The following is a 144179-nucleotide window of genomic DNA, read 5'->3' as shown; positions in this document are numbered from 1 at the left end:
ATGCCCTGATCATCTCCCATTTAGATAACAGGTAGTCCATGACTTACAACCATTCATTTAGCAAGCATTCAAAGTTGCAACGGCACTGAAAAAAGTTACTTGTGACAGGTCTTCACACAACCATCACAGCATGCCCACAGTCAAGTGACCCTAAAATTTAGATGCTTGGATGATGGTTGCGGCATCCTGTGGTCGCATAGTTACCATTTGAGACCTTCCCAGCTAGCTTCCAGCAAGCAAAGTCAATGGGGGAAGTCAGATTCATTCAACAACTAAACAGTATGATCCACTTAACACCTGCAGTGATTCGCATGGCAACCATGGCAAAAAATAGTTGTAAAATCAGGTGCAACTTAAAAACTGCCTTGCCTAGCAACAGAAAGTCTGGTCCCTATTGTGGTTGTAAGATGAAGACAATCTGTACTACAATGCGCTCTACATAGAGCTAGCCTTGAAGAGTATCCAGAAACTGTAGCTTAGTTGCTATTAGGATGGTGCATGTAACACTGCTGTTACATGAACTATATTGGTTGCCAGTTTGCTTCCAGGTACAGTTCAAGGTGCTAGTCATCACCTTTAAAGCCTTTCATGGCATGAGACCATCTAACCCAAATTGTATTAGCCCACCCCACTTGATTCCAGCTGAAAGGGTAGGCTATGGGCCCCATTATTCAAAGAGTTTCAGCTGGCAGGGTCTAGTAGGAGAGCCTTTTCTGTCATGACACACACACACACACACACACACACACACACACACACATTCTTTGGAACATCTTGCCACCTGAGGTGAGGCCTTCCCCCACCCTTTGGGCCTTCTGGAAGAATGAATGAATGAACCTTTATTGTCAAAGTACAACCATGTATACATTGAGATTGGCTGAACCTCCCTTTGTGCCTGTTGTGATTCAGGGTCAGCCTGTGGGTTCGGCAGTTGGGTCGGACGACTCAGAGGAGGAGGGGGGTGTTGAAGACCTTGCTGAGGGGGTTGAAGATCTTGCTGATGATAGCCCTCAGGCAGGCCCCTCCCACTTGGTCACCATGGAGACCCAGCTGTGTGAGCCTGACAGTGTGGATGAAGATGACCCACAGCTGGCCCTGTTCAAGGACGCCCGACGCAGGAGGCAGTCAAGTAGGAGTAAACAGAGGAAGGCTGTGGGGCTTCTCGGAAGGAGGCAGAGAGAGGCCACGCCCTGAACTCTTTATAAAGGGAATGTGTGGGGAGGGCTGGTTTGCTGAAAGCAACCGCTCAGATAGTGTTTCAAAGCTCCTGTATCTTGGTTCGTGTCTTGTTTGTTTTTTGTAGTAATAAATTTGGCAGACGTAATTCCAGCCTCTTGCCGTTTGTAAAGGGGTTGCCTTTTCTGCAGGGCCGGTAGCAGGCTGGTACAGAACAGTGCCGCCCCCCCCCCCCCACAACTCACAGTGACAACAAATCCTCCATCTTATTACACCATGTGAGCTAATTGCACAACACATTGGCCTCGCAAGTCAATCATGCATAAAGTTTATAAAATTATTTCCCGTTCAAGAGCCTAACAGCCCATGGATAAAAGCTGTTCTTCAGCCTGTTGGTATGGCTGGCTATACTCCTATGTCTCCTACCTGATGGTAGGAGAGTAAAGAGATACCGACCAGGGTGTGAGTCGTCCCTGAAAATTTTCTTCACTCTTCCAAGGCAGTGAGCTCTGGCGATGTCATCCAGTGGTGTCAGCAGACAGCCCACAATGTCTTGTGCTGTGCTCACCACCCTCTGTAATGCTTTCCTATCCACAGCTGTCAGGCCAACATACCAAACCTCAATACAGTGCGAGAGGACACTCTCTATAGTAGTCCGGTAAAAGAGGGTCATTAGCCATTGTTCTACCCTGTTCTTCCACAAGACCCTGAGGAAGTGGAGTCTCTGTTGGGCCTTTCTGGCCACCTGGGTTGTACAGTAAAACCTCATCCTTCCAACTATCCTGGGGTCCTGACCGGGAGGGTGGGGGGGCAGCTCTGTGTTAGAGATGGCTGATGGATTAAGTGAAAAGATGCTACCACAGTATCAATTTTGTCTTTTGGTTCATGTTTCTGTCTTTAATGTATTTTAAAAATTTTATATTTATGATTTTAATGGTGAGCTACACACAGAGTTGCCTTGCAGAGGAGATGAATGATATATTAAATAAATAAATAAAATTGGTAGCTGCATTTTAAATTTTGAACATTTATTGTGCTTATTGCCTGGAATTCTATATGCATCTTTCCATTCATTTATATACACACAGGTTCCATTCCACTTACCTGAAATAGAGCAATTCTTATACTTCATCTCTGGGAGGAAGGTTCCATCACTCATGATAGTGTTCAAGGTCAGGAATCTCCCATTACATTTCACAAATAGCAGCACAGGGACAAGTTTAGGAAAGAGCACAGAACTAGGCAAGGCAAGTAAGTACTTGTTAGTGGCCACAATTACAAGTGGGAAACAGTTGTTCAATGAAACCAAGACTGTGCTTATAATCTTAGCTCACCTTTCCTTTGGTTTACAGACCTGCAAAGGTCATAAATGCAAGGATTGGTCCCAAATTTACTTTTTCATCACTACTGCAACTGCAAAGGGTCACTAAACAAGTCAGTCACTAAGTGAAGACTAGCTTTGGATTTGTTTAAGGCAAGAATTTTGCAGCCCGCATGTGACCACAGCTCTTCTTTTTTTGTATATTTGCTGCATAGGTTGTTTTGATATTTTTTCCAAAACAGAAAACAAAACAGGTGCATCCAGCCTCTGCTGGACTTAATGAATTTATTTTTTATTTTTTTTAAATCCATCCTTACCATCAAGATAAAGATGAAAATCTCAGCCCTGTCCCTTCGGTAACATTACCTCACAAATACAAGGTCCTTTTCTAAAAAAAATGTCCCCATTCTGACTTCAATAAGATTGCCTGCTGCAGGTTTAAGGCAATTATATATTTCCACAGGTTTATGGAGTAACTCAGATCTTTGTCAAAAGGAAGGATGGTGAAGAATAAAATTTGTATTGCTGCAAGCACAGCCTTCACACTGCAGGCAGGAGAGGCAATTAACAGAAGCCACTGATAACGCTGGTAGAATAATTTATGAGGCAAGTTGTGAAGATACTATCAATGAAGCAATTATTTTTGTTCTTTATTACTCTCACTCTCTCATTTATCACTATAAACTTCTACCGGTGAGGATAAACTCATCTCCCAAAGTGCTATCTTGCCTCTTTTCATTTTATTGTGGTAAGCCAATCTAGAGGAGGGGATGATAAGCAGCCAAACGGTGGCTTATTAAGTGACATTGAGATTCTTTTCACATCAGCACATAAAACCAGGCAGGTAGCATGAGAACAACCAGTGGGCTTATCACCTGCAACTGTGTCCCTTGCCACCTCCTGTCCTATCCTAGGAAGTACTTTTTATGAGAGCTAATTCTCCATGCCAGGGAACTCTGCAAAAATGACTTTTCAGATTGACAGACACTTGTGTGTCTTTTATTCTCATCTCCTCTGGCTCCTCTCCAAGTATACTGAGCAGGAGGATAAGGAACAGCTCACATTTTTCTGGCAGGAACAACTTGTGCTTTATAGTGTATGTTTCCAGTGATTAGCACACCACCACAAAAGACAAATTGAGCACCTGTTTGAGGGCGAAGGGAATGAGAAAATCATTTTGTAATGATATTTCTCAAATGCAAAGAAGGCAAGCACAAGTTCAGTGTCAGAACTCTATCCCACAAATTACCTGCGGTAGTTTCAATAGAAGATGCTTTGCTATGATCTGTGATAATAAAGCACCTTACTTGGAACTGCCTATATTCTTAAATGCTACCTCAATATTTCTTAGGTCCTTGGTTAGGACTTGAATTATTAAGTTTCATCAGTCTTGGACTGTGGATTTAACTGTAGCTTACTCAACCATCAATTTAATAATACTTAAAGCAAATTATTATGAATAAAACTAAAAGTGAATGCTTGCGCATTGGAAAATAATTCATATATATTCAAATATCACTGGGTAACAATTAATATTCTAAAGAAGATTCATTACCAAAAATTAAATATTCAAGGATACAGAACTGGAAGAGATTCATAAAAATTGTGAAAAATGGAAGACTTCCAAACAATAGAAGAATAATAGAAGTAACTCAAATAACAATTCCAAATATAAAGGAAAAAGCTAGTAGGAACTATAGAAATGATGACTTTGAAGAAGTAATGACAACTGAGCCAGTACAGATCAGCATAGAAATAGTCTATGAAGTGAACCCCCAACAAGAATAATTAAAAAAGGAAAATTATGACATACACAGAATTACCACTAGAAAGAGAAAGACTGATAGTCTTGGTGGTTGGAAATGCAAAATATGGACTTCTTAACATTAGGAATGGCATCTTCCAAGGTGACTCATTATCATCCTTATATTTGTCATTCCTATCATCCCACTTTCAGTGATTCTAAAGAAAACAAATCTTGGCTACAAACAGAAAAAAATGCTAATAAAGTCTCATGTAAAGTTTTGCTTTGTATGAATGATCTGAAGCTTTATGAAAAATCAGAATTGAAATTCAGTCATTGACAACTACCATAAGATTTTTTTTAGCACAGATATAACAGTGAAATTTCACCTAGAGAAATGTTCTGTAATATCAATAAATCAGAGTAAAATCATGAACAGTGACGAAACTGAAATGTCAAATGGTCAAATCATCAGGAGCCATCAGGATGAAGCCTGTAAGTATCTGGCCATTTTACAGTTGGATAACATCAAGCATGGACAAGTTAAAAATATGGTTAATAAAGAATACACCAAAAAGTGAGAAAAATGCTAAAGACAAAATTGAATTGGAGAAACACCATTAAAACCATCAATAACTAGGCCACACCTGTGATGCGATACTTTGCTGGAATTATTAACTGGACACAATTTGAACTGGACAGCTTGGACCAAAAAAGAAAGCTAATAACTATTCACAATGCATGTAGTGATAGTGATCAATTCTTTCTGTCCTGCAGAAATGGAGGCATAAGTTTATTTCAAGTCAGATGACTGTTGGGGAAAAAACATGCATTGCTTGATTACATAAGAGACAGCCAAGAGCAATCATTGATACAAGTTAAAAATTGGAACTTACTGAATGTTCAGGAAATAAAACATGAATGTTGAAATAATTTAATGAAAATAAGAACAGAAAGCTGCCAAGAAAAAGCATTGAAGATGAATTTCGTAAAAATCAAATGAAATAACTAATAATAACAGCATAAATAGTTAAAAAATCGAGTGAAATGAATTAAAAACTGAACATTTTCTGGTCAATTTCTGCAAGATTGAGGGGAAAGTGGATCAAGATAAAACATATTAGTGGCTTATAAATGGAACCTAAAAAAAATAAGAAACTGAAGGCTTGATTTTGTTTGTTCAAGAGCAAGCTATTAGAACTAATGCAATCAAGTCCATAACTGAAAAATCATCAACTGATTCAAAATTCAAGCTGTGCAAAGAGACAGAAGAAACAGTAAACCACACACTCAAGTCATGCAAGAAGATCACACAAACTGATTTTAAACAATGACATAGCACCATTGCCAAAATGATTCACTAGGACGTCTGTAAAAATTATCATGGGCCAGTAATGAAATATTGATAAGAATGTAGAGTTGAAAAAGTGGTCAAAAATGAGCAGGTTAAAATATTGCAGCATTTCTGAATACAAACTGATTCATAGTTCTTGATTCATAGCACACCAGCTTTAACTGTGGCTGAAAAGAAGACAGTGTGGATAATTGATGTGGCAATACCAGCAATAGTAGAACAGAAGACAAAGAATTGGAAAAGTTGTGAAAATAGTTGACTGCAGACTGAATATGTGATTGTAATGTAATAAAGCAATTTTAGACAAGAATAATTTCCCCCGCACATGCATGCTAGTTGTTTCCAACTCTAGGGGCCGGTGCTCATCTCCGTTTCAAAGCCGAAGAGCCAGCGCTTGTCCGAGGACGTCTCCGTGGTCATGTGGCCAGCATGACTAGATGCCAAAGGCGCACGGAACGCTGTTACCTTCCCACCATAGTGGTCCCTATTTTTCTACTTGCATTTTTACGTGCTTTCGAACTGCTAGGTTGGCAGAAGCTGGGACAAATAACAGGCGCTCACTCTGTTACGCGGCACTCGGGATTCGACCCGCCAAACTGCCGACCTTCTGATCGACAAGCTCAGCGTCCTAACCCACTGAGCCACTGCGTCCCTATAATTTCATACCTCCACTCTATTCTGTAACCACCACCCTGAGGATTGGACCCAGTTCTGAGCACCTCCCCTTCTTTAAGAAAGAGCCAGATGAACTGATATGTGTTCAGAGAAGGGCATGGAAGATGATTAGAAGATTAGAAAGTGCTATGAAAAGAGATTTATATTTTTAATCCTGAGCAGAGAGAACTAAGGGAAGATATCTGGAAAGACTGTCACACAGGAGAAGATTAAAACCTGCTGTCCATCATTCTAAAACATCGAATACAACACAATGAAGTCAACTTCCAAGAAGGAAGATTCTGATTGAACATAAGGAAAAAAGTAAAAGTAAGAGCCATTCAATAATAAAATCAGTTACTTAAGAAAGTAACATGCACACTTTATTACATATGTTTGTTCAGAAGTTAGATATTCATCTTTCAGGGATAGCTTAATTTGTATTTCTGACCTGAACATCAGACATCAGACTTGATGTCCCCAAAGATCGCTACCACCTTGAGGATTCTGTGAGTTGAAGGGCCTTGATGTGGGAAAGTTTCTTAAACAAATGCTGAAAGGGAACAGTTTTCAAAAGAAAGCGAGAGAATCTACTGAAGAAGCTAGAGACAATGGTGGCACAGTGGTTAGAATGCAGTATTGCAAGCTATCTCTGCCCACAGCCAGGAGTTGGGGGCAATATGCTGACATTTGTAAACTGCTCAGAGAGTGCTGTAAAGAACTAAGGAGCAGTATATAAATCTATTGCTGTTGCTATTGCTAATCTTTTACTCTCTTCCTGTCAAGCTCCAAAAACCAAGAAAGAAAGAACACTGAGATTCTTCCAAGCAGTTTCCCATATTTTTCCTCACTTACAGAAGATGTCTTACCAAACTAAAGCAGACTACAGGTAGTTCTCAACTTACAACAGTTTATTTAGTGACTGTTCAAAATTACAACAGTAAAAAAGTGGCTTATAACCATTTTTGACACTTATGACCACTGCAGCATCCCCATGAACACATGATCAAAATTCCAACACTTGGCAACTCATATTTATGATGGCTGCAGTGTCCCAGGATCATGTGATTACCTTTCGTGACCTTCTGACAAGCAAAGTCAAGGGGGAAGCCAGATTCACTTAACAATCATGTTACTAACTTAACAACTGCAGGAAGAAAGGTCGAAAAGTGAAGCGAAATTCAGAAGCAAAACAACTGTCTCACTTAGCAACAGAAATTTTGGGATCAATTGTGGCAGAAAGTCGAGGACTACCTCTACTTGCATTATTAAACATATACTCTGGGAATGCTAGGGATGGGCCGTCTTAACTCTCTTTCTCTCATACAAACTCAAGATCTAAACTTCACTTTTGCTCCTCTGGAGTTCACCCCCTCCTTCCTGGGATTCCAGACTGCATTTCATCTCACTTCCCTCTGCATGTTTTATGGCTGGCTGGTGGACATTCTGCAAGATAGTCGCACCACTCAGTGCCACATTGCAGTTCACATTTTGCTATGTGGCCTTCAAATCAATGACCTATGAAGCCAAAGTGTCTTCATCTCCCCTGGCATATAGATCTATTTGCTTAATTGCTTGGATCTGACTAAACACTCTTTGAATTATTTCTATAGTAGTATATCAATAATCCCATTGTATGATAGATGCTGGCTTTTCAAAGAATACAGTACTGTATTTTTAATTTCCACATACAATTATTCAATTCTCTACCATTGGAGATACCTCCAGGAAAAGAAAAGGTGTTTCAAATAATAAATAACTTGACAGTTTTATTGGCAATTCACTTAGCTGTCAAGTCACTAATGCTTGAAATGAAATGTCAGGTTCTATGGTAAATGGTTAGCACTTTTTCATCATCAAGATTGATCAAAGTATGTATAAAAGATAATTCCATTCCTGATTAAAAAGATGAAGCAACAAAGAAGCATTAATGTGGAAACTATGTTAATCTATTATATAATTAAATGGGGAGTGTGGAGAGTAAAAACAAAATCAATTTGGGCTACATTTGAAAACAAATCAAGCAACCATTGATTTCTGGAGAATACTAATTAATATTTCTCAATGTTTCTGAAAGTAGAAATGAAGATAATGCAAAAGAAGACAAACATGGAAACATAACAGCCCTGTTTCCAAAACCTACAGAAATATTAATTAAGACACACTGTCTGGGGTCACAAGCCATGATGCCTTTGGTTTACATTCTGCAAAAGCATAACACTGAATAAATGCCAAGAACACTCTTTCTATTCTTCTTAATTGAACAGAATGTTGGAGAGAAATTATAGAGAGTTTGGACTTTGTCCATCAGTAGGATAACACTCCACAAACAGAAGTGAATGAGACCAAATTTGGTATAGCAGAAGACTCCAGGAAAAGAAAGATTGTTTTGAAAATGGGTCAGATCCAGCAAAGAGCTACAGAACAAAAACATTCCCAGGCACATTTCTTTCTTTCTTTTTTTAAAGATATTTTATTGATTTTCCAGTTTTACCTATAAGTATTTAGAAGACACTGTGGTAATTGGGTTAAACAATAGTTCAGTAATACAATCTTTAGTAGGTATTTCAGGTTACATCATCAAATATTTCTTCTGTTTCCCTTAATGTTTGCTATTTCATATTTAAGCTAACAAATTTCTAATTGTATCAAAACTTAGTATAAACTTCATTATCACATTTGTAAATACTTTTTTTTGCTTATACATATCTACATTGATGAACAATCAATGTCCTGTTATTAAATTTTACCTAATTTTAATTTTTAATTACATATTTCCAGTTTGATCTTTAATATCCATAATATTTAACTTTCAGGTAACCCAAATTTCCTTTATCTCACTTCATAAAAATTATAATGTCTAAAATACACATATTAGTTACTTAACTATATTCTTATTCTATTCCATAAACATTTTCTACTTCCCACCCTAACACATCACCACCTTGATAACAGAGTGTCCTTTGTTAGTTCAAATCCATCACCTATATTCTCTGGGCTAAGTCAATAATTCAAACCTATTTTCTAATAGTTAGTTTACATTTCCCTTGTAAATCTAAATCTTCAATATTAAACAGATTAATCCCTTATTTTTTACTATTTTCCAACTATTTTAAATCTAGTAATCAAATTTCCCTTTATCTCAAAATCTCCCTTTAGCTTACTAGCTAACAAATTAGGGTCCTCTCTAATAAATCAAAAGGCCCCAGTTTTTCAACCTAATTCTAGCTTTCTTCTTTTGCCAACCAGGCTTCCATACCAATGCTTTTAAATCATCAGATAGATCTCCCTTCATTCTTTTATATAATATTTGAATTAAAGGAGACCATCTCATTGCCAATTTTCTGAAAGATCTGGCCCATTTATAATCATTAGGCTGTCGCCCTGATATCTCAGATCCCCATGTTTGTTCTGATATAGGGGGAGGGCGTTCTCTGTGGGCGCGCCGGATTTATGGAACCATCTTCCAGTCGAGCTCCGGATGGCGCCTGACCTCCGCTCCTTCCGGCGCGATCTCAAAACCTACCTTTTCGAACAAGCTGGCCTGGCCTGATGGGATGGGGTTGGGTTTTATTAATCTGTTTTAATCTGTTTTAATGTGTTTTAACTTATTCATGGGCATTTGTTTAATCATTTTTAATTTTTGTATCTTGTTTTTTTAATATGTATTGCCCTGTTCACCGCCCTGAGTCCTTCGGGAGAAGGGCGGTATACAAATAAAATTAATAATAAATAATAATAATAATAATAATTCAATCTGGTCTTTTTCTTTCTCAAATTTATTCTAGTTTGCACAGAATAATAATAATAATAATAATAATAATAATAATAATAATAATAATAATAATAATAAGAAGAAGAAGAAGAAGAAGAAGAAGAAGAAGAAGAAGAAGAAGAAGAAGAAGAAGAAGAAGAAGAAGAAGAAGAAGAAGAAGAAGAAGAAGAAGAAGAAGAAGAAGAAGAAGAAGAAGAAGAAGTTGGAGGGGACCTTGGAGGTCATCTAGTCCAACCCCCTGCTAAGGCAGGAAACCCTATACCATTTCAGGCAAATGGCTGTCCAGTGTCTTCTTAAAAACCTCCAGTATTGGAGCATTCACCACCTCTGGAAGCAGGTTGATCCACTGGTTAATTGTCATTTCCAGTTTTGGAGTTATTGTTTCATTGTCTGGATTTTCAGTAGACTGTGCTTGTTGTTCTGTAAAGTCCTCTGTCTTAGTATGCACTTGTTCCACTCCTGTTGTTTTTTGAGTTAGTAGTTTTCTAGCTGCAATGTCTTTCAGATGATCTTTGAAGTTCTCAATGTTTGCCAGAATGCTTTCAAGTAAAGATTTTAACATATCCAAAGTCTTTTGTTGATCCTCCTCCATTTCTGACATAGTTAGAGATGGTCTTTCTAGTGAAGGCTATTTATTAAACAAGAGTCAGTAAATGTTCACCTATACCATTCCTAGAAGCCAATTTTACTGCCCAGCTGCTCTCTCCAAGATAAGTCTCTCATAGATAATACCAAAGTCAGATCTGGGCTGTGAGCATGTCTCTTTGTCAGAAGTAATAAAGACTGCTGTACCAAGCTTTGCCACAAGATGTCCCCAATAGTATTTAGAGTCTTTTTCAGATCTTGGACTAGGTTCTTATCCAATTTAAGTTCTTTTTGCAAATAAAGTAGATTAGCAAGTTCCAGTAAGAATAGGAACTTTTTGGATCCCCAAATTCCAAACAGAAAATAGATATCCAATTGTGTTAGGTAGATCTTTTCAAAGCTTTGTTTCCCCTGAGTAAGCAAACACCGCCATTTTAGAGGGTGGGGGAAGGAGTTGGGGTACAGAGAAGATAAAATCTCACCCAATTTCTCCACATTGCTTTCAGGATGCTTGTTAGTAAGTTTGGCCTCGGCTGTCAGCAGCTTGATGATGGGCCATAAATGGCTGATCTTTTCCCCGTCAGTTTGAAGATCTGTCCAGGATCAAATGGGAGGGCTGCTGCCCTTCCGCAATCATTCGGGGGTCCTCTTCACACTCATCACCCCTACAGGATGACTTCCAACCCTCTTCAGGGTCCCCTGGTGGGAGAAAACTGGACGGTGGAGGGAGCGATCTCCCCACATGTCTGCCAGCACCACAATCACAAACCAGAAGCCATTCCCAGGTGCATTTCTGTGGGAGAAACTCTTGTTCTGTGCTTCTGATTGTTATTAAGCATTTCATCCTTAAGCCTCTTCCATCCTTCTCTTGGTTATGAAGGAACATGAAACAAAGCACATTCATCTCCATGCTACCTATGAACTACCCATCTTTTCTGTGGATGAAGGAGCATGAACCTATGGTCACCCTAAAAGTTGTGGAGTAATGGTCCCATGTCTTACTTCACAGAAAATTGCAACTAGAAGAGCCATGGTGGCGCAGTGGTTAGAAAGCAGTATTCCAAGCTAATTCTGCTGACTGCTGATTGCCAGCAGTTTGATCCTGACCTGACTGCCAGCTCAAGATTGACTCAGCCTTCCAGCCTTCTGAGGTCGGTAAAATGAGGACCCATATTGTTGGGGGCAATATGCTGACTCTGTAAACTGCTTAAAGAGTTTTGTAAAGCACTATGAAGCAGTATAGACATTCTAGAATGTGAAGTGAAGTGGGCCTTAGGAAAGCTGAGCAACAACAAAGCTAATAGAGATGACAGTATTCCAGCTGAGCTATTCAAAATCTTAAAAGACGATGCAGTAAAAGTACTACACTCAATTTGCCAGCAAATTTGGAAAACTCAACAGTGGCCACAGGATTGGAAAACATCAGTTTACATTACAATTCCAAAGAAAGGCAGTGCCAAAGAATGTTCAAACTATTGCACCATTGCACTCATTTCACATGCTAGTAAAGTTATGCTTAAAACCCTACAAGCTAGACTCCAGCAGTATGTAGATCAAGAACTACCAGAAGTACAGGCAGAATTTTGAAGAGGCAGAGGAACTAGACATCAAATTGCCAACATACGCTGGATCATGGAGAAAGCTAGGGAGTTCCAGAAAAACATCTACGTCTGCTTCATTGACTATGCTAAAGCCTCTGTGTGGATCACAACAAATTGTGGCAAGTTCTTAAAGAAATGGGAGTACCAGACCATCTTATTTGTCTCTTGAGAAACCTATATGCGGGTCAAGAAGGAACAGTGAGAACTGGACACGGAACCACTGATTGGTTCAAAATTGGGAAAGGAGTCCGGCAAGGCTGTATACTGTCACCCTGCCTATTTAATTGATATGCAGAGCATATTATGAGAAAGGCAGGGCTAGATGAATCAAAAGTTGGAATTAAGATTGCTGAGAGAAATATCAACAACCTAAGGTATGCAGATGATACCACTCTAATGGCAGAAAGTGAAGAAGAACTAAAGAGCCTCTTGTTGCGGGTGAAGAAGGAGAGTGCAAAAGTTAACTTGAAACTTAACATTAAGAAAACCAAGAACATGGCATCCGGCCGTCTGAATTCCTGGCAAATAGATGGGGAAGAAATGGAGGTAGTGACAGATTTTATTTGCCTGGGCTCCAAGATCACCACAGATGGGGCCTGCAGCCAAGAAATTAAAAGACGCTTGCTCCTGGGGAGGAAAGTCATGGCAAATCTAGACAGCACACTAAAAAGCAGAGACATCATCCTGCCAACAAAAGTGCATATAGTAAAGGCTATGGTCTTCCCAGTTGCAATGTATGGCTGTGAAAGTTGGACCATAAGAAAGGCTGAGCACCAAAGAATTGAAACCTTTGAACTATGGTGCTGGAGAAGACTCCTGCGAGTCCCTTGGACTGCAAGGCGATGAAACTGGTCAGTCCTAGAGAAGATCAACCCTGACTGCTCTTTAGAAGGCCATATCCTGAAGCTAAAACTCAAATACTTTGGCCACCTAATGAGAAGGAAGGACTCACTGGAAAAGAGCCTAATGTTGGGAAAGATTGAGGGCAAGAGAAGAAATGGACGACAGAGAATGAGGTGGCTGGATGGAGTCACTGAAGCAGTAGGCATGAGCTTAAATGGACTCCAGAGGATGGTAGAGGACAGAAAGGCCTGGAGAACGTTGTCCATGGGGTCGTGATGCGTCGGACACGACTTCATAACTAACAACAACAACAACAATGAAGCAGTATAGAAGTCTAAGTGATAAGTGATAAGTGCTATTGGTAGAAAGCCATGAAGCAGACATAGCCTCATCAGTACCCATCATGGGAGGTGGATTGTATCTTCTGTCTTTGGAGGTGGGGGAAAGGATGTACCCGTATATTGAATGACATATAAACATTTTTTGTGAAATGCCCCTCTTCTGAAATGCATTTTCCTCTTTTCTTGCTATCCCTACTGTCTCCTTCTCCTTGTGTCCCAAGCAGAAACTTACTGCAGGGCAGGCAAAAGGAGAAGTGGCAGGGATATATCCAAGCAAAAAACCAAGTGTTAGGAAAGGTCCTAACACAACAGCAGATTTTTACCAGTTGTTTCTAACATGCATTGAGTTCTACGTATTCCAGTAGTTGATTTCACCATGAGATAAGAGAAAGGGGGAGAAGGCAGTGGTGGGATTTAAATACCTGAATAAACAGTTCTCTGTGTAGATGCAGGCCTTGGCCTCTAAGCTTAGAACAGACTTCCAGAAGGCATCCATGCACTTCCAATGGGCCGTTCTAGGCCTGGGAGGCCTCCTCCAGGTCTCCAAGGACTAGAACAGACTTCCAGAAGCAGTGTACATTCAGCCAGTTCTCCGAACTCAACAAAATTTAGCTACCAGTTCTACCGAGCTGGTGTGAACTGGCTGAATCCCACCACTGGGAAAAGGGATTGTAGTGGACACAAGATTTGTTTACAAGGTCATCAATAGCTGGATTCAGACTGTATTAACCCTTCCCCCACACATACACACACAAACAACATATTACGGTCTGGTATAATGTGGAAAACAATCCACTGTAACCTTGATCTGCTCACAATCTTTCAAGGAGGCTGGTTCAGTGCATGATAACTTTATCACATCTCAAGTCAGGAAGTCAGGAAGCTCTGATGTTTCATTTAGCTATAATTTTTAGCTCGTATACATTGTCTATGGTGTAAGCCTCCACCTTCCATTCATCATAAGGGGAGAATTAATCCAGCTTTTGTCCTCTACATATATTGGACCTATTGGCTAGGAATACAATATATTTGAAGGATAATAGGTTTCAAGATGGTGGATGACATCCAGGGAAACAATCAATTGAATTGTAGATGGATAGAATGTATCCTGCAGTTGTCTCCACTGAATTGATCTGCTTTGTGTTGCATAAGTCTAGATATATTAATGTGCTGAATTTGGCAGGGCTTTACTCCCTATAGTACTCTCATCTAGTACAATGTTTGCTATCAAGGAAAAACAAAGGACCTTATTTATTCAGAAAGTTTCAAACTTTCAAAACAACATCTTTCTTCATTTTCATAATTTCCTCCACCAGGATTTCCAAGAAGCTCTTCAAAGCTATTTGCTCCAGATGTGATAGTCACACAGGTACAGTCCTAATTCACCTTTTGTCTGAAACCCTGACAGAGAATGGCAAAATTGCCTCAAAGCATTCAAGAGCCCTTTGTTCTATTTATATACCTGAATTCTCTAGTATCAAGACTATATAATCTGATAATGTCATCTATGTATTTATTCTAATTTGTTAAACAATAGCTTCTATATTAGAAGATAGCTCACAGACAGTGGACATTTTTTTAACCAATACCATACAACACTTAAGTTTGGTACAGTGGGTGAGACACCAGGTAGAAAACGGTTGTAGTCCCACCTTATGTACATCTTATGTACAAAATCAGCTGGGTGATCTTGGGTCAAGCATGTCTGTCAGTCCTGGGAAGGAGGCAATAGCAACACACTTCTAAAATCTTGCAAGGAAACCACAGGGACTTGTCCAGAAAATCACCAGAAGTCAACACTGACTGAAAGGCACAAAAAATACAAATAAAAATTATTGCAAATGACCACTAGGTGTCTCTGCTGTATGAAATTCAATATTGTATTAACTTTTTATTTCCAGGCCCTGACATTTCAATTAGTGTACAAAGATTCATACAAGATCTTTTTAGTCTAATAACCCAGATCCAGCAGTCTGCATTGATCATTTCTCTATAAGCACACAAAGATTTAAATGTCTAGTTAACATCAAAGTCTGGGACTGCATTTTAATCAAAAGTGTTACATTTGGGATAGATTCAGTGGCCAAATGACACACTATAGGCTTCTTCCCAGAGGACTGTATTGGAACCAGTTAAGCAGGCACTCAAGCATCTGAAAACTCCTGAAAAGACAAATGGATTGATGTGTATCCAAAAAAAAAAAAGGAGGAGGAGGAGGAAGCTCAGACTGCACCAGACTTACAGTTTGGGTTCATACATCAAATGAAACTATAATGTGGCTTCATTTAACCTGACCTGCCTATTGTAGGCTTGGGAAAAACAGTCATACATGAACAATGCATGCCCACCAGGATCTCTTCTGTGGTCCTCTTACACTGGATGCAGTCAAAATTGTTGGTCTTATTTTATATTATAGACGCTGGGGGTTGAGGTGTAAAATAGCAGTCTTGAAGTAATTTCTACATTTAAAAAACCCAAATCTCTCGATAATTGTTTAAAGCCCTGCATAGATTTGGAGAATGATGCTCAACTTACTGCACAAAGCTTGATGAGACACCAAGTTGACAATGTTGCACATTTGTGGCTTGTGGCTTAGTCTAATGTAATAGATATTGAATTTACAAGTGGAATTTGATAATCACCTAAAAATCAAAGGGGACATACAAATTATACCCCAAAGAGCAATGTAGATTATCTTTTTAAATTGAAATATAAGAGATATACTGGAGTTATTTAATGGAAATTACATATGTATTTCAAGAGAAGACACAAAGGGTTAGGGTTAGGGTTAGGGTTACGGTTAGGGGGACTCAAGGCGCCTAACTTGAAATTGTATTATGATGCAGTGGTCATGACATGGGTTAGCGATTAGCTTAACTAATAAAAGAATACTTCATCTTGAGGGTTGGGATTTGGTATATGGATGGCATGCATATTTGCTTTATGATAAAAAGGTAGACAGGGCTTTTAAATCTCATATTCTTAGAAGTGCCTTGCTGCGTGTCTGGAAAAAGTATTATTATAAGTTAAATTATAAAATACCGATTTGGGGAATTCCCGGACACGCGATAGAAGGTGTATCTATGGGAGTGAGTTTGGATATGTTTTCCTATAAGGAATTACTTAGATTGGAAGGGAATAATTGGCAACTTAAATCAGATGAGTTAAAACAAGAAAACATAAGTTACTCTTGGTTCCAATATACCCAACTGAAAGCTAGGTGGAAGCTGGACCAGAAGGTTGGCATTACAATTACAGATGAAAACTTAGTAAAACAAATTAGAGATTTAAATCGTGCACATATAAAGAGGATATACTGTATAATGTTTTAATTGAATTGGACTCGGAAACGGAATTAGTTAAAGATTGTATGATAAAGTGGGCACAAAACATACAGGAACCAATTCCGTTGGATACTTGGGAGGTAATCTGGGTCAGAAATGTTAAATTTACTCAGGCTCAAAATTTAAGAGAAATTTTTTATAAAATGTTTTATAGATGGCATTTGGATCCCAAAAAGTTGTCTAATATGTATCCTAACCTACAGTCTAAATGCTGGAGACGTGGTAGTTTAGATGCTACTTATTTTCATATGTGGTGGACTTGCAGAAATATAAAAGCTTTTTGGATTAAAATTTGGTGGAACATTCAAAAGATTTTTAAGAGAAAGATAAAGTTTTCTCCACAATTGTTTTTATTGGGTATTGTTGTAGATTGTGATACCAAAGAAATCAATTTGATGTTGAACTTGATAACAGCAGCACGGTTACTGGTGGGACAATATTGGAAGAAGGATAGTTTGCCTACTATAGAAGAATGGGTACTTAAGGTATCGAATCTTGCAGAAATGTCTAAGATTTCTGCTTATTTGAAGGATTATTCGCAAGAAAGATATATTTCAGTTTGGAGGAGATGGATAGATTATATTCAGAATAAATATGGGACTAAAAGGTAAAGGTAAAGGTTCCCCCACACATGCGTGCTAGTCGTTTCCGACTAAAAAGTTCCATTTAGCTTATGAGTAGATTTTAGATTTTTATTAACTTTAGTATTAGTATTGATTATATTTTTGTTTAAGTTATTATTATTATGTTTTTATGTATCAATGTTAAAGGGGAGTTAAAGCACATTATGAATTTGGTTAATTTTATAATGGATAATTTTAGTTAGAATATGATTATTATATCTATGACCCTGTATTCAGCTCTGGGAAGTGGGGGGAGGGGGTAGTTTGGGGCGGGTGGGTTTTGGGGATGTTTTGTAAAAAAAACTTTTTTGTAAAACTCTTTAATAAAAAAAAGATTTGAAGAAAAGAGGAGTTAGATTTTTATCTATGGGAAAAGGATGGCTGGAGGAAGAAAAAAACACAAATTTGATTTATCTGACTCTGGTTAAACAATGAATTGTTATTTTTGGTAATGTTAATAGTTACCTGCATTGCATAGTTTCTCTTTTTGAACTGTTCAATAGTGTAATGGATTAGTTTGTAATATTTATATTATTTTTTGGATATGAAATAAGATGATATTATTTCTGATAATAGCTTTCAATATTATTGTTGTTGTAACATTTAATTGTTAAGAGATGTGGGAGATTTAGACTAAATTAAAATAAGTACTATATATTTATGTTGTTAGGTATTAATTTTTACTGGACCTTTGTGATTTATAAAAGCTGAAAACTTAGAGATGAGTTTATAGAAAATGGGGTGAGAAATTACCTGGTGTAATTTAAGATAAATTGTTAGTGTTGACTATATGTGGGATGAAAAGAGGTTTCTTTTTGTTACTGTCTTTGGGGGGGGATTTTTCTTACTTTTTTCCACCTTTTTTTAATATGTTTTAATTAGGGTTTTTTATTAGTTTTATCTGTTTAATATAATTCTTAATAAAACTACTGAAAAATCTTAGTCTTACAGTTTCTACCCCATTGCCTTAAACATTATACCAGATCAGTTGGCAAACAATAGTTCCATCATATCCAGTATATTTTATCTAGCCTAAATATTTTTAAATTGATGTTTGTATTACTAAGGAAGCAAAAGAATTACACATGAACAAAAAGATAAATAAATCTGCCAAGATAACTACCTAGTTATATAATTGCTACCCAGCAAATATATTGTACACAGACCAAATCAATAAATCACTCGCTGAAAAATTGTTTTTGCAGTTGGAGATTTTTTTTACTCAAACAAAAATGTCAGCAAATGTTAAATTCCTTAACATTAAATTAAATGTTTTTACTTACTAAGGACTAAACTAAGGACTAACATTAACTATGGAAGTTACTTGCCATTCACCATCCTGGGGTCAGTTAAAGATGGTTTACAATCTGACATTGTAGCATATACTGAACACGAAACATGCTGAAGAAAAAAGATGGCTTGCCAACAAAGCTTTTTCTGACCCGCATTTGAGGAAGAAATACATCACGACTCCTAGCACTTTGGCTCAAAGCAGAGCTGCCACATCAGTGGGCCAGGCTAAGTATTTTGATTGGAGGAACAAAATGGTATATCCTTCCCTGTCCATTTTTAGCAACTGAATAGATGGGCAGTTAAATTTTACTTCTCCACAGGAGATCAGGACCAGATTAAGGGCAATGAGTTCTCTAACCACAGAGAAACAATAATGGCTATCAGTCCTTCCACTGGTTAACTGACAAGACATTAAGAGTCAGTAAGTTCTGGAAATTAATGCTGAATGTAGCAGTAAAGCTATTAAAACCAAGATAGCGGGGGTGGGACTCTGTGGTACCCCCTTGGTGCCCTAAGCAATTGCTCATTTTTATAATGGTTAATCCAGGGTTGGTTGCTGGAGATAGGATAGTATCATCCACATTTGGAATAGCAGGCTAGGGACCCTAATAGATCATGATGGCACAAAGAGTCTCAACATTTTGCTTCTGCCTTCCTTAAGTGTCCCTGTTCACCTTATGCCTCCTACTTTTGGCATCTATTCATTTCTTCACCTGCTTCCTTACTGCCTTTCCTAGATTCCTAGCCTGCTCCTATTGCAGCTTCTCTTTGGCCTTTGCTTTTTCAGAACCTTCTTTCAATATGGGGAAATTTATTTATTTATTTATTTAATTAAATTTTTATACCGCCCTTCTCCCGAAGGACTCAGGGCGGTGAACAGGGCATATCTTAAAACTACAAAAGTACAAAAGTTAAAAAAGAATTAAATTATTGCCCACAATAAAAACAATAAAATATATATATAAATATTAAAACCCTAAGTAATTCCCCATCAGGCCAGGCCAGCTTGTTCAAATAAATGGGTCTTTAACCCGCGCCTATCTTCAGTCATGGAGACATGCTTTTGAAAGATCAGCATATGACATTGCTCTGACTCTCATGCTCCTTGTCCACTGTGGAAAAGAATCAGACAGAAAATCAAGCCAGCCTATGGTTCTATCTAAGTACATTAGAGCATACTGGCTGGGGAATTCTGGGAATTGACATCCATGCAGCTTAAAGTTGCTGAGAATCATTACAGCGTCAGCACAGAAAAGGTACAAGACTACTTCTTACTCATCATAATGTGCCAATATAAAAGGCAACATATCTGCATTGGCTTCAGTAGAAAATACATTTTAAAAATTAAAATGTTGAAAGGAAAGCTGAACACAACTGAACATGTAATCCTGTCTTCACTTTCCCATAGAGATTAATATGATTCCTTCCCACCAAAATGGAAGGTCACTCTTCTTTCTATGCCACGTGAAATGAGATCCTCCTAACCTTCTGAAGAAAGAAGTGTCCAGCCCTTGCCAAGCAAGATTATTTCAGCATAATTAAGAAAACTTGTCAGCATGAGTCTGGCCACAGCCTACAGCCTTGGGGATTAAGCATGCATGTCCTTGGCATGCAGGAAGTACAGATGTCTTTATCTTCTTAGGCAATGAGTTAGATTAGGTCCAGATGGCATCCTGATTGCTTGAAACTCAGTTGATTGAATTAGTGGAGCTGTTATTTGTTCAGCAGTTTTAAAGCTTGGGACTCCCATTCATTGTCAACGTCCTAGAGTTTGTTGCCAAATGCCTAGTGGGAGGGCAGATCAATAACTAACAACTCTATAGCATTTCTAAGTGTGTGTATTTAACAGTCCTGTGCTGTCCTGGAGAACACATTCATATGCTTTTCTGTTGACCTTGATGTGGCTGGGCAGATGCATTGGCTGCTCTTGCAACAGAAGGCTTTCACTGTCTGTTTTGCATTTCAGCCTCATTTAACCACATCCTCTACCCAAAACCCACAAGACCTTAAAAGCACCTGCTATCAGGCCGCTCTGCCAGGGATCAAATCAAGAACATTCAAACTCTAAAGCTTTTACAGTTGTACTAAAAGCTGCAATAAGTCATATAGCACATTGTAATTCTTGGCCTAGTATATTATTATAGTGTAGGCATAATAATACAGTGTAGGTATATATTACTGTAGTGTGTGTGTGTGTGTGTGTGTGTGTGTGTGTGTGTGTGTAGGGTATGGCTGACTGATGAGAACAAACAAGTTTGAAATGATCATATCAGTCTCCCTTTATTCTTTGTTAGCAAGCCAAAAAAATTTACACACACACACACACACACACACAAACACACACACACACACACATATCCCTAATAATTTTAAAAATACAAATCCCAGGCATATTTACGTAAAAATATAAAATATTCGAACATTGGGATGGATAAAAAGAGCCATTTATTGTTAAAAACCATAAAAATAATAAAAACAACCATTTAAAACAAATATCTACTGTCTAACCTTTCGCCGGTCCTCTGCCGGCATCATCAGAGTGAGCATCGAAGGTTGGAGAGTCCGCTTATAAGCCTATTCGGCTCTGTGCTCTGCTCATGGAGCGCGTGATGGGCCCTGCTCTAAACAACCATAATTTTTCTGACTGCCTCGCATCCCCATTCTCACAATCCAGTCCTACCGTCCCGTGTGTGTGTGTGTGTGTGTGTGTGTGTGTGTGTGTGTGTGTGTGTGTGAATATATAGGTGAATTCGGGAGATTGTTCAAATATTCAAGCATACAGGAGATGGAATTAGAAATTACTATTTGCTCAAGAATGCACATTCCCATCTCACCTATCAAAATGTCTGGCACCAAAATGGCACCAGTACCTTATACACAAATAGATGTGTTATAGGTACACAAGGAAGGGCATTAGGACACCTACAATTTAATGTTTTCCCATGGCAGAAGAACTAAACACCTCTACTTAGTAGATAAAGGTAAAGGTAAAGGTTCCCCCGCACATGCATGCTAGTCGTTTCCAACTCTAGGGGCCGGTGCTCATCTCCATTTCAAAGCTGAAGAGCCAGCGCTTGTCCGAGGACGTCTCCGTGGTCATGTGGCCGGCATGACTAGACGCCAAAGGCGCACAGAACGCTGTTACCTTCCCACCGTAGTGGTTCCTATTTTTCTACTTGCATTTTTATGTGCTTTCGGACTGCTAGGTTGGCAGAAGCTGGGACGAGTAACAGACGCTCACTCTGCTATGTGGCACTCAGGATTCGACCCGCCAAACTGCCGACCTTCTGTTCTACAAGCTCAGCATCCTAACCCGCTGAGCCACCACATCCTATTTGTAGATATTCTATTTGTAGATAGAAATGCACTAAACAAAGCTGTGCTATACAGTTACTTCAGTATTTTCCCTCCCTGTCTAATTTCTCAGTATATAATCTGAAGATTATAAAGTTTTCCTTACTTGATGCTACTCTTAAATTTAATCTTTGACTTAAAATTTGAAAATGAAAGATTTGTTTGCCAGCAAGCCATATTTTATTCCATGGTTCTCTCATGTTTCCCAGTCCTTTATTACAGGCTCACTGATCAGACTCCTCAATCACTTATTTGGATCCCTCTAATAAGTTATCAGGGGGATCTCCAAGACTGTTTAAACAACTGTATTCCTACCCAATTCCTAGAAACAAAAGCAGTGATATTTTCAAGAAATGATATACTCAGAGAATTCAATTATTTAAGAGTACCCACTTTTTACTTGGAATGTTATTCTAAGTAGAAGAAGTTGTTCTAATATTGGCTGCAAAATATAGCAAGTTTCTCACAAGGTCCTGAACATTTCCAATAATTTATGGCAAGAATGGTTCAAATATTTAGGAGATAAACCGAAAGTAGAAAAACAGAGCAAGAGGAGGAACTGAAAAAAGTATGCTTAACATCCTTTGGGTGTTAAGAGGAAACAACATCTTTTTCAGGCACTCTTTGGCCTCTCTTGAAGCATTAGATTCAAAATGCCTTTTCTGAACCCCATGCTAGAAAATTATTTTTCATCCGTCTTCCATTACAGGCGTGTGGAGAATCTAATCAAACTCTTAATGGTTTGCTGCACATATTGCTGGCTTCTGATGGGGCTTTTAGGTCTTAGCTATGAAGTCTCCAAGCCTCTCAATCAGATGTGCACTGAGGTGAGTGATCACTTATTTGTCTTTCTATTGGGAGAAAAGTAGCTTCAAGAAAGAATCAATAATTAATTTGGGAACAGTGAATACTTGCATGCTAACATTGGGTCACTGAAGGGCTGAAAGTCCTCTGCTGGGTAAAACAGAAAAATATAGAGATAAATGCAGTGCCTTAGGAGCACATTTACTGGACAGAAAGCAAATTTGCTTCCCCCCCCCCCAAAAAAAATCAGGCTGATTTTGCACCCATTATTATAGCTAGTTGTGATTCTATTTTATTAGTTTCATATCCACAGTGATACATATTAGCTAGATAGAATCATGTGCCTGCTTAGAAGCAGATACCATTTTGAAATTCCCACATAGGCAGTTCAAGGCAATAAACAAGCAAGCAAGCAGGTTAAGGTGGTCTATCTCTTCTCTATTTGTGGCCAAGAACCTTAAAACTAATAGGACCAAGGGAGATTGGAGATCTGCTGTTTAAGACACCATGTGGAGTTTTCAGGCACCATTTGGAACTGGCATGTGCAGGGAACATTTGCCAAATGCTGCTGGACTAAGAGGGGCTAGGAGGAAAACAGACCATTGGCACTTTTTATCTACATGCACCAGGGGCTTTTGAACAGGTGCTTGGCTTTATAAGCAGTTTATATGCACCTCATTTCTGTACAACTAGACCTTGGGGTGTGATGTTTCTCACGGCACACTTACGCTCACTAACACAGACATCTTTTACAGCTGTTATGGAAAAGGCTAGCGGCCTCAGATTCCCTCAGGCTTTTTGAGTTGATCAAGTGATTGCTTTCTTGATATGTGCCCCCCCCCAAAAAAAAACAACCCAACCCAGGATGAAAAAAGTAAATGACTTGGCACATGTATGAATGGTGGTAAATGAAGTATCTTTCGGAAAGTTGTATATGCTTTAGTCCACTCACAGTTTGATCTTTCTTAACGGGTACTTCTTTGTCATGGAAGAACTCTACTACGTATAAACCTCTATTTCAACCATCTGAATGTACAGACTTTAAAACACTGATAATTGACAAACGTTAAAGTTGCAAGGTAATCAAGTAGCAGCCTCAGGAATGATCTTTTGTAAAAAGGGAGAAGGGCTTCGAAGTGCCCCACAAACTGAAGCCAGTGACTGTTGCTTTGAATGCTCCTGCAGTAATTGTCTGAATTATATAAAAAAAATGATTAGAATTTACTGGGGGCTATTTTGGACTATGACTCAGTGCGCCAACCTGGTCTAGATGTAAAGACCAAAATCCAGGGCCAGGAACAGACACTCTGTATCTTCCAGATTTGTTGTGCTACTCACAACAAAGATAAAGAACAGCAATATGGAAGACAACAGGTTTGTTTGGTGTTTATATCTTGCTGTAGTCAAAGTCAGCTCTCAGCAGTTTGCATAACTTAAACCAGGCAGAATTAAAATACCATTTATGATAAAAATGAATATAAACAGTCATAATAATTAAAACAAAATTAAAACCCCAAACTTCAATTACCGGTAATCATAAAATACAAGGAGAGTCTGGTCTAACCAGAATCGTCTTTGGAAGAGCTCTGTCTTTAGCATCTTCCTGAATGTACTTTGGAAAGGAGCCAGGCTAACCTCTACCTCCTTTTACTTCCTCAAAGTGGGTGACTAAGAATAATTTCTCTCAACATGACTAATATGTCAGGCAGATTCTGGGGGAAGTAATCAGTCCTGCACTTACCCATTTTTGTCCTTGGCTGCAGGAGCAGACAGTAACACTTGAAGGACAATGACATATCTGAAGGACATGTATACTTGATCAGCACCTAATCCAGTACAAGAATTAGATCCTAGGTCATCAGCCAAGTACCCTTCCTTTCTCTGTATTTTAAGAAAGTATCTATATACAGGGATTTGTATCAATTAGGTTTATACATGTTAGACATTAAATATTAATTTATTCTTTTAAGTTATATTACCATTTCCTACAACAAAGCTGAATTTACTCTCACATCAGCCTGTTAGAGAACACTGTATGATTTCACTTCCCATATTTTAATATTTTCTTTTTACTAGCCCAGAAAATGTTTCCCATAATAGTTGAGTAATCTGAAAAAAGTTTACCAATGAAACTTTGAATATAACTTATATGCAGGGCTTTTTTTCTCATAGAACGCTCAGAACGGAGTTCCGGCACCTTTTTTTGGATGGAACCTTGTAGGGTAGGCAAGGCGGGTTGTACGACATGTGTGAGTTCCGGCACCTTTTTTTTTTTTTTTTTACAAAAAAAGCACTGCTTATATGATAATACGAAGAGCCTGTTTTGAGGTGTTTTTATTCTTTTAGCTTTTCTATTTTGACTTGCACTGATATTTTCTCTTTTTTTGTGTGTGAAGACAGGCAACATTTTTTCCCCCAATCCTTCACTCACTAAACCAGGCAACTAGTCACTTAATGCAATTTCCCATCTACTTTCATCAGTTTGGCTTTCACTCATGAAGAAAACTTCAAGTCAAAACCCCAAAAGGAATTATAGATTAACAATCCTATTGCTCCTTCTTCACTAATTCCAGAACTCTTAAAGGTAAAGGTAGAGGTTCCCTCGCACATGCATGCTAGTTGTTTCCAAGTCTAGGGGCCGGTGCTCATCTCCGTTTCAAAGCCGAAGAGCCAGCGCTTGTCCGAGGACATCTCCATGGTCATGTGGCCAGCATGACTAGACGCCAAAGGCGCACCTTCCTACCGTAGTGGTCCCTATTTTTCTACTTGCATTTTTATGTGCTTTCGAACTGCTAGGTTGGCAGAAGCTGGGACGAGTAACAAGCGCTCACTCTGTTACCTGGCACTCAGGATTTGACCTGCCAAACTGCCGACCTTCTGATTGACAAGCTCAGCATCCTAACCCACTGAGCCACCCATACTAAGCTCCTAGGTATACTTAATTTATGATAGACTTCAATAGGGGAATATTTCAAAAAGTGCCAATTGTTTACATAAGTCATAAGGATCCATTCTCCAGCTTTTCCCATCTTTGAAGTACCCTGAAACATCTTTGTAATACATTGAGTACAATAGTGCTCTTAGGTTTTTATCTGGGGAATGTTCAATTCTGAAAAGTTAGTCACAACAACAGTTTGGTTGATATGGGTTTTATAGCAAAAATATCTAAACGAAGTATTAGCTGAGAAGATCTCTCTATTCCCCATACAAACTTGTTTTCAACAAATATGTTATGGCAGCTTAATTTATAATAATCTATACATATTGACTTAAACATTCCATGAAATCAGTTTGATCTGCTCCTAAATTCATAGCCTAAATAACATAGTAATACAAATATTTTTCCAGGTTGTTCTCATATTAAAAAAAACCCAAACAAGGAAGCAAAGCAGCTGAAGAACTACATTGACATCTAGATAGGAAATGTTTAGAGTCAATTTTATCATATTTATTTTCTAGGTTTTTTTTTCTTAGATACATGAATGAATCAATACGATATTACATTTCCTCAAATGTAATGAATATTACATTTCCCCAACAATTCAAAAATAGTTTAGACTGAGTAATTTTGAGAATATTGGAAACCTAGGAAGGAAGACCAGATCCCACCTAAAGAAAAGATAAGCAAGACATATTCTTTCTAATCCAGGATCATTGGTTCTGTCTGTTCTTCCATTGTGAATTCCTTCATTCCATCTCCTGTCCTCTAAACCTGCTGTGATGGCCTAGTGAATTTGCAACTTTCTGTGAGACCAGATTCTTTGGTGCAGAATGGGTGGCTGGGGCTGGCCCCAACAAAGTTACTGGAGAATAGTGATTCCTTACATTGTCATTTTCCATAGGATGCTAATATTCCAGGTGCTGTCTAAAATAGAGCAACAGTACTTATTTGTAGTAGGTCAAGTTGGCCTATACTACAGTATCTTTGTTGTTGTTAGTTGCGAAGTTGTGTCTGACCCATCACGACCCCTTGGACAACATTCCTCCAGGCCTTCCTGTCATCTACCATCTTCTGGAGTCCATTTAAGCTCATGCCTACTGCTTCAGTGACTCCATCCAGCCACCTCATTCTCTGTCGTCCTCTTCTTCTATTGCCCTCAATCTTTCCCACCATTAGGCTCTTCTCCAGTGAGTCCTTCCTTCTCATTAGGTGGCCAAAGTATTTGAGTTTCAACTTCAGGATCTGGCCTTCTAAAGAGCAGTCAGGGTTGATCTTCTCCATGACTGACAAGGGACTTGCAGGAGTCTTCTCCAGCACCATAGTTCAAAGGCTTCAATTCTTTGGTGCTCAGCCTTTCTTATGGTCCATCTTTCACAGTCATACATTGCAACTGGAAAGACCATAGCCTTGACTATATGCACTTTTGTGGGCAGGGTGATGTCTCTGCTTTTTAGTGTGCTGTCTAGATTTGCCATGGCTTTCCTCCCAAGGAGCAAGCATCTTTTAATTTCTTGGCTTCAGTCCTCATCTGTGGTGATCTTGGAGCCCAGGAAAATAAAATCTGTCACTACCTCCATTTCTTCCCCATCTATTTGCCAGGAATTGAGAGGGCCGGATGCCATGATCTTGGTTTTCTTAATGTTAAGTTTCAACCCAAGTTTTGCACTCTCCTTCACCTGCAACAAGAGGCTCTTTAGTTCCTCTTCACTTTCTGCCATTAGAGTGGTATCATCTGCATATCTTAGGTTGTTGATATTTCTCTCGGCAATCTTAATTCCAACTTTCGATTCATCTAGCCCTGCCTTTCTCATTATATGCTCTGCATATAAATTAAATAGGCAGGGTGACAGTATATAGCCTTGCCGGACTCCTTTCCCAATTTTGAACCAATCAGTGGTTCCATGTCCAGTTCTCACTGTTGCTTCTTGACTTGCATATAGGTTTCTCAACAGACAAATGAGATGGTCTGGTACTCCCATTTCTTTAAGAACTTTCCACAGTTTGTTGTGATTCACACAATCAAATGCTTTAGCATAGTCAATGAAGCAGACGTAGATGTCTTTCTGGAACTCCCTAGCTTTCTCCATGATCCAGGGTATGTTGGCAATTTAATCTCTAGTTCCTCTGCCTCTTCAAAATTCTGCCTGTTCTTCTGGTAGTTCTCGATCCACATACTGCTGGAGTCTAGCTTGTAGGATTTTAAGCATAACTTTACTATCATGTGAAATGAGTGCAATGCTGTGATAGTTTGAACATTTTTTTGGCACTGCCTTTCTTTGGAATTGGAATGTAAAGTGATCTTTTCCAATCCCGTGGCCACTGTTGAGTTTTCCAAATTTGCTGGCAAATTGAGTGTAGCACTTTTACTGCATTGTCTTTTAAGATTTTGAATAGCTCAGTTGGAATACTGTCACCTCCATTAGTTTTGTTGTTGCTCAGCTTTTCTAAGGCCCATTTCACTTCACATTCTAGGATGTCTGGCTCAAGGTCAGTGACCACCTCATCATGTTTATCAGGGACGTTAAGCTCATTGTTGTATAGTTCTTCTGTGTAATTTTGCCACCTCTTCTTAATCTCTTCTACCTCTGTTAGGTCCCTGCCATTTTGGTCCTTTATCATGCCCATTTTTGTATTAAATGTTCCCTTCATCTCTCCAGTTTTCTTGAAGAGATCTCTGCTCCTCCCTATTCTATTATTTTCTTTTATTTCTTTGCACTGTTCATTTAAGAAGGCATTCTTATCTCTTCTACCTATTCTCTGGAATTTTGCATTCAATTGTGTGTATCTTTCTTTTTCTTCCTTGCCTTTCGCTTCCCTCCTTTCCTCAGTTATTTGCAAAGCTTCCTCAGACAGCCATTTTGCTTTCTTGCATTTCTTTTTCTTTGGGATGGTTTTAGTTGCTAACTCTTGTACAATGTTGCGAACCTCCATCCATAGTTCTTCAGGCACTCTGTCTATCAGATCTAATTCCTTAAATCTGTCACTTCTACTGTATATTCATCAGGGATATGATTTAGTTCATACCTGAGTGGCCTAGTGCTTTTCCCTACTTTCTTCAGTTTAAGCCTAAATTTTGCAATGAGAAGCTCATGGTCTGAGCCACAGTCAGCTCTGGGTCTTGTTTTTACTGACTGTATAGAGCTTCTCCATCTTTGGCTGCAGAGCACATAGTAAATATGATTTCTGTGTTGGCCATCTGGTGATGTCCATGTGTAGAGCTGTCTCTTGGGTTGTTGGAAAAGAGTGTTTGCTATGACCATCGTATTCTCTTAACAAAATTCTGTCAGCCTGTGCCCTGCTTCATTTTGTACTCCAAGGCCAAACTTGCCTGTTATTCTGGTTATCTTTTGGCTTCCTACTTTAACATTCCAATCCCCCATGTTGATAAGGACATCATTTTTTGGTGTTAGTTGTATAAGGTGCTCTAGGGCTTCATAGAACTGGTCAATTTCATCCTCTTCAGCACCTGTGGTTGGGGCATAGACTTGGACTACTGTGATATTGAATGGTTTGCCTTGGATTCAAACTGAGATCATTCTGTCATTTTGAGGATTGTATCCCAGTATTGCTTTTCCTAATCTTTTATTGACTATGAAGGCTACTCCATTTCTTCTGAGGGATTCTTGCCCGCAGTAGTATACCTGATGGTCATCTGAATTCCTGTCCATTTTAGTTTGCTGATACCTAAGATGTCGATGTTCAGTCTTTTTCATCTCTTTTTTGACCACATCCAGCTTGCCTTGATTTGTGGATCTTACATTCCAGGTTCCTATGGAGAATAAATCTACAGCATCAGACTTTCCTTTCACCACCAGATAGATCCACAGCTGAGCATCCTTACGGCTTTGACCCAGTTGCTTCATTCTTTCTGGCGCTACTAGTACTAGCCCTCTGCTCTTCCCCAGTAGAATATTGGATGCCTTCTGACCTGAAGGGCTCATCTTCCAGCGTCATATCTTTTTGCCTTTTGGTACTGTCCATGGGGTTTTCATGGCAAAGATACTGGAATGGGTTGCCATTTCCTTCTCTAGTGGATCACGTTTTGTCAGAACTCTCTGCTATGACCTGTCCATCTTGGGTGGCCCTGCATGGCATAGCTCATAGCTTCATTGAATTACACAAACCCCTTCACTACAACAAGGCAGTAATCCATGAAGAGAACTATAGTAACTAGATAAGATATTTTGAATGGAAAGAAATTAAAACTATTAAAAATGCTTTGTAGAAACAAGGGTCTTTGGTTATGCTCTTTCTGTTCACTTTCTAATGATATTTCTAATTGTTCTCTTCTTGACAGGAAAATTATATCCTAGCTGAAGAAAATTGTGTTCTGTGATTATTGTATTTAGTAACATTTTCTCCAAGATTTTGAGAAATTCACACTAGAATTGAATGCAGTGTGTTTTACTTACATATTTATTTATTGTGCAACATGGCAGAGAATCCCATCTGCAGTTATAATATTTTGAGAAATATTGTCAAGGTCATGTATGCATTATATAGTCATAATTTTTCAATCATTTATCATTTGTTGAACTGTAAACGTATTGTGAACTCTGCATTAAAAATGAATAGAAAGCTTGTATGTGAGATTAGTATTTCACACTGAGCATTGTACACTAGACACTATCAAAAACCCCTGTAAGCCATATGTCAACAGTATATGAAATCATGAACTTTCAATATCAATCATTTGGTTGTTGTTTTTCCTGTAATAGTGATTTTTTTAAAATTGTCCATTATATGGCAGCAGCAACAGACAAATGGTAGTATATACATTTTAGTGAAGTGTCAATAACAAGGAAAATACTGTTAGCATTAATTTTTAAAAGAAATGTTAAACAGAGGGACAAAATCTTATTTTCTGACCCTTTTTATTCATTCCAAAAGGTGCATAATTTGGTGTAACCTTTATAATTTGCCCTTCCTCCACAGAGGTAATGAAAGTTTACATCAGATTCCTAGCAGTGTCATTTCTAATGATAGCTCAGTTTTGTCCCTGATAGAGATTTTTAAAAAGAGTGCGGGTCAGGTTTCTGATTTGTTGTGTTAGCATATTTAGCTACATGTTGGCATATTTACTTAAAATACAATAGTTTCATTAAAAACATAAAACTGGAGAGATACACATAATACATTCACATATATCAGTAGTCCTCAATTTACAGCAATTGTTTAAATGACTTTCAAATTTACAAGGGCACTGAAAAAGTGACTAATAACCAGTCTTCACTCTTAAGACCATTCCAGTATCTCCAAAGTCATATAATCAAATTTTGGGCGCTTGGCAAACAGCATGTATTTATGATGGTTGTAACATACAGAGCCCCTGGGATTGTCATTTGCAACTTTCATAGAGAGCTTCTGACAGGCAAAGTCAATGGGGAAACCAGTTTCACTTAACAATGAAACTGAAATTCTGGGCTCAGTTGTCAAGGATTACCTACAGTGATATACTGCATGTATCTAACTTGATATATAATTTTTTCAGTTTTTTATTAATACAAGCTACAGTTGCGAAGGTTTAGGATTGAGAGAGATTCCAGAACAACTGCCTTTCACTACCGAAGTTCTTGATTTCAGCTTCAACTTCCTATATCTGCTTCAGCAATCAACATTCAGCAGGCTGAAGGCCCTGGTGCACCTGGACCTAACAAGGTAGATACGTTGGTTGAATTTTTATACTGCCCAGTTGCAGAATGATCTGGGATGTTTACAAAGTTAAAACAAACAAAAAGAATAACATAACATCCTTTGATACCACCTCCATTTAAAAGCATTCACTCAAATGCTCAGTCAAGACCTAGAAAAACTGGTTTTAAAGAATTTCTTGAGAGCGGACAAGGTGGAGGGCATATGAATTTTCCATGGGAAGCTATTGCAATAGACAGTTGTGCAACAGAGAGAGTTCAGTGTTGCTGCATAACATTACTTGCCTGACAGGACCTGAAGCAAGCTGACTTTATTGAAGCACACAGGCTGGGCAGACACACTGAGAAATAGACTTAGATTCTGTCTTCCCTTCAAAATTTCAAGATGGTTCACATGACTATTCTTCTCCACCGTTTTATCTTCACAATATCTCTGTGAGGTAGACCGACCTGAGAGAAAATGGCTGAGTAAAAATTTCTTTGTGAACCATGATAGTTAAATATGGAATTGAACTCAAGTCTGCTGGGACCTATTACAACACTACAGGTAGTGCTTAAGTTACAACAGTTCGCTTAGTGACAGTTTGAAGTTACAATGGCACTGGCAAAAAGTGACTTATGATCATTTTTCACATGTGATTTGCACTTGAATACTTGACAACTCATTCATATTTCTGACTGTTGCTGTGTCCCAAGGTCATGTGATCACCTTTTGTGACCTTCTGACAAGCAAAGTCAATGGGAAAGCCAGATTCACTTAACAACAGTGTTACTAATTTAACAACTGCAGTGGTTCACTTAACAAATGTGGCAAAAAAAATTGGTAAATGGAGCAAAACTCACTTAACAAATTTCTCACAATATAAATTTGGATACAATTGTGTTTGTAAGCCAAGGGCTATCTGTACTCTGATTTTTTTCCATATCTCTTTTTATGCTCTCAGTTTTTTTCATATATTGCTGTTGTGGATGAAGTTCTAAAAGTCTCAAAAATAGTTGCAATAATCTTCAAAAATTAGAGTTTTAGAAAACATGAAAACTTGCAGTTGTTTGGTAATAAAGGCATTGGTTCTGTATGTGTACATTTAAGTGCACTTGTCAATAAGGCAGCTTTTATTTCTTGTAATATTTGACATCAGCTTTAAAATATTACCAGAACTTGTCCTGTACTTTCATGTGGAAATTTTATTTCCTACAGTTTTTTTTTCAAGGATTCACTCAAGAAAATAAATTTGAATAAATCTTAATCAGAGTTTGCAAGCTTGTAACACTCCTTCTGAACTTGTAATTGATAGGTATTTGTCTTGTTTAAAGAGACAAATCATGATGTGCTTTGATAACCATCTAAAATCTGTTAATGTTGATTGGATCCCTAAATTTATTGAAAAATGAAATGTTTCATTTAACTACCTAGTTACCTAATGATCTCCTGAAACAAAAATAAGGCATATATTTCAATTACAGTTGTACTTTGTTTTTAATACCAGATTTTGTTTTCTTTTAAAAGGTGTCAGATTAATTGGGTATATGAAGGCACTTTCGAAAGCAATATTTTCCTGGAAACTGTAGTCTTTACTGGAAATAATCTTCTCTTTCTGGCCTCAACAGCGTTTATGGGTCCACAGTGTCTGAAGCATCTTGATCTAACCCAAACAGGGATCACTACATTAGCATTTATCCCAATGCAGGACCTACACAACATAGAAACACTGTTACTAGGAAGCAACCATATCCAAACATTGGAGCTGCTATCAGATTTTCCAACTAGAAAGCTGAAATACCTGGATTTACAGATGAACAGTATACAAACAATATCAATTAGAGACATAGAGGCATTAAAACTAGCTAACAATCTGACTCTTAATCTTAGGGACAATAAGATCATGCACATAGAGCCCAAGGCTTTTAATTCATTTTCCTTCTACAGTTTGGACTTTGGCAGTTGTAGTAATATTTCAGTGATATTGGATGGATTGCAAGGTGTCAGCACTGCTATCCTTTGGCTGGGCACTTTTTTGGGTGTACACAACCGTCCTATTCAAGAGAGCACATTGCAAGGCATATGCAACATCTCTGTAGACTATCTCACTCTACAATATCACTCTTTCCTAGAACCTTCTGGTGACACTTTCCAATGTTTGTCCAAACTGAAAAGATTGGACTTGACCCATACCTCCCTTTCTAAGCTACAGAGTCTTCCTCAGATGAATTTACTGAAAGAATTAAATCTCAATCGGAATTACTTTTCGAATCTCTGTGACATCCACTTTTCTGTTTTCCCTTCTCTTACCCATCTCTATATCCAGCAGAATCATAAAGCCATGGAGTTGGGTTTTGGATGTTTGGAATCCTTGTCAAAGCTTCAACACCTTGATTTGAGTGGGAGTCACATACAAAGCCTAGACTGCTGCAGCAACCAACTTCATGGCCTGATTGGCTTGCAACACCTCAATTTAAGTCACAATTACAAACTTTCATTTCACAACACAACATTTAATGAATGTTCTAACTTGAAAGTTCTTGATCTCTCTTTTACACGTATTATCATCAATAATTCTCAAGGCCCATTCCACAATCTACATTCTTTGCAGATGCTTAACCTTTCTTTCTCTCATATTGATACAAGCAAGCAGAATATTTTGCAAGGTCTAAGCAGCCTGCTTGTCTTAAATATGAATGGAAATACCTTTAAATCTGGCACCATTTTCAATGACAACTTTTTTCAGAAAGCAACCAATCTAAAGGTATTAACCTTAGCTTCTTGCCAATTAATAGCTATAGAAGCTAAAGCATTTTCTGCCCTCAGCAAGTTAAAACATGTGGATCTGCATCATAACAATCTTACTGCATTCTGTTCAGATGTGTTTTCCAATCTCAGGAACATTTATCTCAATTTTGCCAATAATAGGATCCATATTATCCCACATGATTTGTTGACTCGAATATCTGGCCAGAGTATAATCAATTTAAGTTACAATCCACTGGAATGCACCTGTTCTAATATTGGACTATTAACTTGGTACAAGGAAAACATAGATAAAATTGAAGATTCTGAACAGACCTTGTGCGCTGAGCCCAAATCACTAAGCAGTACTAAGCTTTTCTCTATAAATCTGTCCTGTGGATATAGCAGTGCACAAATAGCATTGATTACTCTTGTTGTGATAATAGTAATTGTAGTGACCTTCATTTTGATCATTTATGCTTTAAAGAAAAAATATTAGCAGATAGAAGCTTTTGAGAGAAAGTAAGTATGTAGGAATTTTTTTAAAATGTAGGAATATATTTCTTAATAGAAAGGCATTTTTTAAACATCAATAAGTGTTTCTTTTCCTTCTTATATCAATATTACATCAGTTAATTCTGACAACATAGATTAGAGAAAATGATTGCAAAGGAGGGAAATCAGTGTGCGTTGTTTAGTATTGCATTTTCCAAATGTTTATTCCTAATTTCATTCTCTCAATGTGTTAGGTTATAACAGGATACCCCAAGCTCTCATTGTTGTGGCAGGTAGGAGAAGAACAGAGTAATGTAATATTCTAGAAAACAGGAGAGAACTCAATTTTCCAATTGATTTAATGATGTAAAAATATCAAGATTACATGCCCTTCATCCTCCCCTTTTCCTCTGAAACCTTTTTTTACTCATTAGTACAGTGATACCAAACCTATGACATGCATGTCAAAGGTGGCACACCATGACATTTTTGGTGATACGCCAATGTTCACCATCACCCAACAACACTAATCTTGAAAGCACACAGTTTTCACACAATTTTTAGAGGCTATGGAGACTGTGCTTTTGTGTAGCCCTACACCCTCCAAAAATGAATTTGTTTTACTTATATTTCATTTTTGTAATTATATGACATTTATTTATATAAAATACAGCACCACACAATTGGACTGTATTTTTTAAAATAAATATGTAGAAAATTATTTCTTTTTTGTTCGGGGATGGGGATAGTGGTAACACACCAGCAGAGTCAAGTTAGTCATTTTCCAAATTTTTGGTATGCCAAGCTCCAAAGTTTCACTATAATATATAAAAGTTACTTACGGTATTTTCCCCCAAGCCCTGTAAAGGGTTTAATACCAATATGTTAATATTCCAGAACATACACTTTTTTTTACACTGGTGGTTTTATGACGTTTGTTTCTTCCTCTAAATAAAGATGAAGTATACCTTATACCAGTGATGGCGAACCTTTCAGAGACCGAGTGCCCAAACTGCAACCAAAACCCGCTTATGTATCGATGGGTGTTGGGTAGGCGTGGCCCAATGGGTGGGTGTGGCCCATTGGGTGGGCATGACCCATTGGGTGAGTATGGCCAATTGTGTGGGCATGGCCCATTGGGTGGGCATGGCTGCAGTGGTAATGGCAGACTGGGTGGGACTAAAAAGTTCAATCAATCAATTCCAACTTTGCGGGATCTTTTTTTCCCGCGAGAAGTTGAAATTGTTTGATTGATTGAACCTTTTTTCTTTGGCACACGGTGGTGGGGGCCTAAAGCGAAAAGGTTTTATAAAATCCAGATGAAGGCCTAGGACTGGGGTGATGGTATGCGTGCCCAGAGAGGGCTCTGCATGCCACCTGTGCCACAGGTTCGCCATCACGGCCTTATACCTTCTATTACATTTCATAAAATGTAAACATATTTTACCTGTAATTCTAAAGCATAGTATAGCTTCAGTGACTGAGCCTACAGTTCTGTCCTTTTTGTACTCTATTTTCTAGAACAGGGTTCCCAACCTTTCTGGCTTTGTGGACTGGCAGTGGTGGTGGCAGCGGCAAGCGGGTAGGGGATGTTTTGCGTTTGTGCCCACCACTTACACCAATGGAGCTTTGCACCCTTGTCAGCCACTTGCGCAGCCCAGTTCCCAACAGGCCATGGCCAGGGACGGGGACTCTTGTTCTAGAGTAACCTTAAGGATATTGGTCATGATGGATTTTCTTTTCTTTTATTATGATTTGCTAGTCTGTGTGAACTTAGACATTAGAGAAGCATACAGTTAGAGGTTCTGATCTTGGTTCATGTCTGCATATTATAATTGCATTTTTACTGCTAAAAATGACAGACTATAATTGAAAATCAATATGTTTTATCATCAAGATTCATGAACACAGCCCAAAAATGTTTGATTAATATATATAGGGCTACTGAGACATGGTGGCACAGCGGTTAGAATGCAGTATTGCAGGCTGATTCATTCCTCACTGCCAGGAGTTCGAGAATAGAATAGAATAGAATAGAATAGAATAGAATAGAATAGAATAGAATAGAATAGAATAGAATAGAATAGAATAGAATAGAATAGAATAGAATAGAATAGGAGAGGAGAGGAGAGGAGAGGAGAGGAGAGGAGAGGAGAGGAGAGGAGAGGAGAGGAGAGGAGAGGAGAGGAGAGGAGAGGAGAGGAGAGAAGAGATAGAAGGAACCTTGGAAGTCTTCTAGTCCAGCCTCTGCTTGAGGAGAACCCATACTGTTCTAGTCTTAAAAAATCTCCAGTGAGGAGAGGGGTAAGCTGTTCCACTGATTGATTGTTATCATTGTCAGGAAGTTTCTCCTTAATTCCAGGTTGCTTCTCTCTTTGATCAGTTCCAACCATTGTTTCTCGTCCTTCCCTCTGGTGCTCTGGTGAACAACCTGACACCCTCTGCCTTGTAGAACTCCCTCAGATACCCCAAAACTGCTATCCTGTCTCCCCTATTTCTTCTTTTCTTTAGACTAGTCAAACCCAAGTCTCACAGCCATTCTTCATATGTTTTAGCCTCCAGGCCTTTGAACATCTTAGTTGCTCCTCTGATTTTTTTTCAAAACTCTCAACATCTTTTTTGTGATATGGTGACCAAAATTGGCTGCAGTATTCCAGGTCTGGTCTTACTAGGGCTTTGTAAAGCAGTACTAGTACTTCATGTGATCTTGATTCTATGCCTCTCTTTATACAATGCAGGATTGTATTAACTTTTTTGGTTGCTGCTGCACACTGTTGGCTCATAGTCAAGTGATCGTCCACTAGGACTCCAAGATCCCTCTCACAATTGAGTACCACCTATACTATACCTGTGCATTTAGTTTTTCTTGTCTAATGTAGAACCTTACTTATTGAAGTGTATAAATTGTTTCACTAAGCTGTGTGGTATTTTCATCAAAATGTTCTAATTCAAAATAAAATTGTGTTAATTAGAGAAACATTGTTATTGACAAAATGTATTACCTTTAATGGAAACATTGTAAAATAATTAAATGTACTATTTAGAACACGGGTGTCAAACTCGATCGTGTCGTGTGATATATTGTGAAGTATCGTGACATTTTTTGCTTTTGCAGAGTTGGGATGGGCGTGGCCTGTGTGACGCATCCGGCCTACAGGCCGCCAGTTTGACATCCCTGGTTTAGAATATTATGTGGGGATATAGAACAGAGTTGTATTTAATAATCCATAAACACTTTTGTATTCATGGAGTTTATAAGCATGTTCAAATGAGTAGTTATTTTTCTTTAGATACATCCATTGCTAGTACATTTGATGGGCTTACCTACTCAGCGACATTTTGTCAGTGTTCATTACACCTACACATATTGGGATATGGCAAACATGCCATTAGATCATTCCATCCACTCAAAATACTTTACTCCATAAACCTTTAGTCAATGATCATGATACAATATTGGTTAATTAATTGATCTATTTTCTATAAAAAAAGTCAGTGGTGGAAAATATGTTTGTAGCCCAATAAAGGCCTAAAATAATCTCTCATAAAATGCTATTGATACTTCCAGAGTTAGAATAGAGTTATTTGGGAATAATTTATTTTTTTTCTGAATAATTAGATGCCAATGGAATGTGCCTTTCTTCTATAATATGTAAAACATTTCTTCTGGAAATCTACTTTATGACCTAAAGTCTACAAAGTTGTACAAATCTGTAACCCAGGGAACTACACTATTTGAAAACCAGCTACTGTAGCTTCCACTTGGATGATCCCTGGCATTCTTTCCAACTATCTTGTGCTGTATTATTATCTATTCCATGGTCACAATGATGGATTAAAAAGGATCCTCAATTTTCTTCACATACCTGTATCAATTTCTCACTTCCAGAAAATGTCGTAAGTCAGAATGGATGTGCTGGCATGTTTACATCTTTACACAGGACATTGGACAAAGTGAGCATATAACATATAAAGTCATAAATAAAGTCTTTGTGTACTGAAAAACACTCTTAATTTGATTGTTGAACCTCTCATATATGTGCTTTCAAGTTTAGTGGAAATGTTGCTGTTTGTTCCTCTTTCTTATATCTTTATAAAGATTTACTTTTTTATTTTTATTCTCAATTTACAACCCACTAAGTCTATGATCAACAATCTTTCTTCTGTCACTCCTTCATTTCACTGAAGAATGAATCATATTTTGTTTCCAAGTGACAGAATGTTTACTAACTCTCTTTCCGTTTCTTATAGCCTTCTCCACATAATTCACATGAAGCTCTGGTGCACTTTGTACTTATCAATATAACAAAAAATATTTCATGCACATTCTTGTTCTATTAAATCCTGAATATTTAGAATTTAGTATTTTAGAATTCAATAAAGCCAGTTCAAGAAATAAACTCAGATTTCTTTCATGCCCTTTTTTATTTCAATATTTTCCAACTTTCCAAGTATAAATATTTGCATTTAATAGGCAATTTGTATGACAATCATGGGGATCTCTTAAAGAAAAAAAAGAGACTGCAAACACTTTATTGCAGAAATCCTAATCATTTTTTTATATAATTTGATAATTAACAGTAGAGGATACTACAAATGGACATTATAATATACAGCCACACAAAGACTTACAAGTAATACACAATTCAGAGGACCTCTAACAGTTCACTTTAAGGTAAACGTTAATGAACAAGGAATTACATGAATGCGAACTCAAGTGCTACCATATTTTCAAAATGAGGGGAAATATTTGGCAAAAGTGATAAAGCACTATATACAAAATATACATTAAAAGATACATTTGTAAACAAGATAGCTAAATGTGCTTTAAAGAAAAAAAGTGAAAGGGTTTTCTCCCCCCAGTACAAGTAACTGTAAACTATGAAGTACTTCCCAGAGAGCGACATTTTGATTTGGGGGCACATTTGCATTCGGTTTTATTCCCAAAGCACGGATTCAGACTATAAATGACAGGAATACCTGAAAAGTATTTCTCCTTCTCTGCTTGTTTTAAATAATTCACGAGTGGCAAATGGATATACTACCACTCGATGGACATTTAGAAACTGACTGCTGATACAATTTTCTGAGGCTTATAAATATATGAACAAATCCCACCTGGTTTATTTCTTCCCCAGAGAAATGAATTTAGCACACTCGTAAAGATCTTATAAACAGTCAGTTTATAATTAGGTTATGCTTGGTTGTCTGTAGCTAGCAAACAGGAAAAATGCCCTGGAGGAGACTCAGCATTAAATGGACTTCTATAAGGTTATATAAAAAGGAAGAAAAATTAATGAATTCTCTTTTCATTTTAACATTCTCGTCTATCATAACCTTTGAGGTTTTTATTTAAGTTTCCAGCCAAATCAAGTTTCCTTCAAATGTCATCCATTTAAACTTATTTCATGAATCATGAAATTAAAGTAAGGCTTAGGAACACTAAACAAAACATGCTCACATTCTAGCCCCAAATAGCTCCAACATGTTCTCCCCTTTTAATCTAAAAATGTTTTTTTTTCTTATTTTAAAAAAATTAACTTCTTTTCTATACAAATAAATATCATGCTATGAAATGTTTACAGATACTTAATATACTTCAACCAGAATGTGAATCCTAGCATCACTTGCAAAAAAACAGCAAGTTTAATCTACAATGTAAGGCCCCAGCTAAGTATTTAAATGTTATCAGGTACTGAATATATTATCTAGATAAAATGATGGACAATACATCCCTTCACCACTTTTGTCATAAAACTGCAAAGAAAACTGAACCACTAAATGACCAAATATACCTGTCATGATAGCGAAGATGAGATGTAGTCCTAAGAGATTTGCTTCTACATAAGTGTCATATCAGAAAGGCCAAACTATAGTTAATATGACCTGAATAAAGATGAGTATGCTTAGCATGCCATGAAGAAAAAGGAACATGTGGATATTTCCTTTTATTCAAAAACTGTCTTCTAACAAGGAAGTTTTATGTGAGAATAGAAGCTCTGTTTCCTAACACCAACACTGAATAAAGACAATCACTGTGCATTAAAGAACTGCAGTTTGTTCATTTAAGCCATTGTTTCTCGAACTTTAGAACTTTAAGATGGGTGGACTTGCGACTCCCAGAATTTTCCAGCAAGCATGGGTGGCTAGGGAATTCTGGGAGCTGAAGTCCACACATTTTAAAGTTACCAGGTTTAAGAGGCACTGGTTCAAATGAGTAAGTCTAGCTCACCTGTAGATCTTAAAACTATGCAGCTAAATTTATTAGAAAGCACTAGATTTTGATGTTCTTAAGATTTTTATAGTGGGTGTACAATTCTGAACAAGAAAAAAAACTTTCTATTTTCATCCTCCCATCAGAGCAATACATTTGTGGGATCACTTTAGGTTTAGTCCTAAGCTTTAGCAATTTTGTTTCTTCTTTCGATTATGGCAAATTGGTGGCAAAGCAACTCTTAAAAAAGAGTAAATAATACAATCAGCAGCAATTGGATACTGTAAATCAAAACAAACACACAAAGTATTTACAACTTGCCATGACCAGCCGCAACCCCAGGCCCACTTTACCTCAAGTCTCTCAACTTGTAAAAGTATTTCTATACAAATACCATATGCCAACAGTTTAACCGGTAACATTTGGGAAGACATTTATGAAAGGGGAATAAAACTCGAGTCTTTCTTTACAGACTGCTTAAGTGGCACACTTTTTTCTAGCAGAAAATACTACACAGTGCTGATTTTTGGGAAGAAAAAAAAAAGACAAGGAACTAGATTTTCATCCAAGATGTCCTATTTGGAAGCGATTACTAAGAGCTCTTTTTGTGAGGGCTGTGTCTTGAGGAGTCTTTTCCTCGTTTTTGCCGGGAAGAATCTTTGTCCAATAAAAGTGCATTGAGAGAGTCATTTGTAGTCCCTGACTTTGGCAAATCTTTACCTACATTCTGTTTTCTTATAGCAGAAGACTGAGGCAGACTGGGGTCTCTTCCTTTTATGTCCATAGTGCTAGCAGAGTGAGACCTCTCCTGACCTCTGGGCTTTCCCCCCAAATCTGAAGTAAGAATTTGCTCTTCTTTAGGGGGTGAAGTACAGTGAAAGTTCAATAGCGAGACAGTTTCTGTTCTGCTATCTGCCAAGGAGGAAAAGCTGCTTTGCTTTTTGACTTCCTTGCAGCTCGGTTCAAGGGTCGATGCTGCTGATAGCACTTTAGCCTTTGAGGAAGTCAAAACAGGGGCTTTCTGTCTAGGTTCTGGGCAGCTGAATGGGCCATCCAGCTGCTTTGTAGTGTTTCCAACCGCGCGACATGAATTCTGCAATGTGGTCAAGGAGGAATGTTTTGTTGGATTGGTTTTACTCCCTTCTGCCAGTTGCTTTGGATTTGTGTATCCTTTTCCTTTAGAGTCCTGAAAGTTCTTGTTACCCATGGCTGGCTTTTCCACAGCTTTTCCTCTGGCATCACAAGCAGAAACAGAGAGGCTGGAATCCAATTTCCTGCTATCACTTTGAAAATAAAGTGCTTCAGTACATTTCCTTCCTTCAGGTTGTTTTTCTGGAGAAACTGTTGGGTTACCTGAATCCCTATCTTCCTCTTTGTTCAGCAAGGGACACTCTTTTGCAATGGATACCTTTGGCTTGTTCCGTAGATGGAATGGCTTTCGATCAGCTGGATCTCCTAAGCTTGCTGTCTCTTCCTTCTGAAAAGGCTTTGTATTCTCTGTTCCCTGGCTTTTACTAAAAGGTTTAAGCTGATTTTCAGCAAAGGTTCTGTTGAGTTGAACTGGTGTTTCTGATTCACGTTCTATAACTAAATTCTGTTCTGTCTGTACCTGTCCATTATTTAGCTTTCTCTGAGAGCTTGAAGAATGTGAGAAAGAATCCAAAGTGATCTTAAATATGTTTTTCCCCTCCTTTCGAGAACCAGCCATTCCCAGTACACCGTTTTCTTTTTCTTTTACCTGTGTAGCTAATGGTCTATGTGCAAATTTTTCAGAATGTTTTAATTTAGAGGAGCAAGCGTCAAGAACCTGCTTTGGTTTGACAGTGCTGTTCTCCACAGCAGGCCAGAGAGTTTCTTGATTGCTATAACACATAGGAACATCTGCTGCAGATGGTCTGTTGAATGGTTCTTTTACTGCAGGAACATCAGAATTGCTACTTTGTGGCTTAGAAGCAAAATTAGGTTCCTTATCAGCAGTTGGAGGCTGTGTGTTTTTGGATTGCCTCTGCTCTTTTGATCCCAGGTCTCGAGGCTTATCCTTTTGCACAGTTGCAGCCACCATTGTTTTTTCTATTTTAACTGAACTGAAACACTTTGGGGAAAGCAAAGCATTAGTTTTCACTTTAGGCATGCCAAACTCATTTCCTGAAAATTCTCCAGTGATGTTTTCATCTTCCTTTGCAGGCTGTTTAAGCATATCTTTGATGTCTTTGGACTTCATCTTGGAATTTGATGCCTGTACTTTTGTTGTACCGCATGCATGTAAATGAGCAGTTGTATCCAAAGTATACCTTTGACTGTGCTTAGAGTCTTGATTCGAAACCAAATCAGGAATGAGGTTCTTCACTGAGGAATCTGCAGTCCTCTCATCATCAGTCTGTTCGGTTTTCATGTGGCTCTCCAATACTTCTTTAACGTGCTTCTTCTCTTTTCGTTTGCCTTTTTCAGTATTCCCTTGTCCTTGAGTAGCTCTGCAAGTTACCAAACCAGAATTCAGATTCTGGAAGCCATTAGATTTCATATTGTTTGCGCTAACCTGGTTTGTCTCTTCTTTTTGACAGATCTGCCTTACAGAGGAGTCATCATTAGCACCGAAACTAGAGAGTGATTTTCTTGACTGCTGTTCAATCATCACAGATGCTGCAATTGAATGCTGTGTATTTTTATTAGGCTTTGAGCTCTGCAGCTCTAGAAGATCAGATTTGTATGGTCTGGATTGTTGGATAGTTGGTAGCACCTTCTGAGATAATGGCTCAACTTTCAGGCTGTTGTCACACTGGGGGAGTTCATCATTTTTAATACTATGCTCACCTTGGAATGCACATGAAGACACATCTGACTTTGAAGCCTGTGGCCCTGAAAGTAGAGCAATATCTAATGTACCTTCAATTGGTTTCAAGCAAGAAATAGATCTTCCTTCTAACTTGTAATCTGAAGAACTCTTCCAGGCCAATGATTCTGTGGAGATCAGGGCTGATTTCTCCATGCCAGGTTCTGCTCTGCTGTTCAAGGTTTTGAGGGGAACAAAAGGAATAGAACTAATCTGAGCAGCATGAGCATTGCTAAGAAATGATGGGCTTTCAGCAAGTGAATTGGAACTCTGCACAATATTTATAGGCTTAGTTGAATTAAGCTGTTGGCACTCAAGCATGCTTGTTGCCAATTTGGGCTTTAGTACAGGACTGGAACTGTCATCACTTTCTTCGGAAGATATTTTCTTTCGAAAATAATCTATATTTGCAAGTTTACTATCTAATCTTTCAAATTTGACAAATTCTTTTGTTGATGCATTTTTATCTACATTTCCCTCTTTTCCATTTGCCAGCTTCTCGGATGAGTGAGGCAGAACATCTAGCAACATGCATGGAGGGGAAAGTCTTTTGAAATCATAAGGCAAATGACTAAGTTCATTAAGTGCAGGGCTATGACATGACACACATGCATCTGAAGCATTGTATTCATTGGACTTCAGGTTTGTATTCTTCTGAAGACTATCTTTCAGTATGCCACCTGTTGACTGTGTCTCCAAAGCTGTACTTTTAACTTCAGAGTGATTTGATCTTTCCAAAGCTTTTTTAAACACCTTTTTGCTATCCTTGTCATCCAGGCATGAGATAATAGTGTTTTCTGATTCACCGCAAAGTTCATGTACGGTACTTGCTTTCTGCAAATAGTCTTGTTTTTCTGCCAGATCTTGCTTTTTCACAACTATCTTGAACTTTAATTTTTCTCTATCCAGTTCATCGACAGATTCTTGCCTGCCCAGTTTCCTGGAAAGGGGGCGTTTTAAACAACCTTGTTCTGCAGGCCTCACTCGTGTGACCGAAGGAGATTCCAATGCATTCTCCTCCAGACTCTGAAGAATTATATCACGCTGGGATGCTTCTCTATTCACCTCTTCCTGAGTTACTTCTAAGCTGTGTTTGCGTGAGCATAAGTGTTTCTTATCCGTGCCATAAGAAGGGGCAAGTTTTTCTTCTGACTGAACCCTTTTGAGCAGTGGGGATCTTGGTGGCTCTGCACTCTTAGGTCTGACAATATGTCTTACAATAGTGGGAGGAGAATGCATTTTACTGGGAAAAGCCTGAGTTATTTTTCCATTTCCTATTGAATGACCCAGTAAGGGGGATGGAGATCGCTGAGGAGAGGTTGGCTGAGGTGTTGGAGATGGAGTCCTTGCCAATGGTGAAAGGGGAATATTGCCAGCTGATTTGCGTCTTCCAGATCTGTATCTTGATCCTCCAAGCTTGGGTCCTAAACCATGGAGTGTGCTGGGTCTAATATGTCCTGAGCCAGCTGGAGAATTGGGTGCACTTGAACTTGGAGAACTGCTTTGAGAAGAATTTGTTCCTAGGAGAAAAAACAATAACAAATGAAACATTATCAAGGTCTTCATTTCAATATTTAGAAGCTATCATAGAACACATTATTTTCATAGAATCTACAGATCATGAAAAAAATGTTTCTCGAGTGTGATACAGATAAATATTATCAGAGATCAAAGATCATATTTCTCTAGCCTTAGAAGTTTTATGTTTGACACTCATATAGCCACACAAGAAACTTCATGAAAATAAGCTCACCATCACACTAACTGTGCAGTTAGTGTCTGAGGAACTTTTCATTTCTTTCACTGAGAATCTTTAATCACCAATTCCTTACCTGAGGGGAAATCAGGGGTGGAACGAAGGCTTGGTGTTGGTGATCGGGGAGACAAGCTATGAGTTGGAGAACCAGGTAAGCTCTCTCCTGATGATAATGATCGATTCAGACATGAGAAACTCCGACTTGTATGAAGAAGAGGTGAGGGTTGCTTAGCCAGCTTTTTGAACAGAGATCTCCTCCTAATAAGAAAACAAGAATTTTTCAGTAAAATCCCGGCATCTAAAGCAATAATCCAAAAGTTATAACAACATTTCCCTTAGTAGTTAAAGACTTAGCCATGTTTTACTTTACATTGCAGCTAGATGTTTAGGCACTTAAGCTGTAAATCCCAGAGCTATTTGTTAAAATCTACATACTGCTATGAGAGTTAATTTCCAATGTTCTATTCTGGAAGTCTGGGATAATGCTTTAATAACAAGTGCTAGGCATGCATGCATCCATCCATCTATCTATCTATCTATCTATCTATCTATCTATCTATCTATCTATCTATCTATCTATCTATCTATCCATCCATTGCCCATCTAACCTGAGTGACTCTGAGCAGTTTACAAATAGCAATAATAGCACTTAAAAGCCATATGGTAAACACTTTTTAAAGAAATCCTAACTAATCAAAACCTTAATTTCTGAAAAACTCTTGAAAGACAGATCTGCTACAAAAAGGAAGAAAAAATCTCACTACCCCTCATATTATTTAAATGTAAATACATAATGTAAGGCTCACCACCCTAGCAACTTTCAAGCAGATTATCTATTATAAAAAGCACAATCTTAAATTATTCTAACGAAATGATATGATTCTAATATCCTAATGCGACATATGATTAAAGCTTTGGAGATTTTAAGAGATCTTGAGGCAATAATTAATGCTAGTAAGAGTAAGAAAAATTGGAAATCTTGGAGTGAAAATGCTATTTTAAAAGATACATCTAATATAAAGAAGTACACATTACAGAAATGTTACAAATTTTCTCTTCATTAAGGAATCATAACTCACCTTTCCAAACTCTCCTTCTTTTTTGTTTTCTTACTCCGCCTAACCATTCGGCCTCTATAGCTATTCTTTCTAGCTGGTCCTGTTTTTATTGAGGTATTTTCAAATGGGGTAGTAGTAATTGACACTTTATTGCCACTCTGTCAAATAAGAAAACAGACAATATGGTACCACTATAAAGTCTTTATTTTAAAAAAGGAACAAAATAATCAGACTATGGGTCTAATATGTGAACTAGAAGAAGAAAAATCCAGTACATTGGTGAGTTCAATCACAAAACCCTAGAGGTTGATATACTGCTGAGATATTAAAAGGGGAGGGATGTTCACTTGAACTTGGTTGATTTTTATCATCATTATTTTTTTGTGTCTTGACCAGTTATTCCTGGATTTGAATTTAATAATATATTTACAGCATGAAAAAGTTTGAGAAATCCTGTTTTCTCTATCTATATACTGTAGATAGATAATTTTTTGTATAATGATCTCATGATAAAATCTTAGTTTTTGTTAAGCAAAGCCATTGTAAGTAAGATTTTTACTATGAGCAGTATTTTCCTTGCTTTTAGTTTCATATTACAAGTGATGTTAATTTAGAATGTCCCCATAGTCACATGACAATGATTTGGGTGTTCGGCAACTGGCTTGCACTTATGATGGTTGCAGCTATGATCACCCCTACAGCACAGTCGATGGGGAAGCCGACAAAGAAGGTTGCATTGCTGGCGCAGTGGTTAGAATTCAGTACTGCTTCAGCTGACTGCAGTTTGGCAGTTCAATTCTCACCGGCTCAAGGTTGACTCAACCTTCCATCTTTCTGAAGTCAGTAAAATGAGAACCCAGATTGTTGGGGGCAATATGCTGATTCTGTAAGTTGCTTAGAGAGGGCTGTAAAGCACTGTGAAGTGGTGTATAAGTCTAACTGCAAGTGTTATTGCTACTGCAAGTCATTCTGGTATGTCCCCCAGCCTCTCCACCCTGTTCATCCCTCAGGGCTCCTCACCACACTGCACTTTTTATCCCTGGCTACCTGTACTTATGGCCCACCATACTCTTATCCCCAAGACTTCCTGCATTTGCATGTGGCCTGCACCCCTCCTCCCAAGGTCGCTCCCCCTCCCTTGTGGCACCCCCAGATGCCTTACCTGGAACTTCCAGGCTTCCTGCTTAACAACCTGTGCATCTTGGATTATGACAGCAACCAGGATTGGAATGGTTGTTGCTAACAATATGGTCATGTGATGTTGCAGTTTACAACTGCATCACTTAACGACAGTAATACTGGTCCCAATTGCCATCATAATTCAAGGATTATTTGTATTACAAATCTTTTTCAAACTCACAGGATTCTCAGATACAAATTTTTATTGAGCATTGAATCGGCTATTCAAAGCAAACATAAAATAAAGAACTGCCATTTTAAACAGATACATCTAAGCTCCCTAGGTATGCCTAAATATCTGTTTGTAATCTGGTTAGAGATTGAAAAATACCACTAGTTGTTTTTTTTAAGCATTTTTTTGCCAATCTTTAAGAGTTAGCTGCCTGCAACAAACTGTGTTTTTGGCCTCAGGGCATTAACCAGAGTCTTGGGGTGTATAAACATTAAGCCAATTTTAGATAAATTGAGTGAAAGGAATAGCAAATTAGGTATGGATCACAACCACGAGAATTCTGCAGCACGAATGGGATTACTGAAAATTCTGAAAGTTCATATTCACACAACCTCATCCAGGTTGAAAAAGACTGAAATAAGCCATATCAGCCTGGTTAATGCCAGAACATTATACATTGTCTATGCAGGGCTATAGATTAATAACACATACCATACGTTCTATATAAACTTAAGTATATAGCCAGTAGTGCATTAGAAGAATTGTGCAGTTATCTATATACTTATAATGTCATTCAGTTTATTTCCCCTATAAATTAAATCATAAGATTTTTACTGATGTTTTTTACAACAAAATATTTTTAAATGACTTTATAAAAATCCATTTCCTAAAACTCTTTCATTGTGCCTTCCATTTCAATGTACAAAAAGAAAACAACTTTTTTTAAAACCCTCCTCAAATGATTTAAATTCACACACTTTTGGTAATACAGAATATACAGTATAACATGATGTGACATTTTCATCTATTGAGAGAACAACAATTAAAAGTTGTAGCAAATTCTCATGAGAGAAAACATGGTCTTAATGATATACTCTGAAGGCTGTTTTTGTTCCACCAGTTGCTGGATTGGAGCTGACAAATTATATATGGTGATGGAATCGTAGAAGAGTTTTTTTTCAGATAAAGCTAATTATCTTTTTTAAAAAAAAAATAAAAAAAACATTTTGCTATTTTGCTTTATAATTTTACTCTCTCTAAGAGCAACATTATACCTAGTGTATGCTTGACAGTGATGTGAAATAGATCTGAGTTCACTTGAAAAGACCAGCTGCTGGAGGCTTCCTTTAGTATGGTATACCATCACTATTTATCAGGTGTTAGCAGAAAAAATGGGAAGAGGATGAAATATAATTACACAGTTCAGAGGATAGCTAATTGCAAGGAGTGTTTTATTTTGTATCATTATATTTCTGCCATTTTTCTCTTCATTAACTTGGGAATGCATCTCCACCCATCCTGCCAGGTTGTCTCCCAGGATGCCTCCTCTAGCTCAGAGAGGAACATTCAGTGGCTCTGTTTTTATGACATGTAAGTGATTTTATTAACTATTTTCCACTTGATTAACCAAATGTATATGGCTCATAATCACTACCAGGTGCTCTGGACAAAAAAGGAAGGCTTTTAATTATTCATAGACCTCTTTTAAAAAGAGATAAATATAAACAAATATATCCAATTTAAACAAAAAACAAACTGAAAGGAATTGAAATAGGTGAAGGGGCCAATTAAGTCTAAATCAAAGCAGGACTTTTCTGAAACAAACTGTAGTCCCTAACCCCCTATGGCCCTTCCAAAGCTTACTGAATCAAAATTGGGGGGGGGGGAGGCACAGAAACACAATAGCCACATTCAGATGACTTGCTTAACTAACTGGATCACAGAGTCTAGCGTGTCATATGAACAGGAACATTGGGTCATATGAAATCTAATCTTATTTGAGACATGTCCCAAGTCAGAATGTCATTTAAATAAGAGATCCTCAACCTATGGGCTGCGGCCTACTACCGGGCCATGGCCTTTTGGCCACCATGCCGCATGAGTGGCTGGCAAGTGCACATGCGCATATGTGTGTGCTATTCACGTGCCCTTACACTGGTGTTAGCCGAGCGACAAATCTTGCACTGGTGCTAGCCGAGCCACGAGCCATGATCCTTTCACCGGCACTAGCCAAGCTGTGGTCTTCTCACTGGCGCTAGGTGAGAGGCAAGCCGTGCACCAGCACTAGCAGCCCCATGCTTACAGCCTGTCACGGCTCACACATGGAGAGTGGGTGTGCAGGGATATTATTCCAGAAGGAAGTGTGGAGACAAAGAATGCAGACCACTTGGCTCTTATCAAATGAGTCTTCTTTAAAGTAGGATTAAAGCTTGTCTACTTTGTCAGGATTTAATGGACAGGCAGATTTTGATGCTAATTGAGCAAAACACTAAAAAAACCCACCTTTAATTCATATGTACTATTACATTCCAAGCCCCTTTATAACTTGCTGAAGTTTTATAAATTCATAGTCAATGTTAATTAATACTCCAACTTAATAAATTATTTGCAATAAAAATATAAGAATATGTTAACACAGATTAATTAATAATTGTCTTCAACATATTAATTGCCAGCTCTAAAGTCCTACTTCACAGTTAGAAATGTGTAAATATCGTAGTGAAAACAAGTTGTCCACTGAGTTTGTGGACCAATTTATATTATTGCTGTAAAATTAGTGCGTGTTGAATTATATATATATATCTATAACTATAGATATAGATATATATATATAGATATAGATATATACAGTAGATATATAGATATATAATATAGATAGATATATAGATATAGATATAGATAGATAGATAGATAGATAGATAGATAGATAGATAGATAGATAGATAGATAGATAGATAGATAGATAGATATAGATATATACACATACTGTATATATGCTTAAATAAAAAAATGAGTAATCTATAGTAAAATCACTATTTGGAAAAGGAAAAAAAAAGAATGAATGACAGAACATACAGCATGAGGGACAGATTTCTGCCAGATTACTGTACCTTTAATAACAGTTCTATGACTTCAGTGTGAACAAGGCCATGCACTGGCTCTCCATTAATATGGGTAATGAGATCACCAGCCTTCAATCCAGCATGATAGGCTGGACTTCCCTCTTCAATGTTCTAGAAAGTAAAAGAAAATGCATAAGCTCAAATATATTTGTCTTTACTTTGTTGAAGAAGTATAATACAGTAGCTTCTGGATTTATCAAGAAAAAAATGGATTACTTTGTTGTTCTTCCACATGCCAGTGGCACAGAATCAATCACAAAAACTTATTCCATCACCTTCATAATGTAAACACTTCTGCTCTTTAAAGATTATTAATGTTAAATTTTCTGATTGTCATGTGCCACGATTTTCATTTTAAAATTTCTACATTCCAAATCATCACATTCTGATCTATCATGAGAGAAAATTTGGGGAAACCAAGGGCAGTTCTAAACAGTTTGAGTTGGTGACAGCACAACTCAATGTTGTAAAGCAGACAAAGTCATTTTACAAGTATATACAAATCCAAGATTTCCTATTGGTGTTGGGGAGTCATTTTTCATTTAAAATTACTGTTGCATTTTGCAAGACAAGGATATCCCATTACAGCTTGGTTGTTTCATGTATTTACAGATAAAGGAGTGTTTGTGCAGAAATTAGAGGAATGTTGGTTGGAGAGATATGCATGAGTACCTTTTGATGGAGATGATGCCATGTTGTTGGCTGAGAACCTGAAAGATTTGCAGCAAATGTTAGATATACTGCATGATGCAAGAGTATGCGTCTAAAAATTAATGTATCAAAGACCCAGGAAGTTATGTTTGGTAGGGAAAATGGAGTGAACAACTGCAAATTATATATAAATGATGAAAACCTGTAGCAAATAGATGAATTTGTGTTCTTTTTCCATAAAGATAGAAAAATGGATGAAGAAATTTTATGACACACAAATTCTGATACAGCAGTGGATGGTGTGTTATGAGGAGTGTTTGCAAAAGGAAAGAACAATGGCTATGCATAACTGGATACCTCTGCCTGCTTTGTTATATACAAGTGGAATTTGGAGATACTGGGAGAAACATGAAAATGAATACACAGGGAATGGGTTTAAAAAGAAGTGTGTGGGATAAAACAAGAAAAGATCTGGTTAAGAACAGATAGATGAGGAATTAATGTGGATTGAATACAGAAATGAGTGGCCATTACAGATAGTCCTCATTTAGTGATCACAATTGAGACTGGCAATTTTGTCATTAAGTGAAGTGGTTGCTAAGTGAAACTGCAATTGTCCTTATGGACTTACTTGCTTTGCTTTACAAATCTATGAAGGCTATAAATGCAAGGATAATTAAAAATGACTTTTTCATCACTTTTATAGCAGTTGCTAAATGGGACAATCGCTAAATGAGGATTAGCTGTATTAAGGAAGAATGTTGAGGTAGTTTGCTCATATAGAAAATATGAATGAAAACTTGATTCAATTGAACCAATATGTGAAGAAAAAGTGGATAGTGAGAGGAAGAGAGAAAGAAAGTCATAGCTGAAGTGATCAGAAAAGGTGGACTCAGGCAGCAGCACAAGGCCTGGATCCCCTCTTCCCCATTAGTATTGGATTCATATAAGGGGAATGATTCAAGTTCTTTTGTTAATTAAATACTGCCATAGCAAGAAATTACAAGACAGAACAAATATTAATTTTAATGCCATTTACATTTTTGGCTGAATTGGTAAGTCAAGTTACTAGAAAACTAAACTTCGTTCCTGAAGATTTTTCTTTTGAATGTCATCTTGATGCAGACAAAATGAAAAGGGGACATTGACTGAAAGATCAGAGAACCCAAACTTGGAACTGGCCCACAGAAATTATGGTACCTTAATAACAGATATGATCAGCTTGAAGATCAGTAAAGAATAAAAACTTGCCAGGGTCTATATATTAAGATATGTTATTCTGAAACTATTTTTCATTTTAATAAGCCTAAAGAAGGTAAGAATCTCTATACATTTTCCTCCTTTAAGTTCAAATATTCTATTTTAAATGGTTAAGGCTACTTTGTCTTACAGGCACATTAGCTATATTTCCAATTCAGACTAAATCAGTGACACTCAAAGTGTGGTCTGGAGAATTCTGGAGTTTCCCAAAATCCTTCCAGGAGATCTACAAATATTTTAAATATTTTAAAGTTTCTCAGTTTTAATTTTTAATATACTAAATACTGATAGACATTTGGGGCTCTCAATAATTTTTAAGAATGTAAAGAGGATCTGAAACCAAAATGAGTGAACATAGCTGGATTACATATTATACTAACTTATAATACCTTTCCATTATTATACTACACTAAATTTTGTGTTTCATTTAAGCATAACCTACAAATAAATTAATCAGGTATAAGAGATTGTAAATTTTACCCAAATAATGTGATGAACTGTGTAGATGTCGCTATCACCCACATATACTCTAATTGCTCGGATAGTGAATCCATACTTTTTGCCTGAAGTATGAATTATGATAGGCTGGTGGGGACTTGCAGGAGCAGTTGATGAGTCACGGCTTGGAGAAGAATCTCTAGAAGATGAAGGATCTGAAGATATGGAATGCGGGGACATTGGACTTCCCAAAGGAGACACCCCAAATATATCTGGAAAAAAATGGTCTCTATTTAGGAGTATATTCAGTTTCATATATATATTAATACACTATGTTATCATACTCACAGCTTTGCTTTTTAAGAAGTATCTGCCACTGTTCAAAACATTCCAAAATATTTCTCTTTATTTGGTGGGAAAAATTACCAACCTACAGGTTTTTGTATTTTATATAATGTTTATGGTTAAGATCTTTTTGGTTAAGATCTCAGTATGTTCCTGCTCTTACTATAATATATAATATACCCATGTTTTGCAGAATATTATTTTATGGTTAAGACAAAGTAGGGAAAACATGGAATAGATAAGTTTCATTCTAACTCCTCATAGCCAAGTCTTATAGGACTAGTGCAGTCCATAGAAATACAGTTCTGTATTTCTTTCTGTGTAACAATGTAATGTGATGAATGTGTTTTCTTTTCGTTTTCCTTTCCTGTTGCATGTGTTCACTAGACAGCCTTCAGAAATTATCTGCGCTATCCATAGTTTCATTTCATCCATTTATCTGATCCAAGCGTGTATCTGCACTGGGACAGGCAGCAGTTTCGCTGATCTGGATAACACGTCTAGAAGATAAAAGGCAAGGCGGCTTTGAATGGATCAATCCTTAGCATTCCAAGCCATTGTCTAGCCGCTTCACTCTTCTGGATCAGATCCAGCCCATTGTTTAAATCAAAATTCCTTTTGCTGATAGCAAATATTCACCAGATAATGCAACTTCTTTTAGAAGAAGATAACAATAAGTTGCATAGGGAGTATTAAAGATTCAGTGTACACAACATGCAAAACCTTTAAAAAATGTGACTCATTTCAACACAAGAAAGGTTCAGTTGAAGATGCATCGCTTAAAAAGAAAAAGAATCACATAGGCATCAGTTTCATCATTATAAACAGTATCTACCTCCTGGAATCATAAGGGACAGAGCACTGGCCGAGAGAGACTTTGTAACCTTTCCAGATATTTTCTTTTTTTCTGTAGTTTCTAATCGCTGACGAGCCATTTGAGATGCTTGTTCACTAGATGGTTTTGAGAAACTATCTGTGCTATCCATACTTTCATTTCTTCCATTTATCTGATCCAAGTGCTCTGAAAAACTACCAGCTGCACAAAATAAAAGAATGAACACATTGAATCAAGATTTGGGAGGAAGTCAAACAATAAGATGAGGATTTATTTTTCTGGTACAACCTCATGCAATAAAATTCTAGAACAAGCACCTGCACAGTTATTAATCATCATTTTGGGATGAGGACCAAGCATTGATATTAGTTTCTTTGTCCTTCCTTGCACTAAATTTCCCATTTTCCCTTATTTTAATAATACGTTTAATTTTCACAACCTTGCTTAAAGTTGTTGGATTAGCTTGCTTTCAGCTACAATATTTAAAATACAACACAAAACATATCCAAAGTGGTTTTTCTAAAAGATAAGTGGACTTTATTTTGGGGGGGGGAGGTTTCTTTGAAAATATTTCTCTTCTTATCAAGAAGCTTTTTGGATAAGAAGATAAATATTTTCAGAGAGAAAAAACAAGAAAGTCCACTTGCCTTTTGGAAAAAGCACCTTTGGGACCTCTATGACCAAATGATTGAAAATCTCCATAAACATTTACAGCATAAAACCAAAAGAGAAAAGGTTAGAGCTCATATAAAAGAGGGAAGATTATCAGACCAAATCTGATTATTTCTCTATGCTCATAAAATACCATTTTAGGCAAAGAGTGTCACTTGTTATTAAACAATACAGAAAACTTAGCTGAGAAAGCAGCAGTAGTAGAAACATTGGAGAAAAGTGATCACTTAAATCCTGAAGCTTCTGACTTTAAATTAAACTAAGCTGAGTCAAACATGTGCCTTGGACTTTAAAGAGGTTAATATGAATTTCTCAAGAATAGGTCTTACCAAATTACTCACATACAATTTCTTTTAAATAACTTTATTAACAGATTATAGGAATGGTACTGTATAGTTATATCTTGATTTCAGCAAAGCATTTATGGTAGTACCCTCCATGATATTTTAATCAATAAGCTAGACAAATAAGGACTAGGTAATGTAACAAGTAGATATATAGCTGGCTTGAATACTGTACTTATTAAACTATATGTACATATCTAATCCAAAGTTTATGGAGTCCTTCGTGCTCTCTGAGCCTGGCTGTTTGCTGTAGACATTTTATTACCAGTCTAAGTGTCATCTTCAGTGCTAGATCAGGTCTTCAGCCTTCAGGGCTAGCACTGAAGATATTATTTAGTCTGGAAATGACAAATCTGGAAGCAAACAATCAAGCTCAGAAAACACCAAGTATTCCACAGTTCAACCATAGGCTACATACATACATACATACACATACATACATACATACATACACATACATACATACATACATATATATATATATATACATATATACATGCATACATACATACATACATACATACATATATTCTATTAGTATTAAAGGATTGTTTCTTGGTCTATTGATGCTTACAAGAGTGTTATAAATCTTTATATCTCTGAAGATGAGATCATGATCTTGTCACAATGAATCACTTTAGATTTTTTTATTCTTCATTAAAAGTAGATGTTGAGGAAAGGGTAAGGAGAACAGTAGTTCTTTGTTGTTTTAATAGATTTTCGTACTGTTACAAATCTCCTTTTAAAAAGTTGACATAAGTACTGACAGAACTTTCTCCTTATAACTAAACCAGGGGGGGGGTTGCAACAAAAGGGGCAAGAAATAAAAGTTGTGTTCATCCCCATACGTTGTGATCTAAAGAAAATGATCCACTGTGCTAATCTGAGTTACCCATTTCACACCATTGAGCAGCTGAAAAAATCAAGACAAATTGTTACTATAGCCTGCTCAATAGGTAGACCTAAGAAAAGCCATTTCTATATGGATCATACCTGAGAGTGTGGAATTACTAATTGTGCTTGCTGGAGTTGTTACCTCCACCTCCACTTCATCTTGAACAGTTTCTTCATTTACAAACACAGTCTTTTCTTGAACTTTATGAGATCCAACAGGACACGGTAATTCTTCTGAATCTCCTTCAGCTGATATAGCTAATTTTGGAAGTAACCCTGAACTGTGGTGTTGCTTAACGCTTTCAGTATCCGAAGAAACTGATGTAGATATCTGCTGCCTATATTTAAAATGATAACACATGTCAACACACACTAAATATACATACATTCACAAATATTGCGTAGTGATCAAATATTAATATTACTTACATATCAGAATATTCTGAGCTCCAGCACGAAGATTCTGAAGATGTTAGCGTCACATTTGTTGTTCCTTCTGTTGTATTCTCCTTTTCTTCAGTTTGAATGGTGACTCGATCTATACTACTAAAAACCTGTGTGCAAGGGTTGGGGATGAGGACAAAATAATGAAAAGTTAACAATTACTGTATCAAACAGACCTTCAGAAAAGTACCGTATTACGATTCAAATACTTCAGCTAGATGTGTAAAAAACTGTGCTTACTTTTATACAAGGAATAAATATATCATGGGGTTTGTCTGGATCATTCTAAGTAGCTCACATTATGGTCGAGGTGAAATCCAGATTACTTTGGTTGTTTCTGGTTTTATTTTTATTTATTTTATTTTAATTCCATTTATATCCCGCCCTTCTCCGAAGACTCAGGGCAGCTTACAAGCTTAGCAGTAGCCTTCATTCTATGTATATGCCTGCTTATTAGGGCTTTCACACACACACACCCAAGCGGCATTATTACAAAGTCAGCTTAATTGCCCCCAACAATCTGGGTCCTCATTTTACCTACCTCAGAAGGATGGAAGGCTGAGTCATCCTTGAGCCTGGTGGGACTTGAACCTGCACTAATTGCAGGCAGCTGGTGTTACTTAAGGAGGCATTAGCCCACTGCTCCACCAAGGCTCTTGCTTTTGGCAAAGAAAAACCCCCACACAGGTGAGTAATGCAAAGCTCCTGCTCTCTCATCTGTCCTCTCTTTCTTGCATGCCTGTGTACCAACTTGCCTGATGATTTACAATGGATATAAAAAGTCTACATGCCCTTATTAAAATACCAGATTTTTGAGGTGTAAAAAAAATCAGATCAAGATAAATCACTTTAGAATTTTTCCCAACTTTAATGTAACATATAAGCTGACAATCCCAATTGAAAAATAAATGGAAATCTTTTAGAGGAAAAATTTAAAAAGCATACAGTAATGTTTGGATTAGAGAAACACACATTTATAACCCTAATAATTGAATCTTGTGGGCAAAAAGAATTTGGAAGCAGGGCAGTCCCCTCTGAATGAATTTATTCACAATAATCCAAGAAGGTACTATAGTAGAATATCAAGTTTATTGCAATTGCATATCAATTGCAAACTCACTGTAAACTTTACTTTAAACCCTCCCCCTCAACAGCTTCATTCAGTATGAGAAAAATGTACTTCATAGTAATCATTTTGGCATCCTAATGATTCCTTGAGCTGTTGGGAACAGAATTTTATTGTCCTGTGAGGATATGCACAGGCGGCTACAAAGGATGACAAATGGCTTGTGAGCCATGAGTTGCTCACCCATATTAACATACTGAAACCTTAAATTTATATGCAAAATTATTTTGCAATAATTCATAATTACATTTTTCTATTAGGTATATTTGCATGCAAAATATTTAAATACTAACTTTTGAAAATCGATGTGAACATGAAGAAAACTGTCTTATCTCCAAATTAAAATCTTCATCATTTGTATCTTCTTCTTCTTCTTCTTCTGTCTCCATATGGTGATACTTCTCAGAACGAGCTATAAAACAACATGGATATGTATGTATATTACCATGACTCAAATTAATTGAATAAGTTTTACTCAAAAATCCTTAGATGTCAACAAAAATGCATTTCAAAATCAACTACTAGAGCCATAAAATTTAATATATGGATATTTGACTATTGAAGTAGGCATACTGTCAAAGTAGCTTGTGTCATCTTCAGATTCCAGCTGAGGAATAAATTCTGCTTTCTGTCTCAGCAAACTATTCCAATCTAAGTTTTGAAAGAACTGGTGTTGTTTCACTTCGTAAGTACCACCTGGGGGAGCAAGAGAAAACTATTGCAGATTATATATACAAATAAATTGTTTATACTTTTGAAAAGTGCATTACCTTCCAGATTTACATATAATGATAAGAAGAGCTGCAGGTTTATCATGCCACTAATTTTTGTAACTATTGAGAAATATTTACCTTTGGAAAAAGGACATCAAAGAAAGGACAATATGTCCATTAACCACTAGTGTATTTTTAAGTTATTAAGCAGTATACAATAATTTTATATTAGACCCAAAACTCAAACATAATATCAATGGAAGAAAGCTTATTTATAAAACAGCAGAAAGCAAATACTTATTAAAACACTGGATTCCTTGTAGGTTTTTAAAAAATATTTTTCAAGATTCTACTTGCATTTTTTGCCTAAATTTTGTTTTCCCACAATACTCAAATTTGATACGTAAACCACCTTTGTCAGCATGTAAAGCATTTGGAAATGTACTGTTGGATTGTAAATAATGTTCATTTTATTTATTTGTGATTTTCAGGGATACAGTAATTACTCAGAGTAGTCTAAATATTTATAGAAACTAAATATTTTTTCCATCGACATATTTGCAATCAATTCTACAATCATGGTTAATGAAGCAGAACTTTGAAGCATAAGAAATTCCACCTTCCACTGAAAAGAAATGACACCTCCCTCCTCTTCTATTACTTCCAGCTGCAGCAAACTACAATTCCCAGAATTCCAAAGCAGCATTGTCAATAATGAATGATGGTTGCTACTGTAGCTTAGACAGAAACAAAGTGATAGTTTTTCAATCCCTCATATATAAGAAATCCTCCCTACTGAAAAAGAATGAAAATATTTTTTGTCCTTGAAAATCATCTGTAGTTTGATCACTAATTAAATTTACTGCAATAATAATAATAATAATAATAATAATAATAATAATAATAATAATAATAATTATTATTATTATTATTATTATTATTATTATTATTATTATTATTATTATTATTATTATTATTATTATTATTCACCATTAGTCAATTGCAAAAGCTGGCCTTACTAGGAACTGCTTCCATCCTGTGAGAATATCTATAATACCATCAAACATCCACATCTGCCTATCCCAGGTCCTTGGTAAGGACTCGGATAGGTAGACAAAAATGCCAAATCCAGTCTGAACATCTGGCTGACTGTGCGATGATCAATAATAATAATAATAAAGTTGGAAGGGACCTTGGAGGTCATCTAGTCCAACCCCCTGCTCAGGCAGGAAACCCTATACCATTTCAGATAAATGGCTGGCCACGCTCTTCTTAAAAACTTCCAGTGTTGGACCATTCACCACTTCTGGAGGCAGGTGTTCCACTGATTAATTGTTCTAACAGTCAGGAAGTTTTTCCTTAAGTTCTAGGTTCATTTTCTCCTTGACTAGTTTCCATCCGTTGCTTCCTGTCCTGCCTTCAGGTGCTTTGGAGAATAGCTTGACTCCCTCTTCTTTGTGGCAGCCCCTGAGATATTGGAACACTGCTGTCATGTCACCCCTCGCCCTTCTCTTCATTAAATTATGGATTATACACTGTAGAAATTTTCAACCAATTTTCTCATAGCAGCAGTGTAACTTGGTTTGGAAAGTATGAATGTTAGACTGAACTGATGTTACCAATTATAAAAGAAAAAAAGAGAAAAATCTGCAGAGACTTCCGGTTTGCCAAGCCAGCCGACATGGACGTCTGAAGGATGGCTCTCATCTTCCACGTCCAGTTTTTGTATCGCTGGGGGGTCCTAAAAGGGCCGAAGAGCTGCCTTGGAGGGGTGACTTTTGCAGAAATGTGGGGGAGCCACAATCCCCCCGTTAGTGCCTGCATTCCCTTCATACCAGCGGACGAAAGACTGGCCATATGAATATGGCCAGTTACTAAGCTGCAGACAGCTGAAGTCAAACTTACCATCAGGCAACATTAAAGCAGCGTGGAAGAGATGGGGGTAAGATTCCTCTCTTATACCTTAATCTTCTTCTTTTCACCTAAATAAGCTGCTAAGTACCTTCCCCCCTGTGGAGAGGGAGGGGGGCAATTCAACCCTCCCTTCAAATAAGCGGCGAGTAAGCTCAGGGGTCTTTTAAAAAAGCATTGAAAAAAGAAACGGACTAAAAGAAAAGAACTTTCAAATTACTTCGGGGACACCCAGTGGCTAAGCCTGACACTGCAATCTGATTTTCTCTTTAAAAAAATCAAGAAAATATTTAAGAAAAACAAGATAAGATTAACCTTCAACACCAGATGTGAAACTACACCATGGAAGAGTTTCAAAAACAAATCTATGCTATGTTGGAAATGTCTTACCAAACTTATCAGTTCCTTTCTACAGCTGGCAATGAAATAAGAGCTTTTGGAAAAGAATTAGAAAGCATCTCGAAGAAACAAACTCAAACTGTGACTACAACTAATATTTTATCGGGACAGAACTTAACAGAAGAAATTGAATAATCAAATACATTGGCAGAAGAATTAAATATTCAACAAATACAGATTTTGAAGATCATAATGGGAAACAGATGGAAAAAAATTTATTCAGTCCAGGACAATTATATGAAGAGGTGAAAATAATGAGAAGATTTGGTGCTGTTAACAGACTCCTCAATTCTTGAAAAATGGAGACTGGAGGGCTACTTCAATATGATATAACAACACAAGAATGCTTTGATGACCCTGAGGCAAAGAAGCGAAAAATGACATGGCAAAGGAAGAAAGCAAGAATAAGATTGAAGAAATATGGACATTCTTAAGAGGCCTGAAATAGATAATACCAAAATAGACAAGATTGTACTTGGATTACAAGAGATTGTTTTGATGAGTAGATAAAAATGCTGATTAATTAAAAAAATAAAACACAGATGTATGAATACCGTATTTTCCGACGTATAAGACGACTTTTTAACCCATGAAAATCTTCTCAAAAGTTGGGGGGTCGTCTTATACGCCGGAAAATGAGCCTTGGTGGAGCAGTGGGCTAATGCCTCCTTAAGTAACACCAGCTGCCTGCAATTAGTGCAGGTTCGCATCCCACCAGGCTCAAGGTTGACTCAGCCTTCTATCCTTCCGAGGTAGGTAAAATGAGGACCCAGATTGTTGGGGGCAATAAGCTGACTTTGTAATAATGCCGCTTGGGGGGGGGGTGAAAGCCCTAATAAACAGGCATATACACAGAATGAAGGCTATTGCTAAGCACATTGACTTGTGCTTTAAATTGTAAGCCACCCTGAGTCTTCGGAGAAGGGCAGGATATAAATGGGATTTTTAAAAAAAAAAGACCAAATGGGAGATCCGCTCCAGGTTTTCCAGCCCGCCCGCCCAGTTCCTGAGTCAAATGTGTCCTTAGAGCTAAGCCGCTGCTCTGGCTGCTGCCTTCCCCACCTGCCTTTCAAGTTGGGATATACTACAGCTGCTCTTCAACTTTAGAAGGAAAGACGCCCAGACCCCAGCCTGTAAAAAATCACAGACTGCAGCTTCTTCTCCAATTGGTCCCGATTTCCCTGCGCAGACTAAATGGGAGATCCGCTCCAGGTTTTCCAGCCAGTCCTGTCCCTAAATTTTCAGCACCCGGCGTATAAGACGACCCCTGACTTTTGAGAAGATTTTCATGGGTTAAAAAGTAGTCTTATATGCCGGAAACTACGGTAATAATTTTTTGTATTTCAGCAAATCATATTTCTCAATTCCAGGAGCACAACTCCTAATTAAATCCCTATGGGATGGTTATTTATCCATTGCAACACCATAGCACTGCTCCAGGACATTTACTAAGAGCTAATGTTGATATTCTCTATCTCTCTTTCTCGCACACACACAAATACATACACATCTGTGCAAATGGAAGAGCGTGGAGATACCATCAAAATTTTGGGGTTCAGGCTTCTGGTTCACACGCACAGCGCTTCCGGACATGCAGGGACAGTCTGTCTCCTGCCATCCGTTTCTTTCTTGTTTGGAGGATCCTGAAAAGGGTCAAAAATCACCCTGGAGGGGCAATTACCGAGAGGAGGACTTCCCTGTTCGTTCACAGAAGGGCGGCAGCCCTCCGCTGGAATCTGGGATCATCTCCTTTGGCCCGAAGAAGAGACCGGCCATAAAGATGGCCGATCACTAAGCCGCTCCCTGCTGAAAGCCAAAAGTGCTACCTAGCACTAAGAAGCAATCTGGAGGACCTGGGTGAGCTTTACCTTTCCTATTCCCTTAATCATCTTCTTGTGGGACTTTCCTGAAAATCTCCTTCCCCATTTTTTTTAGAAAACAGCGAATATCTACTTTGGGAACGAATCTTAAAGCCTCAAAAAGTAATCAAATTAATGCAGCAAAGAATTTCAGCTGTATTTACTAAAAAGCTTCTATTTGTTGCTGGGGACTCACTATCCTATTCTCTCTTTAAACTCTGAATTAAAGAAAAAAAATGTACTAATCCTACAAAAGTTCTATATTAATTTGGAAAAAGAAAAAAACCCTCTTACATTGCATGTTATATGTTATTGATGACATCTTGTGGCGAAACCTGGTACAGCAAGTAAATTTCCTTTTTCTGTTGTGAGAGCTGACTGAATAATAGAGCTGTTCTTGAAGATAAGTGTGGGAACACCTGGCACTGAATACAACTGTTCAGGAGGTGGAAAATCTTTAACTATTATTAAAACAGCCTCCATGGAAGATTTAACTGTAAACAACAACGAAATGGATGAATACATCCTGCCACTTGATTATAAACTAATATTTATATATTTATATTTATTAAATTTATATTTATTAAATTTTTATACCGCCCTTCTCCCGAAGGACTCAGGTCGGTGTACAGGGCAATAAATATTAAAAACAAAATACAAAAGTTAAAAAACAATTAAATATTATGCCCGATATATACAGTAATTAAAAACCATGTTAAAACCCCAACCCCTAACCCATCAAACCAGGCCGGATTGCTCAAATAAATAAGTTTTTAGATCCCGCCGGAAGGAGCGAAGGTCGGGGGCCATCCGGAGCTCGACCGGCAAGCGGTTCCACAGGTCTGGCACGCCCACAGAGAACGCCCTCCCCCTAGGGGCCACCAGTCGACATTCTTTGATCAGAGGCACCCTGACGAGGCCCTTTCTGTAGGAGCGCACTGGACGGATGGAAGTTGACGCCGGCCGCAGGTGTTGCCGTAGGTAATCCGGACCCATGCCATATAGGGCTTTGTAAGTCATTACCAACACCTTGAATCTCACCCGGAGGGCAACTGGCAGCCAATGCAGCTCGCGCAGCAATGGTGTAACATGGGAGTATCGGGAGACTCCCAACACAACTCGTGCGGCTGCATTCTGCACCAGTTGGAGCCTTCGAGTGGACTTCAAGGGCAGCCCCATGTAGAGAGCATTACAGTAGTCTAGACGAGAGGTCACGAGCGCATGAGTGACTGTATGCAAGGCATCCCGGTCCAGATAGGGGCGCAACTGGCGCACCAGGCGAACCTGGGCAAAGGCCCCCCTAGTTACAGCTCCAATATGATCTTCTAAAGAGAGTTGTAAGTCTAGGAGGACCCCCAAGTTGCGCGCCCTATCTACTGGGGGTAATAACTCACCCCCCATGGCAAGAGATGGAGTAATCTGAATTTCCTGGGATGCCGGCACGAACAGCCACTCAGTCTTGTCAGGGTTGAGTCGAAGCCTGTTCCTCCCCATCCAGACCCGGACTGCCTCCAGGCAACGGGACATCACGTCGAGGGCATCACTGGGGTGGTTTGGGGTCGAAATAAAAAGCTGGGTATCATCAGCATACTGATGATACCCAACTCCAAAACCACGAATGATCTCACCCAGCGGCTTCATATAGATGTTGAACAGGAGAGGCTGGATACGATCTTGGCAATGACAGAGCAAATTACCGTATTTTCCGACGTATAAGACTACTTTTTAACCCATGAAAATCTTCTCAAAAGTCAGGGGTCGTCTTATACGCCGGGTGCTGAAAATTTAGGGACAGGGCTGGCTGGAAAACCTGGAGCGGATCTCCCATTTAGTCTGCGCAGGGAAAGCGGGACCAATTGGAGAAGAAGCTGCAGTCTGTGATTTTTTACAGGCTGGGGTCTGGGCGTCTTTCCTTCTAAAGTTGAAGAGCAGCTGTAGTATATCCCAACTTGAAAGGCAGGTGGGGAAGGCAGCAGCCAGAGCAGCGGCTTAGCTCTAAGGACACATTTGACTCAGGAACTGGGCGGGCGGGCTGGAAAACCTGGAGCGGATCTCCCATTTGGTCTTTTTTTTTAAAATCCCATTTATATCCTGCCCTTCTCCGAAGACTCAGGGTGGCTTACAATTTAAAGCACAAATCAATGTGCTTAGCAATAGCCTTCATTCTGTGTATATGCCTGTTTATTAGGGCTTTCACCCCCCCAAGCAGCATTATTACAAAGTCAGCTCATTGCCCCCAACAATCTGGGTCCTCATTTTACCTACCTTGGAAGGATGGAAAGCTGAGTCAACCTTGAGCCTGGTGGGATGCTAACCTGCACTAATTGCAGGCAGCTTGTGTTACTTAAGGCTCTGCGCAGGGAAAGCTTTAGAGTGAATTAGGAAAAGTGAAAAAGTGAATTAGGAAAATAGGGAACGGTTGCTGGAATTGGGTATGTGTAGTTTAACGAAGAGAAGGGTGAGGGGTGACATGATAGTAGTGATCCAATATCTCAGGGGCTGCCACAAAGCAGAGGGAGCCAAGCTATTCTCCAAAGCACCTGAAAGCAGGACAAGAAGCAATGGATGGAAACTAGTCAAGGAGAGAAGCAACCTAGAACTAAGGAGAAACTTCCTGACAGTTAGAACAATTAACCAGTGGAACAACCTGCCTCCAGAAGTGGTGAATGCTCCAACACTGGAAGTTTTTAAGAAGAGACTGGACAGCCATTTGTCTGAAATGGTATAGGGTTTCCTGCCTTAGCAGGGGGTTGGACTAGATGACCTCCAAGGTCCCTTCCAACTTCTTCCTCTTCTTCTTCTTCTTCTTCTTCTTCTTCTTCTTCTTCTTCTTCTTCTTCTTCTTCTTCTTCTTCTTCTTCTTCTTCTTCTTCTTCTTCTTCTTCTATTATTATTATTATTATTATTATTATTATTATTATTATTATTATTATTATTATAGTTTAATCCACTTGCACTGTTTTATGTTTACATGTTTGATGACAAACAGCCTTATGTTTATAAGTGACAGTTTTCCTACTAAGCACCTGCATGTCATAAGCATCTGAATTAAAATTACCATATTAAAATCAAATCTGATGTTTTTTAATTTATATTTGGTGTGCGTTGGAAGAGGGGTAGTCTTATACGGCGAGTATAGCCCAAACCCTATAATTTAAAAGGAAATGTAGGGGGTCGTCTTATACGCCCAGTCGTCTTATACGCCGGAAAATACGGTAAAGCCAAGCTACAAGAAAAATCTGATAATTTAAAGCCACCAAATCAAACTCTGACTGTAAATGAGGAAAAGATAACCCAAAACCAAATAGAAGAAGTGGAAACTAACACTAAAATAGGAGATTTCAAAGAACAACAAAAGCAACCTACAGAAAACCTTAAAGTCCAAACTTTAATAGCAACTACAAAACGTACAAGCCAAAAAGTAACAGCACCTGAAGAAAGCAACACCAAGAGTGAAGACACTAAAGGCCTTCAAATACACTATATTGAGAATTCAATTAATCAAATGTCAAACATAATACCAGCTATTACTTTCTACCTAACCCAGACAGAATTGGAAGAACAAAAAGATTTGACTGATTTAATGACAATTATATTATATCAAACACCAAAAACCGAACTACCAAAACAAAAATACAATGGTTACAACGGGTACATTTTCCTTGCAAAACTGACATTTGGATATGCTTCCTGGATTCAAATAAGGGGTCTAGGAAGAAAGGAAGATACATTTGAGAATTTAAAAATACCGAGAGCGAAGTATGATTGGCACAAAAGGAAGGCAAGAGTTAGATTTAAAAGACTGAACTTGTTTCTTTTTTGGGATTCCTAAAGATAGACTATAAAAATATCTTTTTATGGATTAAGGGGAATCTCTAAAAAATATAACTGATTTTACATTTAATTTTTAGATTTGTAAAGGAAATATAACTCCGAACTATATTATAGAATTTGGAATGACATATCAAAAGATGGTATTTTAATAATTGATGTTCTAATAACTGGTGATTTGCTAAGATGAAAATTAGACTTTAATGGTAAAACATAAAAATGTTTTGTAATGAACAATATAAGTATAGTAGACAAAAGAATTATTCTTTATTGAAATAGGGAATTGTGGGTTACCCAAAATTAAGCTTTTTTCTATATACTATAAGCTATTCTAGAATATCCTAGATAAAATTTAAAAACAGGATATTGATATGTATTAGTGAAAATATATTTTGAATTTTGTTGATTGACTAGGTTATAACTAGAAATATACTAACTTGCTTATTTTGACTATGTAATCACTAAGGGAATTAGAGAGGGCATCTCTGTTGATGTAACCTGACCTATTTACAAATGGCTATTTCTTATTTTAATTACCCAACCACCATATTGTTTCACAAATACATGTACATGTAAATATTAAAAATCAATAAAACTTGTTTAAAAAAATTGGGGTTCTAACTGTCATGACAACATAATAGTTTTTTAACAGTGTAGTTGTAAAGTACTATTATCTAGATAAGGGGTGTCAAACTTGCCGCCTCACGTGACGTGTCGTGACATATCGTGACCTTTTTCCCCCTTGCCAGAGTTGTGGTGGGCGCAGCTTCCACATGACGCCTCTGGCCTGCGGGCCTGCAGTTTGACACCCCGATCTAGATAAACCATTCCAGGTTCTCTGCAAGTCTCTCAGGCATTAATAAATTCTGAATCCTCTAAAATCTTTACCATGATAGCAAATTGTTTACATAGTGAGGACCAGCATTTATTGACCTATTGTGGGGAAAATAGGAGGAAGAAGGAATATTAGATATGTTTGTGGCCTTCAGCTATTTATAAAAATAAGGCAAGATACAAATAAATAAACAAATAGGAAGAATAGATTAGAAAATAAGAAAAATTTACAAGATGTGGTTTGATTCAATGCCAGCTTAGTTATTATTTAAGTTAGCAAAACAAAGAGAACAAAGAAATATGTTTTTAAACTACAACCAGACACAGGTATTTATTAAGTAGAAACAAAAAGTTCAAACACCCCACAGCCAAAGAAATAATGTTTCCAGCCTATAGTAAAATAAAAGCAAAGTTTTCTAACCTGTTCCTAATCTCTCCAAGGGGTTTTGTCTCAAAAGCAAAGCAATCAAATCCTGGGCATCTGGAGGTGGTGCTTCATCCTTTTCAGGCCAGTTGATCTCATCTAGGAAAAAGAAATACCACTTCTAAATCTGTTTCTGTTGTTGTTTTTAATGTTGTAGCATTCTATATGGACAGTGGCGTAGCGTGGGGGGTGCAGGGGGGGCCGGCCGCACCGGGCGCAACATCTGGGGGGGCGCGCTCGCACTCGCAGCTCTCTGCTCCTGCCTGGCTCACTCACTCTCTCTCACTGCAGTGCTGGCTGTGCGAATCCGATCCGAGCCGCCGGGTCGCCGCCCACTGTGGAGGGGGGGTGCCAGGCGTGCGGTGCGGTGCCTTGCCCCGGGTGCTGACAACCCACGCTACGCCACTGTATATGGACAAGTCCAGGCATCTTAATTTTCAGTTCATGGTTGTTAATCCTGTGTAGACTTTGAGCCCCAAAACTGTTTGAAACACTTTTGTATTGTCTAATGTTATTATTTATTATACTTATATTATACTATATAATATACTAAGAATACACCCAAGAGTTCAAGCACACAAATAAATAAAAGCTTATTTTGAGGTTTGCCAGTTTTCAGTTCTTAAAATGCCATTTAAATTTGATTTGAAAAATATAAATATGTGTTGATACCCTAAGGGATCAAAGCTAAAACATATGTTATATGTACTAATTAAACATTTCATATAGCTTTGCACCATACCAGAAACAATATTTATTACTTGTATTATGAACAACTACTATATTGTATAAAAAGCTCATTAACAGTAGGCATACCATGTATTTCCTTCACTTTTATTAAAAATATGCCAGATTATTTTTTAAAAGCCCTTTTAAAAACGCAATTGCATTTTTTTCCTTTACCATTACCACCTCCTTTTATTAGTAGACCTTATCAGCATACTTTGTAAAAAATATTGGGAAATGAGTAAACATAGATTGCTTAACATAAACAACAGGTATCTATTTCTACGCAACTGGAAAACATGAAAGAACACCAACTAGAATAGTGATAGATGTTGTTCCATTAGTATTTAGTTTTGCCACAAGCTGCATAACAATACTTTGGTTCAGCCTGCAGGTTACAATCTAAAAGGTTATGGAATTTTAAATGAAAGAACAGCTGCTACAGAAATAACATTATACTGTAACAGCCACCAGTGAAATCATTAACAATCTGTGAACTGCATTTGAATTCTTCCTTTCCCCATTATTTATTATTTGGGAAACTATTGTTTCAGGCTTTTATTACACCTCTTCTAATTTATTGCATTATGCTATTAGGCATTTTCCATTTTATGCAAATGAAATAAATGTGAACTTTTTAAAATACAGATATTTAAGGTCTGATTAGACTATGCTAGTTTGAAGCATTAATCTAAATACTTTCTTTCTGTTTAAAGCACCTGTCATTTATTTTATTGCTTTCTCCGCTCCTTTCAAAATATATATAGTCACTCATTTCTATAATGTAATTGCTCTATATATGATTAATGATATCTTAACTTTTAATTTCTTTATGATCTTATTCTTCTCTGGCACTCTGTAGCAAATTATTTTTCCTTTTCCATTCCTTTCCCAGGTTCTTTAATCGCAATTGCTCTATACTGAGAACATGCAAACAGAAATTGTTCTAAATGTATATTTAATACATAGTCACAACTTTACTAGTATTTGCTAATGTAATTGTGATCGCTGTTATTGTAATTACTGAAAAGCAAACACATTTACTCAGATGACTTTAGAGCTGGGATGGTCCTTCTAGCACTTTACAGAATGGGAAAGCATGGAAGTGATTCAAATTATAAAAACAAATTAGTTTAGTTTAGTTTAGTTTAGTTTATTTGATTTATATACCGCCCTTCTCCTTGGTGGGACTCAGGGCGGTTCACAGGGCATACATAAGAAACACTATACAAAAATTAAAAAGAATTAAATCCATGCCCAATTAAAACAGAAGTACAGATTAAAAACAATTAAAAGCCCATAATCCCCCATCAGGCCAGACCAGCTAATTCGAACAGATGGGTCTTCAGGCCCCGACGGAAAGTTCGAAGGTCTGGTGCCAAAACTAATTAAGCACTCTACAAAGAATATATAATATTTCTTAATGAATTTATTCTATTTTTTTCGGAAGTTTAAAATTTTCAGACTTATCATTCTTGCCTGATGGGTGAGATGGACAATTACTTTTTTTCTTTTGTAAACTATAACTAATATAATATTATAGCCTTTCATAAGCAATAAAACCCTGACTGAGGAATTAAGACTGGTCAGGTAGTGTCACACCCAAAGACAACATGTTGAAATTTAATCAAGTTCTTTATTTGCCTATGCCTAGTAGAATCTTGCCAGACTAAAGCCATAACCTTCTAACTTAATAGATATACTTTGGGAGATTTCAGGGTGTGGCTACCCTGAACTTCTTCCTACTTCCCCATCCGGTTCAAGGCTGAGCAGTCTTCTATTTTGGGCCCCTATCTGGAATGTGCTGTGTCTCCCTGGGAAACCAAAATCACAGTGCCAAGATCCCCCCCCACACACACACACACTGCTCCAGCTGCACTTTCCATCACAGGTAGCCATCCCCAAAGGAAAGTGTGTAACGATATAAGGAAAATCACTTCTGTCTTGTGATAAATTACCACTGATAACTTGTCCAAATAGCTCCTCTGGTGTATCTCCAAAGAATGGCACACACCCAACAAGAAACTCATAAAGGATAATTCCCATGGACCACCAGTCCACTGGTTTGCCATAACCTTGCCTTAGAATCACTTCTGGAGCTATATATTCTGGTGTACCACAAACCTAAATAAGGAAACAGTAAAAAAAGAAAACTGTAAACTTTAATAATGTCTCTATCATATTAATTTCAAATTTTCTTTTCCTTTTTTTAATTTTAAGAACACATGTTAATTTTTCACATTTTCTAATAAAAGTTTCCAGCTTAACTTTTGCAAGTGAATATTTCACAGACACTGTCTGCCAACTTGAAATCAAAACATATTATACATATATTTATTCTGATTATGTTTGGATTATTCTTATTTTAAATTGAAAACTTGAACAATTTTACCTTAAGTAAATCTTAGACTGAACAGATTGTGGGTAAATGGTAATGAGGCATGCTTAAGGGGAAATGGGCCATAGCTAGGATTTTTAGCATCCTTGATTGTACAATGCATCATGAGTTCCACAAGTACTCTGCTGAGACTCTGAATTCTTTATAAAAACAACGTTCAATTTGTCTCTTTCACAACCTCACTTGCTTTAGACCATTCATCTTACTAATAGACCATAATGGTGAAAAACCAAATTTGAAACAATCTGCAGTGCAAAAAATAAAGATAACTCTTATATAGAAATTTGCAATAATATTATAGAAATTTAAAATAATTTGTTAAAACTTTTGGAAAGAAAACAAACATTGCTTACCTGTTTATCCAGAAATTCTCTAGCATCCTTCTCAATATGACCCTCATAAAGATTGGTGGTCATACTCATGAGACCAACCTTAGACAGCCCAAAATCTGTTAACTTTATATGTCCCATGGATGTTACTAGTAAACTGGAAAAAAGAATAACAATAAGTAACTATTAGTAACTTTGTTACTGTTACTGTTGTAACAGAACAGTGTTTTCAGTTCACCATTTAATATCAAGTTGTTATTATAATCACATCCTATCTGCAAATATGTTGGAATGACTATGACACTTGAAAGGTGGTTTTTCATAGAGTATATTTAATTTTGAAAACAAAGTGCTAGCTTAGTGAAATCCATCAAATCGCAAGATAGACAATCTTGATTCATTAAGGGATAATGGGAGGAAACTAAACACCTTAAGAAACTAAAGTTATAAATCTGTAAACTGTGTATGCAGTCATATTTTTTAAAGAAAGTTCATTTAAATTATTCACAATTAAATAGTAAACATCATAACACCAAATTTACAATCCATTGGTGTACTCAAAACAAATTTTAAAAATGGAAGTTATGAAATATTAATCAATGAACACATTATGAACATAAATATCTCAAATATCTATACTAATATTCATCATAATTATGGATTTATTTCATAAATCATCCTTTATAGAATTAAAAAATAATACAATCAGATTATGAATTATGAATTTATATAACAATAAACATTTCTGCTTCTTGCTTCATATTATACACTCCTAGTTTTTCTGTAAATATTTTCTGTTAACTACATGCTACATACATACTTATCAGGTTTCAAATCTCTGTGTACTATTCCATAGTTGTGGAGATATTCCAATGCTAAAACAGTCTCAGCAAAATACATCCTGGCCATATCTACAGGCAAAGGGCCCATATTTTTCATCAAAGTAGCACAGTCTCCACCTAAAACATAATGCATATTGCTATATTTTATGCCACACAGAGAAATCAACCACAACATTCAGACTAGCAAACAGATGGCAGTATTAAAAAGAAAACTTCCTTGTTAGCAAACAAAAACAGAATAAACTTCAGTGTGGGCATATAGAAATTCTTTTTTAGAGTTCAGATTAAAAACTGAATGGGATAAATTGAAAATTTTGTACACTAGTTTGCTGATTATACTATAGGGGAGAAGGCATTTTGCTCTATGAACATGCATCATGACTTGGGGATAATTTTGTACCAATCAGGATTACCGGTAATTTGGTTGGAGTCTTGCCTTCCTACTCTCATTTATATTGTCAATAACCCATGAGGTAAATTAAATAGGGATTATGACCAGACAAGATGACATTAGATAATTTCATGATCATACAGAGACTTGATACTATGTCTTCCTTTTCGAGCCCTGTTATTGCTATAGGAACACTATGACATATGGAGGAGAGTCAGCCTTTAAGTAGAGATAAAACATTTGACATTTCTAATTTTCAATATTCATTTATGGTTTCTCAATATTACAATACATTGCACTTGACACATAATATAAAACAAAGACTGTACCTTCCACATATTCCATGACCATGCATAAATGGCGTTTAGTTTCAAAGGAACAATACATGCTGACTACAAATGGATTTTCTGCAAATGTCAGGATATCACGCTCAACAAACGCCTGCTGAATCTGGTTTCGAAGAATGAGATTCTGTTTGTTAATCTTCTTCATTGCAAATCTCTGTCTTGTTTCTTTATGACGCACCAGGTAAACAGCGCTTGGAAAGAAAAGGAATGGGGAATTATTAAATCAATTACTATTTAAAAATCTGTAATACTAAATAGGTGTACAATCTGGTAGGAAAAGTTCAACATTTGAGAAATACCGGTAATAAAATTTATTTTTTTTAATGCAGCTTGATATCCCAATTTATCTAATCAACTACATAAAAGAAGTACTCATAATATTTTGATAATTATCCTTAAGTTTCATTTCATTAAATTTTTCATTAAAAAGATATGGCACAATATTACAATTGTAATAGTATACTGTTAGGTAAAATGTTATTGTACTTAAAAATATTCAAAGTTTCAAAGGAAAATTGAAAGATTATAAGTATAAATAAGTAAAAATTCACTTATTTATTATTCCAATTTATACAACTGCCTATGTCATATATATGCTCTAGGTGCCTTATAAATAAATAAAAACAATATAAAACAACCAAACAATGCAGTAGTAAAAGCAATATAAAAATCAACAGAAAATTCATAGCTGAGGTAATCATTTAACACTCAAAATCACTGGGCCAGTTCTGCATTAACAGATTAAGAATAAATTAATAGTTTAAGTAATAATTAAATAATAAATTAAAATTAACACATTGATTATCAACTAGGTTGCAAATGGCATGAGTTTCATAGGTAGAACTGTTATTATATTCAAGATTTAGCATAAGAAGTTAAAAAAACTTGATTCCTCCCTACTATGCTATATGTAGTACCATAATTAATATACAGAAAGTGTTACTTTAATTTCTTAATTTTCAGATTAGAGAAAGTATACAGAAAAAAAAGAAAACAAACAGGTGAAAACTCAAAAACATACCGTAATTCAGTGCTGGCAAACCAATATTATTACAACAAATTAAAATTCAAATTATAATGACACTAACTTAATCAAAAATTCAAATCATATATTCACCTTTTGTATTTCCTCATAATGTATTTTAGAGAACACCATTTCTCATTAAATTAAAGCCATATTTACCTCTTCAAAAATTGAACTTTGTGTAAGTATTTATAGCTTATGTTTCAAGATATTTTCTTTATGAAGCACCTTCAGGAAACATTTCAAATGCTCTATTTATGTGAATGGTTAGAGTGCTCAAATGGAGCTGTGCGCACAGAAACATCCCCTCTCCTCCCTGGGCTGCCAAGCCACAAAGGTTGGAGACCGTTGTTATATAACGCTAGTAATCAACTACTATGCCAACAACTTTTTCACAAGTATCTTTATCCCATACTTGTAAATGTGCTTTTTGTTTGCAAAATTGTATTCTTAAATTTTGATTTGTATTTCATTCTTCCAGGATGAAATTGAATTTTGTGTCTTCTGTAAGTCTGATAAAAAAAAATCTCCAATTCTTAGTCTAAGCCATTGTAAAAAAAAAAGACAAATAAAGGGTCCAGGACTACATCTTATGCCATTCTATTCAATACCATTTCCTTTCTTGGAGGGAAACAATCATACATTTCAAATCCTTTCTTCCATTAGGGCTTTCCTACCAGGCAATCATATTGATTATTGCTCTGAGTTTATTAAAATCAATGTTACTGAACTACAAAATACACATTTGAGTATTCTCAATCCAGCATTTACATTGTCACTTCCACCTAATTTTAATGCTACAACTTACTAGACTAGACTAGACTAGACTAGAAGCTGGAAGGGACCTTGGAGGTCTTCTGGTCCAGCCCCCTGCTTGAGCAGGAGAACCTATACCATTTCAGACAAGTGACTGTCTAGTCTCTTCTTAAAAACCTCCAGTGATGGAGTGCACACAATTTATGAAGGCAAGCTGTTCCACTGTTTAACTGTCCTCACTGTTAAGAAGTTTCTCGTTAATTCCAGGTTGCTTCTTTCTGTGGTCAGTTTCCAACCATTGTTTCTTGTCTTTCCCTGTGATGCTTTGGAGAATAGTTTGACACCCTCTTTGTAGCAGCCCCTCAAATACTGGAATACTTCTAATCAAATTAACTTTTCTCTATCAGTTATATTCTGTCAGGAATATCTCATGTATTGTGCCTTTCCTCATCGTCTGTAAGACAAGATAAACATTCCTTAAACAATGATGATTGGCAGAGTTTCTCTCCCAAAAGACGTAGGGGTAATGCAAGTTCTTCATCATTACTACTTCATGCCTGTTTGAAAAATCTCGTTTACTTTTGGAATTCATTATCTGTATCTTCTTCTTAACTGGCCATGCAATAAAAGCAATTATACTGGTTTTATTTGTTTTTCCATCTACTTTAACCTAGACACTATATATAGTATTACCAAGTTCATTCATTTGGACTTCCAAGCAAATGCATACATTTTCATATAGAGTACTAAGTGGCCTTTCTAAGTGATTTTAGTCTTTTTGAACAATGTATATCCTATACTTCAGTCAAGGTATCAAGCCCCATTCATCTCCATTATATCAATCAAATTATAATTGCATTATTTCATCAAGAATTGAAATTGTATCTTTTCTCACACAATCATTGAAATCAAAGCATTTATGATGGTAGCAGTGTCCCGGGGTCATGTAATCACCATTTGTAACCTCCCCAGCAGGCTTCCAACAAGTAAAATGAAGGGGGAAGCTGGATTCACTTAACAACCATGTGATTCACTTAATGACTCCAGCAAAAAGGTCATAAATTGGGCATGGTCACATGATGATTCACCTAATGACCACATTGCTTAGGGATGGAAGCTTTGGTCCCAAGAGGAGTTGTAAATTGAGGGCTATCTTTACTAACTTCTTTTCACTGTATATATCTCTTCACCATCTTGGCAGCCTACCACTGAACCCATTTTAGTTTTTCAATGTCCTCTTTAGATGGTGGTGCCCAAAACTGGGCACAGTATGCTAAATGGTCCTGACTAAAGCAGAGTGGGGTGAGTTCATTCAAGATTTCTCTTCCAAGGAATAAGAGGATGGATGACACCACCACCTATGTCCCCAGGGTTTTGTGCTTCCTTCATAAATATTCAGTCCTTTGCAGCATTCTGGCCCCATGTGGATTAGAAGGGATGACTTATTATTACATATTTAATATGACTCAAAGTTTATTCAGTCACTAATCTTTGATTTGAGCAGGCAGCACACTTTATAAGCAAGCTGACAAGCATTTAATTTCATTCCTTGTAGTTTTATTTACCACCATGACTGTTTCATCTTCTGTCAGGATACAGCAGCATCTCCTCTGCCCTTCTGGGATCCAACATCCTTTCTTCTGTTCTTGCTGTCTTCATTCTTTTCTCTGAAAATGCCCAGCTTGATTCTTCTGTGAAGTCCTGAAAACTGTTTCTGAGTTCCAGCTGTGGGAAATAGTTTCTATGCAACTTGTTTCTAATTGCAACTCTCTGACTGCTTTTCCCTTTGACACCCTTCCTTACAAAGAGTTGCTTGCTGTGTCAGTTCTTAAAGTCTCTTTTATTTGGTCTGATAAACCCCCAATTTTTTGTCATAGGAGGGACAATGACCATTACTTATTTCCACCAGTTAACATTTCATCAATGGTGCTAAAAACAGTTCATTTGCAGTAATTCAGTACTTCTGAATTACTCAGAAGTAAGTTCTTGGTGCCTGAGAAATTTTGTAGCCTAGGCGCTAACGTCGGTTGTTGTTGTTTTTGTAATTTTCCTACACATCCCAGGGCCTGATGGAAAACCACAGGAAGAATCTAGCTTAATCAGCTCTCAGGATGTACTTATTTTTACTTATTGACACATAAAACATATTTGCTTTGCCACCACAATAAATTTTTGCTGTCAGTTTCTATTCCAGAAATGTTTTCATTCTCAACCAATCTCTTAAAACAATGTCTCTCTTCATTTCCCTCAATTCCTATTCTCCGACTTCTGAGCTCTACCAGCAAATTCCTCTCTTTCCCATTCTCTATTCCACCAAGTTTCTTTCTCATTTCTTCTATACCTCCATGACAGCTGAAGTATGAAGTAGGGTATCCCCTTCAGATTTATGACTATGTCAGCCACACACTATTTATGCTTCACACAGCCACTAGCTCACCTCTCAATTACTTCATGGGATTTTCTCTTCAGGATCACTGAAGAATGCTATAAAGCCACCGTGGCCATCTATTCCCTCATTCCCTCTCCCTGGAATCATCCATTTTCATGAGAAAGAAATGACAAATGCATTTCATTTTAAACTTCATATAGGCTTCAGTACATTTCTTCTGACATTTCCCCACAGCGATATTTTTAGCATTCCTCCAAAAGAAATACAATTTTTGTGCACATTAAGAAAAATATACCAAGTTACAGAAAATTGTGAAACAAAACTCAGAGAATTTTATTTTTACTCACCCATATGCTCCATTGCTAATCAATTTAATTGTTTCAAAATCAGTTTCACGAGGCTTCCTCTTAAGTTTAAGTGATACATTAGAATTCTTCAAAATAAATAGAGGAAAATTATTACACAAGACACCAGCAATGGGGTTGTACAGAGTTTCAGACAAAGTTCAATAGATGGCATGAACATTTGTTGGCAACTGCTTGTCAAATGGTGATTTTTCTTGAAATCATGCTGCAATTGATAAAGGCATGATCCTGGGATTAAAAACCCCTTAGCCTCTCTAAATATTGGCAAGTCTACATGAAAATCCCATAGATTGTGAAGAATCTTTTTCCATTCTCATCAAAAGCACCACCACAGGTCCTCTGTACTTTTAACCAATCCATTATATTTAGCAGATCTTCAGATACAGATAAACATTGTCTTTTCTGTAACACCCAGCAATATATTAGAAGCCATTATTTTATCAATTATATTTCCATTGTTTTAATTATTTGCATACTATGTTTTAGATATTACTTACAAAACATTTGACACCATCAAGTTTAACCATAATAAAACAATTATAATCAGTGTTGGGTGAGAAATGAAGTATCATCATTAAGAAGTAATACTTAATGTTTACTCTAAACTTATTTTTTGTTTTACAGCATTAGAGTTTTTATGTCTCTGTTTATATTATGCAGTATGTGGCAGTATGGATAAGACAACAATAATTTTTCAATTGTTTAAAGAACACACAGACCCAGATTCAGATTGATATTCTTGTCTAATTTATTTTGTATGACATTTCCCAAATAATATTAAACTAAAATATAGCTTGTTTTTCACTTAGCAATGACATATGCTGCTTATCATTAAGGATGAGCTAGTTCGTTATGATTGTTCCCATAGCTTAAAAATAATTTACATTATAAGTGAATTCAGCCAAGAAACTATTTATTTAATAGTAAGAGTATTTACACTGACCGGTTCATCCGTTTCTGGAGTTGCTGCTGCTCCACTGTCATAGTTAGTTAGCTGAGCTATTTCTATCAGAAAAAAGAATACAATTTTTAGAATAAAGTTTATGTAAGTTTTATTAGTTTTGTTTTATGTTTAGTTGTTTTATGTTACATTTTATGTTATGTAACGCACTATATCCCGGTCTGTAAGATGGAAAAAAATTTAAGTGAGGTACAAAGAGATATAAACACTCAGGATCTTCTTAAGTGGTATCAACTTTTCTCATCAAGATCCACTAAATTAAGATCAGTGTTAAGTTAGGTTCTATAATGTTCAAATGCACAAATATAAAACACAAATTAGGCTTTGAATGAACTGTTGTGTCACTAAGAATCAAAACTCGCTATCATCTATAGGCCTCTGCTGGCAAAACAGAGGGCGGGGACAACACATGCATCAACCTGGAGCTCCATTCGTGGCTGCAGAGGCCTTTTCCTAAAGGCCTCTGCCAGCGAAATGGAGGCCAGGGATGATGCACGTGAGCATCAACAATCAGCTGCAGAAGAAGTAGTCCAGCAGTGGCCATGTGGGCTCCTACTGGACAGGGCTATCTTTGCCGCCACCTTGAGGTGAGGCAGGTATTGGGGTATGGAAGGAATGGCTGCCGGGACCCTGCGGTAAGCAGGTGAGGACGCATGGGGCAGCCCAATCCCCTCCCCCACCTGCCTTGTCTCACCTCGTGGTGGCAGCACCACAAACAACCAGATGGAATGGGTGGGTGTTCAGCTGTGCAGGCTCTTAACTAGGGCTTGTTTTGGTGGTAGGGCTTATATTAGGCACAGGCATAAAAATCAAGCTAGGGCTTATTTTCTGAATAGGTCTTATTTTTGGGAAAACAAAATAATTCCCTCTGTGTCAATGCACTTACATTTATTCAGGTAATGCAATAATTCACATGACTAGAAAAAGACATTTATATGACGATCTCCATGTAAGTTATTTTGTTGTTGTTAGCTGCGAAGTCGTGTCCGACCCATCGCGACCCTATGGACAACATTCCTCCAGGCCTTCCTGTCTTCTACCATCTTCTGGAGTCCATTTAAGCTCACGCCTACTGCTTCAGTGACTCCATCCAGCCACCTCATTCTCTGTCGTCCCCTTCTACTATTGCCCTCGATCTTTCCCAGCATTAGGCTCTTCTCCAGTGAGTCCTTCCTTCTCATTAGGTGGCCAAAGTATTTGAGTTTTAGCTTCAGGATCTGGCCTTCTAAAGAGCAGTCAGGATTGATCTCCTCTAGGACTGACCGGTTTGATCGCCTTGCAGTCCAAGGGACTCGCAGGAGTCTTCTCCAGCACCATAGTTCAAAGGCCTCAATTCTTTGGCGCTCAGCCTTTCTTATGGTCCAACTTTCACTGCCATACATTGCAACTGGGAAGACCATAGCCTTGACTATACGCACTTTTGTTGACAGGGTGATGTCTCTGCTTTTTAGTGTGCTGTCTAGATTTGCCATGGCTTTCCTCCCCAGGAGCAAGCGTCTTTTAATTTCTTGGCTACAGTCCCCATCTGCAGTGATCTTGGAGCCCAGGAAAACAAAATCTGTCACTACCTCCATTTCTTCCCCATCTATTTGCCAAGAATTGAGAGGGCCAGATGCCATGATCTTGGTTTTCTTAATGTTAAGTTTCAACCCAAGTTTTGCACTCTCCTTCTTCACCCGCAACAAGAGGCTCTTTAGTTCTTCTTCACTTTCTGCCATTAGAGTGGTATCATCTGCGTATCTTAGGTTGTTGATATTTCTTCCGGCAATCTTAATTCCAACTTTTGATTCATCTAGCCCTGCCTTTCTCATGATGTACTCTGCATATAAGTTAAATAGGCAGGGCGACAGTATACAGCCTTGCCGGACTCCTTTCCCAATTTTGAACCAATCAGTGGTTCCGTGTCCAGTTCTCACTGTTGCTTCTTGACCCGCATATAGGTTTCTCAAGAGACAAATAAGATGGTCTGGTACTCCCATCTCTTTAAGAACTTGCCACAGTTTGTTATGATCCACACAATCAAAGGCTTTAGCATAGTCAATGAAGCAGAAGTAGATGTTTTTCTGGAACTCCCTAGCTTTCTCCATTATCCAGCGTATGTTGGCAATTTGATCTCTAGTTCCTCTGCCTCTTCGAAATCCTGCCTGTACTTCTGGTAGTTCTCGATCCACATACTGCTGAAGTCTAGCTTGTAGGATTTTAAGCATGACTTTACTAGCATGAGAAATGAGTGCAATGGTGCGATAGTTTGAACATTCTTTGGCACTGCCTTTCTTTGGAATTGGAATGTAAACTGATCTTTTCCAATCCTGTGGCCACTGTTGAGTTTTCCAAATTTGCTGGCAAATTGAGTGTAGCACTTTTACTGCACTGTCTTTTAAGATTTTGAATAGCTCAGCTGGAATACTGTCACCTCCATTAGCTTTGTTGTTGCTCAGCTTTTCTAAGGCCCACTTCACCTCACATTCTAGGATGTCTGGCTCGAGGTCAGTGACCACCTCATTGTGATTATCTGGGACGTTAAGCTCATTCTTGTATAGTTCTTCTGTGTAATTTTGCCACCTCTTCTTAATCTCTTCTGCCTCTGTTAGGTCCCTGCCATTTTGGTCCTTTATCATGCCCATTTTTGCATTAAACGTTCCCTTCATCTCTCCAATTTTCTTGAAAAGATCTCTGGTCCTCCCTATTCTATTGTTTTCTTCTATTTCTTTGCACTGTTCATTTAAGAAGGCATTCTTATCTCTTCTAGCTATTCTCTGGAAATCTGCATTCAATTGGGCGTATCTTTTTTTTCTCCCTTGCCTTTCGCTTCCCTCCTTTCCTCAGCTATTTTGCAAAGCTTCCTCAGACAGCCATTTTGCTTTCTTGCATTTCTTTTTCTTTGGGATGGTTTTGGTTGCTACCTGTTGTCCAATGTCGCGAACCTCTGTCCATAGTTCTTCAGGCACTCTGTCTATCAGATCTAATTCCTTAAATCTATTTGTCACCTCTACTGTATATTCAACAGGGATATGATTTAATTCATACCTGAGTGGCCTAGTGCTTTTCCCTACTTTCTTCAGTTTAAGCCTAAACTTTGCAAGGAGAAGCTCGTGGTCTGAGCCACAGTCAGCTCCTGGTCTTGTTTTTACCGACTGTATAGAGCTTCTCCATCTTTGGCTGCAGAGCATATAGTCAATCTGATTTCTGTGTTGACCGTCTGGTGATGTCCATGTGTAGAGCCGTATCTTGGGTTGTTGGAAAAGAGTGTTTGCTATGACCATCGTATTCTCTTGACAAAATTCTATCAGCCTGTGCCCTGCTTCATTTTGTACTCCAAGGCCAAACTTGCCTGTTATTCCAGTTATCTTTTGGCTTCCTACTTTAGCATTCCAATCCCCCATGATGATAAGGACATCATTTTTTGGTGTTACTTCTATAAGGTGCTGTAGGGCTTCATAGAACCGGTCAATTTCATCCTCTTCAGCACTGGTGGTTGGGGCATAGACTTGGACTACTGTGATATTGAATGGTTTGCCTTGGATTCGAACTGAGATCATTATGTCATTTTGAGGATTGTATCCCAGTATTGATTTTCCTACTCTTTTATTGACTATGAAGGCTACTCCATTTCTTCTGAGGGATTCTTGCCCGCAGTAGTATACCTGATGGTCATCTGAATTAAATTCACCCATTCCTGTCCATTTTAGTTCGCTGATACCTAAGATGTCGATGTTCAGTCTTGTCATCTCTTGTTTGACCACGTCCAGCTTTCCTTGATTCATGGATCTTACATTCCAGGTTCCTATGGAGAAAAAATCTTTACAGCATCGGACTTTCCTTTCACCACCAGACATATCCACAGCTGAGCGTCCTTTCGGCTTTGGCCCAGTCGCTTCATTCTTTCTGGCGCTACTAGTACTAGCCCTCTGCTCTTCCCCAGTAGCATATTGGACGCCTTCCGACCTGAGGGGCTCATCTTCCAGCGTCATATCGTTTTGCCTTTTGGTACTGTCCATAGGGTTTTCATGGCAAAGATACTGGAGTGGGTTGCCATTTCCTTCTCCAGTGGATCACGTTTTGTCAGAACTCTCAGCTATGACCTGTCCGTCTTGGGTGGCCCTGCACGGCATAGCTCATAGCTTCATTGAATTACTCAAGCCCCTTCGCCACGACAAGGCAGTAATCCATGAAGGGGCCATGTAAGTTATACCGGTGTTCTAAACTTTGTTATTGCATTACATATTTAAGTCACAGAAATAAATACAGAAGCAGAAACTTAAAAAATAAATAAGTTTATTTGGTGGGTGTACAGAGGTATCCCTCGTGTTCATCAGCCAGTCAAAAGTTACAATGGCACTGAAAAAAGAAGACTTTCAACCATCACTGCAACCCCATGATCAAGGAATTGTGATCATAGGTTCTTGGCAAAAAGATCACACAATAGCTGCAGTGTCCCACCATCACATGACTGTCATTTGTGATTTTCCCTGCCAGCTTTCCACAAGCAAAGTCAATTGGGAAGCCAGCAGAAAAGGTCACAAGTCACTCAGATAAGTCAGTCACACTTTTCGCTGCCTGGCAGCAGCTAGTCCTGGTCCTACTGTGCAGGAAACTTGCATACCCTCCCCCACCAGAGCATCAGCCACCCCGGCCCCGGTGTGTGACTGCCATACACCTTATCTTCATTCTCTGCTGGCCTGTTTATGAGTTGCCTGGGTCTCACTTAATGACCTATGATCCTTGCTGAACAATGGCAATGTGAGCATGCCATCATCAAGCAATGCTGTCATCTGATGTGCCTTATGACCACATTGTTTAACGATTCTGGTTAATGATACCATCATTAACAGTTCTACCTATACACACAGTTACAAACACTGACAAAGAACTATTTGACTTTGAATCCCAGCAAATATAATATTCATAATCCAAAATGTAGTTTCATTACAAATTTATAATAAATCACAACCTAAGTCAAACATGCCTGCAGGGTATTCTTTCAAACCAAACCCAGCATGTTTTTATTTAAGATGAAGGACACTTAGAACAAAAACATAAAACTTCAGATTAACTTTACTATCAATATATAAATGTGAAATTTTATTAGATAACTGCTGAGAAACAGCTTATGGTTTGTTTTTAATTTTCTAAAAACCAAGCCACTGTAATGTAGTTTGACAGTTTTGTCAATCCCTTATTTATATTCATAAATAGAAAATCAAAGTGGTTCAGTTATGTATCCTACTTTTGATAAAAATAACCATTATCTGAGAAGTACACATTATTTGTAAACAGTAGGTAGCAATAGAATAAAACCAAGTCAGCTTTTGAAGCTGAAAGCTAAAGAAGCATTTCGCAACGCCTGAAGACATTTTTTAAATTCATCTAAATACCATTAAACATCTGCTTTCTTATTTTATTGACTTAAACCATTTCTAAAGAGTCATAATTCAAAAAGGTAAAGATTTAATCTAAAAGCCACAGGGGAAAAATTTCAACCTGGGGAGGATTTCTGAAATGCAGTGACCACACTCCAATAAATGATGAATCTGCTATTTATTGCTTTTTATACAAAATAGTTTTATCTAGCATTATCTCCAAAAACTGCATGCATCATTTATCTGAACAGAAACCATACCCAACAGACAAAAAAGTAAAAGATCCAATTTTAAGTCCAATTACTGAAAATTTTCATTGGAAACAAAGAAATGTATTATAAACTGGGGAAAAATCAATGTCCTTCTTTAAAATGTGCTTTCATAACATAAATCATCAGCTGTAGTTTTGGCTATTATAAAATTCCCATAATACTGTACAATAAATAAAGCAGTAAAATTTATACTGATCCTATAGAAAAATTGAATACTCCCTTCTTACTATTTTAATTGTTGCATCAATTATTATACATGTATATAGCCAATTTATAATAACTAAGGAACATAATTCAGTGAAACCTAATTTCATTTTGCTCTGAGAAATTGTATTTACCTATAGATATATTTGTTTGGCTCATTCTAAAGCATGTAAGAATAATTGAGCAATGATACCATCTTGAATATGGAAGCTGAAATAATCAATATACTAATTTGGGACTTATTCAAATCTGTTTATCTAAAACACGTAGACTACCATATTTAATTTAGATACATTATTAGAATGTGATGCTACAATGTGGGATAAATAGGCTGCATCACATTCAGACTAACACAACACATTTTCTTTTAAAAATGCACAAATAAAGACATTGTGGTTGAAATTCTGGGTTTGTAAAAACAATCAAAACGAATTGCGCCTTCTCTAATTTCAAAATACATTGAAGCTGTGATTGATTTCAAACATTTAGGGTGGAAGAAGAGAGAAAATAAAGATATTATGATTCAAGCATGATATTTGAACCTGGATAATGCAATTTGTTTTGCCCTAGTGTAATTTATAAACCGATAAACCCATTATTGCTTGTTCAATAAACTATTGTTAATACTAATTAACCTAACATACAAATAAAACTATATTATCATGGATATCCATTTCCATAATGGCAAATAATATAAAGCATTAAGTCAAAATGTAAACATTCAATTTGACAATATTCATGATTCTGAGTTAAGAGATTATGGGCAGAGTCAAGTACATTTGTGCCACATTCAATTTTACTATGAAACTAGTTTATTTTTATGAGACAGATGTTTTTGTTTGTTTTTCAATTTGTACTTCTACTTCCTTAATTGTCCAATAAATTCTTTCAGGTTTTTATGTGAAGATGATTAAAAATTGCCCCAATTATTTTTATTAATGTTTTGATGTGATCTATTATTGGATTTACATCATACTTCAGTATATCATGGCCTACAATCTGACCACATTTTCATTAATTCCAGCTTTGACAATATTGTTAAACATCTTACCCCAATATGCTTATTTTGCAAAAGCTGATAGTAAGCTATAATTCATCAATTATTAACATGAACAAAGAGTGAGCTTAATCTTTTAGCTTCTTTTGTCTATGAAAGGTCTTTTATTATTTTATAGGAGTTTGGTACTAAAATCACATGATGTATCAGATACATATATTGAAATATACAAGATTAATAAAAATGGTAATACCAAAATTGGGTAAAATACAATAAATCAATTGTGATTATTACATTATTACATTATCATACCTTCCAAAGGATCCTTATTCAAACCCAGTTGACTTATGATATATCTAGGGATGTCGGTTTTAATGCCTTGCCCCTCTTTTGCATGGCCTTCTGCAGCTTCCAAAAGATAGTAAAATTCTTCAGGGTCAAACTCCTAATGGAAAAGAAAAAAACATGAATTGGAGATTTCACCCTTATTCCAGTATACATTAACTTCTTCCTACAGGAAAAGAACCATGTCTGTTTTATGGTTGCTATTATTTTTTATTAATTCTTTATAAAAACAACTTTATGTACAGCAATTCCATGTTACAAATATGACAACTACTATATAGACATATGTTTTGCAATGGAGAGTGAGTAGAAATTGGAATTACACTTAATGTCTTCTCCCAAAAAAGTCCTCAATATATTTTAAAAGGAACTTCTAAAAATCAATAAAACTAAAAGGAAGACTAGAATAGCTTAAAGGAATACAGAGACTACCATGCTGCAGACAGCATGGAAAAGTAACTTAGTAAGTGAATCTATCCTGTGCATACTGTATTTATGCATCCTACAGTAACTGTGGGGTCTTTGGTGCTCTCTGAACATGGTTGTTTTCTTGCAGATGTGCATGGATGATGTTACTTAGTTGGGTAATGAAATATTTATGGACCATAATGAAACCCTTCCAAGGCAATTTACTCATACATAATTACCTGCAAACTCTAAAGTGTAAAAGGTAACAGTGAATTATATGGAATTTGATTGTTATTGTAACATTCCCCAGATCATCTGATGATTACATTCCTTTGTTCCTTAGAGTTATTCAATCCAATCATTTTTAAAAAAAAATAGATACGTAATTTCAAGTTAAATTGCACACTGTATTCATTCTCTAAAATTACTGTGCATTTTTAATTTACCAAATTTTTTACATATTTCTTAGTTGAAATTTTATGTGTAATAGATCTATTTAGACCTCGATGCTATCATAAGCATGTACACAGATATATCCTGATGCAGGAAATAAGTAATATGGTTTGTCCCTAATATAAGACAGTTATTACCTGCTTCTGGCAGTATCTGGGTCTTAATCAAAGGCCCAATTTTTCTTCAAGGTATTGTCATGTTTTTAAGCAAATGTATCAGAACAATGCTAGCAGATTCATCACTTCCTCACTGATATTACCATACGATTGGCAGACTCTAAACAGCCTGGAAATCCAGTATTTGCTCTGAACATGTATTAGATATATATTAAATCAGATGTAATAAAATTGTCCTATTTTCAGCCAGACCCATGGAAAGTCCTCTCATCATTATTAATACAGGAAGTTGCTCACTTTTTTGGACAGGTATATATTTAATGCTATTTAAGTTTAATCAATATATGAATATCTGTTTATTTATATGCCTTACTTTACTGACTATCAAAGTTATTTAAAGCAAACATAATCTTACCAAACATTCAAGTAAACGAGCAGGCCGTGCAATTACAATAAGTATTTTTCGGACAAGCTGTTTAATAAATGCTAGTTCTCCACTTTCTGATCGTTCTTGAGCCTGTTAAAGAGGCATTAAAATAGTCTTCATATTAAACATGGACACAAAGAAACATTATTAATATGATAGATTAAATATAATGAATTAAATAAACTATGTATTATTTCAACATAACATGACAACCATCTTGAACATTCAAGAAAGCCAATATATTTGTATGTGAATTATTACCATTTAGCATAAATTATTAACTGATATTTACCATTTATCATTTGTTTGATTTCTATGGTATAGGAATGACTGCCTAGAGACAAACATCTAAGTTCAAATTAACAATGAAAGCTAGAAAAGAAATTATAGAAACAGACATAGTGTGAAAGGAGCCTACTGATTTGATCAATTAGGGCAGTTTTACTACAATGTGTACCCCAGAAAATCTGATTATGGCCCTAAAAGCACTTTTAAATTTAGAGAAGAAACAATAAATGAATGATCTAAGTCAGGGGACCCCAACCCCCAGTCCGTGGACTGGTACTGGCTGCATCATGCCAGCAATTGGGCCACACAAACAAGCAAAGTCCCACCCACAGGATGCAGGCAACACACAAAACCATGCGCCCTCCGGTCCATGGGAAAAATCTCTCTCTAAATAACCGGTCCCTAGTGTCCAAAAGATTGGGGACCTCTGATCTAAGTCATCGGTCCCCAATCTTTTGGGCACCAGGGATCTGACCCTTGGAGAGAGGTTTTTCCATGGTCCATAGGGGCTGTAGGTTTGCATGCTGCTTGCATCCCACAGATGCAGTTTCACTGGTTTGCGCAGACTGATTTAAGGCATGCCACGGACCAGTACCGGTCCACAGATCAGGGACTGGGGACCCCTGATCTAATAAATGCACACACACATGTTTTTTCCTGGGTGAAATATTCTTACATGCCTTTGTTCATATCTCAAGAAGACACTTATTTGCTTCACTTCAAAGCAGTTGTAAGACAAAATTCAAAATATACTACTTACAGCCCACAATAATTATTTCTATATGGAGTTGAATTAAACAGATCACAAGTCACTCCTAGACATTTGGTTTTAAAACATTTGTATTGTTCATGCATAAAAAGTTTATAAATATTTATAATTAAGATAAAAATAACAGATTTTGAATAATTTAATTAGGTTTGAATTCAGCTTTTCCGAGCATTAATTAAAATAATAGGAGAAATGGATAAATCGTTTTAACTGTCAAAATTTCAGACAGTTGGTCTACTAAATGCTACATACTTAATATATTACTATTGGTATCAAAGGCTTAAATGAAACACTAGATGAAACTATAAACAATGCTTTTGTGAAGTGAAAAAAATGCCAACAATAAAACTCAGTTAACCTTGACCTGAGAACTACTGAAATGTCAGCTAAACACAACTGTTCAGATGCCTTGTGACTTCCATAGGCCATTCATTGCAATCACAATGTGCCAAGCAGCAGGGGACACAGCCATCTACTGAATGTCACAGCTGCGGACTGACTGAAATGCATCACCAAAATACTAAACCGTATTCCCACAGTCTAGTTCCAAAAACAGCAGGCTTTCCTGCAAAACTGCATGGTTTAGAAACACAGTAAATCAGACAGGAAATAGAGGATACATAAATGAAAGCCATAAAAGTGCCATTTGATTCTAAAGATACTGTTTATAAACGTGCTTTGAAATCAGTAGTAACCCTATCCATAAATTAAGAACATCAAAATCATTCCACTGAATTAAAGGATTAGGTAAAAACTGCAGCATTATTAAAATATCTCTTTCTTCTTACTGATGTACCACACAAAGCCATCTTTTTTCAGAAATACTTGTTTACATTGTATTGGAATGGGTAACATAGACTCATTTGTCTATAAAATATAGAAACAAATATTCCTATTGGTCAAATACACTGACCAATAGTATACTTCCAAAAGTATGAAATCTTCGTGAATTTTACTCATAAATTTTAAACATCTAAAGAATATTAACTAGCAGAGTGATTGACAATGATTCCATTACAAAGAAAACTCTTGAAAACCTGTAATGCCTCAAATGTCCATACTAAGGAATTAAGGAGCAAACGTACTGTTTTTGTAATACACTAAATGGATTAGAAATAGTAACTACTACATTCTATGTACCATATATATGTTCTATCAAAGAAATCTTTCTTCTTTAATTAAAGATTGGGGTTGTTTTTTATGATAGTTTCAAATGTGTCTTATCTTTCAGAATCAGAATTCTATCAGAATTTTAGAAATCCCATAAAGTACATTGAAATTTAAGAAGTTTTTACCATTATCTCAAAATCGTTCTTAACCATTTCCTTCTTTCATCTAATTTGAAGGAAAATTAAATAGTTTGTATGCAATTTTGGAAAGTTAGCAATCATAACATAGTCTCTTTCTTGTATTTCTGTTACACTTTTAATAATAGAATTAATTCAGTTAAACAAAAGATACTTGATTTTTACATAGAAAAGTCCATTTAAGCTGAAGCACAGAATGAATATGTATATTATATAGGTTCAGCTCCTTTATAAACCAATTATTTCCAAACTTGAAGATCCCTACTGTACAGCAGCTGCTAAGGTCATTAAACTGAACATTTTAAAGAGCTGTATATATTTAAACACTATTTTATAAAACTGTAGAAGGGCGTAAATATTTTAAAAACTCTATTTTTAAATCGAGAACCTGTTTGGTGTAGTGGTTAAGGCATCGGTCTAGAAACCAGGAGACAGAGTTCTCGTCTGGCCTTAAGCATATAAGCCAGCTGGGTGACCTTGGGCCGGTCACTCTCTTTCAGCCCTAGGAAGAAGCAATGGAAAACCATTTCTGGAAAAAAAACTTGCTGAGAAAATAGCTATTCTCACACTATTCCAGACAGCTATCAGGAGTAAGCCGTGACTTGAAGGCACAAAATAGATAAATAAACAAAATATGCTTAGCATTAATGAAACTTTAATTGATCATACTTCTTGTAAGAGCTTATCCAATTTATGCTGTAATTCAAAGAAATATCGTGAAGTAATAAGACCCTGATGAGATTTATCCAAGCAATCACGACCCAGTTCAATGATCTGATGGTGGGTGAAGCTGAGCACTCCATCTGCCAAGGGAAGGATGTTCTCAGGAGAATGGTTGGTGATAATTTCCTGAAGCCTTTCTTCCATCTGAGCAGTAGCCTGTATAATATATGTTTTATAGACTTAATCAAGGTATTAATGAACTTAAGCTTCTAAATCAAAATTTGCACAAAAGCATATGCAAAAACTGATTCCAAGAAGTTTACTTTTAAATTATAAACAACATTTTGAACTTAATCAGATATTAGTAATAAAGCTAGAAAGGGTTACAAAAAAATTAAAACCATATTTAAAATATAAAGCCACAAAGCAGGAATTGTACACCATATAGGGACTTACTGATTACAGACACATTTTCCTGCTATGTTAATTAGGACATTTTTACAATTTAATACTAAAATAAATGTCAAAAGTTACTGCTTTAAGTTTTCTGGAACTTAAAAGAGCAAAACTATTTGGGTTTATTTTAATCTGATGTATTAAGTACAACAGAAAACACTGTTTTTCCATATGGTTTTCTTGTGAAAGTTAGTATTAGATATAATTTGTATTCTTTATTACCTTAGGAAACCTTTCTTTGTACACATGGTTCATCATAATAATTTCGTGATCACAGCAGGCAGGAGGACGTCCAGGACTGAAAGCAAAGAAATTAACCTTTGAATCTCATTCTAAATTAACTTAAAATTTTAGACTATTATTAAGCCATTATTTCACTATTATTAAGCCATTATTTCATGAACCATTCAATTCATTTTTTGTGATTTCTCCACCATTTGGCATGCCTGGAGGCCAAGACTAAGAATTTTGTAGGTATACTGTATTTTTAATCAGGAAAATTATTCTAGTTAAAGAAAATAATGGCATGTATACACAAACACGTACACACTCACAATCACAAAATTAATAGTAGGAGGTGGACTTTTATTTATTCCAAATTTAAAATGTTAATCAAAGTACTTAATGAGCAACTTATAAATCCATCAAAACAAAAATGAAATCATCAATATTCAAAATCATCAGCAAGAGCCTTGGTGGAGCAGTGGGCTAATGCCTCCTTAAGTAACACCAGCTGCCTGCAATTAGTGCAGGTTCGCATCCCACCAGGCTCAAGGTTGACTCAGCCTTCCATCCTTCCGAGGTAGGTAAAATGAGGACCCAGATTGTTGGGGGCAATTAAGCTGACTTTGTAATAATGGCGCTTGTGGGGGTGTGTGAAAGCCCTAATAAGCAGGCATATACATAGAATGAAGGCTACTGCTAAGCTTGTAAGCCGCCCTGAGTCTTCGGAGAAGGGCGGGATATAAATGGAATTAAAATAAAATAAATAAATAAATAAATAAATATTTACGTTTTCTCACTTACATTAAAATTCCTTCCCATCATACAGAACGTATTATGGCAAGACCTGATTATAAAACATAAGCTTACCTGTGTCAATATAGCCCTGTCTCGTCAAACAATATTTCTTTTTCCCATTCATCCAAAATCTATATACTTCCATTAAATTCTGATTAAAGTAATAGATGATACCAGAGAAATCGGATCAGGGTTCACTGCATGCTTGCATTACATTGACTTGGTTATACTGACACACAAATTACAGTCCCCTGTTCAATTATATTGTGCTGCTATTCAACAAAATCAAAGTAGTGAACCACAAACATGAGAATAGCTTTTGCCTGAAAAACCTCTATTCCATACACTGTATTCCATTAATCATGAATATAGTGTTTTATTAAAACGTATAAAGTACTTGCATGTTTTACTAACAAAATATATTTACCTATGTTTTTCTTTAAATTTGGACATTTCAAATAATTTATATTGTCATTCAATATATTTTTCATGTATTTTTCAGATAAGATATATTTAATCAATTTTTCTAATGTCCATTGAAAATCATGTTTCTAAAGAATATTAAACTAGAAATTCACCGAAATAAAAATTATGAGCTTAACAGTAAAAATCTAGACCTTGTACAGATACTGCAGAATTATACATAGAAAAATACATTTTGGAATCTATTATCTTTTTTAAACAACAATATAAACCATGACAGATTAATTTTTTGGCATTTCATAAGCATAACAATATTGTTTGTGTGTGTGTGTATTTGGATCATTTTCACAATTTCCTATATCAAGATACATGTTATACTTCTAAAAAAAAGTCAACCTACCTGAGGCTTCTGGATCGTGGCCTCATTTGAGTGGTCCTACATCTATTATCACTAGCAATACTTTCAGTAGCACAGAAATGTTTAGATAAAAAATGAAGTTCATCTGGCGTTGGCTGATATGGTAACTGGTGTAACTTCTCTTGGGAAGAACAGGATGACTACAATAAAAATGTAAATATTAATGGGTACCAATATTCAAAATAAAAATCTTCTCACTTCTTATCAACAATAATATTACAGTATACCAACAAGTTTCTTTTTACATGTAAATCTACAATATTGCATTTCTAATACAATTTGCTATAACAACAGTTGTTGTTGTTGTTAGCTGCGAAGTCGTGTCCGACCCATCGCGACCCTATGGACAACGTTCCTCCAGGCCTTCCTGTCCTCTACCATCTTCTGGAGTCCATTTAAGCTCACGCCTACTGCTTCAGTGACTCTATCCAGCCACCTCATTCTCTGTTGTCCACTTATTCTCTTGCCCTCAATCTTTCCCAGCATTAGGCTCTTCTCCAGTGAGTCCTTCCTTCTCATTAGGTGGCCAAAGTATTTGAGTTTTAGCTTCAGGATCTGGCCTTCTAAAGAGCAGTCAGGATTGATCTCCTCTAGGACTGACCGGTTTGATCGCCTTGCAGTCCAAGGGACTCGCAGGAGTCTTCTCCAGCACCATAGTTCAAAGGCCTCAATTCTTTGGCGCTCAGCCTTTCTTATGGTCCAACTTTCACTGCCATACATTGCAACTGGGAAGACCATACCCTTGACTATATGCACTTTTGTTGACAGGGTGATGTCTCTGCTTTTTAGTGTGCTGTCTAGATTTGCCATGGCTTTCCTCCCCAGGAGCAAGCGTCTTTTAATTTCTTGGCTACAGTCCCCAACTGCAGTGATCTTGGAGCCCAGGAAAATAAAATCTGTCACTACCTCCATTTCTTCCCCATCTATTTGCCAGGAATTGAGAGGGCCGGATGCCATGATCTTGGTTTTCTTCATGTTAAGTTTCAAGCCAACGTTTGCACTCTCCTTCCTCACCAGCAACACGAGGGTCTTTAGTTCCTCTTCACTTTCTGCCATTAGAGTGGTATCATCTGCATATCTTAGGTTGTTGATATTTCTTCCGGCAATCTTAATTCCAACTTTTGATTCATCTAACCCTGCTTTTCTCATGATGTGCTCTGCATATAAGTTAAATAGGCAGGGCAACAGTATACAGCCTTGCCGGACTCCTTTCCCAATTTTGAATCAATCAGTGGTTCCGTGTCCAGTTCTCACTGTTGCTTCTTGGCTCACATATAGGTTTCTCAAGAGACAAATAAGATGGTCTGGTACGCCCATTTCTTTAAGAACTTGCCACAGTTTGTTATGATCCACACAATCAAAGGCTTTAGCACAGTCAATGAAGCAGAAGTAAATGTTTTTTTGGAACTCTCTAGCTTTCTCCATGATCCAGCGTATGTTGACAATTTGATCTCTAGTTCCTCTGCCTCTTCGAAAACCTGCCTGTACTTCTGGTAGTTCTCAATCCATATACTGCTGGAGTCTAGCTTGTAGGATTTTAAGCATAACTTTACTAGCATGAGAAATGAGTGCAATGGTGCGATAGTTTGAACATTCTTTGGCACTGCCTTTCTTTGGAATTGGAATGTAAACGGATCTTTTCCAATCCTGTGGCCACTGTTGAGTTTTCCAAATTTGCTGGCAAATTGTGTGTAGCACTTTTACTGCATCGTCTTTTAAAGATTTTGAATAGCTCAGCTGGAATACTGTCACCTCCACTAGCTTTGTTGTTGCTCAGCTTTTCTTAGGCCCACTTCACTTCACATTCTAGGATGTCTGGCTCGAGGTCAGTGACCACCTCATTGTGATTATCAGGGATGTTAAGCTCATTCTTGTATAGTTCTTTTGTGTAATTTTGCCATCTCTTCTTTTTCTCTTCTGCCTCTGTTAGGTCCCTGCCATTTTGGTCCTTTATCATGCCCATTTTTGCATTAAACGTTCCCTTCATTGCTCCAATTTTCTTGAAAAGATCTCTGGTCCTCCCTATTCTATTGTTTTCTTCTATTTCTTTGCACTGTTCATTTAAGAAGGCATTCTTATCTCTTCTAGCTATTCTCTGGAATTCTGCATTCAATTGGGTGTATCTTTCTTTTTCTCCTTTGCCTTTCGCTTCCCTCAACTATTTGCAAAGCTTCCTCAGACAGCCATTTTGCTTTCTTGCATTTCTTTTTCTTTGGGATGGTTTTAGTTGCTACCTCTTGTACAATGTTGCGAACCTCTGTCCATAGTTCTTCAGGCACTCTGTCTATCAGATCTAATTCCTTAAATCTATTTGTCACCTCTACTGTATATTCAACAGGGATATGATTTAATTCATACCTGAGTGGCCTAGTGCTTTTCCCTACTTTCTTCAGTTTAAGCCTAAACTTTGCAACGAGAAGCTCATGGTCTGAGCCACAGTCAGCTCCTGGTCTTGTTTTTACTGACTGTATAGAGCTTCTCCATCTTTGGCTGCAGAGCATATAGTCAATCTGATTTCTGTGTTGACCGTCTGGTGATGTCCATGTGTAGAGCCGTCTCTTGGGTTGTTGGAAAAGAGTGTTTGCTATGACCATCGTATTCTCTTGACAAAATTCTATCAGCCTGTGCCCTGCTTCATTTTGTATGCCAAGGCCAAACTTGCCTGTTATTCCGGTTATCTTTTGGCTTCCTACTTTAGCATTCCAATCCCCCATGATGATAAGGACATCATTTTTTGGTGTTAGTTCTATAAGGTGCTGTAGGGCTTCATAGAACCGGTCAATTTCATCCTCTTCAGCACCGGTGGTTGGGGCATAGACTTGGACTACTGTGATATTGAATGGTTTGCCTTGGATTCGAACTGAGATCATTCTGTCATTTTGAGGATTGTATCCCAGTATTGCTTTTCCTACTCTTTTATTGACTATGAAGGCTACTCCATTTCTTCTGAGGGATTCTTGCCCGCAGTAGTATACCTGATGGTCATCTGAATTAAATTCACCCATTCCTGTCCATTTTAGTTCGCTGATTCCTAAGATGTCGATGTTCAGTCTTGTCATCTCTTGTTTGACCACATCCAGCTTTCCTTGATTCATGGATCTTACATTCCAGGTTCCTATGGAGAAAAAATCTTTACGGCATCGGACTTTCCTTTCACCACCAGACACATCCATAGCTGAGCGTCCTTTCGGCTTTGGCCCAGTGAACTTCATTCTTTCTGGTGCTACTAGTACTAGCCCTCTGCTCTTCCCCAGTAGCATATTGGACGCCTTCCGACCTGAGGGGCTCATCTTCCAGTGTCATATCGTTTTGCCTTTTGGTACTGTCCATAGGGTTCTCATGGCAAAGATACTGGAGTGGGTTGCCATTTCCTTCTCCAGTGGATCACGTTTTGTCAGAACTCTCTGCTATGACCTTTCCGTCTTGGGTGGCCCTGCACGGCATAGCTCATAGCTTCATTGAATTACGCAAGCCCCTTCGCCACGACAAGGCAGTAATCCATGAAGGGGATAACAACAGTAACATGTGGTAAATAAAAGCACTTGGAATTCAAATTCACAAGTTAAAACATTTGCTTCCTGAAAAATTACTCTTATTTATAATTTTGTTTAAAAATATTCAAAAAACAACTTTGAAAAAAGTTGTTAATGAAAAACAGATTTTCTCTTAATTATATGTTTACTATCCATACATATTCTAGTGAAATAAACTTTGTTCAGTTTCAAATTGATGAGTATTTAGTGGAGAACAATCTCTTTAATGCCACATAATGCAAAATCTATCTGGAAATGTCTTACCAAAGCACTTCATTATAAGATTTTTCTAAAAAATTTAAAATAGCAGAATTTGACAAAATAAAAAAACCTAACAATGAAATGTAATTAATTATAATTGCTTCTGTTTCTTTTGAATACTGTTCATCCTATAAATAAATATTAACAAATTTGAATAATTAAGATAGTATCCCATAACACTTAAAAACCAAGCATATTTTTCCAATGAATATGGCACTTTATTAAAATATGAGTTTATTTCCGGGGAATTAATTCAAATTTGTCAATGTAAAAATGATTACATAATGGTTAATGCAGCATTAAATCTTGGGTAGATAATAAAAGATTAGAGAAAATGTCATTCAATTCTCATCACTTACCTTCTTTTTAGAGTGAATTATTCAAAATACTTTACTTGGATGGACTAATCTATCAGCTGTATATTTAGGTCACTTAAATCTCTGTCTCATTTAACAACGTGTTCCAAAATTCTATTTAAGGTGATTGAAATTCTCACTATCATAGCCAGATTGTGACTATATAAGAATAAATACTCCTTCCTATATCATGACATATATTTATTTATTACAAGTTTTCAGATTCATATTGTTCAGTTATAAACCTTTTTGGATAGGTTTGTTGAGGATAGCTGCTAACCTACACTGTCAACATAGAAACCACAGACTTCTTCAGCACTTCCTTTCTAATGGATCGAAAGAAAAGAAGCAGTTATAGGTCATTAAGCTACTCAGTACTGTAATCATGCTAAGTATTTAATTTAAATCAGATGAATTACATTTTATTTAATAATGTTTGCTAGAATTCTTATAAAAGAAAATAAAGAATAAAGATTCTGTCTAGTTTTGCGGCGGTCACAGAAATAAGTGGTAAAAATGTGCAAAATATTTTAAGTTCAAATTGTATGGAAAGCAAAATGCCCTGCTTTGACCTTGAAAATAGCTGCTATTTTGATTTTATTCAAAATGTTGGGTAAAAATGGTTGGACCTTGGAATGTGCTGTGCATTTCTGATATTTTAATACAGAAATTTGTTATTGTTGTTAGCTGCGAACTCGTGTCCAACCCATCACGACCCCATGGACAACGTTCCTCCAGGCCTTCCTGTCCTCTACCATCTTCTGGAGTTCATTTAAGCTCACACGTACTACTTCAGTGACTCCATCCAGCCACCTCATTCTCTGTTGTCCCCTTCTTCTGTTGTCCTCAATCTTTCCCAGCATTAGGCTCTTCTCCAGTGAGTCCTTCCTTCTCATTAGGTGGCCAATATATTTGAATTTTAGCTTTAGGATCTGGCCTTCTAAAGAGCAGTCAGGGTTGATCTCCTCTAGGACTGACCGGTTTGATCGCCTTGCAGTCCAAGGGACTCGCAGGAGTCTTCTCCAGCACCATAGTTCAATTCTTTGGCGTTCAGCCTTTCTTATGGTCCAGCTTTCATTGCCATACATTGCAACTGGAAAGACCATAGCCTTAACTATGCACACTTTTGTTGACAGGGTGATGTTTCTGCTTTTTAGTGTGCTGTCTAGATTTGCCATGGCTTTCCTCCCCAAGAGCAAGCATCTTTTAATTTCTTGGCTGCAGTCCCCGTCTGTGGTGATCTTGGAGCCCAGGAAAATAAAATCTGTCACTACCTCCATTTCTTCCCCATCTATTTGCCAGGAATTGAGAGGGCCAGATGCCATAAGCTTGGTTTTCTTAATGTTTACTTTTAAACCAACTTTTGCACTCTCCTTCTTCACCTGCAACAAGAGGCTCTTTAGTTCCTCTTCACTTTCTGCCATTAGAGTGGTATCATCTGCATATCTTAGGTTGTTGATATTTCTCCCGGCAATCTTAATTCCAACTTTTGATTCATCTAGCCCTGCCTTTCTCATGATGTGCTCTGCATATAAGTTAAATAGGCAGGGAGACAGTATACAGCCTTGCCGGACTCCTTTCCCAATTTTGAACCAATCAGTGGTTCCGTGTCCAGTTCTCACTGTTGCTTCTTGACCCGCATTTAGGTTTCTCAAGAGACAAATAAGATGGTCTGGTACTCCCATCTCTTTAAGTACTTGCCACAGTTTGTTGTGATCCACACAATCCAAGGCTTTAGCATAAGCAATGAAGCAGAAGTACATGTTTTTCTGGAACTCTTGAGCTTTCTCCATGTTCCAGCGTATGTTGGCAATTTGATCTCTAGTTCCTCTGCCTCTTCGAAATCCTGCCTTACTTCTGGTAGTTCTCAATCCATATACTGCTGGAGTCTAGCTTGTAGGATTTTAAGCATACCTTTACTAGCACGTGAAATGAGTGTAATGGTGCGATAGTTTGAACATTCTTCGGCATTGCCTTTCTTTGGAATTGGAATGTAAACTGAACTTTTCCAATCCCGTGGCCACTGTTGAGTTTTCCAAATTTGCTGGCAAATTGAGTGTAGCACTTTTACTGCATCGTCTTTTAAGATTTTGAACAGCTCAGCTGGAATACTGTCACCTCCACTAGCTTTGTTGTTGCTCAGCTTTCCTAAGGCCCACTTCACTTCACATTCTAGGATGTCTGGCTCAAGGTCAGTGACCACCTCATCGTGGTTATCAGGGACATTTAGAAATTTACATGCCCAGTTACTGGATGTTCTAGCATCATCAGTCAGTTTCTACCTATCTAGTAGAAAATATGACACAATCAGTCTCCACACTTACAACCAAACTTCTGAACAGGTTATTAAGTCTAAACTTCACAATATATATTCATATATATAGACTGACAGTGATACAGACTTTATTCTTTATTTTTCAATACTACCCAAAACTTCACCATTTTCTAAAAGAGCTGAATCTGAAAGTATGTTACAGAAAGAAGCCAATAAGAAATCACTTACTGAAACTGTTGAACTGGGAGTATTTGTACCATATCCAGAAGAAGGGAGAGATGCCAGTGACCAACGCCGTCCATCAGTCCTAAAGTGTATTTGAGTTTAGTCACAAAATACTATTGCAATTTTACTATGCCAAAATATTCAAATACAGTATATGGAATAATATGACAAAAGGGAAAATACAGCAATATATGCAAGCCTTATTCAATGCATTTCTTTAAAGCATGTGCAAACGTTTGGAAACAAATGGAAGATTTCGGAAACGGAATTAGTTAAAGATTGTATGATAAAGTGGGCACAAAATATTCAGGAACCAATTTCGTTGGACACTTGGGAGATAATTTGGGTCAGAAATGTTAAATTTACTCAGGCTCAAAACTTAAGGGAAAATTTTTATAAATGGCATCTGGATCCCAAGAAGTTGTTTAACATGTATCCTAACTTACAGTCTAAATGTTGGAGATGTGGTAGTTTAGAAGCCACCTATTTCATATGTGGTGGACTTGTAGAAATATAAAAGCTTTTTGGATTAAAATTTGGTGGAACATTCAAAAGATTTTTAAGAGAAAGACAAAAGTTTTCTCCGCAATTGTTTTTATTGGGTATTGTTGTAGATTGTGATGTTAAAGAAACCAATTTGATGTTGAATATGATAACAGCAGCACAGTTACTGGTGGGACAATATTGGAAGAAGGATAGTTTGCCTACTATAGAAGAATGGGTGCTTAAAGTTTCGAATCTTGCAGAAATGTCTAAGATTTCTGCTTACTTGAAAGATCATTCACAGGAGAGATATATTTCAGTTTGGAGGAGATGGATAGATTATATTAAGAATAAATATGGGACTAAAAAGTTCCATTTAGCTTATGAGTAGATTTTAAAGGGATATTGTTATTGACTGTTGGTACTTTGTATGTATTTATGTTAAAGGGGAGTTAAAGCACATTATGAATTTGGTTAATTGTATATTATGTATAATTTTTATTTAGAGTATGATTATTATAACTATAATCCTGTATTTAGCTCTGGGAAGTGGGGGGGGGGAAGTGGGTGGGTTTGGGGTGGGGAGGATTTGGGTATATATTGTAAAATCTTGTTTTTGTAAAACTCTTTAATAAAAAAAAAGAAACAAATGGAAGATTTCACCATTCTGATTAGCCAATTCAAAATGCTGACTAGAAGAGAACAGAGAAAACAGTGGATAACCATCACAATCTACATACTAAATATAAAGCATGTAGATTGACAGCTAAAGTGAATCCAGAATGATAATTGTTTTATTTGCAAAATGAAACAGAGATCATTATATTTTTGGCAAAATATTGACTGTATGGAACATTTTTTAACCTTTAATACATGTAATGAAATTTGAGACATAGAACTACCAACCTAGTTTCATTCCCAGTCACAGCCTAAATATTTATCTAACGCATACATAGCTGTTTGCCTATGCTTTAAATTTCACTACTACCAAGAAATACTGTTCTCAGACAAACATCAACAATACATAAATCAGGGAACTCAACCAAGCTATAGATTGTACAGCAAGTTACATGCATAATATGAATGATATCCATCATATAAGAAATCTCTGCTCAACATTGCTCAGAATTCAGCATGCAGAAACACAGTTATATTTAGTCCCACATGTGAATGTAACACTGTATCTATCACAGAGATAGGTGCCTAATCATATCAGACTGAACACTCCAAACACACATACATGAAAAAGAAACACAGAAACACACCACACAAGCACTCCTTGTTTTCTCTCTATGAGGCAAAGGAAGCAGGCAGAAAACAGAATAGCTGCAGATTGTATCGGGACTTGCTGTGATGACCTATTCAGCCTTGCACAGACATGGCTGCAACAGTGAGCACAGCTTGTACAGATAAGAGATAGTTACCTTTCATTTCGATGCCCATGACTGCAAATGTAATTGTACCAAATATATTTAGACAGAAACACAGAAGACAATTTTTTTAAGTGCAAGCAAGCTACACAGAAACTTCAAATAACTTAAACAAGTGGGGTTAATTTCTACAGTTAATTTCTCTAACAAAGAAAATCTGACTACCAATGTTAACAATTTTTGATATACAAAGATATACTTAAGTGAATCACATAAATTTCTAATTCCCTCCAGCTTCTCAGTAATTTTCTATTTAACACCTTATGCAAGACTCTGCTATACTTCTTCAATATTTATTCAAATATCCTGTGAGTGAAGTTTTTGATAACGATAATGGAGGTCATCACACAATGAAGATGTTGGAACAAATTGAATCAATTGAATGAACCAATTGAGAGTTCTGGCATCAGACAGGCATCAATTGCTCCAAAATTATGTTCATTTTTAAATATTTCAATAGAGAATACTATTAGAAAGAGAAAGGAGATTATTCAACTACATAGAGCAAGAATATTAAGCATTTTAGCATCAAATCTCACATTATTTATTTTTGTATATATTCCAGTCAGCATTATTCTACATGCATACCAGTCTTTCAGTTATAGCATGAGTGAGATTTAGACAACATCTTATAGAGAGACAGTGGCCTGCTACCATAACATAATTTGTGATAGAGCTTGCAAATGATTATGTATCTCATTGACAAAGGAGAATATTTGTAACTTAGGGTCCTTGCTGCTCTCTGAGTTTGGTTGTTTCCTTGCAAACATTTCATTACCGAAGAGATGCCTTCAATTTATATTCTAGTGGTTTGCCCTGTTAGTGTTTGTAGGAGCGGTTGTGGAAGTTCTTTGGTTAGAACAAAAAACCCGAAACACCTCCCCACTAGCAATCAACATAGATTAACACCAAGATTGACATCAACCAAAAACCAAGAAGTAAACAATATCCAATCAAGGAACTGCCAAATAAGCTAATAATAAACAGTCAACCATCAGCATTATCATTACCAAAAATATTTTCTGCTATTAATTCTAATGTTAGAAGCGTATATTGTCCTACCTTCGTGCAAAAGAGAAGTGGGCTGAGGCACTAGGAGAAAAATTTCTAGGGCTGTCTTGAGGACTGCTGCCTGTTATGAACAAGATAAATATAAAATATCTTAACAAAAAGTTCTATAAACCATGAAGTTCAATAAAAATCTGTAATAAATTCTAATTATTTTTTCTCATTTAGATGCCCCTTCTTCCCATGTCATGAAACTAAGTTGTGGTCTAATTAAGGTATCTGGCATGATATCTTATGTTCTGACTCAAGGAATGTGATTAGTAATAATTGGGTGTAAAATCTCCCACTTTTCATCCAGACAAGCATAATATTTTCTCTCTTTGGACTAATAATAAATAAATGCAAATGAAAAAACAGGTAAGATTGTGGTAAATAACACCCTTTTTTCTTATCAAGGGCCTTATTTCTTCAGGGAGCCAGATGGTTGGTGGACTAAAAAAACAAATTAATAGAGCCAAACCTAAAATGGATGGATGCCCTCGTTCTTTTCCTCTCCCTTTTTTCTTCAGCAGAAAATATAGTTTCATCAAATATACAAACATTTATGAACCTAAGGTAAAAATCTTGTTTTATATCCATTTAATAACATTAGTTCTCCAGATACAATGCATCTACACATTATTTATTTATGCACTTTATAATACCTTCCTATGAGGAAAAAGTCTTGAACCAAAGTATATATTTAGACCAAAACAGAATATTAAAATACAGCCAATTAGAGCAGTATATGCATGTATGTATGTACATATATATAACATTTCAGTTGCAGAAATATATATAGTGAAACCTCATTTTAGCATTTTTAAAGAAAATACAATTAAAATTCATTTAAGCCCTCAACATCAAAATAAGAGAGGGGCCTTTTGGATTGAATTTATTATCACAAGGAAGATTTGGGACAAAGGTGTGTGTGTAATTTTTGTAGAAGAAAAGATATATTTATTGGTTGGAAAGGATTTGGAAATTATTGGCAAATGCTTTCAAGGTACTGGAACAAATAGGAAAGGATAAGTAAAGAATATCAGCAGCAATGGAGGTATGTCAGAATTGGCTGGACCAAAGCTTTGGAAGGCTACTTGTTGGACCTAAGGTCCTAGTGATTCTGCTATTTGAGAGACTACCTAACAGAATGATGTAATTTTCTGCTATTAATTCTCTTGTTATAAATATGTGAAATACATTCTCCTTCCTTCATGCAAAGGAAAGTGAGGTGAGGTACTAGGAGAGATTCCTAGGAAGAGCCCATTGGCTGGTCTCCACAATAGGACTGAGGTGATTTACTCTGTGGATTTGGCACAAGAGGTAGAGGGAATGCCGTCCTTGTGGAATGGCTTGTGAGGTAGAATGGTTGCCTGAGCAGCTTAAGAAAGTTGAGAAAAGTGAGCATGCAAAAGTATGGTCTTCTAAGTGGGTGAAGTGGGAGTAGGTAGGCAGATTGCTGCCCAACAGTAATAGAAATGGGTATGTTGAGAGAGATGTTAGAAGACTGCTGTAGTTAATCAGATTAATGCATAATGAGACCTCATTCTTCTGTAATATAGGACATGAAACATACACCTGGTCTGCATCACAAAGACATGGTAAGTGAGGACAAGGACAAAGATTTACTCACCAAGCCTCTGTGGGCATTGGTAGCCTTTATGCAAATATTTGGAAGAAGGTCCAGATATTACTGTTTGTGCAATTTTAATAGTGACTAGAAGCAGTAGCCTAGAAGTGGTTGGGCATGCATGTTATATTATGTCCTATATATCCCGAGTGCCGCGTAGCAGAGTGAGCGCCTGTTACTCGTCCCAGCTTCTGCCAACCTAGCAGTTCGAAAGCACGTAAAAAATGCAAGTAGAAAAATAGGGACCACTACGGTCGGAAGGTAACAGCGTTCCGTGCGCCTTTGGCGTCTAGTCATGCCGGCCACATGACCACGGAGACGTCCTTGGACAAGCTTTGGCTCTTCGGCTTTGAAACGGAGATGAGCACCGCCCCGTAGAGTCGGAAACGACTAGCACACATGTGCGGGGGAACCTTTACCTTTTTATATAGTGAAATGTGTGGATGGCCTTGGAAACGAAGCAAAGAAATGCTGCTTAGGAAGCAATCAGACACGATAGGCAGAATCTCCCCCAATAGCTTACTGGTCAAAGAAGGAAACTTAGGAAGGAAGTGCCCTTATAGATAAAGCAGCTAAAAGTGGTAGTTGGAACTTTGTACTTTCAGACTTGCAAGATTCTGTTAATGTAGCCTAATAAAGCATTATTAGTTCATCTAGTTGTATTTGTTGTCTGGTTTATAGGAGGGCTGATAAGTCTTAGAAGACAAGATGAAGCTACTTTTGATATATTGACCAACCTGTTCCTTAACAACAACTTCCCAGATCCCATTGTTGGATTAATAGTAGAGTCCCCAGATATATTAGTCTTTAATATCCATGTTTTGGAGATAGGATCTGAATGAACTTGAGAGTTTATTACCTCCATGGTGAACCCAGACCTATCCAGTAGATCATAGGGCCAACACATACAAGCAACTATACCTGGTTAATAGACACATTGTCAGCTTGCTTGCTCTCAACAAATGGAAAGATTGGTTAAAAAGGTCCACCCCATGAACAAAGGACCCTTAGGGCTTTCTGAGGGGCCTTGAGAAATTTCTAGCAGTCCTGAGTCAGAGAAGTTTAAGCCATATAAAGCATCAACAAATATGGATTCAAGAGGCTTCTTTTCACACCAGTGACACAAACTAGGTCACGTATACCAATTTGTGTTATTAAAACATTAAGCATATAACACAGATTACATCACCTGTGGTATTTTATTTCCATAATTACATCATTATGCAAATGACATAAATTTACAGGTAAAGTAACATGGGCTTCACGTATTTTGTTCATTGGGTTATTACGTATTTATTCTTTACATCATATTGATTTTTTTAAAAAAAGTTTCTACTATAAACACATTATTAAAATCTGACGAAACATTATACTTCCAAACCCTAGAAAGAAGAGGGCATTTCCTTTTGCTTTGTTACTATTCTTACATAGCAATAGCACTTATATACCACTTCACGGTGCTTTACAGCATTACGTGCCCCAACAAAATCTGGATCCTCATTTTACTAACCTTGAAAGGATGGAAGGCTGAGTCAACCTTGAGCCAGTCAGGATCGAACTCCTGGCAGGGTGCATAGTCAGCCTGCAGTACTGCATTCTAATTACTGTGCCATCATGGCTCTACATAAAACCATTCAACTTGCTGCTAAACATTGGGAATGCTTGGTAGACAGTGGTTTATATATATTTCTTCCCCTACTCTCAACATGAATAACTTGAATGTGTAAATTTTCTATAGGCAAATATATAGTTGATACAAAACAAAATTGAACTTTTTATAAGCAGCAATGCCTGCCAGAAAATGAATTAGTACCTTTAAAGAAATTCTTTGATAAGCCTATACTGTGCTTCACAAAAATGTATCATGCCACTTTAGTGAATACAGTTGAGTTACTGCATATAAGACACATTTTTCAACTTTTATTTCAGTATTTGTTTTTTAACTTAGTAATTTAACTTTTAAATTATTAACTTAGTGTATCATCTAAAACATGAAGACATATCAGATATTCATTAACTACTTACCATAAAATGTGCTAACAATTTAATTATAATTGTATAACATAAATCTCCTACAAATGGAAATGAATTATAGTGTATATATGTTATTATTTATTTAGCATATGGTCTTTGTACATAAGAGCCAAAGAGTCTACAATGTTATTATGCGTAGTTTGGCTGCTTAGAATTGCTAGTTTGTTCAGTTCACACTCGCATGCTATTCAGGGTCTGCTGCAGGGGGTGAACTAGCTTGACACAGAGAATGGCTAATGAAGTTTTGGGGGCATTATCCAGGGCTTTCTCCACCAATTTTGCCTTGCATTTGGGCAGGTCCAGCACCAGTTGGTTTCTTGCTATTGCACGAAATGCCATTTGCTTCACACCAGAGTGGTTTCTGTTTATTTACTTGCATTTTTACATGCTTTCAAACTGCTAGGTTGGTAGAAGCTGAGGTGAGTGATGGGAGCTCATTCCATCATGCAGTGCTAGGACTCAAACTGCTGGAGTACAGAGAGTTGACCTTTACAGACTGGAAAATCCAACGTCTTTAAGCCACTGAGCCACTGTACCTTTTTATATAAGAGGTTAATCTGTACCTTGGTATAATGGAAGATATTTTTTTTAGCCTGATTGGCCAAATTAAAATATTTATGTTTTACATATTTAAACTGCTTATTCTAATCTAGAACATAAATCTGTTAAAATGAAAGACTGGATATTTATGAGTCTGAAGAAGACTTGCATGGTTTCAATCCTATTAACTTATCCCAATTTAAATAGAATAGCTACATGATTTACAAAATAGAACATGGTCCCTTATTTAAAAGGTTGCCTAATGAAAGTCAGATTTAAAGATATAAAAGAATATTGAACAGGGACACTGAAATTTGTATTTTTAATGGGCATTCTAGTTGCAGAGTCATTTATATACAGCCAGATCTTAAAAATATACCATATTTTTATCTTCTGTTGCTTTTGGCTGCTTAAATATTTCTTTTTTAAAAAGAAAATTGAAAATATTTTTTGTCATTTAAAATTGTTTACCCTTCCAGCTCTTTACCTGGCTCTTAATCCATTAATTCCTTCCCAAAGCTTTGTTTTCTCCCAAAATAAACCAGTCTTACGACCACTCTATTGCAGTTCATATTTTGTTAAGGGAATCTATTATGCTGCTGAGTTTGTTTGTTTTTTTTAAAATAATAACCCTGTCTTCTTGAGAAAATTCTGATCTAATGAAAACAACAAGAAGCATTGAAACTGTTTTACAACATGAATTATATAAACAAACTAATCAGGCAGGGAAGAGACAGGGAATTGTCAGGGGAAATTAATGTACAACACAGCCCTATTTGTATCCATGCATAGTTGGGAATGAAGTTTTGTGCACATATGAAATTCTCAGCTCAGACCATTCAATATTAAAGAAACAGTATTAGTGTCTTACAGGAATTTGTTTAACCAAAAGATTTTTTTTTCACTAGTGGAAAACATGAAGGCACTAGAAAAGAAAATATCTTTTATGGCTACAAATTCAATCTGATTTTATAATATTCAATGAGTTCATTGAAAATCAGTGCTTTTTTTCTAAAAAAAAAAAAAGGTGCCGGAACTCTCATCTTGGCGGGTGCAGGAGGTGGGGGTGCGTGGGGTGGGGCGGCGCTGCTGTGGTCAAGGGTGTGAGGGATGTTGGCGGCAGGCTCCCCCCTGGGGCTGGAGCTGGTACAGCTGGTGCTGTGGGAACAGCAGGGCCCACTCTATATGGCGGGGCTGCGCGGTGCGGGCAGTGGAGGCGGTGCGGGCCAGGCAATGCAGGGCAGCCACTTATGCACGCAGGGCGAAGCAACGGTGGCGCAGGTCCAGCACCGGGTAGGCCACCAGCCTGGCTGACACGGGTGAGCACAAGGATGGAGTGCACATGGACTCCGCAGAACCCACCTCCCACTCCTTGTCCTCTCTTACTTACCTAGTTGAGATGGTGTAGTTGGGCAGCAGGGAGGGATGCAAAGTTCCTGCCTACTCGCTTTCGCTGCAGACAACTAGCCAGTGCAACGTTTGCTAGCCAGGTCTTTTGGTACGCTCAGCAGCAATTCCTATTGGCTTTCGAAAGCCAATAGGCTTTTGAAAGCCAATAGAGGGAGTAGCATAGCTTGTGCAAAAGCTTTTTGTGTGTGTGTGTGTGCAAAAAAAGGTGCCGGAAAGCCATTCTGAGCGTTCTATGAGAAAAAAAGCCCTGCTTTTATGTTTTAATCTTATGATTTTAAATATATATTATTTTCTATTGTAAATTGCCCCAACATGTAGTTCCCATATTCAAAAAAGGGGGAAAAATAGATCCAGGAAACTACAGACATATCAGCCTGACCTCAATACCTGGGAAGATTCTGGAAAAGATAATCAAACAACAAATCAGCGAACACGTTGATGCAAACAAAGTTATCACTAAAAGCCAACGTGGGTTTGTCAAAAACAGATCATGCAAGACAAATCTTATTGCATTCTTTGACCAAGTGACAAAATTAGTGGACCAGAGGAATGCTGTAGATATAATTTACTTGGACTTCAGTAAGGCATTTGATAAGGTAGATCACAACCTACTACTTGATAAGATAGAAAAATGTGGGTTAGATAGCATCACCACCAGATGGATTCATAGCTGGCTGACACACCGTACTCAGCCTGTAGTCCTCAATGAAACTGCATCTACATGGAAGGAATTGTGTAGTGGGGTGCCCCAGGGCTCTGTTCTGGGCCCAGTGCTCTTCAACATCTTCATCAACGATTTGGATGAGGGGATAGATGGGGAACTCATCAAATTTACAGACGACACCAAGCTGGGAGGAATAGCCAATACTCCAGAAGACAGGCTTAAGATAGAGGAGGATCTGGACAGACTTGAACACGGGGCGCTATCTAACAAAATGAAATTCAATGGTGAAAAAAGTAAGGTTCTACATTTAGGCAGGAAAAATCAAATGCACAGGTATAGTATAGGTGGTACCTTGCTCAATAGTAGTAACTGAGAGGGATCTCAGAGTCCTAGTGGACAATCACTTCAATATGAGCCAGCAGTGTGCTGCAGCTGCCAAAAAAGCCAACACGGTGCTAGGCTGCATTAACAGAGGGATAGAATCAAGATCACGTGAAGTACTAATACTTTACAATGCCTTGGTAAGGCCACACCTGGAATACTGCATGCAGTTTTGGTCACCATGATGTAAAAAAAGATGTCGAGACTCTAGAAAGAGTACAGAGAAGAGCAACAAAGATGATTGGGGGACTGGAGGCTAAAACATATAGGGAACGGTTGCTGGAATTGGGTATGTGTAGTTTAATGAAGAGAAGGGTGAGGGGTGACATGATAGCAGTGTTCCAATATCTCAGGGGCTGCCACAAAGAAGAGGGAGTCAAGCTATTCTCCAAAGCACCTAAAAGCAGGACAAGAAGCAACGGATGGAAACTAGTCAAGGAGAGAAGCAACCTAGAACGAAGGAGAAACTTCCTGACAGTTAGAACAATTAACCAGTGGAACAACTTGCCTCCAGAAGTCGTGAATGCTCCAACACTGGAAGTTTTTAAGAAGAGACTGGCCAGCCATTTGTCTGAAATGGTATAGGGTTTCCTGCCTGAGCAGGGGGTTGGACTAGATGACCTCCATGGTCCCTTCCAACTTATTATTATTATTATTAAACCTTGCCATGTGGATTGCATACAAATATTATGATTGGTAAATAAAGATAGAACATATGTTAAATATACATCAAATGATAATATGCTTCCCTACAAAGTCAATTCTTGCTCAATGACAGATCAAGGAGTTAACTTGGAAAGGCAACAGGAAAATCTAGAACAGATCTGTGCAACTTGTAGAAGGGAAAGGCCCACACTGATCAATTAAAAATCTTTGTGGTCTGCAAAGGAATGCTGGTGGGCTAATCAATGATTTGGTGACTAGAGAAGCATCTAGTGTTGGAGCTTGTGGTCATGGTAAGCCATGAAGGCACTAGGCAACATGACTTTCAGGGCAGTGGTGGTGATTTTATTACATTGTCCTGTTGCATCACCCATCCTCTGCGGAGCTTCAGTTGGCGGACAGATGGTCCGTTTTCCTGCAAAATGTCCTGATATACTCTGGAATTCATTTTCCCATCAATGACATCTTTCCACAATATATTTTGCCAGTAGTCTGTGGAACATCCAGGTGCTCTTTTGCAAACTTCAAACGTGGACAGATGAAACCAAAATTGAGTTGTTTGGGGAAAACACACAACATTATGTGTGGAGAAAAAAAGGCACAGCACACCAACATCAAAACCTCATCCCCACTATAAAACATGGCGGAGGGAGCATCATGGTTTGGGGCTGCTTTGCTGCCTCAGGGCCTGGACGGATTGTTGTCATTGATGGGAAAATGAATTCCAGAGTTTATCAGGACATTTTGTAGGAAAACGTACGACCATCTGTCCGCCAACTGAAGCTCCGCAGAGGATGGGTGATGCAACAGGACAATGACCCAAAGCATACAAGTAATTCAACAAAACAATGGCTTCAACAGAAAGAATACGCCTTCTGGAGTGGCCCAGTCAGAGTCCTGACCTCAACCCGATTGAAATGCTGTGGCATGACCTTAAGAGAGCGATTCACACCAGACATCCCAAGAATATTGCTACACTGAAACAGTTTTGTGAAGAGGAGTGGTCCAAAATTACTCCAGATCGTTGTGCAGGTCTGATCTGCAACTACAGGAAACGTTTGGTTGAGGTTATTGCTGCCAAAGGAGGGTCAACCAGTTATTAACTCCAAAGGTTCACATACTTTTCCCACCCTGCACTGTGAATGTTTCCATCTTATCTTCAATTAAAACATGACAACAGCTAATGTTTGTGTAGTATTATTTTAAGCAGACTGTGTTTTTCTATTGTTGTGACTTACATGACGTTTAGAGTGCATTTTATGGCCAATTCATGCAAAAAACCACATAATCCCAAAGGGTTCACATACTTTTTCTTGCAAATGTATATTGGTTGACAATGAGATTTTTTTTTAGTACAATTGCCAAATGCAATAAACTGGTTTTAGGTATATGTTACTGGAAGGAAAAAGCAATCCCTGCTGCGTTACTGATCCCAGAGAAGCATTTGCATGTATGCAGGTATCCTTAGGGTGCCATAGTTATGGATGAGAAATATTGGTTGCAAAGTTGGCATTTCTGTATGTAATACAGATATTTTGGACTTATTTTTGTTTCTTTGCATGTTTGATATTTTTAAAAAGGAATATGCTACTGACTACACTTATGCACATATGTAACATCTTTTGCTAGGATACATGATCACTGCTTGTCCAAAATTTTAATATACAGATAATATCACCAGAAATTATTTTAGCCTTTTTAATAAATGTTGTTATTGATGTTTAGCTCACCAGGGAAAACATCATATATTGTTATGTATATACTAGGTTAATTATTTAAAGACTGAAGTGCAACATAACTAGATTCTAAATAATCTATTTTTCAAAACACACAACAGTCCAAACAGTAAAAGTAAAGACCAAATTAAGAATATTTCATTCTTAAGACTTTTTTAGATTCAAAATAGTTTTCAAGAGTGTACAAAAGATATTTTTTTCTAGAATCAGCTAAATTAAACATATTACATTGAGAAAAGCTGACTTTGTAATAATGCCGCTTGTGTGTGTGTGAAAGCCCTAATAAGCAGGCATATACACAGAATGAAGGCTACTGCTAAGCTTGTAAGCCGCCCTGAGTCTTCGGAGAAGGGCGGGATATAAATGGAATTAAAATAAAATAAAATAAATAAAAATGTTTCTCATTTCTTTCCTGTTACCTTTGATTTAATTACAGAGATGTTAACATAAGAAATTGATTATTTTGTTATCTAATTTTACCTTCCAAAAGACAGAAGCAGATGAAAAATGTGAGGTTCTTTCCTATTGGCTTTTTTTGAATTAGCTGTTTTAGATTCTAAAAGTTTAGTTCCTAAAGAAGTAATCCTGTAAATAATTTTAATGTCCTCCTCTAGTGCAGGCTCTTTTATGACTCAAAGACTTCAACTCCCAGAATTCCTGAGCCAACATGGCTCAGCTTGGAAACCTCTCCCTTTCCTCTCAGCATGGCTGGCTCAGGATTTCTGGGAGTTGAAGTCCATGAGTCATAAAAAAGAGCCAAGAATGCTAGCCCTGCAATAGGCTTAGGAAAGCCAGTAAGGGAGCTGGGTTTTTTTTCCCTGCAAAAAAAAGGTGCCGGAACGCCGTTCTGAGCGTTCTATGAGAAAAAAAAGCCCTGTTGAAAATAGACCAAATTGAAAACTACACATGCATTAGTTGGATCTTAACACTTAGTTTGTTCAGTAATCTCTTTATTTCTTATCACAGCATATCATTGACCTGTAAAATTCATCAGCTAAAGATAATATGATGGCCACTAATGTGGAAGGATGTAATTCATCACCTAAAGTTAATATGATGGCCACTAATGTGGAAGGTGGACAGAATAGGTTCACAGGAGATATTGGACTTCTCTTAGAAGAGCTCTCACATTACAGAACTACAGATTCTCAATGCAATGTGCCTAGTGGTGCTTAAAAGTTTGTGAAGTCTTCAGAATTTGCAATATTTCTCTATATAAACATGACCTAAAATATGGCTTGTCCTCCACACATATCCTAAAGAACTAAAGAAATCAATCAAAAACATTACACTTCTTCATTGATTTATTGAGGAAAATGATCTAGCCACATATCATTCTGTGGAAAAATATGTTAATCTCTAGGATTATTATCAGTTCATTTGATGAATAAATTATACTCTGGTATTTCAATCAGTGGGCTGATAATCAGATTCAATAGAGACAGAAATTCTTCAACATTTCTTTGTAATTTACTCAAACAGAAAAAATAGTAAACATGTTAATGAAAAAGAAGTGACTAAAGGAGGGCATGCTAAAGAATATTTTTCTGCTTTGGCACTCAGTGATGGGCACCTGAAAAAGAAAGTTGGATCTCGAGTGTCATATTTGTCTCTGTATATTTGTCCTTTTATATTTACTTTTCTTCTTGTAGAACAGCAGCCAGACTAACTGGGTAACTTTGAGATATGTTGATTTTACTTCCCAGAATGTTTAATTCTCTATTTCACAAAGAATTCAGATTCTGTCCAGGCAACCTCTGTCTCTTGCCCTGGACAATAAGAATGTTGGGCATACCAATAGTTGCTGCAGGCCTTTCTAGATCCTTTCAACGTGTTCAAGCTACGCAAAAACTAAAAACAGAACTGCCAAACTGAAAATGGAATCTGATCTTTGGAATGCAAAATGGGGAAATTAGTGCAAGTGCTGTATGAAGATGGCAGGCAACAAAATGGTTTGGAGTGAGATCATAAGAGAACATATCAATCTTATTTTATTTCTGAAACACAACCAGTTTTTAAGCATGGTTGGCAGAGGCTTATTCCTGCTGCTTGGGCAAGGATGGCATTCTATCCTGCTTTGCATTGCAAGATGCTCTCTGTGCTTGGTCAAGTTGGACAGGTTTGATGACAGATGTCACCACCACATCCTATTTTATCACCCATTCCCAAAATGGCAAGTCTCTTGCACTCTTACTAAGGGCTGCAGAATACAGACTCTCTGAGTGATTTTAGTCTTATCTTACCCAATCTGCTATGTCCCCTTAAAGTTGAGGTGAGGTCAAAGAAATTACCAGGAAAGAAGAACAAGGCAGACAAAGCAAGAGAAGTCATAGAAGGTGACATGGAAATGACAGAAAACATAGTCAGCAGGCAGGCAACAGAGAGGCATAGGCATCTTTGGAACAGGTAGATGGAGCTGGTACATCTCATAGTCAGCTTGGCACTATGAGTTGTAACAATGATTGAACTTTGAGGTTGAGTATCATGGTTCTAAGGGACACGGTGGCTCAGTGGGTTAGGACGCTGAGCTTGTCGATCAGATGGTCGGCAGTTTGGCGGGTCGAATCCCGAGTGCCGCATAGCAGAGTGAGCACCTGTTACTCGTCCCAGCTTCTGCCAACCTAGCAGTTCGAAAGCACGTAAAAATGCAAGTAGAAAAATAGGGACCACTACGGTGGGAAGGTAACAGCGTTCCATGCGCCTTTGGCGTCTAGTCATGCTGGCCACATGACCACAGAGATGTCCTCGGACAAACGCTGGCTCTTCAGCTTTGAAACGGAGATGAGCACCGGCCCCTAGAGTTGGAAACGACTAGCACGCATGTGCGGGGGAACCTTTACCTTTATCATGGTTCTAACTCTTGAAGATGTCACTCCAACATATGATGGGAATACACAGAGGAGTTTTAATGTTAATTTGAGATTGTTTTTTAATTGTATAGACAAACAAGTTATTTTAATTGCAAATAAGGTATTTTGTGCAAAAGCTGTGACTGAGCTTCTGAATAAGATGGAGATACGATCTCTGAAGATGCTGGTGCCTAGAAAGAAGGCAATTATTTTTGGTATATGTATTTGTAGCTCATGCTACAAAGTATCCTACTATGCATTTTGGAGGGAGGGACTTGATTAAGGTAGAACCTTGGATGCAGATTTTAAATTATTGTTTTAATTTCTATTTAGCTTAAGTCATTGTATCTCCTTTTAAATAGTTAATTAGTCTTCTTTTCATTCAATTCAGGTACTTTAGCTCTTCAAGGTATTAATTATTTATTACTATATTAAAACAATAACCAACTTCATGAATTTGTGGAGTTTTGTAAATCAAACTGATTATTTAAAATATTGGAGCAAGCTGCTACTTAATCATTACTTATTACATACCCGTCCCCAAGATTTGAATGGCCTCCATTCTACTGGCATCTTTGCCCAAACCTTTGGCAAGAATGACTGATGCCCCTTTTCTTTGTTTCCATCTGGGTTTGTTTCCTCTGCCAACTTGGTTTCTTCTGTTTGTGCTGTTGTTCTATTCTTTTTTGTTGTTAAAAACATTTAAAAACTGCCAAGAATCATTGGGAATCATGTGGCAGAAACATTTAATAACTTTATTTAATTATTAATTAACTTGAATCGGAAGAAGATCTTTACAATGGCATATTTTAATGCTTCCTCCTTTGCCTTATTGTCAGAAAAGTACTTGGAGATTCTATTCTTGAAACATATTTGTTAACGTGGATTAGAGGACATTAAGAAGTAACATATGTATTTTTACCTTTCTTCTTTTCTAGAACAACTCTGAAAGCTGTTATTAGTCCTCTTTTAATAAGATTTTTTAAAAGATTTTTTAATCCTGCTTTTATTATTTTTAATAAAATAATAATGAATGACTTCAGGTTCCTCCCTCTCTTGTATCTTTCCCTCATCCCCCAAGGGTCACCCACACATTCCATTACCCTAACTCTCCTTCCTTCTCCTATTTTTTACCACCATCAAAAAACTCTTATGAGGTGAACTGAACTGAGAAAGAATGATTGGCCCATGTTTATTTATTTATTTATTTTATTTTATTTTATTATTTTATTTTATTTTATTATTTTATTTTATTATTTTATTTTATTTTATTTATTTTATTATTTTATTTTATTTTATTTTATTATTTTATTTTATTTTATTATTTTATTATTTTATTTTATTATTTTATTTCATTTCATTTCATTTTATTTATTTCATTTCATTTCATTTCATTTCATTTTATTTTATTTTATTATTTTATTTTATTTTATTATTTTATTTTATTTTATTTTATTTTATTTTATTTTATTTTATTTTATTTTATTTTATTTTATTTTATTATTTTATTTTATTTTATTATTTTATTTTATTTTATTTTATTTTATTTTATTTTTTTATTATTTTATTTTATTTTATTTTATTTTATTATTTTTGGGACTTATATGCCGCCCTATCTCCCAAAGGACTCAGGGCAGCTAACAACAATAAAATACAGTGATACAAAAGTAAAAAAGAATTAAATTAACAGCCCCCCCCAAAATTAAAATTAATAAATTAAAAATTAAAAAACATTTTAAAATCCCTGTTGTCAGTCCAGGTCAGCCTGATGAAAAAGGAATGTTTTAAGGCCGTGGCGAAAGGACCGGAGATCCGGGGCCATCCGGAGCTCAAGGGAGAGTTGGTTCCACAGGGCTGGCGCTCCCACAGAGGAGGCCCTCCCCCTGGGGGTCGCCAGCCGACATTGTCTAGACGACGGCACCCTGAGGAGGCCCTCTCTGTGTGAGTGCACTGGGCGATGGGAAGTCGTTCCCGGCAGCAGACGGTCCTGCAAATATCCAATCTTTTCCCAAACATTTTATTTGTACTTTGTTTTAGTTCATTGTTGTTGTTAGTTGCGAAGTCATGTCCAACCCATCGCGACCCCATGAACATTTAGTTCATTAGGATCTAGCAAAAAATGAATGTAGCAAAGCTCTATCTATAAGCCTGTACTATCTATTACAAATAATATCAACTATACTTGCTTTATAAGGGACGCAGTGGCTCAGTGGGTTAGGACGCTGAGCTTGTCGATCAGAAGATCGGCAGTTTGGCAGATCGAATCCCGAGTGCCACGTAGCAGAGTGAGTGCCTGTTACTCGTCACAGCTTCTGCCAACCTAGCAGTTCGAAAGCATGTAAAAATGCAAGTAGAAAAATAGAGACCACTACGGTGGGAAGGTAACAGCGTTCCGTGTGCCTCTGGCGTCTAGTCATGCTGGCCACATGACCACGGAGACGTCCTCGGACAAATGCTGGCTCTTCGGCTTTGAAACGGAGATGAGCACCGGCCCCTAGAGTTGGAAACAACTAGCACGCATGTGTGGGGGAACCTTTACCTTTACCTTATACTTGCTTTGCCTTGAGTTATAGTTCCAAATCTATTTTATGTCAGTTCTGCCTTTGATAAAGGATAATAACCAATTTACTTTAAAAGGGGTAACTGATGTCAGTTGTTCAAATTGTATAGAAAATTCAACTAGTGATGCAATTATCAGTTTACAATGTTGCATAATGCATTAATTACAATATTTATAATTTTTCACTTCTATCTTATCAATGATTTTTGCTGTGGTTATAAGCAAAAATTATTGAAATAGATGTCAAATTTATTGTAATAAATATTAAGCCTGTATTTCATATTATTAAATTCTACATTAACATATCACATACTATATATTTATAGAAAATTTCAAATAGGAACTTTTTGAAAATATTAAAATAAATTTTAAAAGAACAATATTACCTGCATGAGCAGAAAGGGGTGAATGGGGCCGAGGCATAGCTGAAGATTGTCCATTACAGATCAAACTTTTTCGATTACTTGTCCGACAACTGTAAGAAAAAAGTAGTTGGTTATTAAATTATAATGTACTATAAATCATTAGTTAATATTTAAATAACTTAAAAGCATAGCATAGCATTTGAGTCATCTATTTCAACACTAAGTTACAAACTTGTTAAATTCTGAAATAGAAGGAATAAATCCTAGAGTTATTATCCTATATATGAAATGGCAAAGTAGGATATAGCCTGTATCTCAGGGAAAATGTACTAAGATTAATTAAGACACATTTAAAACAAGTATTATCCAGCAAACATATTCACCCTCCACTTTCCTATTCTAGTTACAAATGACAGTTTACTTGATATAGAGCAAAGACCTTAAAGGTAAGGAAAAAGACCAGAAAATAATGATTTTGAAAAAATATCATTAATACAATGTATTTGTGTTTATATAGATTTTTTATGTCAAACAGAGGAATGATTGATCTGTTTTATGATATACCAATTAAAAATCTAATTATTGAGGCAAATTTCACATCTGTGCTTGTTGTAAATAGATGTGGCATATACTACAAAGATAAATGTGTTCCTTTGCTCATATGCTTTGCATCTCAAATACTGCCAATTACTATTTTTCTCAATTAGAGATGACAGCGATATTAAAGTTGTAATTCATAATAGAAAGGATCCTTTGCAGATTTTTAACAGGATTTATAAATCTTGAAATTATAGTCAATGGTGGTTATGCGATCACTATTTGTGATCTTCCTGGCCACCTTCCCACTAGGAAAGTCAATGGGGAAGCCGGCAGGAGGTCACAAGTTGCTCCAGTCAATCACTCCCGCTGCATTTTTTTTCTGAGAAGCCCCCAGCTGAGCAAGTACAAACCTCAGCTGGACTTCTGCCAGCCACCCTCAGCCCCACCTGCCTGCAATTACACCACAGCACTCACCCATTCACTCTTGCTATAGCATACCAGTGCCATAATCCTTTAAGCAAGGATTTTACCTCTTTAAATTATGAGTGTAGTTTTACATGAATTATTAAGAAGTTACTGTTTATTCAAGTCACCTGAATGAGTTACTGGTTATTCAAGACTCCTGAACATATGTTCTACTGTCTTACTGCATTCTCAATTCCTTTTATAATTTTACACATCAATGGTGACCCAAGATTGTGAATCTTGCTTACACTTCCATTGAATTATATTACTATTGCTTCCAATGCTCAATATTATATGATTCACTATTCACAAACATCCTGGCGTATAAATGCTGGTGCCTCTTTAGTGAGAGCTTGACTCACAAGTTTCAGTCAGATTCCCACAACACGTTATTTACTATATCTCATGAACTAATTTGGCTTCAAATGTTTCTATTATTGCATTTTGATCAAAACAAAGGAATCAATCATTCTGGTAAGGTATATAAAGTTTGATAACTTCTTGGTTATTTAACAATCAATTCTTTTTTAAAACAAACTTAGTCAAGATAAAAACAATCACATTTGAAACAGAAAGAGGCCATCAGACTTAACTGTAATTTTTTAACTTAGTTCTTTATGTCTACAGTCAGTTTAAGGACTATCCATCTTTAATAGGAAAGATGTGTATGTATCCAATCATTAATAGAAAAGGCATCTCTTGGCACAGTCAATCAATCAATCAATATTAACATACAAAATACTCCTAACTGCAGCTTTCATGATAAGCAATCAACAGCACCAATAATGACACCCCAATAATACGGTCCATTAAGGTTCTTTCTTCAGAGAGCACTGTTTTACCCTGTATACAGGAGTAAATTACTAGCAATAAAGGTTAATTGCTAAAAGGAGCATGAATGTAAGATGTGCTGATAGCAATTACTCTTTATCATGCTTTTCATATGAAATTTGGCGTCTACTTTAATTGTTAATAATGAATTCATTTTAACATCCTTAATTATTAATATTTGCACTTGTAATGAAGATGGATACAAGCTTAAAATACTATGGAAGCACCTTTTGTACTGACTACTGCACTCTCCTGCACTGTAGCCCATAATTTAGTTGCCATCTGGATGAGCAGGAGATGAAGCTTAAAAGGAATATGAACCACTGTATTTGAAAAGCTACTATGAAATAAAATAATACAATTGGCCAAGAAAAATGTGGGGAACAACTTTTGTTATAAAACTTAGTTGCCATAAGTAAAAACAAAAAAGATATAATGCACACAGGTTCTTCCCCCCCACCGCCGCCTTTATCTTTCTTTGTATCAAAACCTGCGCAAACCATCTCTTTCCAAGAAACAGAGTATTTCATTTCTACTTTGTTTATATGGCATGCATTATGAAACATGCTGACCTGTAATTTGAATTATTTGCTGTCTTTGCAAATTCAGGTACAAAAAGTTAACTACGAATGCAACATTTCCGGTTCTGGATAGCAGAAATTATCTAATAGATTATACATGTGACTAAAATACTGCAAATGGCTAACAGACACACACACCCAAAAAACTGGACATTTAAAAAAATCAAAGAAGTTAATAAGTTTTCAGTTAAAAATACTTTTTTTAATAGGAAGGCTTTTATCAATAAAACAAACTTGAACGCAGTTGTAATTAATGTTGCTATTAGACAGATGCTAGTTATTGGCTTAGTTCCAACATAATTTCTCCTTATTAAAATGTGTCACAACAAGCCTGACAGCAAAAGCCCTCTTACTCTACTACTGCTTCCAAAGGAGAGAATATTATTCTGTGCTTTATTTTGAAATACAATGCAGTTTCTGCTAGGGACAAAACAATATTATACAGCTATCATTTCCATTACAAAGAATCTCTATCAAATTTTATTTGTACTCCAAGTGGAATGAATCTTGTCCACTAGCAATAAATAGAAAATGTATATCAAGTTTCATATTTTACTTCAACCTTTCTTGTGGTTGTAACATCTCAAGGGGATATCCGCCCTGATGTTCTTTGTATATATACTGAATGTATTAACTGCCCTTATCATTTCTGATTCTTCTGCTGATACTACAGGGAAATAAAAAAAATATGTTTCCTCTTTAAAAGTTTATTTTGGTCATCTTGGAAAAATTAGGTGATAAGCAAGTTCTCTTTGTTTTTTTTATTTTATTAAATAATTGAAATATGCTGAAGGAAAAAAGCAGAAAATAAAGCAGAAAAAAATAGAAATTTAAAGGTGACCTACACAAAACCATTTCTCACAACCTTATGAAGCAAAACCATTGCACAGAAAACAGATGGAAGATCTATAATGCTAAAGCAGGTATTTTTTTCCTAGAGCATTTCTGAGACCTTTTAAGGATCATCTCTGCTTTTGAGTGGCTATACTAAACTTGTGAAGTTACCTTCACAGCCTGGCTGGGAAAGCAGCCAGAACTTATATATTTCTAAATAAAACAAGACAATGATAGATTTTTGAATTATAAAAGTGGTAAACTTAAAGAACTGAATCATTAGAATTATAGGAAAAAGATTAAAAATAGTGTCCCTTCAGTTATGCTAACCAGCATGATTTATGATTAGATTTAGATTTAAACTTCACCTATCTTCCACGCTGGTGTACGTGAAGCACTGAAAGCCAACTTGGGGTACTGGTTAAGGCACTAGGCTAGAAACCAGGAGACCAAAACATCTAGTCCTGTTGGGCACAAAGGAAGCTGGATGACAACCTTGGGCAAGTCACTCTCTCTCAGACCAGGAAGAAGACAATAGCAAACCAAACCACTTCCAAATATCTTGTCAGGTAGTCCCCAGGAGTCAAAACAGACCCCAAAGCACAAACAATAACAACAATAGCAATAATAATAGGAATCAACACTGACTTGAAGATTACCCTCCCCTCCAAAATGAATCATCATTTCTTCCAATTTTCCTTACAATAATCCTGTGAGATAGGGTTGGTCTGACAGATAGTAACTAACCTTTCATAGCTCTGTATCAGAAATGAATGTAGGTCTTCACAATACACCTTAATTGCAACATCATAAAGTCAAGTCAAATATTACCAGAAGTTATTACTCCTATTCAGGCATTCAAAACAACAGTACAATACATAAAGAAAAGTAAAGGCCAACTTCATGCCATTTTTCAAATACAGTCTCAAGAATTTCATGTGTAGAACATGGATGCCTGCATTGTTATAGGATTTACATACATTGGCTTGATATTCACTTTAGCAGTTCCAATGAACTGACAAGTCTAGATTGACAAGTCTGGAGAGATTGTCATATAAAAGAAAAAAGAGGCATTGGGTTAGACACTGGCAAAGTAATATAAGTAGCTCTTGTTTAGTGACCACAACTGGGACCATCAACTTGATTTTTAAAGCAAAGCAGTTAGTCACTGAATAAAACTGTGACTGTGTCTATGATCTTACTTCAGTTTTCCTTTGCTGTATAGACCTGTGAAGGTCATAAATGTGAGGACTGGCAGCAAGGTTACTTTTTCATCACCACAGTAACTACAAATAGCTGCTGTACAAGGTAGTCATTAAACAAGAACTACCTGTACTTTTCCCTTGTTTTTTTCACTAGCAAAAATTACACTCTGCCAACAATGGAATGAATTTGGCATCTAATCCATTCTGCCCAGTTCATAAGCATTTCAGATTGGAAGAGTAATCACTTAAACTACCGGTATATAAAATGTAAAGTTGAAACTGCATAGAAAATGCAGGATCTATGATCTTGAAATCCACAAGTTCTGAAGGAAGTGGTTCCCAGCCAAAAGCTTAGATCTAAAGCAGGAGTGTCAAACTTGCAATGTCACGTGACGTGTCGCAACGTATTGACTTTTTTCCCATTGCTGGCAATGGGGTGGGCGTGGGGCCAGTAGTTTGACACCCTGATCTAAAGTATACCTACATGGTGATGGTGTAGAATTCATACACTGTATGCAAATTACTGACATTCAAAAGAATATTCTTTTTTCTTCTTTTCGTATTCTCTTATCTCTCAACCAAACACAGTTTCTTACTCTTGCAAACATTTCTTTTCAGGCTCTGAATACACAGGAATAATTAATTTGTGGATTATTAACCCTGGAAAATTTGATAAACTAATCATTGCATATTATTCATTTCATAGAATTTCACAGAAATGTAAATTATTTTTTCATTGCAATGCAGAATATTTTATCAAAAACCCCAATTACATTAATTTAATGCATTTTTAAAATAGCAGTGGACATTTTGCACATGTCCAATTTTCATGTATTCCTGTTCTGACTAACCATTCTATCAAATTTTGAGGGCAACTGCAAAAAAAACTGATGGGATTTAAGAGTTTTCCAAAATGTGGAGAAAGGCAACATATGAAACTATTGTATAAATCATAAAATAACACTAGTTCCATCCAAACCAAAACCCATGTGTAAAATAAAAATCACCGTTATCCATGCAGATGATGCAGCTGTTTATGTTGCAGCACCACCATCATCTACTCCTATCAGAGTTCACTAAAAGTGATAAGTTATGTGATACAGTCTGTGAATGAGAAACCTCCGTGAAAAGAATGTTTGTATGACAATAATAATTCAAAAACTATAAATAGCAGTCTTTTGATGTTGTAATCATCACACATATTCCATCACTTAAAATGCAGCCTAACTGGTCGGTCTTCCTTTTAGGCAAATAATGTGACATATTTAATTGGGGAAGGATTCTTCTGATAGTATTATACTTTCTAAATATTCACTATTTTCATGGAAACACAGATCAGTTTAATCCCTACTTATATGTCTCCCAAAAGAATACTTTTTCTTCTCCCATATACTGAAAAAGGTCCAAATGACGTAACATAAGATAATTCATTCTAACATGAGGATCTCAGGTGAGCATCGGTCGGGATCAGGCTGTTTTCAGTTGGAAACTGCATTTGAGAAGACTTGCCTTTGGGCACCTCTGGTATAAACCATATGGGCTGGGAGGATTGCCATCATCTCCTCTCAGCCAGGATGTAGTGGATGGACAGATTCTCCCTGGATCATAGGATACCAGAAGTAACAAGGATGTGAGCTGTAAGGACTTTATAGATATAAACAAACCTTAAATTAGACTCAGAGATAAACATGTAGCCATTACAACCCTCACAACGTCACTGTTATCTGCTATTCCAGTCTGACTGGTTGGCTTGCAAGCAGCTGACTTAGTACCAACTGTAGTTTTCAGATGACCAACCTAGTTTTCGAAACAGTAAAAGGAAGATAGAAATACTTTAAAGTATTGTAAGATTTGGTTAATGCACAATAGAATGCTGGCTGAGGAATTCTGGGATTTGAAGTCCACAAGTCTTAAAACCAGCACGGTTTTACTCGCCCTCAGGGGTGCCCCCCCATCCTGGGTGCGACCCGCCTTACCTTTTAATTCGCCTCTTGATGACGGGCCCGATTGTTGGGACCCTGAGAGATGGCCGGGCAGAAACAGGGGCCTAAGATATAAATTTAATAAGAGGCCCCTGATTACTTTTTTAGCTAATTTTTTTGTAGGGTTAGGGAGGGGGGAGGGTTGTGGTTGGTTGGAGAGGGGGGGTAATCCGCCAACTGCTGTTCAGGCCAGGCCCAGGATAGATCGCGTTGAGGGGGAGCCGGGATCGGTCATCTCCGGAGCTCTAGAGCGGGTCGTGGGATTGTCAATTCCCACGACGATAGGGAATGGCAGCAGGTGTAAGATCAGAGGGCCGTATCGACCTCCGGGAGGGCCTCTCCGCTATCTACAAGCGGTGAGGCGCTCCGACCCTCTGTCTTCGACCCAAGGTTCTGGGAGCGGGGATGTGCAGCCACCTGAGCTCCGGCTGGTGTACCTGAATGCCAGGTCCGTTGCTAATAAGGCTCCCCTCGTCCGGGATCTTGTCGAGGGTGAGCATGCGGACCTGGCCTGCATCACGGAAACCTGGTTGGGCCCAGAGGGTGGTATCCCCCTGGTTGATCTTTGCCCACCAGGCTTCCGGGTGCTACACCGGCCTCAGACTCAGGGTAGGGGTGGGGGAGTGGCTGTGGTTATGAGGGAGACCTCATGTCCGCAGGAGGCCACCGTTCCTCAGATAGTCGGGTGTGAATCTCTCCTATTGAGGTTTGGTCCCAGGGCGCAGTTGGGCTTGCTGCTCGTGTACCTTTCGCCTAGTCGCGTAGCAGCAGCCCTGCCTGAGCTTCTCGATATCCTCTCAGGGCTGGTGATTGAGTTTCCCAAACTTATGGTTTTGGGAGACTTCAATCTACCATCCCTGGGAGGAGCATCTGAGTTAGCTCGGGAGTTCATGGCTTCCATGACGGCCATGGACCTGACGCAGGTAATTCATGGACCAACTCATGAGGGAGGCCACACCCTTGACTTGGTTTTCTTATCTGGTCGGTAGTTAGATGATCTTGGTGGGGGCTCCCCAATTGTTATGCCCCTGTCATGGACCGATCATCATCTCCTGCGGCTGGTCTTCCGTTTTGCCACCCCCCACCGTGGGGTTGTTGAGCCAACTAGATGGTTCCGCCCCAGGCGCTTAATGGACCCTGAGAGGTTTCAGGCAGTGGAAGCCTGGGAAAGGACGGCCACGGAGGCACTTGACCGAGTTGTACCCTTGCGGCCCCTGACCCGGCGCAGATCCCAATGGGCTCCATGGTTCTCCGCGGAGCTCCGGGAGATGAAGCGTCGGAGACGGGGCCTAGAGAGCGTTTGGAGGTCCAGCCGATCTGAATCCGACCGATTGCGACTAAGAACCCATATTAGGTCTTATCTCGCAGCGATGAGGGTAGCGAGATCTAACTACTTCGCTGCCCTCATCGCGTCCGCAGATAATCGCCCGGCCGCCCTGTTTAGGGTGACCCGCTCCCTCCTTAATCAGGAGGTGAGTGGGGAACCCTTGCAGGGGCGTGCCGAGGAATTTAGTCAACATCCTTTGGACAAAATCGCTCGGATTCGGACCGGTTTGGACTCCGACTGGGCAGTATCGGACGATCAGGACACGAGCGGTCTTGTCAATGTCACCTGGGAGGAGTTCGATCCTGTGACTCCGGAGGAAGTGGACAGGATCATGGGGAGGCTGAGCTCCACCACATGTTTATTGGACCCGTGCCCTTCCTGGCTGGTTTATGCAGCCCGGGAGGGGACACGAGGCTGGTTCCAGGCGGTTATATCTGCCTCTCTGAGTGAGGGTAGTTTTCCCGCCGCCTTGAAAGAGGCGGTGGTGAGACCTCTCCTCAAGAAGCCTGCCTTGGACCCGGCTGTTTTGAATAACTTTCGTCCGGTCTCCAACCTTCGCTTTCTTGCGAAGGTTGTTGAGAGTGTGGTGGCGCATCAGCTCCCTCTGGTCCTGGATGAAGCGGATTATCTAGACCCGTACCAATCGGGCTTCAGGCCCGGGTACAGCACGGAGACGGCATTGGTCGCGCTGGTGAATGATCTCTGGAGGGCCCGGGACAGGGGATATTCCTCTGTTCTAGTCCTATTAGACCTCTCAGCGGCTTTCGATACCATCGACCATGGTATCCTGCTGCGGCGTCTCAGGGGATTGGGAGTGGGAGGCACGGTTCTTCAGTGGTTCTCCTCCTATCTCCTGGGACGCTCGCAGTCGGTGTTGGCAGGGGGGCAGAGGTCGACCGCGAGGCCTCTCGCTTGTGGAGTCCCTCAGGGGTCGGTCCTCTCGCCTCTCCTGTTCAACATCTACATGAAACCGCTGGGTGAGATCATTCGTGGTTTTGGAGTTGGGTATCATCAGTATGCTGATGATACCCAACTTTTCATTTCGACCCCAAACCACCCCAGTGATGCCCTCGACGTGATGTCCCGGTGCCTGGAGGCGGTCCGGGTCTGGATGGGGAGGAACAGGCTTCGACTCAACCCTGACAAGACTGAGTGGCTGTGCGTACCGGCATCTCGGGATATTCAGGATATCCCACCCCTCATTATGGGGGGTGAGTCATTATCTCCTGTAGATAGGGCTCGCAACTTGGGAGTCCTCCTAGATTCACAACTCTCCTTAGAAGACCATATTGTAGCTGTGACTAGGGGGGCCTTCGCCCAGGTTCGCCTGGTGCGCCAGTTGCGGCCCTATCTAGACCGGGATGCCTTGCGTACGGTCACTCATGCGCTCGTGACCTCTCGTCTTGATTACTGCAACGCTCTCTACATGGGGCTACCCTTGAAGACCACTCGGAGGCTCCAACTGGTACAGAATGCAGCCGCGAGAGTTGTACTGGGAGTCTCCCGATACTCCCATGTCACACCTTTACTCCGCGAGCTGCATTGGTTACCGGTTGTCTTCCGGGTGAGGTTCAAGGTGTTGGTAATGACCTACAAAGCCCTTCATGGCATGGGTCCAGAATACCTTGGGGAGCACCTGCAGCCGGCGTCAACTTCCCTCCGCCCAGTACGCTCCCACAGAGAGGGCCTCCTCAGGGTGCCACCGGTCAAATAATGCCGACTGGTGGCCCCCAGGGGGAGAGCGTTCTCTGTGGGTGCACCGGATTTATGGAACCATCTTCCGGTTGAGCTCCGGATGGCGCCCGATCTCCGCTCCTTCCGGCGCGATCTTAAAACTTACCTCTTTAAACAAGCTGGCCTGGCCTGATGGGACGGGGTGGGAAATGACTTTAATTTTAAATTTGTATTAATTTATGGGCATTGTTTAATCATGTTTTAATAATTTTAATTTTTGTATCTAGTTTTTATGTATTGCCCTGTTCACCGCCCTGAGTCCCTAGGGAGAAGGGCGGTATACAAATTAAATAAATAAATAAATAAATAAAAATAAATAAATAAAAATTGCCAGGTTTGGAGACCCCTGACATAGAGTTTGTACTCACAGTTGTTCTTCTTGTTTAGATTACCTCAAACAACTATGGTAGCTTTGAAATAATAATGATATTGTCAAATGACGTGGCCTTTTTGAAAGGTTTGAAAACATGGCTGTGTTGTCTTACTTGGGCTCACAGAGGAGCACAGCCATGGTGCTGGTTAGGGCCCTGAAAGCTCACCCATTAATTAACTTTTAACACTGACTTTTAATCAACATTGCCTCTTTTTAAATTTTATGTACATTATGTTATGTATTAATATTGACCATTAATGTGTTTTTGTTTAAATGTGCCTCCAACTGTTTTGGAGGGAAACTGAAGTTTAGATTTGAGCGGGAAAACCAGCTTTAAATCTGATTGGTCACCGCCTAGTGGCGGCATGTATAAATATCTCTCAGTCTGTCAGTTAAGTTCAGTTCTGTTATTCTTGCAAAAAACCATGTTGCATTAGATCGGTCTGGTCCATGTCTTCAAGAACCCACTACGCAACACATTATGGTTTAATATTTTATTTGTACATGACCACAGTCCCTCTGTTGAGAGAAATGGGCAGCTTCAATCTTTTATAAATAAACAAATAAACAAACAAATGGTAACCATTGCATTTTATGTCATAAATAAGTTAAATACCTTAAGTTCTCCCCCACTTATCATTGTGTTTCCACTTACATGGAAAACTGGAAGCCTCGATACACAAACGAAGTTTCATCAGGTTTCATAGTGTTTTTCAAACTATATTCTGCTTAATCTTTGATGAAATTTAAGAGGGAGGGGGAGAAAGTTTCACTCATACATAGCAATTTTCTATCACTAGAATTTTGCTTTGTGATCAGGGGTTCTGGATTTTTCTTTTTTAACTAAAAAGTTCCACAGTCTAAACCAGACATGTCAAACACAAGGCCCGGGGGCCGGATCCGGCCCGCGAAGTGGTTTCATGTGGCCCGCGAAGCCATCTTGGAAACAGTGAGGGAACGGCCCCCACCGCCTTGGCCCTGGCCCAGAGACCCTCCTTCTGCCAGAGACCCTCAGATCTGTCCCACTCCTACCCAGGCCCCCATATGCGAATGATGTAGAGCTGGCCATGCCCACCCAGTAGGCCATACACACTCTAGCCATGCCCACCCAGTAGGCCATGCCCACCCGGCCCCTTGAGGGCAACCACAATGCTGATGCGGCCCTCAATGAAATTGAGTTTGACACCCCTGGTCTAAACGTTTAGAAAGCCCTTTTTTAACACACTGAGTTTGTAAATACGTATATCTTTTTAATAGCCACCATGATGAATAATGAAACTGTTCAACTACAGAAGCTTCACATATGAGATTTCTGCTTGCCATGCAGGAATGTTTGTCAGGGAAAAAATATTGGCAACAGGTATATTCAAATCGCTTCCTGTTTTTCAGTCTGCTGCAGATAACTCATTCAAGTGGCCAGGTCTCTGCTGATTTTTTAAGAAGGAAATAGATGATCATGTAAATAGAAACATGTCTTTGCTCATATCTGAAAGTACAGATTTATGAGAAAACTATTACATCACCTAAGGTTCTTTTTAGTATAAGGAAGTGGAAGAGAAGAGTCATCATACCTAAAGTGAGAATGGAGCTTTTTAAAAAAAACCTGATCTTGGCTTTCTAACATGTCTCTTCTTGCTTCCCAGGTAAAGTAAGGCATGACCTATTTGTTAGTAATCTTTGGGTGGCACAGCATTAGTCATATGATTTCACACACACACCATTTAAATAAAAAGAAAACCAGACAGTCACAAAACTCGTTTAACTGCTTTTTCTTCTGTTTCATTCAGAATAGGGTTATGAAAACTCCCAGTGGCATAAAAAATATTCCATCTCACCTTTGAATACGCCATGCCTTTTGCACAGGAAAAGTTTAACTTAAACGGTATTTATGTTATACAATTTATATTAGTCAAAATAATTCATACAAGAGTCTAAAACCCATGTCCCCTAGGATAACTATAGTCTATGTATATGCAATCAAACAAAGTAAATCATAACTTCAAAAATGTATACTACATTAAAAATACCATTTTGAAATAATTAAAGTGTGCATAAGCAAATTGATTCTTGTGCTGGATCATCAAATTCCAGATTTTTCCTTTATCATTTCAAGTAAGGATAACTAATGTCTGTGTCTCGTTGTAGTTGGTTAGTTATAAATTCATAGAATATAGTTACAGGAAGTGGAATATTTTTCAACAACATGTTTTATCTCTGACTTCAAACTAACAATCAAGGTTAATAAGTGATTTTTTTAGAAAGTTATGAACAGACAACAGATTATTTTTCATAATCTAATCAAATACACTTTTTCTCTAATTTCTTTAACTCCATTTTGATTAATCATAGGGATAGCAAAATTGAGACATACTTCAGTCAAGAGAGATGCCCTATTGATTATAAACAACCTATTTTTGATGTGATACTAATACTTTCAAAAAAGGAATAGTAGTTACAGATATGTTGATGCTGTGTTGTTCAGAAAGATCAAGGGGAAATGATGGCAGCAATCCTATTAACATGATTTGCTTGGTGTACTAACTACATCCTTTCTTTTTAAGGAAGGTTTGGACACCATGATCCAAAGAATAGAATAGAATAGAATAGAATAGAATAGAATAGAATAGAATAGAATAGAATAGAATAGAATAGAATAGAATAGAATAGAATAGAATAGAATAGAATAGAATAGAATAGAATAGAATAGAATAGAATAGAATAGAATAGAATAGAATTCCAGATGTGGCCTTACTAAGGCTTTATACTTCACGTGATTTTGATTCTATGCCTATACAACCTAGGATACAATGAAGGACTGTATTAGCTTTTTTGGCTGCTGCCACACACTGCTTGCTCATGTTTAAGTGATCGTCCACGAGGACTCAAAGGTCCCTCTCACAGTTACTGTTTTTGAGCCAGGTTTCGCCTAATCTGTACTTGTACCCTTGGTTTTTCTTGCCCAGATGTAAAACCTTGCTTTTCTCCACATTAAATATCATTTTGTTGGATAGGGTCCATTGTTTAAGTCTGTCAAGATCTTTTTGGACTCTGAGCTTGTCTTCTGGGGTGCTGGCTATTCCTGCCAGCTTAGTATCATCTGAAAATTTGATGAGATCCCTTTCTATTCCCTCCTCTAAGTCATTTATGAAGATATTGAAGAGTACTGAGCCTAACACAGAACCTTGTGGTATCCCACTGCTTATTTCCCTCCATGTAGATGTGGTACCATTAAGGACTACTCGTTGCGTACAGTTTGTTAGCCAGTTACAAATACATCTGGTGGTGATGCTGTCTATCCCACATTTTTTGAGCTCACCAAGAAGTAGGTCTACTTTGTCAAATGCTTTGTTGAAGTCTAAATACACTATGTCTACAGCATTTCACTGGTCTATTAATTTAGTCACTTTGTCAAAGAATAAAATAAGATTGGTTTGGTATGATCTGTTTTTAACACACTTAAGCTTTAATAACTTTTTATTTATATTCTTACTGTAATGTACCATGCATGGGAATGGATATCTTAAAAAAGGACTTGAAGACTGTAGGTTATTCAAAAAAGAGTTTACCTAAGACTTTTACAGATTGGCTTAAATCAGTCCTGAGTTTAATCACCTTCCAGTTTTATTTCCTGACTGGCTTCCTAAATGATTTCAGATCAGATTATCTACAGGACTTAACCTGTACCTGCCTCTAATTTATTGACATTATGACAGACCATATTGTAAATAAAGGGCTTTTTGAATAACAATTATCTCAGCTATTAAACCTCTTCCTATGGAAGTGAAATTTAGACTGCCCTTAATGTGTTTTTAATACGTGGTCTTCTGCTGTGTTGTGTTTTGTCAAACCACATTAGTTAGTTTTTCTATTTTTTAGCATTAGCACCACAAACCCCACAAAAGCAACAAAAAAAAGAGAACAAAAAAATTCAGTCTCATCTTGCCTAAAAAACAGTTGGTAGCTACTGAGTTAAGAGCCCATTTGGTCTAGTGGTTAAGGCACCAGGCTAAAAACCAGGAAACTGTGAGTTCTATTCCCGCCTTAAGCATGAAATCCACCTGGGTGACTGAGCCAGTTCCTTTATTTCAGCCCTAAAGAGGAAATACAAATACATCTATTTACCAACATACCTACCAATCTATCTACCAGACTAATATGTTGGTTTATACTCCATTATCTTCAGTGAAGTGAAGAGGTCTTCATCCTATAGTAGGTTGATTTTGACTAATAATGATAATAATTTGAAAGTTTGGAAAACGTGGAAAAATGAAATAAAACACAATGAAACAATCAAATGGTCTCTGAAGCATTATATTGTGTGCTTAAAACTTTCCTCCCACATAATCCAAACTCCTTCCAGGAAGATTTGAAAAAATGAAAGCTTCTAGTGCAGGGGTGTCAAACTGCTGGCCCATGAACCGGATGCATCATAGTGATGCGCCTACCCCATTGCAGGCAATGGCAAAAAAGTCACAATACGTTGCAACACGTCACACTGCTCTAGTGAATTCTTTCCTTGCATAATGCAAGGTAACTTGGGTTTACTCAGAGATGCATTTAATTGGTTTTTATGGGCTTTCTTATGAGAAACTTAAGGATAAATTCTAATCATTCGTGCACACGTTCTGATCTAAGAAAGATCTCTGGAAGCTGCCTTGTTAAGAGGGCCACTTTTAATACTCTACTGTTCTTGATTGCCTTTACTGTTTTTACTGAGTTAATCAACCATGAGAGATTTGCTGACATGGTTGGCTAGAAATATTTAATAAATAAAAATATACATAAAGTACTACACTTGGGCATAAAGCAACTTTTCCATGAGAGGCCCAAGCATATGGGAAAACTGCCAACTTTTCCTCCCAGTGGCAGCTACTTCGGTATCATGAATGCCATTAGGGAAGGCACAAGCAGCTGACAATGGAGGAAAGTCTTAAAAGCCCTTGTATGCCTACAGTACATCAAAACTTATTCTGATATCAGACTATACATTTAGAATAAATAGCCAACTTTTCTTCTAGGCAACGGGACATCACGTCGAGGGCATCACTGGTCTGGCCTGACGGGGGATTATGGGTTTTAATTTGTCGTTTTAGATTTGTATTACTGTTCTTAACTGGGCTTGGGTTTAATCTTTTTTAATTTTTGTATTGTCTTTTTTATATATGCCCTGTGAACCGCCCTGAGTCCCTACCAAGGAGAAGGGCGGTATACAAATTAAATAAAACTTGAAACTTGAAACTTGCTGTTAAAGAAAAACAATTCCAAACAAAGGAGATACCCTGGCCTATGCAAGATGTAAGTGGCTATGTTCAAATGGCCCAAACTATGTTTAAAACATGAAAATTAAATTGACATGCAAAATTAGTTTTTATAAAACTTGAAGCTACTTCAAAATATTTGCTAATACAGGTAGGCCTCAACTTACACCTCTTTATTTAATGACAGTTCAAAGTTACGACAGCCTTTCAAAAAGTACCATACAGCCAGCCGGTCCTCAAAGTTACAACCTTTGCACCAACCCCATGATCACAATTGAGGTGTTTGACATCTGACTTACATTTATTATGGCTGCAATGTCTTGTGGTCAATAATCATGATTTGCAACCATCCTAGTCAGCTTCCAACAAACAAAATCAACCGGAGAAGCCAGATTTGTTTAACAATCATGTGTGATCACTTAAATGTGATGAAAATGGTTATAAAATTGGATCCAGACAGGTGATGACTCCCTCCCTTTTTCTTAATTACGGTGACTTATAATGGAAATTCCAGTCACAGCTGTGGTCATATGTCAATATCTTACCTCTATGACATTTTCCAGTCCTAAGAATCTGCCCAGAAACATGAAAGGTAAATGAGAAAATTGTCTTTTCATATTTTGTTGAGGTTAAAAAGCAACTCACAAAAATAAAATTAGCAAAATCATTCTTCTGGAGACTAAAAGAAACAATCTTAGGTCCAGTTAAGATGTAATTGTCTCAGGCTATTCCTTCCTTTTTCATTTATCTCCTTTGTGTCCACTTACATGCCTGGCTTCTGCACCAATATTTTGCCATATATTCCCTTTTACAATCAAATAGTAAAACGGTGGTTTATCAATCTTTCTACATAAATAGCAATCTGATTATTCATGAGCATTCAGACTTGTTCATTTTGAGATTCTTACATATGAATATCCCCTTCATGGATTACTGCCTTGTCGTGGCGAAGGGGCTTGCGTAATTCAATGAAGCTATGAGCTATGCCGTGCAGGGCCACCCAAGACGGACAGGTCATAGCCGAGAGTTCTGACAAAACGTGATCCACTGGAGAAGGAAATGGCAACCCACTCCAGTATCTTTGCCAAGAAAACCCTATGGACAGTACCAAAAGGCAAAACGATATGACGCTGGAAAATGAGCCCCTCAGGTCGGAAGGCGTCCAATATGCTACTGGGGAAGAGCAGAGGGCTAGTACTAGTAGCGCCAGAAAGAATGAAGCGACTGGGCCAAAGCCGAAAGGACGCTCAGCTGTGGATGTGTCTGGTGGTAAAAGGAAAGTCCGATGCTGTAAAGATTTTTTCTCCATAGGAACCTGGAATGTAAGATCCATGAATCAAGGAAAGCTGGACGTGGTCAAACAAGAGATGACAAGACTGAACATCGACATCTTAGGTATCAGCGAACTAAAATGGACAGGAATGGGTGAATTTAATTCAGATGACCATCAGGTATACTACTGCGGGCAAGAATCCCTCAGAAGAAATGGAGTAGCCTTCATAGTCAATAAAAGAGTAGGAAAAGCAATACTGGGATACAATCCTCAAAATGACAGAATGATCTCAGTTCGAATCCAAGGCAAACCATTCAATATCACAGTAGTCCAAGTCTATGCCCCAACCACCAGTGCTGAAGAGGATGAAATTGACTGGTTCTATGAAGCCCTACAGCACCTTATAGAACTAACACCAAAAAATGATGTCCTTATCATCATGGGGGATTGGAATGCTAAAGTAGGAAGCCAAAAGATAACTGGAATAACAGGCAAGTTTGGCCTTGGAGTGCAAAATGAAGCAGGGCACAGGCTGATAGAATTTTGTCAAGAGAATACGATGGTCATAGCAAACACTCTTTTCCAACAACCCAAGAGACGGCTCTACACATGGACATCACCAGACGGTCAACACAGAAATCAGATTGACTATATGCTCTGCAGCCAAAGATGGAGAAGCTCTATACAGTCAGTAAAAACAAGACCAGGAGCTGACTGTGGCTCAGACCATGAGCTTCTCCTTGCAAAGTTTAGGCTTAAACTGAAGAAAGTAGGGAAAAGCGCTAGGCCACTCAGGTATGAATTAAATCATATCCCTGTTGAATATACAGTAGAGGTGACAAATAGATTTAAGGAATTAGATCTGATAGACAGAGTGCCTGAAGAACTATGGACAGAGGTTCGCAACATTGTACAACAGGTAGCAACCAAAACCATCCCAAAGAAAAAGAAATGCAAGAAAGCAAAATGGCTGTCTGAGGAAGCTTTGCAAATAGCTGAGGAAAGGAGGGAAGCGAAAGGCAAGGGAGAAAAAGAAAGATACGCCCAATTGAATGCAGAATTCCAGAGAATAGCTAGAAGAGATAAGAATGCCTTCTTAAATGAACAGTGCAAAGAAATAGAAGAAAACAATAGAATAGGGAGGACCAGAGATCTTTTCAAGAAAATTGGAGAGATGAAGGGGACGTTTAATGCAAAAATGGGCATGATAAAGGACCAAAATGGCAGGGACCTAACAGAGGCAGAAGAGATTAAGAAGAGGTGGCAAAATTACACAGAAGAACTATACAAGAATGAGCTTAACGTTCCAGATAATCACAATGAGGTGGTCACTGACCTCGAGCCAGACATCCTAGAATGTGAAGTGAAGTGGGCCTTAGAAAAGCTGAGCAACAACAAAGCTAGTGGAGGTGACAGTATTCCAGCTGAGCTATTCAAAATCTTAAAAGACAATGCAGTAAAAGTGCTACACTCAATTTGCCAGCAAATTTGGAAAACTCAACAGTGGCCACAGGATTGGAAAAGATCAGTTTACATTCCAATTCCAAAGAAAGGCAGTGCCAAAGAATGTTCAAACTATCGCACCATTGCACTCATTTCTCATGCTAGTAAAGTCATGCTTAAAATCCTACAAGCTAGACTTCAGCAGTATGTAGATCGAGAACTACCAGAAGTACAGGCAGGATTTCGAAGAGACAGAGGAACTAGAGATCAAATTGCCAACATACGCTGGATCATGGAGAAAGCTAGGGAGTTCCAGAAAAACATCTACTTCTGCTTCATTGCTTATGCTAAAGCCTTTGATTGTGTGGATCATAACAAACTGTGGCAAGTTCTTAAAGAGATGGGAGTACCAGACCATCTTATTTGTCTCTTGAGAAACCTATATGCGGGTCAAGAAGCAACAGTGAGAACTGGACACGGAACCACTGATTGGTTCAAAATTGGGAAAGGAGTCCGGCAAGGCTGTATACTGTCGCCCTGCCTATTTAACTTATATGCAGAGCACATCATGAGAAAGGCAGGGCTAGATGAATCAAAAATTGGAATTAAGATTGCCGGAAGAAATATCAACAATCTAAGATACGCAGATGATACCACTCTAATGGCAGAAAGTGAAGAAGAACTAAAGAGCCTCTTGTTGCGGGTGAAGAAGGAGAGTGCAAAACTTGGGTTGAAACTTAACATTAAGAAAACCAAGATCATGGCATCTGGCCCTTTCAATTCCTGGCAAATAGATGGGGAAGAAATGGAGGTAGTGACAGATTTTATTTTCCTGGGCTCCAAGATCACTGCAGATGGGGACTGTAGCCAAGAAATTAAAAGACGCTTGCTCCTTGGGAGGAAAGCCATGGCAAATCTAGACACTAAAAAGCAGAGACATCACCCTGTCAACAAAAGTGCGTATAGTCAAGGCTATGGTCTTCCCAGTTGCAATGTATGGCAGTGAAAGTTGGACCATAAGAAAGGCTGAGCGCCAAAGAATTGAGGCCTTTGAACTATGGTGCTGGAGAAGACTCCTGCGAGTCCCTTGGACTGCAAGGCGATCAAACCGGTCAGTCCTAGAGGAGATCAATCCTGACTGCTCTTTAGAAGGCCAGATCCTGAAGCTGAAACTCAAATACTTTGGCCACCTAATGAGAAGGAAGGACTCACTGGAGAAGAGCCTAATGCTGGGAAAGATCGAGGGCAATAGAAGAAGGGGACGACAGAGAATGAGGTGGCTGGATGGAGTCACTGAAGCAGTAGGCGTGAGCTTAAATGGACTCCAGAAGATGGTAGAGGACAGGAAGGCCTGGAGGAATGTTGTCCATAGGGTCGCGATGGGTCGGACACGACTTCGCAGCTAACAACAACAACAACAACATATGAATATGGTGCTGTGTTGATGTATTTTGTTATGAAAACATGAGTTTCCCATGGAGCAATTACTCTTTCATTAACATTTTATCTAAAAAAAATGTTAGGGAAAAAATTCCTTCACCTTAGCACAGTCACCAATTTTCTGTGGCAGATGTCCAGGGACTGAGTTTCATTCCAAACCCCTGTTCTGCCTTCAATTTCCATTACAATACAAAATGTTCTCCTGTTAAGTGTTATTTTTACATCCCTCCAAATCCAAAATGAACAAAGAGGTCAGGGCTTCTTCTTTATTATTACTATTCAAGTCAAGACATAGACCAACTGGAGAGCACCCTGAAATGCATAATAATCCTATGTTGCAACTCATCTAGGAAGCAAAAGATGCTCAAGAATTATATTTTGACTCAGATGTAGGCAAGAAATGGGCATGATAATCTATTCTAGAAGAGAATTAATGTTTAACTTAAGCTTTCAAAAAAGTACTCATTGAGTCCTGCTGAATGAACACGGACACCCTACTTATAGCTGAAATCAGTGCACACAATTCGTTTAATGTTGAAATCTGTTAATGGTCAGAAGGGCCTATTCCATCAAAACCACAGGCTATGTATAGAGACTGAATATGCTGCTGTCTCTTCTGATGTTAAGCACCAATTGGGATGTAATCGTATCTAGAACCTGTAATCATATCTAGAACTTAGATCCAAAGGGAAGAGAGTTCCTTTTTGCTTGTAACCTCAAAGGGCAAACTGTTCTTACCTCAGTATATTTTAAGGTTCATAGTTTAGCAGAAGATGAGAGTGTAAAGTTGTGCAAGAGAGATAAAAACACAAACTATTAACATAGAAAATGGACAGCCATATCCCATTCACTAAGGCAAGTACTACTCTATTAGAGAACACAAAAGAAAAAAAGCATTGCTTGCTCATAGCACTCTTCAAGGTCTGATATGACATTAAAACAAGTTATTAATAGCTTGCATAGTTACCATTTAACAGTTCTAACTTTGTGTTTTAAAGCAGTACAGTTAGTCCCATTCTGAGCAAACAGTCAAATGTTTGTCTAGCTTTAAGAAAAAAGCTTTCAGTATACATGTAGAGGGCATACATTCAGAAGCCACTAAATATTTCTCCATGGAGGTGCTCTTGATCTACTGCTTAATACAAAAACATCTGTAATTTGGTCTGACTGTATCTAAAGCATTCAATTGCAAAATGAAATTTTGGTATATTCAGTGATGGTATTCTATTTTTCCAGACTATGAGAAATAAAACTGGTTGCTCGTATTACGGAAGATACAAAAATAAAAAAAGTTGACATTACCTGTTTTTATGAAAAAAGAAATAAAAACCACAAAATACTACTGCTCAGCACTATTTGCCTAAGTGATTGCTAACGAAAGACAGACTAATAAAAAGGGAACCCTACAGAATGCTTTCAACATGCTATACATTGTTATAAAGTGATATTTGATAAGGCCTCAAACATAGACAAAAATGCAGATGTTCTTTATATGTATAGGTAGTCTTTGACTCACAGCCACAATTGAGCCCAAAAGTTCCATTGCTAAGCAAGACAGTTTGTTAAGTGAGTTTTGCCCAATTTTATTATCTTCCTTGCTACAGTTAAGTGAATCACTGCAGTTGTTAAATTAGTAACATGGTTGTTAAGTGAATCTGGCTTTCCCATTGACTTTGATTGCTAAAAGGTCACAAAAGGAGATCACATGACTCCAGGACACTGCAACCATCATAAATATATTCCAGTTGCCAAGTGTCCAAATTTTGATCATGTGACCATGGATATGCTGCAACAGTCATAAGTATGAAAAGCAGTCATAAGTCACTTTTTCAAATAGTCACTAAATAAATGGTTGTAAGTTGAGGACAGCTTGTATTGCAATCAGATCCACTAGGTCACATGCAGACTTGCATTCTATAATTTATTAGGAGGGAAGGGAAGGGAAGGGGGAAGGGAAGGGAAGGGAAGGGAAGGGAAGGGAAGGGAAGGGAAGGGAAGGAAGGAAGGAAGGAAGGAAGGAAGGAAGGAAGGAAGGAAGGAAGGAAGGAAGGAAGGAATTGGTATATAGTAGCCATTCCTAATGTGAGTGAACTTGTGATACGCGAACTTCAATTTCCAGAATCCCTGAAAACTATAAAGAGAGAGTCTATAATTTTGGAAAGGCAGAAAGCAAAGGGGATAAGAATTCTCATGTTAAGATTAGGAATCCTTATAAAGATTGGTTTTAATGTTGACACTTTTATTTAAGTTTTAATTAGCTAAAATGAATGGACTTTATTCTGGCTTATGATTATAATAAAGAGTTTTATGTTTTCATTTATTTATTAAATTTGTTTGCCACTCATCTCGCTGCAAGTGACTCTGGACAGCTTACAACAGGGGTGTCAAACTGCTGGCCCATACGCCGGACGCATCATGCGGAAGCCGCGCCCACCCCATTGACGGCAATGGCAAAACAGTCCCGATACGTCGCGCGACGTCACGTGACATCGCAAGTTTGACATGTCTGTCTTACAACATCAAAATAAAACCACACATCTAAATGTATAAAACCCCAATAAAATCATAATAAAAATACAAATTATAGCTAAAAATAAAAAATGGGGAAGGAACAGAATGTTCAGGGGAAGTGGGAGCTGCTATTAGTCAATAAACCATCTCTGGTGTCCTACTCCCCCACTGGGGCCCAAGCCACCTGCCAAAGCCAGGGTATTTTTAGGTAGAAATCATTTTTCCTGATTCCTAACTTCAAAATAATAACAAGGGAATAGAGTTGATGAAAACAACCCAAGAAAAATAAAATTAATATTTCCAACAATTATAAAAAGAAAGCAATTTGATCCCAGCATAACGTTCAGATCATTACCATTTGTTCTTATTTTAATTAATGTCTCACTGATAGCAGTTAATCACTAAAAGTAGTGGTATAGGTTAGGAAACTCAGTCATACTGAGTCAGACCACTGGTCTATTTCAATCTTAACTGGCCTTTTATGTCTATAGCTTCTCCCGATACCAGAAACCAAAGAGTAAACCTCTATGCAACAATTTAGCACTCAGCTACATCTCCTTCTGTGAACTTCGCACCATTCTACAATTAGTTACTAAAATCCACTCCAATTTTTAAATGCTACTTATCTTCAGTATCTTCTAATTTTATAGTCAAGTGCCAGATTCTGAACCTGCCACCTGGTTTGATTATACTCAACTTCTCATGCATGTATTTTTCTTCCATTGCCACTTTTATCGTAATTTATATAGCTACTAAACTTTTGTTGTTTGCTTTAGAGCTGTAAAAATAAATTTTCAAATCATTTATTAATTATTAATTTTTAACCACAGCTGTGGCTTATGAAAAATGGATTTAAAGCCAAGGGAGCATTTTATACATAAGGACCCTGGCATTTTGAAGACTGGAAACATGTTCTGACCCATCCATATCTTCTATGTTTTAGACAGATACTTGTATTGAGCATTTAATTCTGGACTGCTGAATATGCTGCCCAAAGTGTGTTGTATCAGTATAAGAATATGAAAGTGGACATACAAGAAGAAGGAGGGTGGGGAAGGGCATTTGCAAGCCTCTTTATTTCAGGTTAAGATAAGAGGATAGGATAGGATAGGATAGGATAGGATAGGATAGGATAGGATAGGATAGGATAGGATAGGATAAGATGATAAGATAAGATAAGATAAGATGATAAGATAAGATTAAGATAAGATAAGATAAGATAAGATAAGATAAGATAAGATAAGATAAGATAAGATAAGATAAGATGATAAGATAAGATAAGATAAGATAAGATAAGATAAGATAAGATAAGATAAGATAAGATAAGATGATAAGATAAGATAAGATAAGATAAGATAAGATAAGATAAGATAAGATAAGATAAGATAAGATAAGATAAGATAAGATAAGATAAGAACCACAAGCTGTTTGGAGCATTCTTCAGGTCTGTATAGCTGAACATTATCTTTAGAGATCACAGCTAAGCATAGTAAATCAGACCTGTTGATCAGTTTTAGTTTCCCTTCATACTATATCAATCAATGTCTCATTTATACACTCGCTACACAAACCTAAACCTTAAAATCTTAAATAACACAAAACCAAAAATTAGACTATTAATTATGTAAACATATTTCTAGAGAAAATTTAACTGAAAAAGAACCCCAAGCAATCACCACCCCCATCTACTACCATAAGGATCTTAATTGGTCTTTGTAAAGAGATCTCAGTTTACCTAATAAATATAATAATTTACTCATGTTCTTAATTCAATTGCTTCCCAAAAATCAAAATGACTGAAATAAGGAACAATTGAAAAATTTCTTAGAACATCTATCTCAATTCACTGAGACTTTGGTGAGCAGTAATAAATTACTATACAGTATATGCAGCAGTGTCTTCCTCATTCATCTAAATCTTTTCAGTGTGTTTGTTCAAGGATAAGTGGATATAAATTGTAAACAAGTTACTTAAACTAAGTAAGCACTACTATGAGAAAATACATGCCCATTTCGGAATAGTTTTTTGTTCTTGAAACAATTCTTCTTTTACTACCACTTCAAAGTTAGTATTTTTTTTTCTGCTTTGTTATTACTTTGTTGCATCTGCTACTACATTGCTTCCAACAGAATAAGAAAAGTAATTTGATTTACTGTGCATATAAATGCATATAAATTAGAAAATAAGACTGAAATAATTACTATGTCCTTAATAGTCTCAATATTACTCAGCACACCCTACTATCAAATATCTAAATAAGCAACAGTACCAGCCTATTCTAAGTTAGATTTAGGTAGCTCTAATCACACTTCTAAATAAGTACATATTCTGTAACTATTTTTAACCGTCTGCCACGGTTAAATGAAAAAAATCATAGCATTAATAAAGCAGCAGGTCATTAGGTTTTATTTTCTACAGGTAAGAATTTGATCAAACTTGAATTTATGCTTCAACTTCCATAAGATACTACTTAAAACAATAAAATTTATAGAAGCTATTAAGTTCAAAACTTTCATCCCATTACCTATATTTAAATTAGCCAAAAAACCACAAATTATTAACTATTAAGTATTAAAAGCAGCATGAAACCTGAAACAAGTCAGGAAGTTACTGAAGTAATATTTACCTGCTTTTCTATCTACTTGACAGTAGTATTTGGAAAAGAATTGTGTGCATTATTTTTTTAAAAAAAACCTTTACAATATAGGTAATAGACAAGTCAGTAGAAGAGTATTTTGGATTCTGTTTTACCTTTGTGTTCGACGGAGCCTGTTTCCATTTCTCAAATGAGGCAACGTAAAGTTTGAGAGGACAGTCCAAATCGCTGGATCAGACATATCCATATACTCTTTCCTTTAACACACCAATTATTTAAAAAAGTGGAGAATAGAAAAAAGAAAATAATCCCAGTTCGATTGTCGCTCTCACCACTAAAATTGTAAACATTAACTCGACTCAGAACAATATTAACATAGATCAAACAGCTGGGTACTTTAGATGTCTAAAGTAATAATAATAACAATGCAATATTTAAAAATCCTCTTCTCACAGATTCAAAAAAGTCTTTTCTTTTCTCTCTACACTTTCTGTGTTTCTAAGCATTACAATAGTTTTTAGACTCCAGTTCTGTTGAAACTGTTCCTGTACGTGTGATTCAGCCAAGGTACTTTGTCATCTGTTTGGAAGATACCATTCTGAGCCAGCAAGTAGGGGAGCTATAGTATTTGTTTCTTTTATAATTTTCTGGTTATTATAGGTTTAGCATGTAATTCTACTTTAAAAAGTATCAATACATAAAGAAAACTTTTACTTTTTAGCCTTCTTTAATATCAGCAAAGCTAAAGACCATACAATTACTCCCCCAAGTAATTTTGGGAAATGAGTTTATCTCTCAGGGATTTTTCCAGGACTTCAATCTATCATCATTGAACTTGTATTTCTGATTAATAAAAGATTGGAAATTAAAACAGTATGGTTTACTATGGAAGGGGGAAAAAAAGGTCTTTCTTCTTTAAATTGCCTGCTGCAGATATTACTACAGAATTCTAGGGAGACATTTATTAAAAGAGAGGAATTTAGTAAAAGGTAAAAAAAGAAGTGTGAATAAACCATTTTGTCCAAATTAGAGGAACTTATAAATATTAATATTTTTCTACAGATGAAAGATGGTTTATTGAAGTATATTCATCCTGTGATAATCACTTACATTCAAAGCTAAACACTTCATTATTTGCTCGCTCAAAAATATTATTTTTGTAATTTTTTATCAAATTACAGACAGTTTAGGAAGGGCACTTAGTACAGTACTGTATGAATACCAAAAATAATCAGTTTCTTTAAAAACCTAAAGAAAAGTACAACAGGGAAGGTTATGTTCATATTCCTGCATTTGTAAATTTTAATTTAACATATTTGATCATATTCTGACTGCCAAGACTAAAAGTGAAATTGGAAAAACTAAAACATTTTACAGTACAGATGGAGTAAGCAGAATATAAGAAGGAAACTGCCTCAGTATTTTCCTGCCAAGCGTTCCACAACCTGGACTTAACCACCCACTCCAAGATGAGTATAATCTCTCTCAGAATCTCTCTCAGACACATTCATGCTGTTATATTCTCACAAACAATCCAGAATTTTGGGTGGGGTAGGAGAAACTATTTAATGACTAAAAGGACACACCCCGAAGTTTCTTTCACTTTGAAGCACCTTCATATTTACTCAGACTGAGCTTTGCCCTCCAGGTTTCTGTGTGCTTCACCAGCCGTGGGCTCAGGGTAGGGGCGAAGGTGTGGCAGTGGTCATACGGGAGACCTTATGTCCACGGGAAACCACTGCTGTACAGATGGGCGGGAGTGAGTCTCTCCTCCTGATGTGTGGCCCTGGGGCTCAGTTGGGCTTGTTCATACCTCCCTCCCTCACTCACAGCTCGGACGACGCCTTGGTGGAGGCCTGGGAGAGGGCTGCCACCGAGGCGCTTGACCGTGTTGTACCCTTGTGACCCCTGGTCTGGCACAGATCCCGGTGGGCTCCATGGTTTTCTGTGGAGTTCCGGGAGATGAAGCATCGGAGATGGGGTCTGGAGAGCTGTTGGAGATCCAGCCAATCCGAATCTGACCGATTGCAGTTGAGAGCCGCTACGAGGTCTTACCTTGCGGCGATGAGGATGGCGAAGTCTAATTACTTCGCTGCCCTTATCGCGTCCGCAGATAATCGCCCAGCCGCCCTGTTTAGGGTGACCCGCTACCTTCTTAATCGGGAGGTGAGGGAGGAGCCCTTGCAGGGGCGGGCCGAGGAGTTTAGTCATTATCTTGCGGACAAAATCGCTCAGATTCGGGCTGGTCTGGACTCTGACTGGGCAGAGACTGACGGGGAGGAAATGAGCGGTCTTGAGAATGTCATTTGGAGTGAATTCGATCCTGTGACCCCAGATGAGGTGGACAGGACTATGAGGAGACTGAGCTCCACCACGTGTTTATTGGACCCGTGCCCCTCCTGGCTGGTGTATTCAGCTCGGGAGGAGACACGAGGCTGGTTCCAGGCAGTAATAACTGCTTCTTTGAGAGAGGGTACCTTCCCTACTGCCTTGAAAGAGGCCTGCTCTGGACCCGGCTATTTTGAATAACTATCGTCCGGTCTCCAACCTTTGCTTTTTAGTGAAGGTTGTTGAGAGCGTGGTGGCGCATCAGCTTCCTTTGTTCCTGGAGGAAACTGATTATCTAGACCCATACCAATCGGGCTTCAGGCCCGGGTACAGCATCGGCATTGGTCGCGCTGGTGAATGATCTCTGGTGGGCTTGGGACAGGGGATGTTCCTCTGTCCTAGTCCTGTTAGATCTCTCAGTGATGACCTATAAAGTCCTAAATGGCTTGGGTCCGGACTATCTTACCATACTTATCAGTTCCTTTCTACAGCTGGCGATGAAATAAGAGCTTTTGGGGAAAAATTAGAAAGCATCTCGAAGAAACAAATTCAAACTGTAACTACAACTAATATTTTATTGGGACAGAACTTAACAGAAGCAATTGAACAATCAAATACACTGGCAGGAGAATTAAATATTCAACAAATACAGGCTTTTGAAGATTATAATGGAAAACAGATGGGGGAAAATTTATTCAGACCAGGACAATTATATCAAGAGGTGAAAATAATGAGAAGATTTGGTGCTGATAACAGACGCTTCAATCCTTCAAAAGTGGAGACTGGAGGGCCACTTCAATATGACACAGCAACTCAAGAATGCCTTGATGACCCTGAGACAAAGAA

The 144179-nt window shown here is 37.5% G+C and overlaps 2 protein-coding genes across 3 annotated transcripts; one reads left to right on the top strand and one right to left on the bottom strand.

Annotated features, from left to right (window-relative positions):
• Window positions 1-22745: 22745 nt before the first annotated feature.
• On the top strand, window positions 22746-36766 carry CD180 (CD180 molecule; the record flags this gene model as incomplete). Its single annotated transcript, XM_081315568.1, has 3 exons — window positions 22746-22835; window positions 31245-31411; window positions 32912-36766. The coding sequence occupies 3 exons, from the start codon at window positions 22746-22748 to the stop codon at window positions 34626-34628; spliced, it is 1974 nt and encodes a 657-aa protein (XP_081171694.1). The 3' UTR covers window positions 34629-36766.
• Window positions 36767-38988: 2222 nt separating this feature from the next.
• On the bottom strand, window positions 38989-141519 carry MAST4 (microtubule associated serine/threonine kinase family member 4). 2 transcript variants are annotated; one of them, XM_081317116.1, is made up of 26 exons: window positions 141161-141519; window positions 116634-116722; window positions 101796-101865; window positions 98824-98902; window positions 92153-92310; window positions 90532-90607; window positions 89860-90069; window positions 86815-86916; window positions 85390-85522; window positions 78227-78288; window positions 77266-77351; window positions 72732-72940; window positions 71990-72128; window positions 71194-71326; window positions 70401-70566; window positions 67714-67815; window positions 58319-58441; window positions 58039-58157; window positions 56605-56729; window positions 56275-56513; window positions 54266-54466; window positions 53128-53357; window positions 50725-50847; window positions 46504-46640; window positions 45501-45682; window positions 38989-45188 (listed from the first exon to the last, which is right to left on the bottom strand). In XM_081317116.1, exons 1-26 carry the CDS (start codon window positions 141250-141252, stop codon window positions 41431-41433), a joined length of 7143 nt encoding a protein of 2380 aa, XP_081173242.1. In that variant the 5' UTR covers window positions 141253-141519; the 3' UTR covers window positions 38989-41430. The 2 variants fall into 2 exon arrangements, with proteins under 2 accessions (XP_081173242.1, XP_081173243.1); XM_081317117.1 differs by lacking the exons at window positions 98824-98902; window positions 101796-101865; window positions 116634-116722; window positions 141161-141519 and adding an exon at window positions 93185-93621.
• Window positions 141520-144179: the final 2660 nt, after the last annotated feature.

This window comes from Vipera berus (assembly GCF_964194415.1).
Source record: "Vipera berus genome assembly, chromosome: 2".
Lineage (NCBI taxonomy): Eukaryota > Metazoa > Chordata > Lepidosauria > Squamata > Viperidae > Vipera > Vipera berus.
The sequence above is the reverse complement of the archived record's forward strand: the minus strand, read 5'-3'. Positions and strand labels throughout refer to the sequence as shown.

Excerpts from the sequence above, each read along its gene's own strand:
- MAST4 (XM_081317116.1), bottom strand. The coding sequence starts at position 141,252 with ATGGATATGTCTGATCCAGCGATTTGGACTGTCCTCTCAAACTTTACG. Across the intron at positions 54,467-56,274 it reads TAGTAATTCCACACTCTCAG|CTGGTAGTTTTTCAGAGCAC; the intron begins GTATGATCCATA and ends TATTTTGTGCAG. Across the intron at positions 50,848-53,127 it reads CAGTTCATCACATTATTTGG|AACATTGAAGAGGGAAGTCC; the intron begins GTAAAATTTACA and ends TTTACTTTCTAG.